Genomic DNA, 132,500 nt, shown 5'->3' on the forward strand with positions numbered 1-132,500 from the left:
TCACTGTCGCTTATCGTAGCAGTGTGGTCTTTGACACTCAGCGCCACCGTCCCTAGTTCGACCCATGCCGGTCCCCCCGTTAACGTATATTACAATATGTAACATAACGAAATCAAGAGAGAGGGAGAAAAAAAGAATATAAGACTCCATGTCTCTGTAATCTGCAGATATTTTTCCAATACGCGCGAGAGAATGATACATCATTAAGCTTCACCATCATACGTTACCATCCAGCTCCTCCCTTCTAGATGCACCGCGTCAAATGTCAACTTGATAAATAAGTAAGAGCTTTTCTGTTATTCCAATGACGAATGAAGCTAATTAGAACGGAGGGAGGGTCTGGCCTGGGGCGCCAAACCAGAGGGTCTGACGAGAGGTTCAACCATTCACGGAGACAAATGAGGACCCGCAGGTCGGGGGTTAGGCAGTCGCGCATCTACTTTAAAAGAATCTCTGTCTCCTTACCTGTACCATCAAGGTCCTCACTTCCGCAGCTCATCAGACGCTGGTCCACACTGGTTTCAAACTTTGCTTCCCTTCTCCCCCTGCACTTTTCAACTTCCGAAAAGACATCGTTTAGATTCTAAGGTCAACGGCATTTAAAAAGGGGGGTTAAATATGAATGAAAACTGAAACGTTAAAAAAAAAAGGTCCTGCAAGCCCAGAGAGGGAAGTTATCCCAGGAGACGAAGTTTCGGGGATGGGATGTCGCTCAAGTCATGTGTGCCAGAGGCTGAGCCCGCAACTCTACGCACAGCGACCGCCACCTTCCACTACCGGAGCTACACTGGCTGACCCGGCCCTCGCCCCAGCTGGGGACCGACCCGCCCCAACCCCACCCCGCCAGCCCCGGTGGTTCTCCCCATCCACCACCACCCACCCACCCACCTACCCTCCAGGTTACCCCCCCTGACCTGCACCCTTAGCCACCTGCCTCACACACTTACACCCCCCAACACACACACACACACACACACACACCCCTCACCTCCACCTCCTCAACCACCTCTTCATACACCTACCCGACTCCTTCACTTACCTATACACTTACCCTATACCTTCTTCCCCCACCTTACCCACACAGTAACCTTACCCACAAAACAGTCTTACCCATTTTGCTACCTTAATTTACAACACTACTTCAACCCACCAAGCTGGGCCAACCTGCCCACCGTCGCTGACAAATCTAAAGACAGACCTACCCACACCTGCCCACCAACGAGACTCCACCGTACCACCACTATCATCGCCAACACCACCACCCATCACCATCACTCTCCACCACAATCCTTCCTCACCATCACCTCCTCTTCACACACACAGCCAACCCCCAGCACCACTACATATCGCCACCCTCCACCATTCCCCACCACAGTAACCTACCACTGTGTACAACCCAACCATCACCAACTGCCATCACCCTAGCTATCCACCCCTTCCCATAACAGCTTCCATCCACCTCAACCGTCCACCTCAACTATCCACAAATAGCATTCAGGAGGGAAAAAAAAAAAACATTACCACACCCAATCTGTCCCTCCATGACCCACTTAAGAGTCACTAGAACCCACCACTACCACCAACCAGCACCCACCACCGCCACTACGTCCCCACCACCACTAACCAATACCACATTCCCCACACATCCCCACCCCGTACCACCACCACTACTCACCACCACCACCACTGCTCACCACCACCACCACTGCTCACCACCACCGCCACCAACAGACGCCATCCAATAAGAAACTAACATTATGCAAACTATCCGCGGGAAAAATCTCTTTTTAGATATTTCCTCTCATTTCCCCCCTCATGCCCGGCGAAGAACGCCACAACGCATCGAGCGTACACAGATACCAATCTTACGCAATTTGATGATAAACTTTATTTCCTTTTTACTTCAGGACTTTTCTGTACATTTGCGTCTGTAGTGAGCCATACATGACATGGAACAGGTTAAATCTCGGTTTGATGTTCCATTAATATATATAATTAAGAGTTATTAATATATATAATTAAGTAATCTTTAATGGATTTTTCTCAGTGGCGCTCTACAAGAACGAGTCAGTTACATGATTACATTTCTACTCTCAGTGTTTATCAACATTCACGAAAAACAAAGTTCTCAATGAAACATTAACAAAGCTCGAAGTTTATACGTATGTATATGCGTATGTATTGTACGTATGTATATGCGTATGTAAATAGCATGTATGTGATGACTATTTGTGTGATATGGGGGAAGAGGTTTACACTCCTGTTGCCCCCTTACTTTAAAACTTTCATGTATGTAAAACACACACACACACACACACACACACACACACACACACACACACACACACACACACACACACACATCCAGCCTAAGCCAGGCACGTATGAATATACGTATGAATGTATGTATGTACGACTGTGTTAACTCATCTCTATGCGCGAGTTCCTCTTTTTTTTTTACTCCCTCAAAGTCTGTGCTAAAGCACGCTTGTGGGGGAACTGGTGTGAGGGAGGAGGAGGGGGGGGAAAAAAACACACACTAGGGACTTTACGTGGCTGTGATGCCGTCCATGCAAATACATACGTAACGGAACAAAGCCCTCTGTTCTAATTACTGCTGAAACCACCTATCTATAGCTTGGGAGAGAGAGAGAGAGAGAGAGAGAGAGAGAGAGAGAGAGAGAGAGAGAGAGAGAGAGAGAGAGAGAGAGAGAGAGAGAGAGAAAATGATACGCGCAAGGAAGAGACAGTTAAATCGGCCTAACTTTAATAATTGGTTGGGAGAGGCCAATGACCGCAGAGGGAGGGGAGGGGAGGGAGGTGGAGGAGGGGTGGGTCAGAGGTGGGGGGGTATATGAGGAAAAGGGGAGGGGGAAGGGCAGGACAGCCCGAGGGGTGGGTGGGGTGGGGGGGAAGGGGGGGGGGAGGAAACTGTGGCCGTCAAGGAAGACCACACCAGAGTGTATGACGCCAGGGAGAGTGCATGCTCAATGCATGATGCTGAGATGGGAGCGCAAGCCGACTGCATGCTGAGTAAATAATGCTGAGGAGAGTGTGCTCTGAGTCCGTAATGCTGAGGGGAGAATGTGTGTGAGAGAGAGATCAATTCCCTTATATACCTATGAGGACCAACCAAACCACCGAACCAGGAAGGACAGCATAAAAGAATCACCAGTGGAAGGGAGTGATTCGAACTCTCTCGCTTCGGGTTTCGATCCGGTGGTTCATGGCGTTCGGAGCGTGGCTTTCCGTTGGGCATTGTGGTACGTGAGACAAGGATGAAGGTGTTGATCGTTGAGAACGGCTACACACACACACACACACACACACACACACACACACACACACAACCCCTTGATCAACGGCGTTACAACCCCTTGATCAACGGCATTACAACCCCTTGATCAACGGCGTTACAACCCCTTGATCAACGGCGTTACAACCCCTTGATCAACGGCGTTACAACCCCTTGATCAACGGCGTTACAACCCCTTGATCAACGGCGTTACAACCCCTTGATCAACGGAATTACAACCCCTTGACCAACGGCGTTACAACCCCTTGATCAACGGCGTTACAACCCCTTGATCAACGGAATTACAACCCCTTGATCAACGGCGTTACAACCCCTCGGATATGATGGCTTTGGGTTGATCCTTGAGGGTTAGGTCATAAGCCAGGCCCACCCTACGCCGGGGGTCGACCCCAGGCGCAGAGCCACCACCAGAGGATGCCGAGATCTCAACTTGCCGGCCAGTTCTCTACCCTCTTCAATAATTAAGCCAGACGGCTTATGGCACTCAACTTGGAACACAATGGCCGAAGGAATCCACCCGCCAATGCCGCCTTTCCGACCATTCAGAATACGACAGGGTTAACCACCGGTGCCATCTTATGACACCAGCCAGACGACCTACAGTCCAGACCGTAGATAGAGAACGGAAAGGAAGATCCTCCGACTTGAAGCCACTTGACTGGAGCCTTTATTTTCGGCTTTGTCTTTTTTGACCACTCTCTACGGGTGGTCCCCTCGCCGTCTATCGACCCTTTACTGAGTTGGTCTCAATTTTGGGCTTTCGTCCTCCCCCGTAACAAATGGCCAGTCGCAGACCCTATACCCACACACACCCACACACACACACACACCCTCGTGAATTTATACCCAGCGTCTCTCCTTCCGTGCACGGATGGGGAACCTGAGGTCGGTGAGAGCGGGGAGAGAGAGAGAGACACACACGGTCAGAAGGAGACCTGCTGGCCAACAGGGAGAGGAGAAAACCCGGGAATACATTTTTCATGTGAGTGAGAGTGGAGAGGAGGAGGAGGAGGAGGGAGGAGGGAGGGGGAAACAGCAGCCGTGAGAGGGACAGTGAGTGAGGCAGTGAGAGAGGACCAGGGGGAGTACGAAAGAAAGCTGTGATTCATAGCTGACTGACCCTACACACACACACACACACACACACACACACACACACACACACACACACACACACAAACACACACACACAAACACACACACACAAACACACATACACACACACACACACACACACACACACACACACACACACACACACACACCTCTAGTCTCTGTCTCCTCAGTAACTTCCAGGACGCTGGACACTGTTGGTGTCCTGGACACTGAGGGAACACTGGAGGTGAACTGGAGGCAAAGGAACAGCTCGCCCAAATCCTCCGTCTCTTTCTCAAAGAAAACGCATCACACACACACACACACACACACACACACACACACACACACAAGAAAAGTAAACACAACTTCCCTCAGCCAAGCGTAGTAATGCAGGGTGTCTGTCTTCCTCTTTCTCTTTAACGAAGATAAATTTGAGCAATTAAGTCACGGAAGAGTTAAAAGGTACATGGATGTCAGAGTGTAAAGACCTAACATGAATCATTTTAAACAAATGTTCAAGATCCATGAGTTACCACAAATGAAGAACCTAGAATCAAAATAGCATATCAATGAGAGGACATCACCATAGAATCAAGTGATCGAGTGGTATGATATCGAGAAATGTTGCTGAGAGAAAGAAAATGCCTGATGTAAATATCTGCTGTAGAAATAAGAAGCAAAACTGAACACTGTTAAGTGGCATGATCACCAACCAAACTGGAATGAGAAAGTTGTATAGGAATCCATTCAAAAGAAGTTCATGAGCAATAGTACATACAGACGGACTTCGTTGCGAGGCTGAAGGAATACGACTCGTACATCGTGGAAAGATGAAGAAAAAAAAAAGATACATGATAATCTACACATACGTCTAGATTCTGGCCACTGGGTTTAACACACGAGCGTAAATGCTGAGGGGAAACATTGTCAATGAATGCGTATGTGTGTGTGTGTGTGTGTCCACCCTGCTAATGTAAGACTGACGTCACGAACCCCCTCTGGTGGCTAGAACCCACCTTTCCTCCGCCTCCGTCACTCTTTGACTTTCTCTCCGTTACAACCTCACTATGGGTCGTGGAGTCGGTCCTTTTGTATGGATGCCAATAATCAATATAGAACCATTTCCACCTCGCCGCCTCCGTGTGTTTCCTGCTGCCCGTTAAGTCCTTCCGGTACTCAGAACCACAACTTCCCTGTCTCCCATCATTGGTATGACACAGGCCACTGGTCAAGTGACACACCACACAACGTTAGTGGAAGAGGCTGGCGCCTTTCAATTTCTCCTCCATAAAAGAGAGAGGAGTTAGAGGGGGTGTGACCTGATCACAACCTTTGAGCTCGATCACGCCGATACTGCGAAGTTCTTCGAAAGATGTAAGGAATTAGGGGGAAAAAATGAAGGAAAAACAGAGGCCACACGAAATTAAGGACACTTGTAAGAAAGGATGGAGAGGAGTACGTTTATAATATTAGAGAGGAGGACGAATGGAAGGACTGAGTTATGAGAGTGGAGGACTCCCTCCCTGTACAGTGCAAACAGGGAATCACACACACACACACACACACACACACACACACACACACACACACACATATGGAAAATCAACCGAAAATTATATAATACTGTTATTAGATTGAGAGAGGCCGCCATGGCTGGCCTACCCCGAGAAGCCGAGGTCGTGCGATCTGAATATTAAGTTGGCAGGATCTGCGCCTCGCCCTTACCTCTTACGGGACGGCAGATGAAGGGAAACTTTACCAGGAGGGAGGAGGAGGAGGGGGAAGTTTTTCAAGCGTTAAGTTCTTTGTGATAGATGAGGACCGAGCTGAAACCAGACCCCCTCGACCTTCTACGAGACCGACCCCCTCCCCCCTCTCGTTTCCCCTCCTCCTCCCCTTTATATTCCCCTCTCTTACTGCCCACCTTCACTAACTCCCCACCAGCGCCACTCCCTACATGGGCACCCACAGGCATCGGTGCCACGCACCTCCTACACAACCACGCCAGCATCAGTGCCACATCCCTTACAGAAGGCACCCTAGCAACACTGCCAACTTATCATGTGCCTCAGAATATCCCCAGTGTCACGTAAATGACTGATGGATCAAAATCTTCTACAGCGTCAACAGCTGTGATCATTTACGGCATATACTCTATTCAAAAGCATAATAATCAGTAAATCTCTCATTCATATTCTTATGCGTAACGATAAAGTACTGTCAACCATATCAGATACCCTTCGGAAACCGAAAAAGACTAGACACGTCACAAATCCTCTTTAAATAGACTCTTGAACTTATAGAAAGGGTTCGAAACCTTCTCCGTGATGCTTCAAACACTACACACGTTTTCACAACGGCACCACAGTGGCTGGTGTCCACCGCCAGCAATACCTGACGCTCTTCAACGGCCACTGACCACGTGTGTGTGTGTGTGTGTGTGTGTTGCTCAGCTTCGCTAGAACCAACCACTTCTGTTCGTAGACTTGAGCGAACACTGCTCACTCAGCTACCACTACCTGAGCGAACACCGCTCACCCCACCTATACCATTCTCATCTTTAATCTCTTATAAAGTTTACTGTTTCTGGGGTCTGTCTCCGTTCTTGCCTCCATCTCCTTGCGCACATATTCCCCTTGATCTGTAACTTTCATATCTCTGAGTGAAGGTGGGAGTGGCAGACGGTCGTCAGAGTAAGTAGTTTCAGCCGCTTTTGCTTGCTGATCAGCTCATGCGCCCGCAAGAGCGCCACCGTGAGCGGTAAACCCAGCAGAGAGTTATTGGCTCTGCATCCAGAGTGGGACACCAATACAAGCCAGTCGTGGATTTCCCTCCCTCATCACCGGGGTGTGATGGGGGGGGGGGGCCTCAAGTCAGTCGACAGACCACAATGCACGGAGAGGACCAGGATATACACCGTGATCCTGTGGTTTACTCCCTCCCTCCCTCCCTCCTTGGCGATCTTAGCTCCCGGCAGTGTGACGCTGGAGCTCAGTGTGTGTGAAGACGGGTGCCGCTAGAGAGATGGGCTACTGCTCCTCGCACACAAAGCCCGCACAGTTATATCGTATTTTGGAGCCATCATTGAATATATATATATATATATATATATATATATATATATATATATATATATATATTTTTTTTTTTTTTTTTTTTTTTCATACTATTCGCCATTTCCCGCGATAGCGAGGTAGCGTTAAGAACAGAGGACTGGGCCTTTGAGGGAATACCCTCACCTGGCCCCCTTCTCTGTTCCTTCTTTTGGAAAAAAAAAAAAAAAAAAAAAAAAAAAAAAAAAGAGGGGAGGATTTCCAGCCCCCCGCTCCCATATATATATATATATATATATATATATATATATATATATATATATATATATATATACATATATATATATATATATATATATATATATATATATATATATATATATATATCTGCTGAGCTTCAGTGCTTCGAAGCGTGTTCCGGGAGAGACTCTCGCTCGGCCTGGTTTCGTCTCCGATGCTTCCCCGTTCTCCCCTAATGTAACTTAAACGTTTAAGCTGTGTGTGTGTGCCTGTGTGGTGTAGGTCCGCTGTGGAAACGAGAGGCATTCCGGCTGGTGGAATTTTGTGGTCGATTCAGATCAACAAGATCTGTCTGAGTGGCTTTCATTTCTCCCCATCTCTCTCTCTCTCTCTCTCTCTCTCTCTCTCTCTCTCTCTCTCTCTCGATCACAGCCCTGTAAATTGGGAGATTCGGGATGCCTCCGTATCCTTCAGGAGTGAATCAGATTCACACACACACGCACACACACACACACACTCGGTGCAATTGCAGTGGTTGTTCTCCACTTCCTCCACACATAAGGACTGCATCGGGAGAATATGGAAGGTCTCCCTTCACAGATCCTCAGAGCTTCGTTGTGGACGGGATCCAACATCTCAAGGACCGTGGGTGATGATGGTGCATGCGCCTCATACTCACAGTCCAGCTTACTACATAACTAATGCTCAGACAGCCTCAGCAGCGCGGTACGCTCTGCCCCCCTCCCTACGACGTGCATGGGAATACATCCGTAGGATTTCCATGCGCTTTAGTGGACTTGATTTTCTTTTGTTGAGGTGCTTGGTGTCTGGCACCCCCGTCAGTCCTGGGCCAAACTACTAATGACCCCCAGACACTTCTCCTCCTTAACGAACTGCAGCGGCTCCGTCCACGAGGCAAGGGTCTGTCTTGGACGTTTCGGAGAAAACCTCTTGGAGTGTCGTGTGACGGTCACCAAAACATCTGATTTACCTCGTACTAGAGACGTTCTTGGAGGCAGACTAAACATACCCCTTGAGCAGCATTTGCGTAAAGTCATCCACACAGAGACATACGCGAGGTGTTCCTTGGCATGACCTGGATGATGACGTTGATGGCATGTGCAAACAGGGTGAGACTGAGGACGTTCCCCTGGGGTACAACACCTTCCTCTAATTGGCCTTCCTGGTGTGAGAAGTTTGGTTCCCACAGGAGCCATGAACTTCCAGCTAGCGAGGGAGTCCTGGAGGAAGGTGGGTTTGCCCCTCCCTGAACCTGGTGGACTACACTCATGATGCCAATGTCTCCGGGTAGTACCCGATCGGCTGTCTCAAAATCGAAGAAACCTGCCACAAAAATGATGCGGCTGAGCGAAGGAATACCAAAAGGTGATCATCTCCGATGTAACAAGAGCGTCTGGTCGTGATCTCAGTTGCCGGAACTCGAACTGTAATGTTTTTTTTTTCCCCAAGAACCAAATCAGCCCTAAAGTTGACCCTCTCCTCCAGGCAGTCTGCGGGCGCAAGCTCATAAAGGAGACTGGTCCGTAGTTCTGTGATGCTTGAGCATCCTCGCCGAGCTCGGGATGAGGCTGGTGATAGCTTCCTTCCACGATGCAGGCACTGTACCCTCCCATAAAATTCCTGTTATACAGAAACAACAAGAAATTCTGGGAGTTCTCCTGGAAGTGGATTATTTCGCTCGATGCGGAATATCGTTCCTTTCTTGAGCCGTCGTACGATAAAGGCTTCAGACAGGATCCAATTCCCTCCTCGTAAAGGGGAAATGGTGTAAGGGAGCTCGGCAGATCCTCTGTTCTCACAGGAAGGTTGTTTGACGATCTTGTTCTGCCCTGAAGGCGGAGTACCTGGCTGGGTAAGACGATCCGGTGGAGATCTCAGCCCAAGAGGGCACCTGGAATACTTGCAGCATCTGACTTACTGACGTCGAATCATATTAATTTCCAATGTGTGGACGGTAATCGGCGCCTACGATCTCGACAGGAGTGTCCTTGAGGTAAATGACGGCGACTAATGCATCCATGATGTGCGCCTGGCCTCCCTGGGCGAGCGCCGGGTCCCCATGTAATGAACTGAAGTCGCACCGTTTAAGGGTTGTCGTTCCAACTGCTCGAACGCAGCCTCCCTTACCCTGACGACTTGTTGGTATTCACTGAACCACCAAGGTGTATGAGGTCGGCAGGGCCTTCCTGTGTCTAAGCGAGGAGTGTCGCTTCAAGCATCGAGGTTAGGTCGACGGAGGAACTGTAGAGTCGTCGGCGGAGTCCAGCGATCTGCAAGACGTTTCGAATTGAGTTAAGAGGTCTAGTCGCCAGAGTCGCATCTTTCCTGCTCCGCCACCGTCCATCTGATCCATTACCAGCGACCGAAGACCTCGCTAACGTGGTCCGTTGCTTCAGTGAAGCAACGGACCGTTTCCACCTCGACGAGGCGGACCACACGTGCCCCCCAGAGCATCAACATGAAGCCCTTTCCCCCGCGGGAGCACGAAGGACCAGTGCACACGAATCAGATCAACACAGGTGTATTGCGCAAACTGTTGCCATATCCTTACGAATACAAACAAATAGGGAGGCCTGGTGAATATACTGTCAAAGTCTAGATATCATCTTCTTGTCTCTCAGAAAACAACTCATACACAATATCTTGCCTTTAGCGAAGGTCTTCCTCCGGTCATTTCTGAACAAGGAGTCCCTCACAATGCTTCACGAAAGGTCATATCAGGAACCTTCCTTGAGGCTAACCTCACTCTTACCACCAGCGACGTTGAGGGAGGGGAAAAAAAGGGGGGGGGGGAAATATTTCTGACCCTAGAGGAGGGAGGGGGGAAAAAAAAGAGGAATATCTAAACCGTAGTGAAGGACAGGGGAATGTCCAACCCACATGATGGAGTTCTCAAATAAACCTTTCACGGTTTTTCCCGAAGGTCTTACGTGGTCAGTAGCCCGAGGATTTATTTCCTGAAGAAATGGTCAAAGGTCAGAGGAATTTTTCATGGCCTACACGTCACCACATATCGTCGCTATGTTCTGTGTTTTTCTTCTTTCTCAAGAGACTTGTTGACCCTAGTGACTAGGGGATAACAGTCGCCACCTTATATATATAGCGACTGCCTACTGTAACCCCTGTCTACTGTATCCCCTGTCTACTGTATTCTCTGCCTACTGTATCCACTGCCTACTGTATCCCCTGTCTACTATTATCCCCTGCCTACTGTATCCCCTGTCTACCGTATCCCCTGTCTACTGCATCCTCTGCTTACTGTATCCGCTGTCTTCTATATCACCTACCTACTGTATCCTCTGCCAACTGTATCATCTACATACTGTATCCCCTGCTTACTGTATCCCCTGCCTACTGTATCCCCTGCCTACTGTATCCCCTGTCTACTGTAACCCCTGTCTACTGTATCACCTACCTACTGTATCCCCTGCCTACTGTATCACCTACCTACAGTATCCCTTCCCTACTGTATCGCCTACCTACTGTATCCCCTGCCTACTGTATCCTCTTGCGTCGTCCACCACAGAATCTTTTTCTCTGTTGAAACCTCAGCTAACCCCCGCCACAACCTGCGCCTGACCAACCTCCTCAATTCATCACATTCTCTCATCTCAACCCCAGATGGTTTCTGGTCATACCCGCCACCCGCCCTTAACTCATGCCCCATATAACCCCATTAGCCAATCTCATCACGTCTTCGTCCACACCATCCAATCTCTGCCCTCTCCACTCCATCTCCGCCCGCCCTCCTCCATCTATGCCCTTACCACTCCATCTCTGCCCTCTCCACTCCATCTCTGCCCGCTCTCCTCCATCTATGCCCTCTCCATTCCATCTCTGCCTTCTGCACTCCATCTCTGCCCGCCCTCCTCCATCTATGCCCTCTCCATTCCATCTCTGCCCTCTGCACTCCATCTCTGCCCGCCCTCCTCCATCTATGCCCTCACCACTCCATCTCTGCCCGCTCTCCTCATCTAGGCAACCTCCCCATCTACTCCTATCCTGCTCGCCCATGCCTCTTTCGTTACACGAACATACGGTTATCTAACTACACAACATCGACTTATTATAATCTCAACCCGAGGCGCTGGGAGCCCTAAATCAATTAGTGAGAGAGAGAGAGAGAGAGAGAGAGAGAGAGAGAGAGAGAGAGAGAGAGAGAGAGAGAGAGAGAGAGAGAGAGAGAGAGAGAGAGAGAGAACTCGACGCGTCACGCCCTGTAACCACACACAAGCCATTAGGTGTCAGGAAGTTACGGAATGTCTTGGGGGGGGGGGGGGGGGTCGAGTCTCCCTTAGTGGACACCTCCCCCCCCCACCATCCCCCTCCCACGCGCGCGCGCGCATGCCTGTAGCGAGCCACCACACAAAGCCTAGCTGGAGGAGGAGGTATACCGGCCATGCAAGAGGAGGGAGGGAGACTGTCAGTCGAGGCTGTGTGCAAGTGTGCACGTTCCAGACGGATGGTGCTGGCTGGCTGGCTGGGCCTGACGTGAAGGCATGACACACCCCCACACTGGAAAATACTCAGTCGTGAACTGAATGTCATAATCTATCATATCTAAAGAGATGAAAAAGAGCCAATTTGACACCATTTGCTTCCTGGCTCTGATACACACGGTTGTAATGCCCTGTAATACACACGGTTGTAATGCCTTGTGATACACACGGTTGTAATGCCTTGTGATACACACGGTTGTAATGCCTTGTGATACACACGGTTGTAATGCCCTGTAATACACACGGTTGTAATGCCTTGTGATACACACGGTTGTAATGCCTTGTGATACACACGGTTGTAATGCCTTGTGATACACACGGTTGTAATGCCTTGTGATACACACGGTTGTAATGCCTTGTGATACACACGGTTGTAATGCCTTGCAATACACAAGGTTGTAATGCCTTGCAATACACAAGGTTGTAATGTCTTCTGAACACTAAAAGCTGCTGTTATCAAAACATTTCTATGAAGTATATAAGTAGACGCTCCTCGGATGGGTGGGTGTGGATGGATATGTCAATACCCCGTCAAAAGTACAGCTCCACTTTGGCTTTTTATTCCGGCCCCGTGCACTAGGGGGGCTGGGTGGGGGGCCGCGCCTCCTCCAGCTCCCCTGCAGCGGGGGCCCCGGCCGCCCCGCTGTGTGTGTGTGTGTGTGTGTGTGTGTGTGTGGTTGGGCGGGAGGGGGAGGGGGGTGGAGAGGTAGTGTTGACCCAGCGATCGTGTTCCCTGGTCGTCCCATACTCCCTTCCCTCCCCAGCCCTGGGGACTCTATCAATTAAGCCCCTTTGTTGACATTCCTAGACCTCATTTTGACGATGAATTACATTATGCTGGACGACGAGCCTATATGAATTCTCTGTATCGTTCTTTTAGCTTTATCCCATTAGGGTCCATATCACTAAGGGCATGAAAGAGCGGTCCAGATGGTCCGTGGTAACTACTAATGGTACAAAAGAGCGGTCCAGATGGTCCGTTGTAACTAATAATGGCGCGAAAGAGCGGTCCAGATGGTCCGTGGCAACTACTAATGGCGCGAAAGAGCGGTCCAGATGGTCCGTGGTAACTACTAATGGCGCGAAAGAGCGGTCCAGATGGTCCGTGGTAACGGTTCTCGAAAGTTCCCAATCGTCGATGAATAAGTCTGTGAATTCATTCTGATATTGAAGGAATGTTGGACGCTACGGAAGTACATTATACAGAAGTGTAATGGTTTGTTATATACCGAGGCTCTAGGTTTGTGGCGGGGTTTACTAAGAGGAGGAGGATCTAGCTAAGAGGAGGAGGATCTAGCTAAGAGGAGGAGGATATAGCTAAGAGGAGGAGGATCTAGCTAAGAGGAGGAGGATCTAGCTAAGAGGAGGAGGATCTAGCTAAGAAGAGGGGGATCTAGCTAAGAGGAGGAGGATCTAGCTAAGAGGAGGAGGATCTAGCTAAGAGGAGGAGGATCTAGCTAAGAAGAGGGGGATCTAGCTAAAAGGAGGAGGATCTAGCTAAGAGGAGGAGGATCTAGCTAAGAGGAGGAGGATATAGCTAAGAGGAGGAGGATCTAGCTAATGAATGGAACGCCATTAATACTGGCTGGAAATTGCAGATGACAGGAGTGTGGTGGTGATGGTTGGTGGTGAAAGATTGTGGTTATGGGGTAAAGGAATGGTGGTTGGTGTGGCTGATAGTTAGGTGATGGTGGTTGTTAGTGATGGTGATGGTGGTTATGGGGTTAGGTGATGGTGGTTGTTGGTGACGATGATGGTGGTTATGAGGTTAGGTGATGGTTGTAGGCGATGGTGATGATGGGCGCGGCTGTGACGATGGTACTGCGAATGGTGAAAATGATAGTGTTGATAGTGAAGGCACAGCCACCACCGACTCTCGTCTTAAAGAGATAAGAAAGATAAGGACTGCAGGGCACCGAGATAGCAAAACTGAACGACAGAAATGATCATGTACGAGTAACTTGAAAGATACATTAATACACGGTCGAATATATCAAGTGGTACAGTACATTCCGGCAGGCTGGCTGTCAAGTTAATACATCCATCGACAGTCTAATTAATACAGTTAATTAGAGAGATTAACAGATCAAGGTGTAGTGTAAGACTTAATTAGAATCGTTGCTCTGTATGTGTGCCCCATCCTCTCCCAGATGTCCCTCTGTGCGTCATAGGATTCTTTCACAAAAATATATCCCTCACTGTATTAAAGGGGATTCCCTTCACACAAACTACGTAAGGAATTCTCCTTTCCAGGTTTTCGGTAGGACTACGTCTTATACCTGCCTCCAGATACCGTTAGACACCCACGTAAAATCCACAGAACCTCTCCATCTTCAGAGGTTTTTAAAGAAACCTCTCTCGGCCATGGCGTATCCCGCCAGACCGCCCCAGCTTGGCAGAACGTGTCAGTAAGTATATACGACACACGAGTTGTGTAAACCAAAGGATGAGTTTTTAATCACCAAAGGACGATACTGTGCACCAACGGATGACAGCGTACACACCAAAGGGCGACTTCGTACACCAGACTATTCTACACCACCAGGAGACATTGCATACCCAAGGATCCCTCTGCATGCCAATTCACGACTACATCATACCCACGAAGGGCCCGGCCCCCTTGCATACCCAGGAACGGGACGTTCAACACAAGTCAGTGCAAGGACGCGGGTGCATCATGCTGTTATCTCTCTTCATAAAGTCTTATCTAACTGTGAGGCATCGAACTCCCACACGAGATCGAGGACGCCTCCACCAGAGAGAGAACATGTGGATCAATGAGCTGGTTAGGAACTGATATCCGTTAGGGTGTTCCACCTTCGGTCTCGTCGACATTGAGTCACTGGTCCAAAATAAAGAAGATACAGTGAGGGAAAACAGCTTACCTCATCATGTTGTAGGTTGTAGAAACTCTAAAGTTCTCGTAGAGGTTGTATATTGCTGTGAAGTTGTGCCCTCCGGTACGTGTGTTACATAAGCGGCATCACTGTTGTATCCTGAAGTGCGTGTTGCATAAGCTGCATCACTGAAACTTTTCTCCTGTTGTGGACATGTGTGGGCCCTGGATGAACACGTTGGGTTCCCTCCTGTGAAAGGAGAATACAGAGAGAGTCATCAGCTTGGGCAACAGTCACCTTTTCCTCTCCACTAAAACTTCACACGAATAAACAAACGCCTCGCGTTGATGTTCTGTACTCGATTCGCTCTACGTGCAATGAGGCTCTACTCTACGCGAGTGATAGCTCTACTGAACTCACCAAAATGTTGAGGTTCGTATAGACTAACGACATTCGTATAGAAGTATATATTGACCACCGTTCGAAGACCATCACTATAGTTCCCTTCCTGGCCAACATCCCAGGGTCACGCCACTCCCACAGGGAACTCTTCCTCTACCCACCAGACCTCATCCATGACTCCATCCGAGAAAGAATAACATTTCTAACATCTTGGTGAAGACGGGTGTGCTCGGAACACGAGCAGCAGGACGGGTTCAACATCACCTTCAAGCACATTTGTCATGACGGTTTCTGAAACACTCGAGACGTCGTGTGTGTGTGTGTGTGTGTGTGTGTGTGTGTGTGTGTGTGTGTGTGTGTGATCATACATTTTTTTTCCCCGCTTTTGAAACAATTCCTTCTATCCTTGCCCTACCCCTAACACCCACCATCATGGACAGGATCTAAAGGATGGATGGATATATTCTATCCATACTCTATCCTAATGACCACCATTACCAGACAAGCTCTGGTGGAGGGACCCTGACAACCTTCACCTCCGTTACTCCTCTCTCCTCATACAACTTCCTCGACAGCCTCGCAAACACCCAATGGTCCGTCGCTGTTTGAATTCCTTTGTACTCCCTTCCATAACATGTGACGGGCAATTAAACTATCTTAACTTTATCATCATATAACTTTCGTCCGTCCATCCATGGCCATTCCCACACATTTTCCTGAGCACAAATTACGTACCTCCGAATTGTTCAGCTGTGAGGGCCTTGAGGAATCAGTCTTCTTAAACTGGTTTTATGGAAGAGCTACTTTGTGAATTCAGTCTCAAAACCCGTGCTAAGATTACTCTAGGCATGAAAGAATTGTATCACAGGTCCACAAATGCAACTGCAAACTATTCTTACCCTTATAAGTCGTACCATGTCATTTCCACGTATCATTTACTTGTGGACTTAAAGATATGAAAACAGAGATTCAGAGGGCCAGCTCGCCTTGTGTCACCTCTGTGGTTTCAGTGAATTTCAGTCATATTGGACGACCGGAAGATGTTATCTGTTAAACACTCACACAAACACACGCTTACCAGCCACCCTCAAAGCCATTCAGAGGTGAGGTCACGTCTGGCATCTACTGCCATTCAGTCAAGCCCAAAAGAAGAACCTCCTCCGTCTTCCATCGACGTTGGCAGAGTCTGTGAGGAAAACACAGTACTGAGCTATGACTTCCGTGCCTCATTTTCCCTCACTCAGACATATACTCTCTCTCTCTCTCTCTCTCTCTCTCTCTCTCTCTCTCTCTCTCTCTCTCTCTCTCTCTCTCTCTCTCACACACACACACACACACACCTGAAAAACAACTGCTTCCAAGACGGACCACAGATAATACGTTGCTCTTAACGAGTAAATGAATATATAGCTACACTGAACTGTACATCGACAAATAAACCAAGGCTACCTGTCTGAGGCAGGAGTAAAGAGATATGAGTTATTACACATTTTTTGGCATCAGATCCATGTTGCGCATGACACCCCAAGCCCTTCCCTCTTACCACATGATTAAGACACTTCTTTAAGTCTCCAGCGCCCGTCGACTGGAGAATCAGTCTCTTGAACAAGAACGCCTGAGGCTGGAAAGACCTCCTCCTTCCTCCTCCAACTCCTCCTCCAGTGACAACGAGGACAATAACAAAATCAAGGGAGATACGACGGGGGAGGAGAAAGAAAACCATTCGCTCTTAATTTCACGCGCCAGCGAAGTGCAACCCTGGAGCTGTCTGGTGAGCGGGCGAGGCGTCGGCGGCGGCATCACTTCCGGAGATCAACAGTAGCGCCTCCGCTGTCACCGACGGAGGATGTTCAAGATACATGGTCGGTGAGTCCGTGGCTCTGAGGGAGGAACGGAAGTCTCGGACGGGTGATGGGTGGCTCTGTCCTCACTCCTACCACCGGCGGCGCCAGTCGTCGTCATCATCATCAACCCTGACACCAGTCATCATCATCATCATCCCTGACACCAGACATCATCATCATCATCATCATCCCTGACACCAGACATCATCATCATCATCATCATCCCTGACACCAGACATCATCATCATCATCATCCCTGACACCAGTCGTCATCATCATCTCTGACACCAGTCATCATCATCATCATCCCTGACACAGTCGTCATCATCATCCCTGACACCAGTCATCATCATCCCTTCACCAGTCATTATCATTATCCCTGACACCAGTCATCATCATCCCTGACCCAGCCATCATCATCAACCCTGACACCAGTCATTATCATCATCCCTGACACCAGTCGTCATCATCATCCCTGACACTAGTCATCATCATCCCTTCACCAGTCATCATCATCCCTGACACCAGTCATCATCACCCCTTCACCAGTCACTATCATCCCTGCCATCAGTCATCATCATCCCTGCCACCAGTCATCATCATCATCCCTGCCATCAGTCACTATCATCCCTGCCACCATTCATCATCATCATCATCCCTGTCATCAATTGTCATCACAAGCAGAGATGAACTTCCAAGTTTGTACAACCCTACGTCCCATTTTCTCTCTGCAGACAAACGGTAAATAAGTAATGAACCGCATCACTCGTGCAGGCCGGCCACCTAGTGTCATCTTGTCTATTTATTTCCTCTTACGTAAACATTTTCCCTCCGAATCTCTCCATCTCTTCCATTTTCCTGTCTCTCTCCTTTCTCCCCTTCCTTCCCGCTATTCTCTCTCTCAGCCAGATCCCACGTTGCCTCCTTCCCCCCATTAAATTTACAGAAAAATGCCAGAGGTAATGTTCTTTAACGTTTAATTATGGCTACTGTAAATCCAAGCGAGCGGCTTGAGCGCACCAGCGGTTGACCCGACCAGGCCTGCGCAGTGGGCCGCTCCTCGCGCAGGCCTGGCGGTCGCGTTCACCACGACCTAAACAGCGAGTTTCGATCGCTGAGATAATTATGTGAAAAAAAGAATTAAAAAATAATCAGATGCGACTCCTAGCTAAGAGAACGATTAGAAATAACTAAGCTCTGCTAGAATCGATATTATAATCCATTAATAATAAAGTAAACCGAATATAAATGGGGAATACAGTTTGGAAATCAGGGCCAGAAACTAATCATCTTGGAAACTGAAAATAGATGACTGTGAGGCAGACTAAAACAAAATTTCAGTTTTTTGTCTTACAATGATTATGATACTTATGATGACACTGATGCAAAAATCATTGTAATTAGTACTACTAGAATATCTATAAATTGTCAACGATCTTGATAAAACTAATTTTAAATTCATTACGAAATCCTAACAATTAAATCTTCAAGATTTGGTTATAATAAAATTTATCAATACATGTTAATGGGAACGTATATATATATATATATATATATATATATATATATATATATATATATATATATATATATATATATATACTTAGTCGCTGTCTCCCGCGTTAGCGAGGTAGCGCAAGGAAACAGACGAAAGAATGACCCAACCCACCCACATGCACATGTATATACATAAACGCCCACACACGCACATATACATACCTATATATTTCAACGTATACACACATATACATACACAGGCATATACACATATACACATTTACATGTCCATACTTGATGCCTTCATCCATTCTCGTCGCCACCCCGCCACACATGAAACGCAGTCCCCGCGCGTTAGCGAGAGAGATCCGAGCATTTCAGAGTTATTGGGATGCGAATGAGTGATCGTTGAAATGCACGTCAGCCAGAGTGGAACCATGATTCAGACTCTAATTCGGATAATGAGAGCAGTAATTCAAATACTGGACTCATTAAATCGGTTAATGGGGGTCATCAATTCGAATGATGAACTCGCTAATTCGGATAATGCGAGCAGGAACTCGATAGTGAACTCATTAGTTCGGTTGATGAGATCAGTAATTCGAATATTGTCCTCAGTAATTCGAATAATGAAATCGGTAATTCAAATAGTGAACTCAATAATTCGGAAAATGAAATCAGTAATTCGAAGAGTGAACTCAAGTCATTCGCTCAATGAAATCGGTCATTCCGAGAGTGAAATCAGTAATTCGTATGAAGAAACCAGTAATTCGGATGAAGAAACCAGTAATTCGGATGATGAAGTTAGTACACGGGAAAATGAAACTTTATTCGAAGCTGTGACCTCAGCAGTTCGAATAGGACCTCATTCATTCGGACTGCGATCTCAAAGTGTTACAGATTGAGAGGAACGGGAGTGGTGTGGGAACGCGGGAGCGGGGGAAGGGGGTCAAGAATTCCGATGGAAACTGTGGGTGAAGCTGAAACTCCGGCCACCTCACTACGTGAGGGATCTTGTCCTCGAATTCTAAGATTGGACAGTCGGTGCTCAAGGGCTGAGCGGGTCGGGTTAAACAGCCTTAAAGCCGTATATTCAAAGGAATGAAACTTTTCGTTAACGTCTTTTGTGATCTTTTATGACCCTGAAGTATACACACACACACACATATATATATATATATATATATATATATATATATATATATATATATATATATATATATATATATATATATATATATATATAATATGCAAGCCGTGCAAGGGAAATATGGCCCAGTAATCCAAAAACTTGTAAACACGAAGTAGCAGAAACTGGAATGATAATGATAAAGCACAAGTGAATCGCTTTCTACACGAGTCTTAAGATGTCATATCTACAAAATGGGTCATTTAGAGTTAGTGAACATATAGGCTGTTTTTCTGTAGGTAGGACGCATGTCTGGTAGTGTGGAGTGAGTGAAGAGATGAACACACGGGTTAGTTTCTGTAGGCCAAGTGTCTGGTGGGGTAGACTGAAAAAGACTGGGTTTGGGGGGGCCAAAGTGTGTTGGATCCACTTTATAACAGGTCTATACAATCATCATCTGCAGTCGTAAAATGAACATCAACTTGGGATTGAGTTTCGTTGGGGTGACGGTTCACAAAACGTTTACCGTATGCGTTCCGATTCGATCGAAGCATTCTGTCCGGATGACTTGAAATATCGGGAGCGGCACTTTCTTACTGTCACTTACCCGGAAGCTATTGCTGGTGAGGCCTGTCGTCCATCACCCGTTGCGTGTTGTTAGCCCTTGCCCTCCACTAATGCCACTCTGCCCCTCCCTTCCTCCCTCCCTCCACCTTACCGTTCGTCAGCGACAAATTACTGTCGACTTGCGTGTCTCTTTAGTGGCGTATAACGACGTATAATTGGCAAGGATCGCGAAAGTGAAGTACTTCATTGAGGCTCGTATGTGTACTTCATCAGGGCTTGTATGTGGATTTGTTTTCTTTCTTAGGCTGGCGTCGCGTTCGCTCTCTACCGTACGACAGAGAGAGAGAGAGAGAGAGAGAGAGAGAGAGAGAGAGAGAGAGAGAGAGAGAGAGAGGGAAGACATGTAATTTTCTGCCCTTGGTTAAGTGGATAATAGGTTTGGCGAACTACCGCCACAGGACTCTCACGAGCTGTCGGAAGTTCCGACAAACTCGCCTCCCTCAGGGGCGCTCCTCCCGCCAACGCATCAGGTTGACAAAGGTACTCTAGAGATGAGTCCTCCGCCGTCACTCAGTCTCGGAGCACTTCCAGCGAGACGAGGAAATAAAGAAGAAGTGGTTTCCATAAGAACGACGATCTCCAGGGAGAGCCCGCGGCTGTGGCGTTCGTGGTCGGCATTTGCTGATATCATCGGTCGGTCGCTCAGCTGCGTGTTGTGCTTCTAGTGTTTGAGGCGGCGTCTGCCCTCGGTTGTAAGTCGTCGTCTGCATCAATCAGGGGTTGTTGCAGGAATAGGGCAATTAGAGAGAGAGAGAGAGAGAGAGAGAGAGAGAGAGAGAGAGAGAGAGAGAGAGAGTGGCAGTAGGGCGGGAGGGGGAGTAGAGAAGGAGGGATAATATTGCGAGGAGAGGTAATGGAGCAGGGAGAGGTGATAGGGGTGGGGGCAATTACTGTAGAGGGACGGTGGGCTGGGATAATAGGGAAAGATAATTGGGTAGGAGGTGGAGACCTTGGACGGCCCTCAGGAGAGAGAATACTGCCTGTGTGACGCGGGGTTAAGAGAGGGGCTGATTCGTGGCCCTAATCTCCTGTCATCCACACCGAGACACAGACACTCAAAAACAAACATACAGTATACACACAGGTATACGCATAAACACAGGCTTTCTTTACATGAGCAACTTCCCCTCATTCTAACATAGGATAAGGTCAACATGTTAGCATGGTTCAGCCTACTGACACAGCACGTCACCCGCTGCATACGACATCGCTCCAATTCAGCCCCATCCCGCGCATGTCTTACACCCTCCTGCATATTTAGGCCCCGAGCACTCAAAAAACCTTTCGATCTTCTCTCTGTTGATATGGCTGTCCGTCCCAAGGGATGTCCCCTCTACGTATCCCAAGGGATATTGTCCCACAGCTGCTTATAACGCTACCGAAATCCAATTAGCAGAACAGCTGAAAACTGCTGCTTTGAGACCACGTGTGTGTGTGTGAGTGGTGGGTTGTGTGGTACTTGTTGTAGTAGCAAGTGGGTTGTGATTATCGTAATCTTTGCCAAAAGGGAGCTCGTCATAGTCTGGAGCTGTGTGATATTACTGAGGTTCCTGGCTTCTGTTAAAGTTCCCCTGTGTTTGAGGTTCATGGCTATCGTTAAGATGTCCCGTTTTCTTTCAAAAGAGCTTTCGCTTTTCAGTTTTCTTTCTTTTTTAGTTCTCGCAAATTTATATCTTGTGGTTTCTCTGGTTCTTGGTTGAGGTTAGCCAGCGTCCTCTGAAACCCATGAGTACGATGGTACGACCCCTGAGCACAATATCGTTACAACCCTTAAGCAAGACGTTACTACCTTTAGCATAACGTTACGACTCTTGAGTACGACGTTACGACCTATTTTCTTCGTGCTAAAACTACCCCTCCTGTGCGCAGAAGACCAATTATTTCTTTGACATTTAACGAATAAAGAAGATATAGAAGCTATGTATTCTTTAGCTGCTATCTCGCCGCGTTGACTGGCTACCGCTGGTAACGTTCCTCTTTCCACGTTCCAAGGCCCCGAAAGATCCTCGTCCAATAGCAATGCACTACTAGTCGCAGCCTTCACTCACATCCTCGCTGTCTTTACGTTAAAGTGATAACGCATAAATGTGTGTGTGTGTGTGTGTGTGTGTTCAATGTACAGACTGGACAAAAGTAAACTACTGAGTTTATAATTTGAAAACAAACAGGCAAGAATCCCTCTCTTCAAAAGGGTCTTTCCGTTACTTCTCGATCCCATTTCCAAGAATTCATTCATCCACTTCGAAGGCTGCGCTACTGCCACTAGCAAGGAAATGATGGACTTCTTTAAACTAATTTCTTTCACGAGGCTGATCTTCCGACGACACAGACTCGCTGAAGATAGTCTTTTCATTCGCGTCGTAACGTCATGATTCGCACAAGACCCGTGGTGCTTGATTTTGCTTTCTTAATTACGGAGTCCTCTCATCTGAGACCGATATCGCAAAGTGCTTTATGGTTCTCCATAGGGATTTTCATTATTTCATATTTCGACATATTTCGTTTCCGATAGTATGTTTCCAGTTTCAGTCATGTTTCAAGTCCTTCAAAAGCCTTCTTCAACAGCATGTTTAAGGTACTTCAACAGCAAAGAAATATTCCAAAACCCTTTTTTAAATGCTTTAACAGCCTGTTTCATGATTCAACTGCAAGTTTCAAGTGCTTCAATGTGTTTCATGATTCACCAGCAAGTTTCAATTGCTTCAATAGCTTATCTAATGATTCAACAGCAATTTTCAAATGCTTCAAAAACCTGTTTCATGATTCAACATTAAGGTTCAAGTGCTTAAATAGCCAGTTTCATGATTCAACAGCAAGTTTCAAGTACTTCAACAGCCTGTTTTATCTGCTTCAACAACATATCTTGTTTCAACTACTATCTACACTCCTTTCAAAACATATGTATATTCAAAAGGTGTCAACAATGCTTCTCTTACATGTCTACAAATTCTACAAGTGTCTACAGTGCTAGGTGTTTCTGTAATACGTCTACAGTTTCAACAGGTGTCTACAGTGCTTCTGTAACGTGTACATTTTCAACATGCATGTACAGAGCTTAAACAACATATCCAAAGTGTCAAGTGGCGTCCGCAGTGCTTCAAAGGTGATATCAAATTTATAGCATTTCAAAAGCATGTTTCTGTTTCATGAAGACCCTCTCCTCTCAGTGTTTCCTCCCTTTTGGTTATACCTCGACACCCTCCTATCTATCTAACTCTATCTCTGATGCTTGTTTTCTCCTTGAAACTCCCTCAAGAGAGTGGCCACAGCAATATTCTCCATAATTAGTAATCACTAACCCAGTGTTGCTTCATAGTCTTCCGTGCCTCATCCTTAACAGGCCAATGCCAGAGGGCAACTCCAGCAAAGTGTTTGCAGAGTCAGCTACCTATGTTCCTACTGACTACTACCTAATATGTCTACCTATTGTTCCTGCCTAATGTTCAACCCTACTACTTCCACCTAATGCTCCCATCTAATGTTCCTACCTGTAGTCCTACTTCTACCTAATGTTTCTGCCTAAATGTTACTATCTACTACTTCTATCTATTGCTCCTACCATTCTGCCAAAAGGCACGGCTAGCACATAGTTCTCACCACAGGAAAATCTAGAGTTACGTAGAATGAGGTGTGTGCAATAAGTGTTAAATGTTATGTGTAATGAGAGATTGTATGTTTGTGGACAGAATGCCCACCATCCTCAGTTAAAACCATAAGCAAAATTTATAACATGATATCATACATCCTTTACAATAAGATTCTTCCCACTCACTTCTTTTTCTCCCCTTCAATACATGCCATAAAGGACTCTCCCCATATCATAACTGGACACCTCCCCTCGCCCCATCAGTTATACCCATTGGTTACCCATAAGTTATAACCTAGCCTCTTACCCTTCAAGGTATGCCACAGTTTCTGCCCTTCCAGTTACACCTACCTCCCTAGAAGAATTACTCCCATCAGATGAGAAAAGTTCCGTAACCATTAGTTAGTAACCATTTGCTAAGGATAATATTGTGTAGGTGAATTAATCAACAACATTAAAACAGTGTCAGTACCTCAAAACTGTTGTGGTTGAAGTTGTCTTTCATCTACTGAGACTTCAATGTTCTTGTCTGGTAATAGTTCTAATTCATCATTACCAAAATACCTTTTATGCACCTATTGTTCACTGACCAAGGTACTCAAAATGACATTAGTTCCTGGCACACAGTAGTTCTTCCAATGCCTTCTTTTCATGTCCATTTTTCCATTTTGCAACACAATATTCAGACTCATCAAAACAGATGACAGTGTAGCTCGACATCTTTCAATATGTCATATCTAAGAACTATTCAACCAAGGCATACGGGTACCTGGTATTCAGCCTTGGTTTGCCAAAGTTTGAACATTTTTTATAGTGGTATCCAGACACATCACACAGTCTGAAAGCATTGCAATTCAATAATCTCACCCATTAATGTTTCGTGATCCAGCCAGTTCATCATCTGAAATGAATACAAAAAAATGGATCAAGTCAACAAGATGTGAAAACAGATTCACTAAAGTTCAAACAGCTGTATTTTACAGTATCACTCCTCTGTTCCTCATATGCATGTACATATTCATATACCCATATCCACAAAAAACTGCAAGCTTCACATAAAAAAATGTGCTAAAACAAAATTCTATGAATGTCAAATTTTCCTACGATTTTTTGTACCTGTAGGATCAGCCACTTTCAAAATGTTTTGTGCGATACTACCTTTTTTCCTTCATATTTTTGTATTCATTCTTTTTCTAAACTTTTTTTATGATCTACCACTGAAATCATAAGTCCATGATCTGTTATAAAATCAATAAATATTGATTATGTGCAGATCATTTGGAATGCTATAATGAATACATATTTTCACTGCTTTTATTATTTCTATCCCACTTGCTTTTTTTAGCAATTCTACCCTAATGGTAAGAGTAGCTGATGGGAGTAGGTAAGGACATTTAAGCAGGAGCATCAGGTAGAAACATTAGGTAGAACTAGTAGGTAAGAGCATTAGACAGAGGTAGTCATAAGGAACAATAGGTAGGAGCCTCCGTAAACACTGTGATAGAGTTGCCCTCTGCCAATGGCCCGTTATGGGTGAGGCACTAATGGCTAAGAAGCAGCATTGGAGTTCTTTAGTTACAGAGATTCTTTTGCCAAAATTGGAACAGGCATCAGAGATACAGATAGATTGATAGATCTACCCTAATAATTCTTTAAGACTACAATAGTGTAACAAGTCTCCATTCTTGGAACTAATGATCACAAATAAAGAAACTATGTATGGTCATCTTAATGTTTTTTTTTCACCCTCTGAGGTTTATTCTAAAACATCTTTTATTCATTGTTTTGCATATTCTTTATCACTTAAGGGTATTCATTTCATCTTTTATTATGAATGTTTAAGGTGCAAATGGTAGCAGTTTTCTTAGTTATATTTACATCTTGCCAGGAGATGCTATCTATAATGAGATATTCAGCACAACATTGACAAGCTCTCTAATGACTCAAAGTCCAGTTTTTTATACCAGAATTATCTGACCTTCCTCTACCAATTACCAATGTTTTCATATGAATGTCTCATCATTGCCATGTAGGTACCTCAATGGTTTTTCAGTGGATGATTGACCATGTGCTCACACTAGAAAATTCAGAAAGTGGTAGTGTGACAGTGCCGTTGCAGGAACCAATGAGCATTGCAGCTGCAGGCTCGTGGAGGTCTCAGCTAACAAGAACCAAACTAAGCCTGCTAGACCAGTCTTACACCCAAAACTTGTGTTTACTTGCATGTGCTGTGCTTGTGTTTGCCATTTTAACTCATAATCTTGCAGTAAGTCTCCAATGAGTTCATTTGTAGAACAGTGGAAAAGTGGGGAATCAAAGCAGAAACCTTGTTTATTTGGTTATTATCATTATCATTATCATACACATAATACTTAGGATAAATTATCCATTCTCCTTATCAATTCCATACTCTCTGACAAAATACCTTCAAAATGCGACCAATACATTTATCAAAATCTAAGAGGTTTTGTCACTGTTATGGCTAATCACTTTCTTAAAACTTTTACACCCTTTTTCTCAAAATCTAAATTTGGCATGAATATCACTGTCTTTCTAAATGCCTCATGTCAAATGACATTGAAAAACATCAGACCCAGTCTTAAACTCTCTCCACCACACATACATCCATCTGAAACTATACTACCAAGGTATGTATGAATTATGCTTTCTAGTCTGCATTCTGACCACCACCCATCTCTCTGACAATACATACATAGATTCAACATATCACAAGACACTTTATGCTCAAGATCCAACCTCTTCAAATGTTTACACTCGCCCCACATAGATGTAAACAAATCATCATACTTCTTGATTTATGGTCCTTCCCGGTGGATGTTGCTAGCTTTTTTAATACAGTGGGAGCCATATAGTTGAGATTCAAGCAACAAGAATCTAAAGTAATGGTAAGGTAGTTAATATCATTAAACCCATTCCAAATTCTATGTGGTGATCAGGTAAACATCCTCAACCCATGTCCAGTGTATTAATGTGAAACATGAACTTCCATACTGTTGTCATTGCTTCCAATTTCAATTTACACTGTTGGTTCATCAAGCAAGACCAATCTTCATTCTCTTACCCCGGGTACATAATGCTTCCATTGCATTCAGTCCAAAATAATTTCTCTGGTATTGGTATATGAAAGATCTCCAGCCCTAAATGATTCTCTCATTTCCTCTATCTATGTCTTCTCTGGTCTAGTTCTAGCCCTTGCACCTTCTATCCATACAACTACCATCATTAACCCCATTCCCAATTTTCAAGGGGGAGGATGAGGTAAATACGACTTCTAAAATCACTCACAAACATCCTCAACCTACACTCAAAGTATTCACACCACATGCATGACAAAATGTTTCCATCGTATATTTCCTTGTCATTCCTCTTCCATCCTCATTTGAAAAACTCTCTGGCCTTAATCTTCTTACTGCATCATTTCTGCCTTCGTCTTCTCCACCAAATACCTTCAACTACACTCTATATCTCTTAACCTACCTATCAACTACATCTGAATACCACATCCTTCTTCATCTATCTTCATAAAAACACTTATGCTACACGTTACACTATTCTTTTGCTTTTAATGTTTACCTACCATGACCTTTATAAACCTAGGTTTCAAATCTCTTCATAAGTGTTGGGATGGAACCCTTTTATGTAGACTTCTTAAACATTCCACTCTTTAATCCTTTCAGAGCTTTCAGGGCACCTACAGTTTTTCTCCACCTCAGCTTTCTCACCACCATCTTTATTGAAGTTCACTCCTAAATAACTTACTCCAAACTTTTAGTCCTTCACCACTGAAACAAATAATATGCCGTGAATTCCTGTCTAACAAAAATTTTAATCTTTCACTGTTTCAAGCATCCTCCTCCTACAATCATCAAAGTTTCTAACATGTCTATCTATTTCCTCCTTTTTTCAGCTAATAGCACAGTACCACCTGCATACAAGTGGTACAGTCTACTTTTTTTCAGCATTTCTCAACAGTGCACTGCTACTGCTATTATTCCACTTTACTCTTCAACTATTTTAATATCCCATCCATAAAAACATTAAAGAACTATGAGGACATTATATATGGAAGTGCATCAGATGATACAAGCAAGAAAAAATTATTCATAAAAAATAACTTCTGTAAGTTCACTCTTTAATATCATATCAAATGAAATTAAGTAAAGCTGAAATCATAATTTTTCAATGAAAAATCTATCACTATAATAATACACGAATAGCCAGTATGGAAACATGCTGCTATATTACTAAATATGGCCTTACTGTTTCATAGAGCACCATACAGTTTCACTTTATGCTAGAGAGTGCCATTCAAATCAAAAGTGCCATAGAGCATTGCATACATACATCAATCAAATATCAGCCCCATACAGCTTGCCAAAACCACTTCAACATGTCAATGCATGAAACTAATCTATGCCTTACTGCTGCTGACCCCACATATCCAAGAATTTCAATAAAACACAGATATTATGCTTAGCCTTTATTTTCATAAGGGTATATCTTTGGTAACTTTTGAACTACATAGCTTGTAACATTTGCGTCAAGATAAAATAAAAGCAAAAGATTAAAAGGCTCCCTTTGATTTACAAAACAAATACTTGATAAGAGACCACATGATACATGCCACAAGTAATCACGCTGCTGATTCATTTTATGGTTTATTATCAATGCAAATGGGTCTATATCACACAATTTTCAAAAGTTTGGAAGCATTCTAGAATTAAAAAAATTTTAGATCTGGTAATCCATGTTATGGTAAAAAGAAATCCTTCAAATTCATAATGTGTTTTCGTCTTCTATGACTACTGCAACGCAGATTTCCAAAATGGCATTATCAGTAACAAGCTAAATTCCACTCAGACAAGTGATGAAACAGACAGTTCTGCATATCATAAGAGGCAAGTAACAGAGGCAGGAGTTGGATACCTAAGAGAAGATTTCTCTTCAAAGGCTCTACCTAGGGTGTCTGAACATATGTGGATGTAACTAGAATGAAAATACAGAGATAAGTATTATGTTTGAAAAAAGAATTTGGATTTTCAGGCTCTGATGTAAACAAAATTGACAGAGAAAGGGTTTGCAAATGTACGAAGGATATGGCTAGGGGCTTGCATAAGGGCACATGCAAAAGAGGGGTTGACACTTCTGATGAAAGAGGAACTACAGGATTGTGTAATGAGTGTAAGAAAGTTATCTCATGATTGATGTCGATTAGAATAAAAGTAGACTGCAAGAGGCAAGTGATGATTAGAGCATGTGTATCTGGTAGCTAAAAGGAGTGCAAAGAAAAGAGGAGGAACTTAGTGAGTGCTGAAGCAATCTTGAGAAAAGAGGTCAAACTTTATTCCCTAGGGACTTAAACGTAAGGGAGGGCAACGTGGCAGTTGAGACCATAAATGAAGGTATGGGGGTGCCCAATGTAAATGGAAATGGGGAATAGCTTGTTACATGCTGAAATAGGACTGAGGTTGGGGATCAGGTACTAATGGAATATATGCTAACTAACAATCATGCAAAGGAGAGATTGTAGAATGTGACTGTGTTAAGTGTGGCAGATAGTGGGACATCTTATCATTTCTTGGTAAAGGTGAATGTGAGTTTGTACCTCTTGTATCTAACTTCCTTTCTAACCAACATCATTCTGGTTCTCACTTTTTTTCAGTCTTTGACACAGTCCCACCCCTCCCCTAAAGAAGGAACAGAGAAGGAGGCCAAGTGAGGATATTCCCTCAAAGGCTCAGTCTTCTCTTTTTAACACTACCTAGCTAATGTGGGAAATGGCGAATGGTATGAAAAAAATATTCATTTATTTATTATACTTAATCGCTGTTTCCCACGTCTGCAAGGTGGCCCAAGGAAACAGACAAAGAATGGCCCAACACTCATATACATACACATATACATGAATGCCCATACACGCACATATACATACACAGACATATATACACATGTACATACTCATACTTGCTGCCTTCATCCATTCCTCTCGCCACTCTGCCACACAGGAAACAGCAGCAACATCCCCCCTCCTCGCACATGAGGTAGTGCCAGGAAAAGACAAAAAGGCCACATTTGTTTACACTCAGTCTCTAGCTGTCATGTGTAATGCACCGAAACCACAGCTCCCTTTCCACATACAGGCCTTGCAGACCTTTCCATGGTTTACCCCATATGCTTCACTTGCCCTGCTTCACTTACCAAGGATGTAAGGCATGTGTACAAGTAGGAAAAGAGGGGAGTGATTGTTCCCAATAAAAACTGGCCTGCGGCAGGGGTGTGTGATGTCCCCGTGGTTGTTTAATATGTTTATGGATGGGATGGTTAGGGAGGTGAATGCTAGAGTTTTGGAGAAAGGGGCAAGCATGTACTCTGCTGGGGATGAGAGAGCCTAGGAAGTGAGTCACGTATTGTTTGCCAATGATACAGCCATGGTGGCTGATTCAAGGGAGAAACTGCAGAAACTGGCGACTGAATTTGGAAAAGTGTGTGAAAGGAGGAAGTTGAGAGTAAATGAGAATAAGAGCAAGGTAATTAGGTTCAGTAGATTTGAGGGACAAGTAAATTGGGATATAAGTTTGAATGGAGAAAAGTTGGAGGAAGTGAAGTGTCTTAGATATCTGGGAGTGGATGTAGCAGTAAATGGAACCATGGAAGCAGAAGTGAGTCACAGGGTGGGGGAAGGGGCGAAGGCTCTGAGAGCGATGAAGAATGTGTAGAAGGAGAGAATGCTATCTCGGGGAGCGAAAATGGGTATGTTTGAAGGAACAGTAGTTCCAACAACATTATATGGTTGCAAGGCATGGGCTATAGATAAGGTTGTATGGAGGAGGGTATTGGATGTGTTGGAAATGAAATGATTCAGGACAATATGTGATGTGAGGTGGTTCAATCGAGGAAGTAATGAAAGGGTAAGAGAGAAATGTGGAAATAAAAAAAGTGTGATTGAGAGAGCAGAAAAGGGTGTGTTGAAATGGTTTGGACATATAGAGAGTGAGGAGAGATTGACAAAGAGGATATATGTGTCAGAGGTGGAGGGAACGAAGAGAACCGAGAGACCAAATTGGAGGTGGAAGGATGGAGTGAAAAGACTTTGAGTGGTCCAGACTTGAACATACAGGAGGATGAAAGGTGTGCAAGGAATAGAATGAATTGGAACAATGTGGTATATTGGGGTCAACATGCTGTCAATGGACTGAGCCAGGGCATGTGAAGCATTAGAGGTAAACCATGGAAAGGTCTGTGGGGTCTGGATGTGGATAGGGAGCTGTGGTTTTGGTGCATTACACATGACAGCTAGAGACTGAGTGTGAACAAATGTGGCCTTTTTGTCTGTTTCCCTGTTGCTACCTTGCTGAAGCAGCAGGGCAGCCAAGTTGATGTCATTGAAGTGATGGGGGAAACTAGAGAAAAGTTTGTGATACCTGGTCGTGGATAGTTGACTAGTTTCGATACATGATAGCTGAAGGTGGATGTGAATGAATGAGGCCATATCTTTGTTTCCTGGTGCTACCTTGCTGATACGGGAAACAGTGATCAAGTATAGAAAATAAATAAATATTTTCAGACATTCACCATTTTCACATAAGCAAGATAGCACAAGAAACAGACAAAGATATGGCCCTCATTCATTCACACCCACTTTCAGCTGTCAAGTATCAAAACCAGTCAACTATCTGCAACCAGGTCCCACAAACTTTTCTCTGATTTCCACCATCACTTCATAAGCATTGGTTCAGCCTAATGACAGCAACTTGGCCAATGTAAAACACACTGTTCTAAGTCATTCTATCCCATTTTCAAGCCTGAGCACTCAAAACTTTCTCCACTCCATCCTTCTATTTCCAATTTGGTCTGCCTATTCTCCCCATTCCCTTCCCTTCCCTCTTAGTCAGCCTCTCTTCACTCATCCTCTCCATACGTCCAATCCACTTCAGGGCAGCTTCTGCATCTCTCAACCATAATCCTTTCACCATTGCACCACTCTCTCACTCTATCATTGCTTATTCAATCAACTCTCCTTACATTACATAATGTCCTCAAGCATTTCATTACCAGCACATCAACCCTCTTTCCCATTTTCTGGTCTATGGCCCACACCCCATAGCCATACTACACTATCAGGATTAATGCAATATCAAATATACCTATCTTTGCCCTCATAGTTAAAAATAATCAAAATTATAATTTCTAAAGAAATTTATATCAGCCTCAAAACTAACATCTTCATCATAAAGGTATGAGATGGATTCATAATCCCTCATGACAGAAATATCTCATACAAAAATTAAACTATTTTAAGGAAGCCTTATCTCAAGAAAATGCAGTATTTCATATATGCGATGCACCAGTGTAAATGAAAGTCAAAATCTGCCATCAACATGTACCTATCTATCTCCCATTTGGAGTTTATCACAATCCTAATAATAAGAAAGTTAATAAACGAACTGTGAGAATAGACTTTAAATAGGCTGTTTCCGGGCTCAACTTAAAGCCTAATAAAGGTAGGCAGAGAGTTTACAGCTGCAAGGAGCAGATCAAATGATATGAGTAAAATGGGCAATCAGACACTTCAGAAATCAGCAGAAGACAAGTACACACAATAGATACAAAAACTTGTATCTTCACGCATCATAACACATCTGCTTTGGTTTGCATGGTACAGGTACAAGGTATCAAGACAGAAATAATACCAATTATTCACCCCCATCACAAAATCCTTATCTACACTTCTGAGTTTTGCTATATGAAACCTTGATATGTTAAATCCTGAATACACAGTACTATCATTATAATTCCCAAAGAAAACACATGGACTCTTTTCCAGTCACATCTTTTGAAAGTATAATCAAAATCACAGATTATAGAATTTCTGAAATTATTAAAATGCTCCACATGAAGGCTTACATATGGATCTACCATATCTTAGTCACCATATCTTAGTAGCAGTAACCCTCACAAGTGTATCATTGCAGTATCTAAACTAAATGTATGCTCAGAGCAGATTAAGAAAAGAAGTACAGTATCTAACTCAACAGTGTTACAACAGATAAAGGTTACTTTAAACTTATCAAAGTGTGTTCTGGGCTAACAAGCTTCCTCCTCTTTTGAAATGAAAATTCCACACTCAGTGGTGAGACAAAAACAGATAATTTTTCAAAAAAAAAGGAAGATCATATAAAAACTGTGCAGTGAATATAAGACACCTCTGCACTTTAAGAGCAATAAGCTAGGCAGAGCTTTGCCTGTACCAAAATAAAACTAGATTTCATAAAGAACATTTTCTTCACTTTAGAAGGAAAGAGCTTAGCAGATCTCTGCCTAATCTGATCTATCATCAATGGCATTTGAACAACCATTCAATGTAGATCAAAAAGTTTCAAACTGACTGAATGCTTCTTCCCAGAACTACTGGCCAGCAAACTGCCCAATAAATTAGCAGGTGTACCACACTCGGGGTGCCCCCAACTTCTGGGTCTAATAATCAACAAGCCAAAGATATCCAGTAAAATTAGTAGCAGTCATACTTAGGTTGCCCCCCAGCTCCTGGCCCTCATGATCAATATGTCAAACACAAAGACAAATGGAGTAAGTGGGTTTAACATTTCATTCCTACAGAAGACCTCTTTCCCGAATTCCAAGACAATACGACTCACGAGAAGCAGTCACTACTTATTCCTTAGTCACTCTCAGTCCACTTCAAAAAACAATAAATTCTGCATGGCATGCCCCATCCCTTCTTCAAATGTATGCTATTACTGTAATCTGTGAAATGTCTAATTGAACCAAGGCTTCTAGAGGATTTCAATAAAAGGAAAAATTGGCCTAATCTTGCAAATACTTCAGAAACTCCTAATTGGTATAATGTTAGGCAAACTTTGGAAAAGATGTAACTGGTTTGTCATCTATGCTTTCAAGCCCAAGGAATTGGACACAATTATATATTTACACAAAGTATACTTCCAGGGCAGGAGAAACTGAAATTATGGCAACTTATAAAACTCTGGTAACACAATGTACATCTCCGACAGAAACTGATGCCTTCCAATTCTTTTAATGACTTAAAAAGTGACAATAAAAAGGTACCTTAACTTGTGCCAACATTTAATTCTCGAAGAGCCATCACGGAGACTAGGATTAAGACAAAGCCATTCTCTATACCAAGTGAACTTAAACAACTGATATACAGTATCTAAGTACTGTATAAATGATAAGACAAGTAACTCAGAAAAAAAATCTTCAACATAGTAACAACAAAAGAACACAGAATAAACAAATGTGATGTCAACCAAATTTAACCTACATCAAACTATTGTTGAGCAAAATGAATTAAACACTGAGCAAAATTCAAAAACACCAGTCACTGAACAAGAAGAATGATATACAAAATCTACGTTATACTTCTGAACTTGATCTGGTTTTCCTAATTTCCATGATTTTACATGACAACAATCCATGCACTTACGAAAATATGGACATATATCATTCATCCACTTACATTTAGCCCCAACATGCACATCTAAATAAAGGACTTCCTCACAGCTGAAGAGTATTTCCATTAGAATTTTGTATTGGACAAGTCACTTATGAGAGCTTGTGTCGACAACAAACTAAGCTTTGCATAAAATACCCTTACAAAATAGAGTAACTAATGATTTCATTGAACAGTTCATGTGCAGAATGATGTTTTATATTCAAGTTCCAAACAAAACAATCTCCCAGCAAAACCTGACTGCTGACTGGATAAGTAATAACTTTGCTTGGCAAATATGCTTCTGACTAATGGCTATCCATACTTCATTACAAGACAAGTTGGAGCAAAGAAAGGCTTATTACTTTTGGATGGGTGTAAAGAAACAGAAATCTTTGTAAAATTACTATTTACCATATCAAAAGACATCAAAATATGTCCTTCTCTTTAGCTACTTCGCTTTCCTGAGTATCATTATCGTTCTCTGGCCTTAAGACATTACTGAAATAGTGCTACCATCAACTTGTGTTTCTCCTGCACATATGCATCAATTCTGGGATTCGTTCTGAAAGGCAAAGAATCATTAACAGCAACAAAATACTCATTGTGTAAATACAATAATAATCACAGTATACAGATGATCTCCAACTTACAATGTTTTTACTTTATAATGGTGCAATATTCAACACTTTATTATGAAATAGGCTTTAAGCTGGATGATTTTGTAAGCTGATGTACATGTTCTGAGAATGTTTAAGGGTAGGCTTGGCTAAGCTATGATGTTCAGTACGTTAGATGTACAGTATTAAACATTTTTTTCTTTCAAACTATTCGCCATTTCCCGCATTAGCGAGGTAGCGTTAAGAACAGAGGACTGGGCCTTTGAGGGAATACCCTCACCTGGCCCAATTCTCTGTTCCTTCTTTTGGAAAAAAAAAAACGAGAGGGGAGGATTTCCAGCCCCCCGCTCCCTCCCCTTTTAGTCGCCTTCTACGACACGCAGGGAATACGTGGGAAGTACTCTTAATCCCCTATCTCCAGGGATAACATAGACATATACATTTATTTCATTTTTTATTAAACATATTAAACATATTAAACATATTAAATGCATTTTCAGCTTATGATATTTTCAACGTACAATGGGTTGATCAGAAAATAATCCTATTGTAAGTCGCGGATCATCTGTATACATATTTTAGCAAAAAGTAAGTCACCTACACAAATTCATGCCAATGACTAGAACTTAAAAAGAGGATTGCCATATGGCACTGACAGTGTATTTACCTGTCTACCTATCAATAAAAAATCTGCTCCAGAATAAATAGGGAGGTTCAGTTGCATATAATCTCCCAGACAACTCAAAGATCCTCAACCCATGCCCAGTATGTTATGCTAAAACTTGAATTTCCACGCTTATAAAATGTGCCTTTTACTTTTTCACAATTTTGATTCAAGTGTTGTACTTACTCCAACATAATACAAAAAAAATACACTGAATCAGATCCTTAACAATTACCTCTGACATCCTCCCATGAAATATATTTACCAAGTTTTGATTTGGTGATATCTTTCCGTGAAATATTACATTTAACAAGTCTTGATTCAGTTAAAAGCTCCATTCACATGTATCCCATTTTTCAGTGTGTTTACTCGGTTTGATAATAATACCTTTCTATGTATTTGAAGGTTTGTTGAATGTGTTTGATGATAGAGTGGCAGATATAGGGTGTTTTGGTCGAGGTGGTGTGCAAAGTGAGAGGGTTAGGGAAAATGATTTGGTAAACAGAGAAGAGGTAGTAAAAGCTTTGCGGAAGATGAAAGCCGGCAAGGCAGCAGGTTTGGATGGTATTGCAGTGGAATCTATTAAAAAAGGGGGTGACTGTATTGTTGACTGATTGGTAAGGTTATTTAATGTATGTATGACTCATGGTGAGGTGCCTGAGGATTGGTGGAATGCGTGCATAGTGCCATTGTACAAAGGCAAAGGGGATAAGAGTGAGTGCTCAAATTACAGAGGTATAAGTTTGTTGAGTATTCCTGGTAAATTATATGGGAGGGTATTGATTGAGAGGGTGAAGGCATGTACAGAGCATCAGATTGGGGAAGAGCAGTGTGGTTTCAGAAGTGGTAGAGGATGTGTGGATCAGGTGTTTGCTTTGAAGAATGTATGTGAGAAATACTTAGAAAAGCAAATGGATTTGTATGTAGCATTTATGGCTCTGGAGAAGGCATATGATAGAGTTGATAGAGATGCTCTGTGGAAAGTATTAAGAATATATGGTGTGGGAGGAAAGTTGTTAGAAGCAGTGAAAAGTTTTTATCGAGGATGTAAGGCATGTGTACGTGTAGGAAGAGAGGAAAGTGATTGGTTCTCAGTGAATGTAGGTTTGCGGTAGGGGTGTGTGATGTCTCCATGGTTGTTTAATTTTGTTTATGGATGGGGTTGTTAGGGAGGTGAATGCAAGAGTTTTGGAAAGAGGGGCAAGTATGAAGTCTGTTGTGGATGAGAGAGCTTGGGAAGTGAGTCAGTTGTTGTTCGCTGATGACACAGCGCTGGTGGCTGATATATGTGAGAAACTGCAGAAGCTGGTGACTGAGTTTGGTAAAGTGTGTGAAAGAAGAAAGTTAAGAGTAAATGTGAATAAGAGCAAGGTTATTAGGTACAGTAGGGTTGAGGGTCAAGTCAATTGGGAGGTAAGTTTGAATGGAGAAAAATTGGAGGAAGTAAAGTGTTTTTGATAACTGGGAGTAGATCTGGCAGCGGATGGAACCATGGAAGCGGAAGTGAATCATAGGGTGGGGGAGGGGGCGGAAATTCTGGGAGCCTTGAAGAATGTTTGGAAGTCAACAACATTATCTCAGAAAGCAAAAATGGGTATGTTTGAAGGAATAGTGGTTCCAACGATGTTGTATGGTTGCAAGGCGTGGGCTATGGATAGAGTTGTGCGCAGGAGGGTGGATGTGCTGGAAATGAGATGTTTGAGGACAATGTTTGGTGTGAGGTGGTTTGATCGAGTAAGTAATGTAAGGGTAAGAGAGATGTGTGGAAATAAAAAGAGCGTGGTTGAGAGAGCAGACGAGGGTGTTTTGAAATGGTTTGGGCACATGGAGAGAATGAGTGAGGAAAGATTGACCAAGAGGATATATGTGTCGGAGGTGGAGGGAACGAGGAGAAGTGGGAGACCAAATTGGAGGTGGAAAGATGGAGTGAAAATGATTTTGAGTGATTGGGGCCTGAGCATGCAGGAGGGCGAAAGGAGGGCAAGGAATAGAGTGAATTGGATCGATGTGGTATACCGGCGTTGACGTGCTGTCAGTGGATTGAATCAGGGCATGTGAAGCGTCTGGGATAAACCATGGAAAGTTGTGTGGCGCCTGGATGTGGAAAGGGAGCTGTGGTTTCGGGCATTATTGCATAACAGCTAGAGACTGAGTGTGAACGAATGGGGCCTTTGTTGTCTTTTCCTAGCACTACCTCGCACACATGAGTGGGGGAGGGGGATGGTATTCCATGTGTGGCGAGGTGGAGATGGGAATGAATAAAGGCAGACAGTGTGAATTGTGTGCATGGGTATATATGTATGTGTCTGTGTGTGTATATATATGTGTACATGAGATGTATAGGTATGTATATTTGCATGTGTGGACGTGTATGTATATACATGTGTATGGGGGTGGGTTGGGCCATTTCTTTCGTCTGTTTCCTTGCGCTACCTCGCAAACGCGGGAGACAGCGACAAAGCAAAATAAAATAAAATAAATATATGTATCTGATGCCTGTTCCAAATGGAATTCCCTCAAAGGGGTGGCCATGGCAATAGTTACCAAAACAAGTGAACTCAAGTGATGCTTTTCAGTCTTTAGTGCCTAACCCTTAACAGGCCACTGGCAGAGGGCAATTCTAGTGTAGTGTTTGCTGAGGCTCCTATCATTTGGTAATACATTTCTTAATACTGAAAATGAAGCTTTGTTAGTATCTCATGCACATAAAACATATATGAGATGCTTAAACCCACATGCCCCTGGGCTGGGCACCCAGTGTCCCAAGATCCCTTGCCCTGGCAACTCACAACCTCATGCACCCCATCATCTCATCACTCCTAACAAGAACCCTCTCTTAACTACCAAGCAGTCATTGCCTTTTTTAGTTTGTTTTATCTATTAGCAATTCCAGTCACATGGACAACAACATGAACAGATGTGTGGACCTGGTATCTGCTTAGAACTTGTAAGAAATACCTGGAAAAAGAGAAGAATCTGTAAGCGATACTTCTTTTCTTTTTTTTTTTTCATACTATTCGCCATTTCCCGCATTAGCGAGGTAGCGTTGAGAACAGAGGACTGGGCCTTTGAGGGAATATCCTCACCTGGCCCCCTTCTCTGTTCCCTCTTTTGGAAAATTAAAAAAAAAGCGATACTTATACACCTTTAAAAAAAATTATGATGAGGATTAAAGAGATGGTAAGGGAAGAAAGCTACTATAGTCAGTAAGGAGTTTTATAATGGAGAGGGTGGGTGGTTCCTGGGGAAGGAGTGTCTACAGTCACCATGGTTGTTTAATCTGTTCACAGACAGGATGGTGAGGGAGGTAAATGTCAGAATCTTACAGCTCAGTTTGTTTTCATAGTGTGCTGGGGGTTGGAGAAGACTGGGAGGTGATGTGCTGGGGGTTGAAGAAGACTGGGAGGTGAGTCATATTCTGTTTGCTAATGACACATCTCTGGTGGTAGTCTCAAGAGAAAACTCTTGAGCTAATCTGAATTTGAATTTGTGTTAAAGGAATAAGTTGAGACTTAGTGTGAAGAAAAGGTATTAAGGAGCAGTAAGGGGGTGAAACTAGATGATATGAGTGTATATTTCTCATGCTTGTCACAGATTACAATTAAGTGGGTCAGGAGTGAGGAACAAGAAATCCCTCCCTAATGTGTTATCTTATTGAAATTGTAAAATTCTATAAGAAAAAAAAAAAAAAAAAAAGCATATTCACCTTACCTAGATAAGAAGAATTGCAGCGTTCTCTTCACTTCAACAGGAAGCAGCTTTTGGTTCACAAAGCTAGTCAACATCAGTAGGCATCCTCCTAAGTCCCATTCCAACTTGAATTTTTTGTCCTGTAGTGTAGAAATGCAGTTCATGAGGGTGTGGTATATGAAAAGTGAAATACACTCTACTGTAATGTTAAATACATATAATATTAGTTACTTTTCCAAGAGTAAATATAAGCCCTTATCCATATGTCCATTACACAGACATCCACATTTTCAGAATTATTATCAGTATTCATCTTTTCCACATGACTAATGTAATTACCGTATTTATTCAAACCAATGATTCCTCTACTCATTATCACATCACTTTCAACCATAAAGCTGTGACCTATGCTAAGTCTCATTAAATTGCCTAAGGTATACAGCATCTTATACACCTTTGTACTCATTAACAGTCCTCTTCCTTCCAATCACATTCTATATATTTATAGTAATTCACTTACATGTCCTCTTTTCTTTATTCCTTTTATATCTGTTTGCCATCTCCCATGAGTGAGGTACCATAACAAACAGGAGAATGATTTATTCTTTTTGTCAATACTAGAATGCCAACTTCCAATTCACATCACGACATCTCACTCCTTATCCCGTCCATTAAAGTTCTTCCGCTAGGATTCAATTTATTTACCAGATTTTGATTAATTAATATGCCTGGATCATTTAAGCCATTTCCCTTTCAAAAGATAAAGGCAAAAAGAAAATTTTTTTGGATATTGATGAACTCAATACCTTCAAAAAAAATCTGAAAAAGAGTTTGCTCTGCTGGTCTGCTTTGTGCTTGTATAGCACAATAAAAATGTGTGAAAAAAATGAGGATGTCTTAGTAAATACACTCAGTCCTTATCACAAACATGGTACTATTAGGTCCCAATATTTTCCTTCATTTAAAAAAAGGAGGTCTCAATTTCCTCCCTTCCTACAAAAAGGAATATATATTCATACCACTGATGATGTAACAAATTCATCCAACTCTTATCTAATTGAGTATCAATTCATACTGTCGCTCACCTACAAGAACATCATGAATCCCTCTGCACAAACAAGCTTATTTATTCAACTTCCTTCTACATTATTTTCAAGGCCTACTTCATCATGAATCCCTCTGCACAAACAAACTTATTTATTCAACATCCTTTTAAATTATTTTTAAGGAGCCTACTTAACTAATTTGGGTGCTGGGCTAATATATGGTTTTTGAGTCACCTAAGAAACCCCTCTAGGGACAAGTTGCAGCTCCTGGCTGTATACGAAAACAAAGTCACACTTCCTTATTGCATTCAAGGCAAATTTTGCATATCCCCTAATTATAAACAGAAAAGGGGACTGCATTAAACACTGTCACTCCTGAGGCATTCAGCCACAATCCAGGATGAAATAAATGTACTTTTTATCCCAAAAACATGAACGAACAGACAATTAATTGATGTGAAAATGTAATAACCATTACCTCACATTTGATGAATCCTAAGTGTACAAGCAGACTATTTACAGCAACTGACAACAGATCTTCTTGCTGAGCAGTTGTAAATGCAGTTTTAAATAACAGCACTGTAGTGTTCTTGACACTTTCCTCGACCTGTGAATATCAAAAGATTATATTTTCTTTTTTCATAAGGGATGATATCTAATTCAAATCATATCAGGACGAAAAATATAAATTTTCATATGTCATACGTTTGGATACTAAGCGAAATATCTTAAAAGAAAGTAAAAATTTTCATATGCGATATGGACATAGATATAGCTGAGACAATACTGACAGGTATTAAATTGCTGGGACCCTTAAAGGGAACAGATAAAGGAAACACAAGTCTTCAGATATGCTAAAGCTATATGAAAGTATCAGTGCAACTCAAGCACTACAATATAGCACGAAATGACTGAGAAAAGCAAGGTCAGGTGAAATCTGGTTGCATGAATGTAGTATCTTTTTCTCTCTTTTCTAAGACTGATATGCTAGCAGCTACTTCTGATTTATTTATTCATTGCAGTCTTTACTGTTCTTTCCTGAGTTTGATATGTTAGTTGCTACTTCTGGTTCATCTATTCAATCTGCTTTTATTCATCTATGTATATATTCATTTATTCATCTCTTAACCCTGATCAACATTTCCTGTGTTAGCAAGGTAGTGCCAGGAAACAGATGAAGAAAGATCCATCCACTCTCTTACACATTTATTTTTATTCTATCTATTATACATAATCACCGTTTCCTGCGTCAGTGAGGTAGCGCCAGAAAACAGACAAAAAATGACTCATCCACTCATTTTATCTATATTCATCATACTTTGTCGCTATCTCCTGTGTTAGCGAGATAGTGCAAGGAAACAGACGAAAGAATGGCCCTACCCTCCCACATACATATGTATATACATACACGTCCACACACGCACATATACATACCTATACATTTCAACATATATATACAAACCCAGACATATGCATCTATACATATTGGAAAGGATCACAATTTTGAGCGTGATGAAGATATTCCTAGGAGTCCACGGCGAAAATGAAACACGAAAAGTTCCCAAATGCACTTTCATGTAATAATCACATCATCAGGGGAGACACAAGAGAGAAATATAACAGTCAGTTGATATACATCGAAGAGATGAAGCTAGGACGCCATCTGGTAAACATGTGGACAATCACATGTTTACCAAATGGTGTCCTAGCTTTGTCTCTTCAATGTATATCAACTGACTGTTATATTTCTCTCTTGTGTCTCCCCTGATGATGTGATTATTACACGAAAGTGCACTTGGGAAATTTTCGTGTTTCTTTTCCCCATGGACTCATAGGACTATATACACATGTACATAATTCACACTTGCTGACTTGCTGCCTTTATTCATTCCCATTGCCACCCCACCACACATGAAATGACAACCCCCTCCCCCGCATGCAAGTGAGGTAGCGCTAGGAAAAGACAACAAAGGCCACATTCATTCACACTCAGTCTCTAGCTGCCATGTATAATGCACCGAAACCACAGCTCCCTTTCCACATTCAGGCCCCACAAAACTTTCCATGGTTTACCCCTGGTTTACCCTGGTTCAATCCACTGACAACACGTCGACCCCACTATACCACATCATTCCAATTCACTCTATTCCTTGCATGCGTTTCACCCTCCTGCATGTTCAGGCCCTGATCGCTCAAAATCTTTTTCGTTCCATCTTTCCACCTCCAATTTGGTCTCCCACTTCTCCTCGTTCCCTCCATCTTTGACACATATATCCTCTTTGGAAGCGGAAGTGAACCATAGGGTGGGGGAGGGGGCGAAAATTCTGGGAGCCTTGAAGAATGTGTGGAAGTCGAGAACATTATCTCGGAAAGCAAAAATGGGTATGTTTCAAGGAATAGTGGTTCCAACAATGTTGTATGGTTGCGAGGCGTGGGCTATGGATAAAGTTGTGCGCAGGAGGGTGGATGTGCTGGAAATGAGATGTTTGAGGACAATGCGTGGTGTGAGGTGGTTTGATCGAGTAAGTAATGTAAGGGTAAGAGAGATGTATGGAAATAAAAAGAGCGTGGTTGAGAGAGCAGAAGAGGGTGTTTTGAAATGGTTTGGGCACATGGAGAGAATGAGTCAGGAAAGATTGACCAAGAGGATATATGTGTCGGAGGTGGAGGGAACGAGGAGAAGAGGGAGACCAAATTGGAGGTGGAAAGATGGAGTGAAAAAGATTTTGTGTGATCGGGGCCTGAACATGCAGGAGGGTGAAAGGAGGGCAAAGAATAGAGTGAATTGGAGCGATGTGGTATACAGGGGTTGACGTGCTGTCAGTGGATTGAAGCAAGGCATGTGAAGCGTCTGGGGTAAACCATGGAAAGCTGTGTAGGTATGTATATTTGCGTGTGTGGACGTATGTATATACATGTGTATGGGGGGGGGGGTTGGGCCATTTCTTTCGTCTGTTTCCTTGCGCTACCTCGCAAACGCGGGAGACAGCGACAAAGTATAAAAAAAATATATATATATATATATATATATATATATATATATATATATATATATATATATATATATATACATATATATATATATATATATATATATATATATATATATATATATATATATATATATATATATATGCATAATCACATACATACATATACATATATACACATGTACATATTCATACTTACTTGCCTTTACCCATTTCTCAGCGCCACCCTACCCCACAGGAAACAGCAATGCCACCCCCTGCGACAGACAGGTAGTGCCACAAAATGCACAGAGAAAGGCCATATCTGCTAGCATCCACATCTAGGCCCTACAGACCTTTCCATGGTCTACCCCAAACATGTTACATGCCCTAGTTTAGTCTAATGACAGCAGGTCGACCCCAATATACCATATCATTCTAATTCACTCTATTCTGTGCACACCTTTCATCCTCCTGCATGTTTAGGCCCCAATCGCTCAATATCTTTTTCACTCCATCCTTCCGCCTCCAATTTGGTCTCCCACTTCTCCTTGTTCCCTCCACTTCTGACATATATATCATGTCAACTTTTCCTCGCTTATTCTCTCCATATGTCCAAACCATTTCAACACACACTCTTCTGCTCTCTCAACCAAACAAATTTTATTACCACACTTCTCTCTTTCTCTTTCATCATTTACTCAATCAAACAACATATTGTCCCCAAACATTTCATTTCCAACACATCCATCCTCCTCCGCACAACCCTACCTATTGTCCAAGCCTCACAACCATATAATACTGTTGGAACTACTACTACACAATTTTGCTCTCTCTCTGAGATAATGTTCTCTCTTTCCAAACATTCTTCAGTGCTCCAGAACCTTTGCCTCCTCCACCACCCTATGACTTACTTCCACTTCCATGGTTCCATTCTCTGCCAAATCCTCTCCCACTTCCCCCAATTTTTCTCCATTCAAACTTACATCCCAACCAACTTGTCCCTCAACCCTACTGAATCTAATAACCTTGCTTATATTTACGTTTACTCTCAACTTTCTCCTTTCACACACTTATCTAAACTCAGTCACAAACTTCAGCAGTTTCTTTCTCAAATCAGCTACCAGTGCTGTATCATCAGCAAACAACTGACTCGCTTTCTAGGCTCTCTCATTCCCAACAGGAAGCATGCTTGCCCCTCTCTGCCAAACTCTTGCATTTACCTCCCTAAACACCCCTTCCAAAAACAAATTAAACATCCATTGCAACATCACACACCCTTGCTACAGACTGACCTACACTGTAAACAGATCAACCTCCTCTCTTCCTACTCGTACACATGCCTTACACCCTTGATAAAAACTTCTCACTGTTTCTAGCAGCTTTCCTCCAACACCATATATTCCTAAGACCTTCCATAAAGCATCTCTATCAACCCTATCATTTGCCATCTCCAGACCCATTAATGCCACAAATAAATACATCTGCTTTTCTAAGTACTTCTCACATACATTCTTCAAAGCAAACATCTGATCCACCCATCCTCTACCACTTCTGAAACCACACTGCTCCTCCCAAATCTGATGCTCTGCATATGCCTTCACCTTCTCAATCAATACCCTCTCCTACAATTTTCTAGGTATACTCAACAAGCTTATGCCTCTAGTTTGAACATTCACTTTTATCCCCTTTACCTTCATATAATGCTTACCAAATCATTAATCTTTATCTATCTAACTATTGAAAAACTTTGATCTTACATCTACTCTCTTCAAGATCTTTTCTTTCATTAATTTTGCAGAACTGAAATCCATTATCCTTCCCTCATAGTCTGACAAAAAGGCATGAACACCACTCCCTGGAACAGACATGCCACCAGACATATTTGGGAAAGAAATAGTATGACATGGGGATCAACTTCCCTTTATATATTCATTGTGTAACCATTCTTCAAATTCCAAATCTAGCCTCAGATATAGCCTACAAAAATCACTTCATAATTATCTTGTTAAATTCTTTCATACATATTCACAAATTCTCACACAAGTGAAGTATCTTCTCTTTATTTGGAAGGTAATACTGGTAGGGAGAATTTCCAACAACCTGCTTCTTGGTCCTCCCCCTCTTAATCATCTGTGACCCAGACAAGCATAAGATTTATAAGGAGTATTCATCTTCCCCTATCCCCAGGGATAATCACAAAAAGATCTCCAAGCAAAATCACACACACATACACACACACACACAAATAGAAACCTAAATGTATAATGAAGAAATCATACACATTGATACAAAAACAATTATATCATCCCAGGTAGCACTTGATGCTATCAAGACAGCTATTGAATTTGTCATTAATTTTTCACTGTACTTCAAGACATCTTACATTACAAAATAAGTCAAGACCATGGTATGAAAGCAGTTCCTGCATGAGGCATCCTGTTGTATTGGTACATACGCACCAGACTGTGATTGACTTATCTAATTAAATTCACATATACAAAAATCAATCAGAATTCAACTTACCTCACTGCTATTAGTTGTTGCTAAAGATGCAATACGCATTATGAAGCCAAAACAGATGAATATAAAGTCTTCATCTGACCCATCTGCCATTCTTCTAGCTTCTTCCATAAAATGTGAAGGTCCCAAATTTCCCAAACCTAACAGTCGTCCTGCAGTTGGTTGTTTATAAAATTCTGCTGCTGTACACTGATGACAAAACAAAATACTTTATCACATTAAGAACAAAACTTTTAAGGTTTCAATGAATCCTGTGTCAACCAGCCACTACGAAAAACATATACTCCACAGGCCTTCTAACCATTTTATAAAAGAAAGAGGCAGGAGGTCAAGAGAAAGGTGCAAGAGGTGAAAAAGAGGGCAAATGAGAGTTGGGGTGAGAGAGTATCATTAAATTTCAGGGAGAATAAAAAGATGTTTTGGAAGGAGGTAAATAAAGTGCATAAGACAAGGGAGCAAATGGGAACTTCAGTGAAGGGGCACATGGGGAGGTGATAACAAGTAGTGGTGATGTGACAAGGAGATGGAGTGAGTATTTTGAAGGTTTGTTGAATGTGTTTGATGATAGAGTGGCAGATGTGGGATGTCTTGGTCGAGGTGGTGTGCAAAGTGAGAGGGTTAGGGAAAATGATTTGGTAAATAGAGAAGAGGTAGTAAAAGCTTTACAGAAGATGAAAGCCGGCAAAGCAGCAGGTTTGGATGGCATTGCAGCGGAATTTATTACCAAAGGGGGTGACTGTATTGTTGACTGGTTGGTAAGCTTATTAAATGTATGTATGATTCATGGTGAGGTGCCTGAGGATTGGCGGAATGCTTGCATAGTGCCATTGTACAAAGGCAAAAGGGATAAGAGTGAGTGCTCAAATTACAGAGGTATAAGTTTGTTGAGTATTCCTGGTAAATTATATGGGAGGGTATTGATTGAGAGGGTGAAGGCATGTACAGAGCATCAGATTGGGGAAGAGCAGTGTGGTTTCAGAAGTGGTAGAGGATGTGTGGATCAGGTGTTTGTTTTGAAGAATGTATGTGAGAAATACTTAGAAAAGCAAATGGATTTGTATGTAGCATTTATGGATCTGGAGAAGGCATATGATAGAGTCGACAGAGATGCTCTGTGGAAGGTATTAAGAATATATGGTGTGGGAGGAAAGTTGTTAGAAGCAGTGAAAAGTTTTTATCGAGGATGTAAGGCATGTGTACGTGTAGGAAGAGAGGAGAGTGATTGGTTCTCGGTGAATGTAGGTTTGCGGCAGGGGTGTATGATGTCTCCATGGTTGTTTAATTTGTTTATGGATGGGGTTGTTAGGGAGGTAAATGCAAGAGTTTTGGAAAGAGGGGCAAGTATGAAGTCTGTTGGGGATGAGAAAGCTTGGGAAGTGAGTCAGTTGTTGTTCGCTGATGATACAGCGCTGGTGGCTGATTCATGTGAGAAACTGCAGAAGCTGGTGACTGAGTTTGGTAAAGTGTGTGGAAGAAGTCAGTTAAGAGTAAATGTGAATAAGAGCAAGGTTATTAGGTACAGTAGGGTTGAGGGTCAAGTCAATTGGGAGGTGAGTTTGAATGGAGAAAAACTGGAGGAAGTGAAGTGTTTTAGATATCTGGGAGTGGATCTGGCAGCGGATGGAACCATGGAAGCGGAAGTGGATCAATGGGTGGGGGAGGGGGCGAAAATTCTGGGGGCCTTGAAGAATGTGTGGAAGTCGAGAACATTATCTCGGAAAGCAAAAATGGGTATGTTTGAAGGAATAGTGGTTCCAACAATGTTGTATGGTTGCGAGGCATGGGCTATGGATAGAGTTGTGCGCAGGAGGATGGATGTGCTGGAAATGAGATGTTTGAGGACAATGTGTGGTGTGAGGTGGTTTGATCGAGTGAGTAACGTAAGGGTAAGAGACATGTGTGGAAATAAAAAAAGCGTGGTTAAGAGAGCAGAAGAGGGTGTTTTGAAGTGGTTTGGGCACATGCAGAGAATGAGTGAGGAAAGATTGACCAAGAGGATATATGTGTCGGAGGTGGAGGGAACGAGGAGAAGAGGGAGACCAAATTGGAGGTGGAAAGATGGAGTGAAAAAGATTTTGTGTGATCAGGGCCTGAACATGCAGGAGGGTGAAAGGAGGGCAAGGAATAGAGTGAACTGGAGCGATGTGGTATACCGGGGTTGACGTGCTGTCAGTGGATTGAATCAAGGAATGTGAAGCGTCTGGGGTAAACCATGGAAAGCTGTGTAGGTATGTATATTTGCGTGTGTGGACGTATGTATATACATGTGTATGGGGGGGGGTTGGGCCATTTCTTTCGTCTGTTTCCTTGCGCTACCTCGCAAACGCGGGAGACAGCGACAAAGTATAATAAAAAATAAATAAATAAAAAAGTTTGTTGAGTATTCCTGGTAAATTATATGGGAGGGTATTAATTGAGAGGGTGAAGGCATGTACAGAGCATCAGATTGGGGAAGAGCAGTGTGGTTTCAGAAGTGGTAGAGGATGTGTGGATCAGGTGTTTGCTTTGAAGAATGTATGCGAGAAATACTTAGAAAAACAAATGGATTTGTATGTAGCATTTATGGATCTGGAGAAGGCATATGATAAAGTTGATAGAGATGCTCTGTGGAAGGTATTAAGAATATATGGTGTGGGAGGAAAGTTGTTAGAAGCAGTGAAAAGTTTCTATCGAGGATGTAAGACATGTGTACGTGTAGGAAGAGAGGAAAGTGATTGGTTCTCAGTGAATGTAGGTTTGCGGCAGGGGTGTGTGATGTCTCTATGGTCATTTAATTTGTTTATGGATGGGGTTGATAGGGAGGTGAATGCAAGAGTTTTGGAAAGAGGGGCAAGTATGAAGTCTGCCGTGGATGAGAGAGCTTGGGAAGTGAGTCAGTTGTTGTTCGCTGATGATACAGCGCTGGTGGCTGATTCATGTAAGAAACTGAAGAAGCTGGTGACTGAGTTTGGTAAAGTGTGTGAAAGAAGAAAGTTAAGAGTAAATGTGAATAAGAGCAAGGTTAATAGGTACAGTAGGTTTGAGGGTCAAGTCAATTGGGAGGTAAGTTTGAATGGAGAAAAGCTGGAGGAAGTGAAGTGTTTCAGATATCTGGGAGTGGATCTGGCAGCGGATGGAACCATGGAAGCGGAAGTGAATCATAGGGTGGGGGAGGGGGCGAAAATTCTGGGAGCCTTGAAGAATGTTTGGAAGTCGAGAACATTATCTTGGAAAGCAAAAATGGGTATGTTTGAAGGAATAGTGGTTCCAACAATGTTGTATGGTTGCGAGGCGTGGGCTATGGATAAAGTTGTGCGCAGGAGGGTGGATGTGCTGGAAATGAGATGTTTGAGGACAATGTGTGGTGTGAGGTGGTTTGATCGAGTAAGTAATGTAAGGGTGAGAGAGATGTGTGGAAATAAAGAGTGTGGTTGAGAGAGCAGAAGAGGGTGTTTTGAAATGGTTTGGTCACATGGAGAGAATGAGTGGGGAAAGATTGACCAAGAGGATATATGTGTCAGAGGTGGAGGGAACGAGGAGAAGTGGGAGACCAAATTGGAGGTGGAAAGATGGAGTGAAAAAGATTTTGAGTGATCGGGGCGTGAACATGCAGGAGTGTGAAAGGCGTGCAAGGAATAGAGTGAATTGGAACGATGTGGTATACCGGGGTCGACGTGCTGTCAATGGATTGAACCAAGGCATGTGAAGCGTCTGGGGTAAACCATGCAGTGTGTGGGGCCTGGATGTGGAAAGGGAGCTGTGGTTTCGGTGCATTATTACATGACAGCTAGAGACTGAGTGTGAACGAATGGGGCCTTTGGTGTTTTTCCTAGCGCTACCTCACACACATGAGGGGGGAGAGGGTTGTTATTCCATGTGTGGTGAGGTGGCGATGGGAACAAATAAAGGCAGACAGTATGAATTATGTACATGTGTATATATGTATATGTCTGTGTGTGTATATATATGTGTACATTGAGATGTATAGGCATGTATATTGTGCATGGGTGGACATGTATGTATATACATGTGTATGTGGGCGGGTTGGACCATTCTTTCGTCTGTTTCCTTGCGCTACCTCGCTAACACGGGAGACAGCGACAAAGCAAAAATAACCTCCAGAACTAAAAGAATGACACATAAGTGCTGATGGTAACGATAGTAAGATATACATAAATGTTTTTAATACAGAGAGGGAACAAGAGAAAGGGAATAGAATAAAATATAAACAAAAGCAGTAGTAGTGCTTCTGCCAGTAGAGTACTTTCTTCTATAATGGTGTGGGAAGGTATGGGAGGTGTTATACTGATGGATCTAGGCCCTGACTAGCAGGGAAGATCTTCATTATTTATGTAAGTACATGATTATGATCATTTATCCATGGGGATAAGTGGAAAAAGGTTAATTCCCATGTATCTCCAACATCTAATAAAAGGTGACTAAGAGGGGTGGTAATGGAGGGCTGGAATCCTTCCCCTTTTGCATTACTTTTCAAAGCAAGGAACAGAGAAAACCAAGTGATAATTTTTTTCCTTTAGGACTTATTCATCAGTTCCTGATGCTACCTTGCTCATGCAGGAAATAGCAAACATGTGCAAATTCAAAATTATAAGTTTTTTCTGTTACCTCACTTTACATATGCTACACATATTACACACTTTATGATTTTAAGCATGCGTGATTCACACATCCCATACATAACATTTACATATCTTTTTCATATTTCACGCATTTTTTTATATTCTTTATCCATTACCTATGTATTTCTTAACAATTCCACACACTAAATATATTAACATGAATAAAGGAAAAGTAATCATATTTTCATTAAATATATAATCAATTAGACAAAAGAAACCATTTCCTTTGTGGTAAAATTGACTGCAGTAGTTGCTCCATAAGTGACACTTACCAGCATGATAACACAGTTATGATTTCTTTGATGACTTATGGCTAACAGTAATATCTGATGGATTCTTCCAGCTGTGTCATTAGGTTCCTAATGACATATATGGATAAACTGCAGAGTCATACATCAGCTGGGAATTCAAAATGAGGGCACTATGGTTAGAGCTATATTTATGAGGCAGCAAAGAAAGGGCCAAAGAAAATCAAGCAGTACACCAAGTGCAAGGGCTCTGTGTACTGACTATAATCTTGTTGAATTTCCATAAAGGTACAAATCTATGAGGTATCTAAGATATCTAATTTGTACAAAACATGGTTATTTCAACTACACCCAATCATGATATTTTTCCTGAAATTTCCCTATGGATAAAAGTCCTCTGACCTGGTACCCACAGCATATCACTGGTAAACTGGTTGAGGCATGGGGCCTTAGACCTCAAGGTCTACTTTTGCCTCCTCAACTGGTGACACTGGGTAACAAGTTGGTCTCTGTGGATGAAGCCACCTGTAGACCATTCTAGTGAGAGGCAAACCTCTTAACTGCATGGATCAGCACCCTAACTTCTAAGAACACAGTTCAGTATTGTCCCTGATGATCAAAACTCTGGTCCAAACAGAATACCTCAACTGTGAAATACTTGTAAAAATCACTCACAATAATACATGAGTATCATAATATAAGCAAGTAATGAAAGGGTAACAGATATGTGGTAATAAAATGAGTATAGATGAGAGAGTAGAGGAGGGTGTGCTAAAATGGTTTGGACATAAGGAGAGAATGAGTGAGGAAAGGCTGACAAAGAGGATATATGCATCAGAAGTGTAGGGAACAACCAGGACTTGGAGATCAAATTGGAGATGCAAGGATGACGTGAACATTTTTTTGAACAATTGGGTCCTGAACATGCAAAAGGGTGAAAGGTGTGCATGGAATAGAGTAAACTGGAACAATGGGATGGAGTAAATTGGAACAATGTGGTATACTATGGTCAACATACTGTCATTGGACTGAACTAGGGTATGTAAAGTGTCAGCAGTAAACTATGGAAAATTAAGTGGGGCCGGCTGTGGATATGAAACTGTGGTTTCTGTGCATTACAAATGACAGCGGGAGAATGAATGTGAGCAGATGTGGCCTTTCTTCGTTTGTCCCAGGCACTACCTCACTGATGTGGGACATGGCGATCAATTATGAAATAAAAAACTTGAAAGTTATTTGTGGGGCCAATCACAGCCAAACAAAATCGAAAACTGCTGCCATATTGAGAAAGCTGGTACCTGTGGTGGTTCTAGATATGTTATTCCTCAAGAAAGAAAAAAGTGTTTACAATTTATGTCTCGGGAAAAGGATACTGAATCAGCATGTTTTAATGCTAAAAATGAAGTCAAGACATGACATGTCACAATGTCACACATACCTGGACTGCACCTGGCTGAACATAGCAAGAGAACTGCTTCATACCACATCAACTCTACACTGCGATGTCATAGGTTCTGTGTAGGTTACTGAATAGTCACATACTTTCCGTAAGCAAGCAACAGTTAGCCTCATGTTTTACAAAGGTTGGAATAAGGGAGTCCTGAGATACAGCATATTTTTGAGGACAAAACAGCACTGTAATCCATCATTAAGCAAGTGCTCTCTTGGAAGCTTATAGTTATCAGTTTCTATAAAAGAAAAAATACAGAAATTTATAATGACATAACTATTTGCATATTTCAAGTAAATTACTCACTTTTACAGGCTGTACTTTAACATGAGTTTGTTTAAGAGGGCTGACACCAGAATTAGCCACCTCTTGTATTTCTTCCTCTTCTTCCTCTGCTTCATCACTTTCATCATCATCATCATCCTCATCCTCCTCTTCCTCTTCACTGTCAGGTTCTTCATCATTTTCAAGAGTAGCAAGAGCTTCTAAACGATCAATATCTTGCAGCACAATTACAAGACTCTCTCGCCCTTCTTCACCTATAATGGTTTACCCACAAAAGCCAAAAACATCAGTTTCTACATCAAAGATGAAAAAGATATAATACTTGAGACTTTTTGAACATCTAACAAGATCTACTAAATGTTTCTTATTCACTTCATAGCATACCCACTTTTTCACACAAAGTAATAAAAAATTACAGAATCTAATGTAAAGGAAGACAAGAGTAATCACGTTCACAACATGGATAAAGGATGCTGTATACTTAAAAGACACATAAAGGAAAACCTTATATCAAACAAAACAGTAACACAGAATTATTTTCCATGAATGTGGCCTCTAATATGTACATGTGTATATATGTATATGTCTGTGTATGTATATGTATGTATACGTTGAAATGAACAGGTATGTATATGTGCGTGTGTGGGCGTTAATGTATACCCATGTGTATGTGGGTGGGTCTGGCCCATTCCTTCATCTGTTTCCTTGGGCTACCTCACTAACGCGGGAGACGGCGATCAAGTATAATAACATAATCAATTCTTTCTTTTTTCTTTTAAACTATTCGCCATTTCCCGCGTTAGTGAGGTAGCGCTAAGAACAGAGGACTGGGCCTTTTTTGGAATATCCTCACCCGGCCCCCTCTGTTCCTTCTTTTGGAAAATTAAAAAAAAAAACAAGAGGGGAGGATTTCCAGCCCCCCCGCTCCCTCCCCTTTTAGTCGCCTTCTACGACACGCAGGGAATACGTGGGAAGTATTCTTAATCCCCTATCCCCAGGGATAAATATAATAAATATCACATCAATATCCCTGAGAATAAGAGAGGAAGTATACTATCTGTATATCTCTTACATGATTTATAAATAAATAAGAGGAACAAAGGAATGAAAGATAAGGATTTTCCTGTAAGGATCAGTCATGTGGTCTTTGTGCTAATTCATTAAGGTGAAATAAAGTTAGCAGGTTATCCCTGGGGATAGGGGAGAAAGAATACTTCCCATGTATTCCCTGCGTGTCGTAGAAGGCGACTAAAAGGGGAGGGAGCGGGTGGCTGGAAATCCTCCCGTCTCTTTTTTTTCCAAAAAAAGGAACAGAGAAGGGGGCCAGGTGAGGATATTCCCTCAAAGGCCCAGTCCTCTGGTCTTAACGCTACCTCACTAACGCGGGAAATGGCAAATAGTATGAAAGAAAGAAAAAGAAAAAGATAGCAGGTATGAAAGAAAAGAAAAGGTCACATCACTTAAGGGATCCCAGGAAAAATGTTTCTTTTCCCATGTTGTGCCCTATTGGTATGCCAATGGTAATGGAGCAATCATGAAAGCCTAACTAGCTGGCGATTAAAAAAATTTGCTTGTGTAAATCTCAAGGACCAGTCTAAGAACACTCAAACTGTAAAATGAAATATTCAAAGACATGAAGAAGTATTACTTACAAAAAACTGTGGAACCATCAATATTCATACTTTTGGAAATGAGACAAATGAAATATAAGATATGATGTAAAAGGAAAGTATACGTATCAGGGTTCAGCAGAAACAAGACGCTGAGGAAAAGAGAAGAATAAATAGGGTGGAGGTTATGTGTTGATATACAATGATGTTAACAATGGAAGAATTCATAAAAGATGCAAAATAGGTGGATGATTAATGATTTGTACCCTGAACATTAAAGATGAGAAACATATATATGACAGACGCATCTGCCATATCAAGGGCAATTGAAAGAGAAAGATTGAGTAATTACACCACTTACCAAACTGGTTATAATCAAGATTAAGAACCTCAAGATTTTCCTTGTTTATCATGCTATGGGCAATAGCAAGGCCACCTGCAACTGCAATTTCATTGCTGTCCATGTGTAGCTCCTGAAATTAAATGAGTAAGGATGTCATTGTAAGAAAAATATGTGACCATTCTTACTGTAAGCATACTGATTTTAGATAAAATTAACAATAATTCATTTACTTAATGCATGTAAAAGTAACAGGTTTAAGTTTCATAAGTATAATTTTTCTCTGCTAACACTGTAACACTAATCCTATGCATACCAGTACAAATCAAGAAAATAGGTTTAAACCATGAAAAATCAAGTTTAACTTGGCGACATAACTAGAAGGCTCCTACATAACCAGTAAAATGTTTATGAAATCACTGACAGAAAGCCTCCCTCAAACTGGTACTAAACTCCTATAACACTTTGATGGAGAGACTGACAAGTGATATCAAGAGCAGAGCTTGTATAAATAAATGAACAAACAGCTGACTGAAGGCATCTCAGGGCTTTAATACTGATTTTCTCCAAAGGACACTCATGACAGTCACCTGATTATTACACCCTGAATGAGATGGAAAGTGCCATATAGGCAAATGGTCTAACATCACTGTTCTGTGGAATATTCATTAACATGGAAGAGGCTAGCACTGCAATTCCTCTATCATATTCAGAGGCTCCAATCTTAATAAAACATATCACTTTATTATCAGAAACCTACTATGATGATAATGAATCAATACTACAATTTCCAGAGCTTCCTCACTCTTTAAAAGTATTAATAGCAGTCATACTGTAAGGTCATCTAAATCTTAAATGTGCCAGAGAAAAGAGGATGGATGAGATCAAATTGTTCTTCTTGATACTTTAAAAAATATTACTTTTATTCGATTGGATGCATTCAATAAAAGTGCAGTACATTTGAGAACATTTCAGTTTAAATAGTCACATACTTACTACAAATCTATGCCATAAATAAAAAAAAAAAAATAAAACAATAAACATAAAAAAAGCAGTACATCCCACGATGATATAAAATGTGTGAGTTTAATGTTGACAAGTGTTATGTACAACAAAGAGAGATTGTGTATTTGTGGGCAGACTGCCAGTAGTCAATGTGTGGGTGAGGCATGAAGAAAAAAGAATGATAAGTAGTAGTTATCAGCTGAGACATTCTTCATCTTCACTGAAGCAGGTAAATACATGGTTAGAACTCTTTTATCAGCAAACTCTCCCATGAGTTAAAATATAAAGCCATTCATGCTTGTAGCAGCATCCCATGCATTGTGACTGAATGCTACAGCCTAAATTTCTTCCATACACCATACAGTCTATGTGGAGATATCAATCAAAGAGGCCTGTACATAATCTACACCCTCACATAATGTAATATTTTGTGACACTTTTACAAGATAGAAAAAAAAAAAAATAGAGATGAAAACCCTAATAATCATATTCATTTGTGACAATAACACTTCCAAAAATACTCCACATTTCACAATACATGTCCACTGAAACCACAATAGTACAATCTTATCAACACAATGTTACTTTACTTTTGCTAGTAACCTTTGATGAAGAACTCTAGACCAGCACATGAAACAATATGACTGCCATAAGTTTCTTCTACAAAACAAAAATGAACTACCACAGTTATGGTAAATACAAAAGCACTAAAGTTGAAACTAGTATACAAGAAAATGCAATTTGAATTATTAAATCCAGACAACTAAGAATACATAGATATTACAATTTCTAGTATGAACTACCGATTACAAATATTTTGTATATACAATTGTCAAACCAAATCACAGTACCTGCAGTTTTCTATGTCCTGAAGCCAGAGCTTTGGCAATATGCTTGGCTCCAGCAGTTCTAAGGAGGCAGTCACCAAAATTTATCACTTCAAGGTTCTGCATAGACGGTAATTTGTCTGCCATTGCACTTGCCCCTTTAGGAGTAAAAGTGCTGGGAAACAAACCATAATCTGTATTAGATAAAGACAAAGTCCATCTATCTGATATCAATAAACCTTACTGATCTGCACCGTTCTATTGAAATTCTTGGATAATCATTCATAAGAAATTAAATACTATCAACTTCTGACACTCAAGTCTAATCCAAATGGGAAAACTAACTGACAAATGTATAAACTTAAAAAAGCTTAGAGCAAATTTTTTCTACTTCAGAAATCAAACTAGTAGCTGTGTTTTATCATCCCTGAAAGAGACTATTGGGAAGAAATTCATTGACTAATTCAACCTGATCCTTAGGTTCCCCTTTAACACACCTATCAGCTTGTTTAAAAACAAGATGCAGTATTGGTTAATACTAATTCTGAATTATCTGTGAGAGTAGTAAATCACCTATGAAATCATCATCATGATATAAGCAAAAGCATTCAGAATGATGTTTCTCCATAAAACATCATCTCTTTCACTGGGAGTCCTTATCATTTTTTTAACTCAAAAGCAGCCATACATAGTTGTCTACCCAACATACCAAAGTTTCATATTACCATAAGATTATGACTGTGTTACAATTTTCTATCTTGTTTTCCAATGGAGATATTTGTTATCTCATATGCTAACACAACTGTTTATCTTTTCACGAATTGCCATATTTCTCTGGGTGCAAACAAATACTTACAGCTAAACTTATGTAATAACAAGGTCTGTTGAAGATGAGAGGGCCTGGGAAGTGTCAGTTGTTGTTCACCGATGATACAGCACTGGTGGCTGATTCGAGTGAGAAACTGCAGAAGTTGGTGACTGAATTTGGAAAAGTGTTTAAAATGAGAAAGTAGAGAGTAAATGTGAACATGAGCAAGGTAATTATTAGGTTCAGTAGGGTTGAGGGACAAGTTAGTTGGAATGTAACTTTAAATGAAGAAAGATTGGAGGAAGTGAAGTGTTTTAGATATCTGGGAGTGGACTCAGCAGCAAATGTGAACCATGGAAGCGGAAGTGAGTCACAGTGTGGGGAGGGGGCGAAGGTTCTGGGAGTGGTGAAGAATGTGTGAAAGGAGAGAACATTATCTCGGAGAGCAAAAACGGGTATGTCTGAAGGAACAGTAGTTCCAACAATATCATATGGTTGCGAGGCATGGGCTATAGATAGGGTTGTATGGAGGAGGGTGGATGTTTTGGGAATGAAATGTTTGACGACAATGCGTGTTGCAAGGTGGTTTGATCGAGTAAGTAATGAAAGGTAAGAGAGATGTGTAGAAATAAAAAGAGTGTGATTGAGAGAGCAGAAGAGGGTATGTTGAAATGGTTTGGACATATGGAGAGAATAAATGAGCAAAGGTTGACAAAGACAATATATGTGTCAAAGGTGGAGGGAACAAGGAGAAGTAGGAGACCAAATTGGAGGTAGAAGGATGGAGTGAAAATGATTTTGAGCAATCAGGGCCTGAACATGCAAGAAGGTGAGAGTAGTGCAAGTAACAGAGTGAATTAGAACAATGTGGTATACCAAGGTCAACGTGCTGTTAATGAACTGAACCAGGGCACGTGAAATATATGGGGTAAACCATGGAAAGGTCTGTGGGGCCTGGATGTGGATAGGCAGCTGTGATTTCAGTGTATTACACATGAAAGGTAGAGACTAAGAGTGAACAAATGTGGAATGTTTGTCAGTTTTCCTGGCGCTACCTCACTGAAGACAGGGGTGGCAATGCTGTTTCCTGTGGGGCAGGGTGGCACCGGTAGTGGATGAAGGCAGGCAAGTATATATATGAACATGTGAATATATGTATACATCTGTGTATGTGTGTGTATATGTGCATATTTTGATATGTATATGTATGTATATGTACGTGTATGGGCGTTTATGTATATATCTGTGTATATGAGCGTATGGCCTGTTCTTCGTCTGTTTCCTGGTGCTACCTCGCAGATGCAGGAAAGTGCAATCAAGTATAATAAATATAATAATAATAAAAGGCCAAATAAAAAATTCATCCATTATTTTTCCAAGATACTGGTTGATTAGTTTCTGAGAAGAAAACTAGGATTCAAAGAGGCAGTGGATGGATGATGGACAGTGAATGATGGATGATCGATGACAACAGGCAACAAACACCAAATAATGGTGAAAGGTCATAAGAGCTTCAGCAGGGAGAGCTAACAAGTGATGGCAAAAGCTTACATGATATTTGCCAAGATAATAGAATATAAATGAAGAGAAAATTTTTTACATATGCAGGAAGAGTACGAGTTCAGAAATAAAACAGAAATGTAAGAATTTTCCTTTTAGGACTGTAAGATCTAAGTCCGCCTAAAAAACCTATTATTGAGATCCCAATATGAATGAAGCCATGAACAAGAATGATCAGTGGAAGACAGAATTTTGGATAATATAATTATTCCCTAAAACTACCCTATTGTTCTCCTTCAAAAGTGCTGCCATTAGAAACAATGGCCAAATAATCATTATCTACCATAAGAATCATGCAGGATGAACAGTTTACTTTCTCTTCAGCTTTACCAGCTTTCTATATTTCAAATATCTTTCTGTATTCCAATATTATCAAACCAACATACATTTTGATAAACTGATCATGTACAGATCACTTACTTTTACTTTCATTTTTGCATCCATTACTCTTATGAACAAAACTGACCAACAAAAAATCTTAAATTACTGATTTCAATTCACAAAATAGACTTCCCATTCTAAATGATACATAAAATGATGAGACAGTTTTCTGTTGAAATACTTACTTATCATTAAGGTTAATGATTCTCAGATTAGGATTCACACTGAAGGCTTCAGCCAGTGCTGCAATACCTTCATGAAAGATACCATTCTGTGGCATTACTACTTCTTCAAGGGTTCCCAATGCCTTAAAGAAGTTAGCAAACACTTTGGCACCCTTCTCTTCTAGCCTATTCCGCCCCGCAATGAATACCTGTGAAAAAAAAATTTGATGCACCAGCTATAGACTTTATTGCTCATCTTTAGTAAAGAATGTCCATTTAATTTTCATAAACCCAATAAACATATCAAAACATTTGGTATCAGATACCTTATAAAAGCATTAAAAATATTAAAAGTGCTACATGATGTAACGATGGAATGCAAAAATGTATAGAAATGTAAGAAATAAAGCAAAGAAAGAAAATATAAAAAGTCACTGCATGGATATTTTTTCCATCAGCATTCTATTGTGTATTACAATATGTCAGCATACTGCAACCCATTCAATCAAAATCATCTAATTAAGCTCAAAAATCGAGAATTGGCAACAAAAATGCATGGATGGATTTTGTATGCCGAAGCCAAAAGAGGAGAGCTTAAAGATGTGATGCAACACCCTGTCAAAAGCTACAGATGTGTTCAGGGAAACTACAAAGGATTCATCAAAATCTTTCATGGATGATAACCAGGCATTAGAGAGAAAGGAAAGAATATCACAAGTGTATCTCCCCTTATGGAAACCATACTGGTGATCAGAAAGAAGACTGAGATTTAAGATGTCTGAAGATATGGGAGTTGTGGAGGCAATCAAAGACTTTGGAAATGGAAAATGCAAAAGCAAAATGGAAAATAGTTAGAGGGGTCAGAATAGTCACCCTTCTTAGGGATGGGATATACCAATGCATGCTTCCAAGAGGGAAGAAAAGTTCTGGTTTTTAAACATATATGGAGCAGATGAGCAAGCACAGTTGCAAGTTCAGAGGCACACTCTTTCAGTACATAGAGATGGATGCCATCATGATCATAAGCCTTGCTTGTCCAGAGGGAAGTGATTTTTGGACAACTCAAAAAGGGATTATAGGAAGGGGCATAGGATTAGTAAGAGGAGCATCAGGGGGTGAAACAATGCGATGGGAATGAATAAAGGTAGACAGTATGAATTATGTACATGTGTATATATGTATGTGTGTGTATATATATGTATACATTGAGATGTATAGGTATGTATATTCGCGTGTGTAGACGTGTATGTATATACATATGTATGTGTGTGGGTTGGGCCATTCTTTCATCTGTTTCCTTGCGCTACCTCACTAACGCGGGAGACAGTTACAAAGCAAAATAATAATATAATATCAAAAAATATAAGAAAGAAGAGTTCAGTGTTGCATACCTTAAGTTTGAGCGGTGTGCCTGCTGCCTTAGCATTTTCCACTAACTTCATTAGTGACTTGGCCAACATAGTACCACCTTTTATACCCAATCCGATGTTGTTAAGACGAAGCTCCTAAATGGGAGAGAGATTACATCTGATTATAAGATACTAAACTAATATATATAAACGCACTGTATATAGACCTGTATACTAAACATTAATGCTAAACTCAAATACAGATCTTTTTTTTCATACATCAACATTTCCTGCGTTAGCGAGGTAGCGTTAAGAACAGAGGGCTGAGCCTTTGAGGGAATATCCTCACTTGGCTCCCTTCTCTGTTCCTTCTTTTGGGAAATTAAAATGAGAGGGGAGGATTTCCAGAACCCCGCTCCCTCCCCTTTTAGTTGCCTTCTATGACATGCAGGGAATACGTGGGAAGTATTCTCTCTCCCCTATCCCCAAGGATTAAGAATATACAACCTCTTAAAATCACACAAAATCATCCTTAATGCTTGTCAATATATAAACTTGCACACTTATGAAAGTACTTCTTACTTTTTTACTGTACATATGTTGATTTGTTTAGAGATACTAATGTCTCTGTCAACATCACTTTCACACACAAAATACCATATCATTCAATCCTAAACCATTCCTCTGGCATTCTCATCTGAAAAATCCCTGCCTATAAAAAATTCTTTGACTGAGTGTAGTTTCAAATACTTCCACAATTCACCTCTCCCTGCATTTTCAACTGTATTACACATACAATTTCATCCACACCCATACCATCTCTATCATCAACTATGTTAATGTATTGTGTATTCAATACATCATTTTTCACTCACTTCTTAAGCTTTAATCTGCTGGACAGCATAGTTTAGGAACCTATCAAGTTATTTTTTAAGTCCTGAAAATATCAAATCATGTGGTCACTTTCCAGGAACTTGTGAGTGTCTACAATAAAGCTAAGACCTTATCCTAACTTGTACGAATTAACAAAGTTTCACTCTAATTTGAAACAGTTATCAGAAATAAAATACATGTAAAGAATTAAGACCAGATTTAAAACTCCAATTCTCATAAAATAACATTATAATCTCATTTACAACTACAAAGTAAAAGGCATAAAATAGATTGCAATATATAAACTTTACGACCCACCTCTAAGGAGTAACACACTGGAGAACTCATAAACTCGATCATCCCCTCCACACCAATTGGTCCTAAGGCATTGTCACTCAAGTCCAACTCCTTTAACTTTGCTCCAGCCCGTATTAGTCCAGAAAAGAGATGGCGCTGAAAGAATGCAATTGTAACATAAGCATATGTATCTAACTTTCTACAACTCTATCACCTATATGTACTTCTAAAACAACATTAACACTATCACTCTTAATTCCTAGAGGGATGCCCCAAACCTGAAAAAAATAAAAAAAATTCAATATGGGCCTAAATCACAGCAACAGTGCAGAGACCTGGGGGTCTTACCCTAATAAGCCAGAAACAAATGAGGGCTTCAATATATCTATCTATATTTATTATACTTTGTCGCTGTCTCCCGCATTAGCAAGGTAGTGCAAGGAAACAGACAAAAGAATGGCCCAACCCACCCACATACACATGTACATACATACACGTCCACACACGACATATACATATATACACATGTACATAATTCATACTTTCTTTCTTTCATACTATTTGCCATTTCCCGCGTTTGAGAGGTAGCGTTAAGAACAGAGGACTGGGCCTTTGAGGGAATATCCTCACCTGGCCCCCTTCTCTGTTCCTTTTTTTTTTTTTTGGGGGGGGGGGGGATCACTGTCTGCCCTTGTTCATTCCCGTCTCCACCCAGCCACACATGAAATCAAAACCCCCTCCCCCCGCATGTATGCGAGGTAGCGCTAGGCAAAGACAACAAAGGCTACATTCATTCACACTCAGTCTCTAGCTGTCATGTATAATGCACATTTTGTGTTCATGAGCCTTGTGTAATGTGGTAAACAAACAAGCAAATCTACTGAAGGGAAGGGTTTACTGTACAATGTAAAAAGCAGGGATTCAGCAGTTTACCCACAACAGCAATCCATAGTGATTTAGAGGTACCTCTGTCATACAGCTATATCCCATATATCATGTAGTATCTGTATCTAGGCATTACTGAACTCCATCTATCAGTGGTTTCATCAAAAGCAAGAAGTCTTCTTTTGACAAGGTAGTATCACTGTCAGTGGACCTTCTTGCTTCACTGGAATCCATTATTTCCCAGTTCCTGAGTGGAATACAGCCTTGAAGCTGTTGGGACCACATAAAAGAAACTACACAATAATAATATCTGCATTTGTTGTTTCCTGACAACATATGGTACACAAGTATAAATAAATTCTGTAAGTATGGTGCTTAAATTTTACATAAGTGGCCCATACTTATAGCCCGCTAGCATTTGGCTGATATACACACAAATGCCTTAAAATTGTCCAATTAGGTGGCTCAAAACAAAATGTATGCTGCATCTTTAATGATGTCATGCAAGATTATGGCATCCACTCTTACAAAGTTCAAAAGTTATGGTAACCAAAAAATCATAATCTAAAGCCTTAAACAACCACCCTCCCTGATGCACTAGACATATATCCATTAGAAGCCATACTCCCCAGTCAACCGTGAGTCACACTTTCCCGTCTATGCTCCCAACATTACCCATCACTACAAAGCAACAAATGTCATTTCAACATATCCTAAGACCAAACTTCAAGGCTGCAATGTAACTCTCACAATGAAGACACAGAGCAGTTACAGCTTAAATGCCCTGCTCACTCTGCACATAAAGGCATATGCATAATCATTACACTTTATGACGAGTGCACATGGCCAACTCCTGAGCTTTGCAAGAGCCTCATAAATAACTCTCTTTGAATTCAAGTAACCTCTGGAAACACACAAAATATCTTAAATAGATGATGTCCCTCTAAGAGCAATCATAACCTAGAAATGACAAGTGTGAACTTACCAACGCATCTGGAATTTCTGTCTTCAATCGTCCAGTGAAAAGATCCTTCCAATGTGCGCGTTCAAATTCTGGATGAGCTGCAAGGGCATCCCCAATAACCTTTGCTGCCTCTACACCAAGGGTATTTGCTTCTAATCTTAAACATCTTAAATCCTTTTTACTGCAAATGGCTTCTGCTGCTTCCTTCACTGCGAAGCAAAGTAATACTAAGAATAAATATCTCAGTATATTATCATTATTTCCATTCCTACTGATATGGAGGAGATCAAGTGCATACAAGCATGCATCACTTGTGGAAACTGATTCTGCAAAATTGGGGTCCTGAACCCTAATCCCATAAGATGGCTAAAGGCTGGGCCACATACCTTTAAGACAGAGTTACTACCCTAAACATCTACTACGATTCGAAAACCCTAGCAGATATTACATCATAATCTAAAGGTACAATGCTTATCAAATGAGACCTCCCAACACAAAATGAATTACTACAATAAAAATACTTTAGACATACACATAATCCTCAAAAAATAGAGAAACAAGGTTTAAGGGAAACATTCAGAATACAGCAGATGTGGACCAATATGAAACGTTCCCAGCAGAATCTTTTTTAAGACTAAGTAAGGTAGGATGGAAATTTATGAGAACAATAATCTTAAGGAAAAAATCAATGAGTCTGATCTTAAAAAAAGTTATCTACTGAATGAGCATTCTAACCAAAGGTATATTAAACACTGACATGCAAATCATCTACAACTCACTTATGTCAAATGAAATTCTAACAGGAGCAGAAAAGTACAGAAAACCTTGGCAAAACCTAAACTGATAATATTACGGTTCGGAAAACAACTGTTAATCCACAGATGGAGAAGAATGGATGGTTATAAATGAATATATAAATATGAGGAAGTAAATGATTAGCATTAAAAAGGGAAAGACTAAAAACAAGTAAATGTGTAAGACATCCAGAGAGGCATCTAACCTCATGCTGCAGCAATTTTTGTTCCTGAATTATGTCATGGTTTTGTCATCATGTCATCATCTACGCTCTAACTTTTGACCAATGATTAGAAATTTGAGGAAAATGATATCATCACCACCCTTGCCCCAATACCATCTTTCCTCCACCACAACCCTCACTCTATCACCAACCTTCCTCCACTACCACAATCACTCTATTACCACCCTAATTCCATCAACAGCCTTACTTCATCTCTTATCTACAGTGGAAATGGACCAAGATATATATAACAAAGTAAAGGACAACATTAGCAGACTGATCAACATGATAAGGGAGTCCCAAATTTCATTCACAAACTCCTTTTTACCTATATCATTGAAAATTAAGGCAACTCTCAGCAGCTAGGCTTTCATAATTCTGACCATCTAATTCAAATTCCAGTACATCATTACTGTAGACATAACAACCAACTTCCTGCCGAAAATACACGATGTCCAGCATTAGTCTGCATACAGCAACCATAACACTCATATACTTCTCAAAATAATATCAATAATATGATAAATTCTGGCGAAAGTGGCAGCTAAGATTAGGTATTCATAGGTTATATTATCTCTGAAAAATGTTTATCTACTTTTAAGTCTACATATTCCGATATCTAAAATGTTACCCATACCACCTTATTCTGATTCCCAATGGCTGACCACAACAATGATGGCATATTCCTAATATGTAGTTTAGATACTATGAAATACCAGGTGAAGTTTTTATATGTTATGGTTCTTTAACACGAGTTTAACTTAATTATACATAAATCAGCCCTACATTTTCCCTGAAGTTCATAGCCCTCACCAGTATTGCCGTTTACAACACTGCAAATATAAAGCTTCGAATCATACTCTGCAGCTTTTAATTCATTCTCTGAGCATGAAACTGCTATGGCAAAATGTAATCATTCAGTCTCTAATGCCTGACCTGATGCATTATAAACGGCAATTAACGCCGATGGTAGCCTGTTGGGGCTTTAATATCAGAAAACGCCATAACTACAAAATCCTTCCCCCTTCTTAAACCATTCCTGGCCAAGCCTCAAACTGCGTGGCATAAAACCTCATGTCCAGAAGGAAAGAAAGCTCCAACGAGGTTGCAGTGTTGCGAAACCTCAGTTAGACAAGCATGGCAACTGAAAACTTCTTGTGTGAGGTTGTTCTAGGATGAAACCTTTAGAATGTGGTTGTTGTGGAAGGAAACTACAGCTGTTTCCCCACACTGGTAAAAAGCAAAAGCTTAAGTATGAAATGGTAATGGTATGAAACCATAGGTAGTGAGGTTTTAGCAGTTTGAAACCTTAGATTTGGGGTTGTACCGAAACCTCACTGCCAGGACCATCCACCAGTCATGTCCTCTACACTATTTTCATCAGATTTGAGCGTCAAATCATACCGTCTTCAGCTGAAGTCCATACATTGTTTTGACCAACGAAACTGAGTGTTGATAACATCTTCATACTAGGTAGAAATTGGCGATATTTGTATTTCAATGAAATCTGCACGTTTTTCAAACCTCACACACTATTCGAATGAAAACACTGACAAATGGATGTAATGGTGGTTCTCAGGACTTCTGAATTTTTCTGCTAAAAGACTAGCGTTGTACAGGATTTATATATAATCTAGAGTAGACATTCATGATAGTTATAAGTAGATAAAATATGGTCAAAGGTAAAAGAGTATATTTATTTCAAAAAGTTTCAAAGGCTTTGGAAGTTGTATTCGAGTCATGTCTTTCAAATTAGAGTCTAGAATCTTCATTCCTAAGGATTATAAAGATTTTGATAACTAGTATTCTACAGGTTCAATTTTGACTGTCTACGAAAAATAAAAGCAGAAACAATATATATGATGAAGATTGTAATGAAAGACAGTCGCCTGACAGTTCTAGCGGCCAATCATGGGAACGAACGAAGGCAGTTGAAGCAATAGCTGGTAAGTTAATTTTAAGGAGATAAACAAAGAAGTTATTTTTCTAATATGCACACACACACACACATATATATATATATATATATATATATAGAGAGAGAGAGAGAGAGAGAGAGAGAGAGAGAGAGAGAGAGAGAGAGAGAGAGAGAGAGAGAGAGAGAGAGAGAGAAGAGAGAGAGAGAGAGAGATAGCAAGTATCTGACTGTCCAAGATTCTATGGCTAAGTATTATGGGGCGTTCGTGATAACGACCCCAGAATTCTAATTTGAAAGTGGAGTAAATGTCCTCAAATGATACCATGGTCTCCATATATCTGTGATTTGATCGGTTTGGTACCCACACTTTCTAGAATAAGTAAGGTTGCTTATTAGAAAGAACTTTGTAAATTGTCATTTCGGCTTGGTAGATTACAGCGATGGCAATGTTCTTGAAAACTTCATTTGAATCTGTCCATCCCTGGTGCCTAATATTAGAGTATTTGAATTGAGATCTTGAGAACGTTGGAACGTAACCCGAAAAGCATTTGAATAGTGGAAGTTCAAAGTTTAATCCCAGGGTTGTGTGGGAATCGAAGCTTAACCGTAAAGCTGTGTAGGAAACGAAGCTTAACCCTAGAGATATATGAGAATCGAAACAACCCCAGAGATATGAGAGTCGAAGCTTAACCCCAGAGATGAGAATCGAAGCTTAACCGTAGAGCTGTGTAGGAAACGAAGCTTAACCGTAGAGATATATGAGAATCGAAACAACCCCAGAGATATGAGAATCGAAGCTTAACCCCAGAGATGAGAATCGAAGCTTAACCGTAGAGATGTGTAGGAAACGAAGCTTAACCCCAGAGATGAGAATCGAAGCTTAACCGTAGAGATGTGTAGGAAACGAAGCTTAACCCCAGAGATATATGAGAATCGAAGTTGACCCCAGAGATATATGAAAATCGAAGCTTAACCCCTTATTGTAAAGATGAATGTATCATCTACTGCATTGAAGAACATTACTAGAATATGATTACCTGAAACTTTACACTGGTTCAACATAAAACTTTCGATATAGTGAAAAGCCCATATTTGGAATGATTCACTTATAACTAATTTTCCCAAAGCGTGGTACTACATTCAGCGGTTGTTAGGGGTACGCTTCGAGTGTAAATCATATATATACTGTTCGAGTGATGATACCATCAAATGATTTCCTCGTTATAAATATTTAGTAGTACATGAGACTGAGGTAAGAAATCCTCCTCTGATAGGTTTTCAGAAAATCTATTTGCATCATAGATGCTTAAAACAGCTTACTAAGTAGAAAGGAGGCAATTTGAAGCAATGGAGTTCGAATAGTTTGCGTTTGATTTATTCCTCTATTCAGGTGATATCAAACTGTGTCTGTCAGTGCTGAAAATATATACTCTATTGAGCACAGTGCAGGACTGACTATGATGTGAAGTACTAAAGTCTTGTTTGCATTTTTTGTCTAATACTTTATACAATCTCATGACATGCAGTATGGTGCGACCATAAGAACTGACTTGAATTGGCCCTTTATGTATGCATGGTGCTTATGAGGAGTACATGGTTGATGGAACACCTGCCTACATTTGATATTTTGTGTATGTCTTCCAGAAAGACTAGTACCGCGTGGCTACTGGACAGCAATGTTGAAACAAACAAATACTAAACCGCAATGATGAAACAAAAAAATTCTGATGTAATGAAACTCTCTCTCTCTCTCTCTCTCTCTATCTATCTATCTATCTATATATATATATATATATATATATATATATATATATATATATATATATATATATATGAATAAAGGTGATGTAAGCTTTATACTAAAATTTTCTACTTAACAGTTTAGGCTGGGCCTTTTAAGTACAGAACGGTTACTCATAGAGAACCCTCAAATTGTGATGTTCCTTCAAAACAAGATTAAATCAAAGGTACAGACATTCATGCTTAGAAAACATCAAACTTTTAATCATCAATACCTATGTACAGGATATTTCATCAAGTATCCATATAATATGTTCAAAATTTTATGTTTAATAAGAGTGAATTACTGTAGGTAGAATAGATAAGTGAACATGATATATTAACGGATGCTATTTGGAATGATTGATTGCACGGTACAGCACTTAACTGCTGAGAAAATATATAGAAGTAGAATCTTAGTGTTGACTTTAGTCGATAATCCCCAACATTTGGAGTTGGTGGACTAGATATGCTTTTGTTAAGAAACTCACGAGCCTGTTTTTATAATTACTTTCTTACAAAGCATATCATTAACCAACTTTCTTAAAAGTCATTGGATTTAAAGGCTCATAAAGCTTAGTGATGAACATATTACTAGCCAAGACAAGTTCAAAGAAACTACATTTGTGACTGAACAGTATCAAACAATCATAAGGACAATAAGCATAAGTAAACATAATCAAATCCAACAGACTGAGGGAGAGTTTCGTCGAAGACCTTTGTGTTCTAAAGACCATCGTTTCCGTTCCCGCATCAAGTGCATCCTCAATGCTGTAAGAGCCCTACGTCATGGAGTTTCATGGTTGTGCAATGGTACTGACTTTAGTATATCTTTTTTAATTGTATAATCCCAAGAAGCCACAGTCAGTATCAGGGATGTGATGAGCTAATTTACAGTCGGAAGCTCATAGATGATTCTGTTCTCCTTTTAGTCCACTGATGATAATTCAAACTCATCTAAGGTGACTTTTCACTCGCAGCATAACCATATGCAGGGGAAGTCCGGTAACACCAGTTTATACAAACCTAATACGCACTTACCATATCAAGGGTACAACCTAAAAAAAATACGATCACAGTAGGGAAAAAAGTTTTTCTTTTTTATATCAAATGAGGAGCACAACTTAAGAATCTTAAAATTGTCACCTATCTTCTTTTTTTTTTCTAGAACAGAAACAAGCAGTTCATGGTACACTATCACCCCCATGAAATTCTGTCAAAGATAAGGTCCCCATTAAAAGTTAGCAGGATGGGTGAAATGGGTCACTCTTTTTATAAACAGGTGTTTTGACTGTGTGCACCGTGTCCAGATATCAGTTAAAAAAAAAAAAAAAAAATTAGGTAGCGGCTGTGCAGCTCCTCAATACCATTCCTGGTCTTCAGTAGACATGCAGCTCTTCGATATCTTGTGCCTTGGCTATGGTGGACAACCGGTCCAGGTCTTCATCAGAGATATCTCGAGAGGTGTCGATCCGCAGTACCCACAGGACCACACTCTCAACAGTCTCCTCATCTTCGCTACTCGCGCCGAGATCGAGGTTTTGCAGCTGCGTGCAGCCTATAGAATCCACGGAGGATTTGCGCCTTGTGGTTACACTGCAGGCACTGGTGTCTCGGCCTGCAAGGTCCTCCAATAATTTCTCGATCCCTGCAGCTGGAGAGAAAGGGAGAGACACTCATGACAAACAGGATCAAGTCATGTAGTTTTGTTCACTCATTCATTCTCTTATTATTGTTACATTCATTATATGCCCTTGTATTCACTACATACATTTGTTGTATTCAAGTAGTAATATATACTGTAATATCAATCTTACTAAAGTTAAGCAAGGCATTGACTGAAGACTTCTCATCTTTACTAAAGTTAAGCAAGGCACTGATTAATGACTTCTCAGTTCACTATTTCTTTTGGGTTTATGAGTCATGCAAAATACTTGAAATTAATATAATTAAGCATTTGTGTGAAGCATCTCCTTGCAGGTATGGTGTCACCTAGGAGATGTGTGGTGCCTCGCATGGGTGTAGTGCCACCCAGCAGAATGTGTGATAATTTTGTCTGGTGTCATATGTCCCATCTGGTGTGCAGTCTCCAAGCAGGTGTTTCACATCTGCCAAATGCGGCACCTTCTTCAACATGTATGGTGTCACTTAGCATAGATACATATGGTGTCACCTATTACATGTCTAAAAAAAAAAGTAGGTATATGATAACACCCAGCATTTTTGTGGTGACCCTAGCGCGAGTGGTACTCCCACCTACCAAGTGCATGGTCTCCCAGGAAGTGGATGGTGCCTTCCAGCAAATGTGTGGTTCCTCTTAAAAGTGTGATGCCTCAGCTTATAAGTGGTGTCTTGATTTCTACTGCCTCCCAACAGGTAAGTAGTATATTTCCTATTTTGTGTATAATGCTTCTCGGCAGGTGTTATGAGCTACCAAACAAATAGGTGTGGCCTTTCATAAGGTATGCAGTGCTTGCCCACAGTTGCGTTGTAACCCTGAACAAACGTGTTTAATTGCCTCTCAGCAGGTGAGTTGTGATTCACAGTACATCTGGTGTCTCCGATCACGTTTGTAGTGCCTCCACGATTTTTCTGGTGATTTACGGCAGGTATGTGGTGCTCTCTTGTAGATCTATATGTCATTGTATGCATGTGACTCTTCTCAAAGATGTTAAGCCCCTCTAAAAAAAAGATGCATGGTGCCTCCTGTAAGCATCTGTAGCCAACTTATAGTTACCCACTAAAAGGAGTGTGGTACAATCAGTTGGGATGAAGCACCCCACAACAGGTGTGAGGTACAATCTACCGGGATGATGCACACCACAACAAGTGTGTGGTACAATCTACTGGGAAGATGTGCCTTAAAACAAGTGTGTGGCGCCACCTAGCAGGTGTGTAGTACAATCTACTGAGATGATGTACCTCATAATAAGTGTGAGGTGTCTCCTTGCAGGTATCTGGGGATTTATGACAAGTACTTGTCTGGTGATTCCTAATAGATGTGTGTCTCTCGTAACGAGAAAGTAAGGCTTCCTGACAGATATGGGATGCATTTATGGAGGTATTTGGTGGCTTCTAGCAAAGATGTGGTTCCTTCCATGAAGTTTCCTAATAGGTATGTAGTGTAAGGAATTTTCTCCCAAAAGTAATGTGAATGCGAACAGGTGTGCATAAGGCGATGTCAGTTACATGGGCCTTCACAACAGATGTGCATCCTAACAGGTATATTGTGCATTTCAGCAGCAGTGACATTGTATGTTTCAGCAGGTGTTTGGCTCTTAGTACTAATGTCTTCTAGTGGGTCCGTGGTGTCACTGAACAGGTGTAAGGTACATACATGCAGATGTGAGGCATAACTTGAAGCGAGGCTTTCTAGTATGCTTTGGACCCCGGTTGATGTGTGTTACCCTAGTAATGTCTTACCAGAACTGTTATCTGATGTGTTAGAAAGCTCCTACTCACTGATACGTAATCTGCTCTCACCTTTATAGATAGAGGCCCTATCAGTGCTTATACAACCTGACTCTTTGTCCCATACTAATGCATAAGTAGAGTTGCTTTGACATCTGAGAGAGAGAGCCTTCTTAACAGAGAACTTCTTAAAAGTACTTGAAAGAGCCTCTCTGACATCTGAAGGAGCCTCTTCACCATGTATGAGCTTCCCTTGCACCTCAAAGTGCTTCTATAGCATCTGAGAAAAGGCCTTTTTATCATCTAAGAGAGCTTCCCTATCACAGAACATTTAAAGTGTCTGAAAGGCTCTCCCTAGCATCTGATAGTAACATCCCACACTCGAGAACCCTACCGTACATCCTGAAGCGTTCTCCCAGCATCTGGAAAGGGCTTACTTTAAATCTATGACCCCCCAATCAGCATGTTTATAAAGCCTCCCTAACAAGCGAAAAAGCTTCCTGAAACAATCAAAATCTTCTACGGCTTCAAAGAGAACTTCTGAAGCACTAGAGAAATTCTTCCTAGCATCTTAAGACCGCATCTTTATGTCTAAGACCTTCACCAATATGTTACTAGTGAAGGTACCCTGCCAAGGGCCAGTGATTGTGATGCTGGACCAATTCAGGGAACCGCATAACTATGGTGGGGAATAATTCATGAGGCCCGAGGAGAGCAGAGTGAAGGTTATAAAGACCTGTGGGTAGTGGGTGAGGAGTGGCTTAGTAATGTTAACGAGTAGTGAGGTGGAAGAAGAGTAGGGTTAGTGGCGAGTTGTGTTAGGTGTAGTGATGATGAACATGGTGGTCCATCCCCAATATCTTACGGTGTACTACCCAGATCCCTCATCACTACACCCACACTAACCTTCCACTAGTGCCAGCACACGACCTACCAGTGAGGTGAGTGTCGAAGAAGGCGACCCCGTCGTACTGTTGTCTTTCTCCTGCAGGCCACATGTTTCTTACCATGGCGCCGGCCCTACCAGCCTCATCGTCTTGCAGAGAAGGACACTCCAGCCAGATCCACAGCTCTTCTCCATAGTACTGAATGCGGGACACGGTGTTTGGGTCTGGTATGGTTGACAGTCGCATCACCAGAGCTGCAAGAGGAAAACTCGATCGTCCTTATGTTAGCAATGCAAAAGGCACTCTTTGCCATAAATTTCTGTCTTATGTAAATCACTATATTACTTCAAAGAAGATGAATTAAACACCCATCTGTATCATTATTTTTTTTTTCTTTTTACATTAAGTAATGTAGAGACATACTGAAATCCTCGGGGATATAAGTATGTTACAGGTGTTATCAATAACGTGATTTGTTCCTTAAAGAAATGAGCTAAAAACGCTCAAAAGTTATTTTCAATGTACATATATTTACGTATCTACGGCACTGGAAATGCTCATTTCCTTTTATCGTGAATTTCCACAAACAGGAGCAAGCTGTGATGTCTGAATGTATGTAGATGTGACAAGGATGAGAAAGGGAGAGATATAGGTAGTAAGTTTTAAACGAGAAACCTGGAAGTTCATGCTGTGAGTGAAACTAAGCTGAAGGAGGAAGGGGCAAGAATGGTTTTGGAGTTTCCGTGGGGGTTAGAGTCGGGAGTTAATGCGAGGGCAAAAGTGTAGGAAGTGGTATGTACTACCAAAGAAGAAGCTGCAGGACTAAGTTATGACTGATGCGAGTGAAAAGGGGAGTAGACTGCAAAAGAGTGAGTGACTGCCAGTGCTCATGCACCTGGTAGTGAAAACAGTAGAGGAGAGACGGGGTGTCATTTTGCATGATCTGTGTAAGTGGACTGAAATACTTGATGTATGGGATCAGATTCTGGTGCTTGGGGGATCTGAATGCAGAAGTGGGTGATACGTCAGTGGAGGGCATGAAGTAACCAGTTGAAATGAAAATGGGAACATCTTGTCGAGTTGAGTGCAGAGAAAGGATAATTTGCTTAAGACTGTAAAAAAAAAAAAAAAAAAAAAAAAAAGTGCATATATACTCACTCATTTCACTTAGCTGCCAGAGGTCAGGGATGCGTTTGTTGAGGTGCGGTATGTCCTCCAACCCGACCTTCAGTTTCAGTGTGGTCAAGGACTCTGGCAGAAGCAACACCCCAACTTTGCTGATGCGTCCTCTGAACTCCTCCAACACTCCGCTCTGGGAAAATATCTCAACGGCGGAATCGTCCGTGGCCTCTGTGAGAGGGAACTTGAAGAAGTTGTGCGTGAGTTCTAACTTGAGTTTGATGTCGTTATTCACCACAGACTCCAGGGCGGGTTGTAGATGGGTGATAGTTGCGGTGTTCTCTGGGATGTACAGGTCCAGTTTCTTAACACTCTTCGAGGAGAGTAAGGGCAGGAGAGAACAAAGGTGCACCCCGGTACTGATCCTCCATTTGCTTTTCTTGATCTTGGCATAATGCTCCAGTTTCATCCTCACGGCTCGTGCGACATCGGAGTCAGTCTCACATTCCGCCAAGTGGCGGAGCAAAGGATCAGTCTCCACCGAGTATGGGAATGTCTCAAAGTGCACAAGTTCAATGATCTCTGCACCAAATTCATCCAGGACTTCTTTCTCATGGAGAATGCCTGTGAGATAGAGCAACACTCGTTCGAATTTCTTTCCCACATCGTTAACGTCTGCAAATTTCTGTCGTATTACGTCTTGAATTGTTTTCTGTGACGATGATGGCTGAGTGACTTCTGTGGCAAGATAGTTCGCACAAGCATATTCTTGCTCTGACCTGTGGCGGAAGCTGTATATCATAGTTATCTTGAGCAGTTTCCTGGACATTTTCATGGTGAAATACGAGGATAAGAATTCTTCCCCTGCGTCATCTGGCAGTTTCATATCCCGACATTTTTTCCTCAGTTCACTGACTGTCTTTTCTTTCAACTCAAACTCTTCTCTACAGTGAGTGATATAAGCTAACTCATCATAATACTCTAAAAACACCTGGCACATCTCCTCTGCCTTGGATTCCTTTAACCCTCTGTTGACCAGTCTCTCAATCACCTTGCCCGATATCAGCTCACGGAACGCTGAAAACAGTGTGGTCATGGAGGTTAAGGAGTTGATCTTTTCTGGAGACTCGATCCAAATTAGCACAATCAGACCCAAGTTGAGAGGACTGTGCAATATACTCTGTACATCCTCTGCCATACCATGCAGGTGTTCCATCAATCTATCCGTTTCTTCCTTAACCCTCTGGCTGTCATCAAGCAAAACATGCATGAGTTTTGTGACGAAGAGAGACTGATGCTCCTTGTCAATGCCTAGAAGCTGCAATGTCAAATTCCTCTTAGTTTTAGGGAGTATCAATGCCAGTTGCTTTGCACTTATGGGTCGCGTTGTAACGAAAACCTTGATGTGGTCTCCATTAAGAGCTAGAATTTCTTTCAAAAGCTTCTCCGAGGAGGGATTAATCTCATCGTAGCCATCGACTATAATAATCAACGGCTGACTCAATACGATTTCTTTCAGACGTTCACAGCCGTTGACTGACCTTACAGTCTGTGGGAGGTAATGTTGGAGAAGATCGTCTATGCTCTGTTTGGAGATGTCTCTGCACTCAGTGAATAATACAAGTGGAAAGGAGGAAAGTCCATCAATTTCACTGGTTTTATTCAACCAATGGTGCATAACTAGCTTCATCAGGGTGGATTTGCCGAGGCCACCATCTCCCTTAAGAACAACCACATTTGGGTTAGCGCCATCTGGTCTCGCGACGGTCACAAGCTGCTTGTGGCTGACGATGATTTTCTTCTTCTTTTCTTTGCTGTGCATTATATCATCTTGTTCCAGTTCCATGGTGACAAATATGAGGTCTGGTTCAACAGCGTCACCGTCTCTCAGAAGCCAAGGGGCGGGTTCCACCAGACACAAAGGTTCGTAGGTACTTATGATTTCCTTCATGCTCTCCTCTCGTACATCTTTCTCCTCGTGTTCTCGAAAGAGTTTCTGAATCTCCTTCAACTTGCGCCAATGGTCTACATTGGATGGATCCATATTGTCAATGATATCTGTCTCCTGGATGGCTTTCAGCTGTTGGCAGATGTTGGTGTACAGCTGACTAAAGTCAACACTGAAGCGTTTTTCAGCTGCTTCAAGTATTTCTCTCATTATCTCCTGCAGATTTTTCATCACGTCAAGAAAGTCTTGTTCTGAGAGCTCCTGTGACTCATGAGAGAGTCTGTTCCTCTCGTCTTTGATGAACTGAATGCCATACTCTAACGGATGGGATTTGTCTCTCCATACAGAGTCATCAGGAGCGAGGTCACACATCTTATTGTTGCGGAGTAACTTATGCAAAAAGGTAATGTCAAATTCCTCTGGAGGTCTTTGGTTGTCTAACTTATGCCTCTGTTCTTCAGTATACTGTTTTTTGAAGAGCTTTTCTTTACTCTCATCAGTCAATGGCTTCTGGGATTTATTGGCACTTTCCATAAGGACAAAGATGTGCTCTTTTATGGCAATGTTCCCGCCAAGGTAAGACACGCGGAAGACTGCCGGGAAAACCGCTTCACCAGAACTCCGCAGCCCCAAGTAGTACCAGAGGCCCCGCTGCTTGAGCGGGGTTACCCCTAGTGGTGAACCCATCTTGCTGGCACACACTGATCCTTCACGCTACATGATGACTACTTTATTTACATACCTTGTGGCTGACTTGTCAGTCACCTACAAGCACTTCCTTTCACTGCTTTCATCTTAGCCATGACAGTTTCTTGGTTTCTTCATCCATTGAAGTCTTCCTTTTTTTTTTTTTTAAACACTGTCTGAAGTGTGCATCTGGACTTTCCAATCAGTTACATCCCTCTGAAAGGAAGAGCTGGAATTTACTTTCAGCATTTACAAAGACTACAAAACATTTACAGACAAAATAATGAAGCGAACCTACCTTTTTAAATACTATAGTAGTAGTAGTAGTGATAATAATAATAATAATAATAATAATAATAATAATAATAATAATAATATTATTATTATTATTATTATTATTATTATCATTATCATTATTATCATTATCATTGTTATTACTATTATCATTATTATCATTATCATTATACGTGTTGTCTAATTCCTTTGTAGCCTTAGTCTGGATGAAAGACCTGACCCAGATACGCTGAAATGGTCTGGACATAAGGAGAGGATGAGTGAAGACATGAAGGCTGACTGATTGGAAGGTTTGAAGTGTCAGAGGCGGTGAGAGCATGAGGGAGGGGTCGACTGAAAAAGAGGAGGGTGGAGTGAAAGGAGCTTTAGAATATTGGGTCCTGAATCTAAAGAGAAGGATGAGAGGCATACATGGGATATCATGACATGAGTCAATGTTATATAGGGAATGACGTGTCATTAGGTTGACCAAAGGTTTATGAAATGGTCAAGGTAAACCATGAAACAAGAGCTGCAATAATAATATAATAATAATAATAATAATAATAATAATAATAATAATAATAATAGTAAAATAATATTAATAATAGTAAAATAATAATAATAACTAATAATAATAATAATAATAACAATAAGAATAACAATAATAATAACCAGGGTAAACTATGGAGTGCTTTGTGGGGCCTGGTTGTGGATAGGAAGCTGTGGCGGTCTGTGCATTACACACAACAGGTAATGAAAGGGTGTCAGAATATGCGGCCTTTGTATATATATATATATATATATATATATATATATATATATATATATATATATATATATATATATACTATTTATTTATTATACTTTGTCGCTGTCTCCCGCGTTATAGAGGTAGCGCAAGAAAAACAGACGAAAGAATGGCCCAACCCACATACACATGTATATACATAAAGGCCCACACACGCACATATACATATATACACATGTACTAATTCATACTTGCTGCCTTCATCCATTTCGTCGCCACTCCGCTACACATGAAATAGCACCATCCTCCCACCGCGCGCGTGCGAGGTAGCTGTTGGAGGTTTGTATGATATATATATATATATATATATATATATATATATATATATATATATATATATATATATATATAATGAGAATTTCTATGGTCTTTGAATCATTTTCGACGCCTGTAGGTGTACATGTTTTTTTTCGGGTGGTGGTTCTATGTTGACGGCCTTGATGAACTATATATATATATATATATATATATATATATATATATATATATATATATATATATATATATATATATATATATATTATTTTATTTTTTCTTATTATACTTTGTCGCTGTCTCCCGCGTTTGCGAGGTAGCGCAAGGAAACAGACGAAAGAAATGGCCCAACCCCCCCCCCCCCATACACATGTATATACATACGTCCACACACGCAAATATACATACCTACACAGCTTTCCATGGTTTACCCCAGACGCTTCACATGCCTTGCTTCAATCCACTGACAGCACGTCAACCCCGGTATACCACATCGCTCCAATTCACTCTATTCCTTGCCCTCCTTTCACCCTCCTGCATGTTCAGGCCCCGATCACACAAAATCTTTTTCACTCCATCTTTCCACCTCCAATTTGGTCTCCCTCTTCTCCTTGTTCCCTCCACCTCCGACACATATATCCTCTTGGTCAATCTTTCCTCACTCATCCTCTCCATGTGCCCAAACCACTTCAAAACACCCTCTTCTGCTCTCTCAGCCACGCTCTTTTTATTTCCACACATCTCTCTTACCCTTACGTTACTCACTCGATCAAACCACCTCACACCACACATTGTCCTCAAACATCTCATTTCCAGCACATCCATCCTCCTGCGCACAACTCTATCCATAGCCCACGCCTCGCAACCATACAACATTGTTGGAACCACTATTCCTTCAAACATACCCATTTTTGCTTTCCGAGATAATGTTCTCGACTTCCACACATTCTTCAAGGCCCCCAGGATTTTCGCCCCCTCCCCCACCCTATGATCCACTTCCGCTTCCATGGTTCCATCCGCTGCCAGATCCACTCCCAGATATCTAAAACACTTCACTTCCTCCAGTTATATATATATATATATATATATATATATATATATATATATATATATATATATATATATATATATATATATAATGAGAATTTCTATGGTCTTTGAATCATTTTCGACGCCTGTAGGTGTACATGTTTTTTTCGGGTGGTGGTTCTATGTTGACGGCCTTGATGAACTATATATATATATATATATATATATATATATATATATATATATATATATATATATATATATATATCCTTTGTAAGGAGTAATGACTAATAACATTAATACAAACGTGCATATCGCAAAGGTTACACTATAATATAAGTATAAATGTCCTCGAACACTTCATTAGATGTACAAAGAATATAAGAGGTCTTGGATTCTATAGGCTTGGTGGAGAAAATTATAATAATGATAAAAAAAATAAGATTTTCAAGTAAATTATGTTACTGCATGTAAAGAATAAAGAAATCCAAAAAGGGATGTTCCAGACCTTGGCTTATAAGCATGCCATTATTCCTTTTCTCTAGAATCTATCTATCTATCTCATAAAGACTGACAAGAAAAAAAACAGAAGGAAAGAGAAATGGAGATCATGTACACAGAGCAATCATAATGATAAATAATAATGATATTAATATAATAATGATGATAATAATAATAATAATAATAATAATAATAATAATAATAATGATAATAATAATAATAAACCCAAAATAAAGAAACCAGGTGCAAATTCAACTGCAATGAACTATATATATACATATATTTACTGCTTTTAAAAATATTTACAACTACGGCACAACTCACACTGGTAATTCTATAGCCCATGCAGTATAGTCATGTTACCTACAAGGGCCATGTATGCAATGAGAGCGTCCATGGCCATAGAATCATCTTAAAACACGCTGAAGGTGTTCAATTTCCTTTTTTTTCGATTGACATGATGTTGAAGGCCTTTTAACGACCCTGGTTGTCATTTGGCCGAAACAGAATACCAATAAACTAACCGCAGTCCCAAACACATCATCGTGAACAAAGCTTTGTATGTCGTGTGCTCTGGTCTGAACTTCGATGACATTTACTGATACAAATTTACCTAGGCATCCGTATTCGCAAACACGATCCGGTAATCCATTTAAAAGTACATGCTTTCAGACCGTAGTAATCACCTTAAAGTGTTTTTGTAATTCCTATCGTGAATGGAATATCCTAAATCCATGTATAAGAAGAAAATAAAGAGCTGTTCACCAACTTGGTCACCATTCGTGACTCTGAACATTAGAGATTTCTGATAAATCAAGTCTGTATCTTATCAGACGCCCCGTGCGTGACGTCACTCGCCAAGGGAGAGAGAGCCATAGGCGGTACATATGATAAAGCTTTGCCAGCGTGGACAGCAATGGTTAATCCATGTTTAATTGAGGAAGTTGTATATTCCCTTTTCGTATAAATATCTGCTTCGTATAAATGATCAGAAAATCATAGGTCCAAAAATGATGAAATCCAGAAATATACCCTGAAATGTATTCACACTGTACCGGCGGTTACTCATTTATTCATCATACAATGCTGATCTCTCTCTCTCTCTCTCTCTCTCTCTCTCTCTCTCTCTCTCTCTCTCTCTCTCTCTGACTTGCTCCCAATCCCAGTTATCTCAAAAAGGATTTCCGGTGTTGCTAATCACGGTGTTAGATACGAAGGTTCACGGAAAATGGGGACATCTAGTAACATCATACGGTTATATAAATCCCTTGAGCACGACATTTCGACCCTTCAGCACGACAGTTCGACCCTTGAGCACGACAGTTCGACCCTTGAGCACGACAGTTCGACCCTTGAGCACGACAGTCAAACCTTAAGCACGACCATACGACCCTTGAACACGACGCAACGGTCCTACAGCACGACAGTACGACCCTAAGCACTACTATCCGTACAGTCCTGCCAGAGTTCTGGTCTGCAGGTATTCTCAGTACGGATTCTCATTAGCCAATAAGGTCCTACTTCATGATTCACACCATTCATATGTCATGCACGCCCAAGGTACGTTTATACAGGCGTCCCTATGAACGCTGGTTATCAAAAACTTATTAATGGTGTCCTTGTGATATTCGTAATTTGTTTTGTATTCTCGATTTTCTTGGGTAATCAGATATGAAGTGTCTAACGAGAAACACAATTGTCCGAAAGTCCTCAATATATATATATATATATATATATATATATATACCAGGGAAGTCCAGAGATGTTACAAATATCCAAACTTAGCAATTCCTCCTGTGCGTCAGTAGGCTTCCCAATGACACTTCCATCCGCTGCTATATCATCCACCCTCTGACACAACCCACGAATTTAAACCTCCTGTGAATTGTGGTTTCCCGATTTTACAATAAATTAGAACAGATACTTTTGCTGTATTTCTCATTGTTTCATGCACCAAGCTGCCACTTCCATTTTAAATAACCATCACTGGTAACTTTCATGGACGAGTTACTGTCATTAATCCTATCAAAACTAAAACAATCAAAGTGTCATCTGATTACGAAATATCTACCCTGTATCCAACTTCTCACATGTACGATCCCCAGACAAAATGGCCAATCTTCAAGATGGAAATCTTCAAATTAGGTTTTATTCACGGAATCGGAATAAGATTTGTGTTTCATCTCTTATTTCAGTATTGTCTGAGACACAGCTACATCCTAACGAAAGGAACAAGATAAGATTTTAGGTACCTTGATTTAGTCTTTTCTTATCAAAGATGTGTAGAAGAATGTTCATGTAAAAAAAAAGGTCGTATACGACTATAATGTACATGCTTGTTGGGAAAATATGCTCTTGAAGAAAACTCCACACCATGACTTTGTAACAGACAATGTATTACACCTACTGTTTGCAGAAAGATAAGTTATTTACAGGGCAAGGGAAGCTGATTATAACTCAGCAACTACTACGAATATATATATATATATATATATATATATATATATATATATATATATATATATATATATATATATATATTCTTTCTTTTAAGTATATGGATAAGGATCAGTTCACCTATATCTTTCGACTTAAATTAGTCCCAAATTACAATACATAACGGATAAATAGTGCGGTCATCATACAAGGCACAAAAATTGTATTATGAAAGGTATGAGGATGTCTCTAAATGGCTACAAAAGCCTAAAGAGGCGAGTAATAAAGAAAATCTAGAATTGGAACCACCAATGGCAAAAGAGGTGCATATTGACTAATAAGGTCCCTAACCCGATTAATGCCAATCACTGCAAAATTGTGCTTCTGGCAGGGAGAAAATTCATGCAAACAAGCACCAGATCCAAACAACAAAGTATCCTAATGCAGAACTCACCTACTGTATGATGCGGATACGCCAAATTACTTTTTCAAGCTTCAACATGGGTTTATTTGACGTCCAATGTTACATATCTGTTGTACTAATGACAGGAAAATAAATGTTAACGATAAAATCTTTGAGACAACAGGAGTATCGGCAGAATTCTAGGAACATTTGGGCGGGCCCCGGGGTGTTCGTACGTGTTAGCGACCTTCAGACTTCACCTTATGAATGTTCTCCCTGCTATTTACTTTATGGGGATGGAAATACAACTTGCTATAAATATATATATGGAGATGTGACGAATATCACTGGGATATCAATGGTGCCCTGATCTACGAAACGAAAGTGCTCGCGAAAGAGCGAATAAAAATTGATAACTTACCCATCGAACTCGGCCAGGGGCCGGTAGAGACTACCTTCTCCTACGTCTGGCTAGCAGCAACTGCGCCACTGACTGACTCACAGTCAGCTCTGGTGAACGGCCTTCAGCCCACTAAGCTGACAAGTCTCCTCAGATGAAGTTTAATGGGAGATTAAAATACATCAAACACTTCCCTGCACTGAAGTGTATGCGGTACTTTCTTGACATTCGGGTACATCATAATTCTAGTCACAGGGGTTTTCAAGGTTTCCGTGAAATAACACTCCAGAAGGCGTAATATGACCATTATATTTCCAACCGTTGGTTCAACTACAGGCGCCCCCAATCCATATGCAGAGAGAACGCACCGACAGCCGTTAACTTTAACACTCGGTGTCTTTGAAGGTACCACCATTGCGTATTTACAGATTATATTTCATTCCTTACTTGCAAGTAGATTTACATGGCTCGTGCTTAACGTCAAAAATATAATCCTCGAAAGCAAATAACATCCACAAACACCTCATATAAAACAGTAGTCAGCGAAACGTGCGTCAGATCGCAACCCGCATGGGAAATACCTCGGGACGAAGACGGGAAACCCCGTTCGTTCATTGTTATTGTGCCTCCGACTTCAACTTTATTTTAGTCATCACATCAGTTACTTCTGCAAATATCATGCAGAATAATTCATGATAGTAGTATGTTATATATTCCAGGCAGATATGAGAGTGAACCCTCAAGTGATTTTTGGAAGTGGTGAGAGATGTCACGTACGGGATGGAAGATGAGATTTCGAACACAAACTGATGCGACCAACTCTCCTGTCTCCTACCATACCTCCCACCCAGTCACGTAAATTTGGGGGGGAAATCCACGGTGGAGCATTACTCAAACATTTAACTTCCCCTTGCCCATTTACCCAAGACCATGCCCATGTGTTCAACAAGTGAATTGTCTATCCTCGAGACTAAATTCTCATGCATATCATCATACCAGTGTGTAGAAAAATTAACGAGGCTTGTATTGGCAAAAAAAAAAAAGAAAAAAAATCACAGAAATTCATTGCCGAGTAAGTCCAGTGATTGCTGAGGTTGTTTCTCTGAAAATACTGATATCAGTGGTACAAAGCTCACATTCTAAATAATCATCATATATATATGGGAGAAAGAATACTTCCCACGTATTCCCTGCGTGTCGTAGAGGCGACTTAAAAAAAAGGGGTGGGAGTGGGGGCTGGAAATCCTCCCCTACAATCTTTACTTTTCCAAAAAGAAGGAATAGAGAGTATTTACCCTCTAAGGCTCTGTTCCCTACTCTTGACGCTACCTCGCTAATATGGTAAAATGGCAAATAAGTATGAAAAAATTATATATATATATATATATATATATATATATATATATATATATATATATATATATATATATAAACCGTACGCACCTGAAGGTGGAGTTAAAGATTTTTCATACGGTAATTATAAACTGAAGACTACGGCCTTAACGACCCTGGCAGACAATAAAACAACCAACCAAAGTCGTCTTTTCATGCAGCACTTAGCTTCAGGCCCAAGCTCTCTTCGCCCCCAGTTTTCCTGTTCTTTTCCTGTAATCCTCTTCGACACCGTGTTACCAGGAACTCGTCAACAAATTCCTCCCAACTTCAACTCTTCAAACCTGTCCTTCCACTCAACAAGGAATCATTCTTTAATGTCCCTTAACTCTACTAGTTTCTCCGGAGCAACGCGCTAGCCCTGCATTCTTTGGCAAAACATAAGTACTCTCTCATACATATATATACATACATACATATATATATATATATATATATATATATATATATATATATATATATATATATATATATATATATATATACATACATACATATATATATATATATATATATATATATATATATATATATATATATATATATATATGTTTATATATATATATGTGTGTGTGTGTTCCCACGTACCATTCTTGTATTCCCTTTTCCACCTTTTAAATCTTAATCATGCAGGTCACTAGACCTGGTGAGACTGGACAACCAGGTCACTGTCCAAAACGATTTTGAGATCTAGGAAATCCATTCTGACAGACCTGGGCGACGAGGTCACTGACCACCTCAGATATAGAGAACGACGTTATCAGCTGCCGATATGTGGGACATTGATTTCGACCTGGGAACAGTAAGTTCCCCGGTCATACGAGTGCCCCCAGGTCACAAGAAACTGAGGTTGCTCCCACGAAAGACAGACGCACCCATAAGCAAGCCCACCAAATTCGCTCAACGACGAGATGAATGACCGATAACTTACTTATTGAGGAAGGAGAGAGAGAGAGAGAGAGAGAGAGAGAGAGAGAGAGAGAGAGAGAGAGAGAGAGAGAGAGAGAGAGAGAGAATCCCTGGATTCCCCCTAAAACTTGTTTCTACCAACAGAAATCTTCATGACTCAAGATTCAATTTTGAGAGAACTTCGTTTGGATATATATATATATATATATATATATATATATATATATATATATTTCCAGTCCTCTGTTCCATCACGGTTGAGGTGGGCGTAATGGCCGTGGTGGGGCCTCTCTAACATTTTCGTGATGCCAAAGAAAATCTGGATGGATTCGGTATTAAATTTTGTCAGGATTCCAGTTAGTAGTTTTACTTATCCCCCCTCCCCCCGTCCCTGTTCTTTCTCACCCATCAGAGCGGGAGTGATTGGCTGACGAATTTGGCTACTCAGATTCTTGAATTCTGGTCTAGTGTGCCTGCACACGGATGTGGACGGACGTACGGACAGAAATGCTCTTTCCCGTCCGAGCAACTGCCGCTGACCTGCGTTCGAGGCTGTCAGTCAGAGGCAACTGATGAGTGATTGCCTTCTAAGGGAGGAACTTAACGAGCGATACGAGATGATCATGTGGACGTTGGCGGAGAAGCGAACGACATGAGAGTGTGTGACTCCATTTAGGTTTCTCACGGTCGATGAGTCTAGTGTGTTTGTGTGTGTGCAGAGAGAGAGAGAGAGAGAGAGAGAGAGAGAGAGAGAGAGAGAGAGAGAGAGAGAGAGAGAGAGAGAGAGAGAGAGAGAGGAGGGAAATGCAGTTATTTAGGAGAGGAAGTGAGAGGATATCTACACTCAAGAAAATAAAATGATAGGAGGATGGCGGACGGCAAAACATTCCCCACCCTACAGGAAATGTGTGTGAGTCCACACCTCGCTGACGCACGAGTTCGAGGAAATAATATTTGTCCAGCGCAAGTGAAAGAGGGAAAATGGGAAGGAGAAAATGCTAACAAGGAAAAATGTGATAACGATTGGGGCGATAAAGAGCGAGTGAAAACTTGCGCAAAAAGGGATGTGAAAAAATCATGACACTTGCTAGAGCTGAGGCAACTGCAAATGATCAAGGTTGTCGAAGTGCTGGTTTGGTACCAGAACAGGCCACGGGGCCGGCAACACACTTGACTGAGCTATCGAGGTGATGACTACCAGGACAGGTCACATACCGCCATTACACTTGACTTACTGTTGTTGCTTTGCAAGGTAAAGGGTTAATATCGTATTGCTCCCGTCTGCCACCGATGGACAGTTTCATATCCATTTTCTTGTGTCGTTAGAGTTATGCCTCTCGTCTTTTCACTGTCGTGTACATTCATTTCCTAAAAGGCTGACAGGAGTTTACAGATTAATCTGTTTCCGTGTTCCCGTGTGGTCAACAGCCCCACCCGATGCTCGTCATTTCGCGAATCATCGCTGGGTTATTAAAATCCCCAGTGATCCTTAAAGAGGCAGAGAATATCATTTCGGGTTAATATATTCCTGACAGGAAGAGGAGGGGGTGGGGATAGGTGGACACATTTCTCTCTGTCTGTCTATCACTGCTATGATTTCATACCGGATAAAGTTTGCGGGTTGAAATCTACCTCTAAGGCCGAGTCTGACGCACTCTTAAATAATCTAGGCGATAAGGGTCAAAATCTCTGGGACATGAGGTTACGCGGCGTGCCTTCAAATCTGCGTAATTCACCTGCGACTAAATAGTGCCGGGTCATTTCTATAATCAAAAGCTATGGTGTGTTTTGGGTCTTTGTAAACATAGGGCTGGTGACCTTTCGTGATTTTTATTCACTCCGTTTTGAACGCCTCTCAACACTATCAAATTCTGATTTCACTCACTGCTTAGGAAACGATCTTGCCATCCAGTTCTATGGGCGTAGAGACGTGGGATGGGTGAGGACGGTGTGGGTTCATCCCTCCCCTGCCGGATATTGGTGCACCTGGTGGATTGCTTTCACAACATTGAGTCAGCTAGTGTTAGCAGGGGCCACATTGGCTGGATTTGACAGCTGGTCCACCTGTGTGCCGCAATTACTGACCACGAACATGTGCTGTGCCCTATCTTCCGGCTTGTGCTATCACCATTTTCCACCTAGAGTCAAGCATTCGTCCCATTCTCCCATTTACTCCTTGGCATACCCATGTTCTGTGTTTCTTCTGTATTGTTTATGCCCTAACTTTATCAACCTCTGTGATATTCAACGCATTTTCTAAAACTATTAATCTTAACGAGCCGCCAAATCACCTTCCTTTCAGAGAAATTAATTGCCCACATTCTAGATATTCCTTCTGACGGAGCATATTATTTTCCTCGGCGATCAGTTCTGTACACGGCCGAGAGTTGTCGTCGGGGTGCATTTCTGACGCTGAGTATGAAGTATCCAGTCACTCCTCAATCGTTGCATTCATTATCCTCCTCACCCGTGTGTGCGCCTGTCCCTCTGTCTATCCACCTTTCCTCACTCCCAACCTCTTCCCCTTCCCTTCCTCATTTATGGCTACCACGTCTCCCTTCTTTTCCTATACAGTAATATGATAAACCATCACTATAGTATATCTCTCTTTTATTCTCCGAAAGCAATAATAGCTTACATATCTTAGGGTACAATTAGCCAGCAATAAAGGTGAGGTATGAAGATCATGATAATATTCCGAGTTACCCACATGAGTTCTAGTAAGGTCAATTCTCGTGACCTTTCTAAAACATCCGCACATCTAGATGTTACCATTATTCAGTACAACGTTCAATTCTTTTTGTTTCGTTTCATTACGTTCCCTATTACTATTCTGCGTATAAGTGAGTGAGAAACAGGTTACTCTCAAAGCCTCTCTCTCTCTCTTCCATGATTATGAACATATAAACCCCTTCCAAGAACACTCAAGTATATGTACAGGAAGCGCAGAGCATAATTCATGAAAAGTGTGTAAACATTCAGAGATTTACCGTTAAAGGATGTTATGCTGTGGGTTTTTCTGCCTATTCAATTTGTGTGTATATATATATATATATATATATATATATATATATATATATATATATATATATATATATATATATATATATATATATATACCGCGCCTTTACTCCTCTGTATGTATGCACACACGCACATACACAAGCTTATGCCAAGTTCCCATTCTATCGACCAGTCACTTGGGGAGGATGAAGTGGGTGGACTGTGTGACGGCTGCCGCAACCAGGATTCGAGCCTAAGCAGATCTGATCCTGTGTCCTGTGCACGCGAGACGGTTAGTAACGCTAACCGCTACATTACGGGGGTGCGTGTGTATGTGCGAAGGGGTGCATGTGTACCGACGCGCTATGACATGGCACCTGACAAGGGCGAACGTCACATCTGGCACAAGTGATGTTAGAGACGAACGAAGCATAATGTAAGACTTGGCACAGACGAACCTGACACGAGGCGCTAAGTATCCCAGTAATGGCTGGTCCGCCCATCGCGCATTAGTTCCTCTGTGTTTACGTCAGTGTTTGCGGGTTAGGGATAGATAGGCGGGTCGATCGGCCTCTATATCTGTACATGTAAATCCAAATCCATCAACCAATGACTAAATATCACATAGTTATCCTTGTTATTACATTAAAAATGAACTGTTTTCACTCGCAAACTACCAATTGAACGGTCAAACTGCTTATGATGTTTTATTTGGAGAGCTCCGTCCAAGCCCTAAGGTACACACTATTAGTTAGGCACAGGCCATGATTTAGTGAAGAAGGATGATAACGCGTGATGACTGTGTTGTGTGAAAGCAAACTGAAAGACAATACCGACATTAATATCACGATGTTGCTGGTACGGATCTCTGTAACTTGCTTCCAACGAAACCTGGTTTATTCTTGGTGATTTTCAAGTGATTTTTGTGAACTTACTTGATTGAGTTGGGAGACGGTTAATATGGAGTTGAAACATCCACTCGTGTGTGTGGGTCATTTAGTGAATGATAAAGTGGTTGTAATAAGGTGGCATTATACTATGAGGCGAGAACAATTATCATAGCCGCTGAATCAACGGTGAATATGAAGTCAGTCTATATCAAATCTTTGGATTCCGTGGCGTACGAAATAAAAAGATAAGGGGAGATTAACATACTTCAAACGAGCAAGGAGCCTAGTTGGCCCTATTTGTGAAGACCTGACAGCACTTTGTGTATGGCCAGATGTTTCCTTTGGGGATATTTATCATACATAATTCAGACACCCGGAGTCACGCCACGAAATATACAACCAACAAGTCTTATATGTTTCTTATTTGTACATGATTCAATATTAGCTGCTTTGCTTTTAACATATCGCCATTAAACCCAGTCATCCTACAAATACCAAGCTTGAATTAGCCTATCTCTAATCCGCGTTGCAAAAGCCAAACGTGAATATGCAAATGATAATAACGATAATAATAATACTAATCCTCCCCTCTCGTTTTTTTTTTAATTTTCCAAAAGAAGGAACAGAGAATTGGGCCAGGTGAGGGTATTCCCTCAAGGCCCAGTCCTCTGTTCTTAACGCTACCTCGCTAATGCGGGAAATGGCGAATAGTTTGAAAGAAAAGAAAAAGAAAAAATAATACTAATAATAATAATAATTTTTTTTTTTTGTCGCTGTCTCCCGCGTTTGCGAGGTAGCGCAAGGAAACAGACGAAAGAAATGGCCCAACCCACCCCCATACACATGTATATACATACGTCCACACACGCAAATATACATACCTACGACTATATTGCGTACGCTTGTCAGGGATCAAGCTTAACACCTATCCAGATTTACAAAAACTTTTAAAATATAGCTTGAATCACAAACTAACCAAAGCAGCTACTTACCACTGATGAAATGCATTCCATATTCACTCACTCCTCAGTCTAGTCTTGGTACAAAAAAAATTTTCATTGATGGCTGCCCCGAAGTCTCTTTTCTACCGGCGTCCTGAGGTAGACGGCTGAAACTCCAATTTGAAGCCTTATTTTGACTATTGGCACATCCAACAACATTCCGGCTGTTCACCATCATGAATAACGTAAATTCACAAGGATTCTACCGAGAAAAATACACCAACTTCCTCAAAAGATAACACAGATGAAAAGAAACACTGGTTGTTCGCGGGCTTTCCCGTTGTTCTCCCCAACGGGTTTTCATAATGGTCACGTGACATCAGTATTGTCGCTACTTTGACTGTCATTGTAAGAAATAGTGGTCTTGATCCTGGAAAGTTTTCCATTTTTCAGATTAAGTTAAGATCTATGTCCATGAATGCATTTGATCTTGATCCCGTGAAATGTATATATATAAATTTTTAAAGTCAAATTAAGATCTATAACAGTGAATAACGATTCTGACCCAGTTTAAAGAAATAATGATCTATTTCGATTATAGTTTTGTTATATGTATTCTAAAATACTGGAGTCGAGATTTATCATTTGAGCTTTGATGATAATAACAATGTTTCTTATTTGCATTCATACGCATTGGTTCAACCGTATGGCAGGTAACATCTCGTCATGGCTTCGTATTTTACGCCAGTGTGGATATACCAGTCCAACGATTGCCATAATGACTATATTAAGTTTTGGCCGCTTGTTTGTAGTGCCGGAAAAGTAATGAGTGGCCCTTGTTTCTGCTCGTATGTGCCAGCAATCTGAAAAAAAAAGAAAGGTTGGCATTAGAACTTGATGCAAGAAATTGACGGATTGCAAAGGTGATGTCGCCTTTATTTTATCATTTCGACAAACTGTGACTGATACTTTGTATATGGGGAACTGGTAACAATTAGTGATTATGGTGAACAGTACAAAATGTGTTGAACAAACGCGATGTATGTGGTAACCAACCACCAGTACAATACAACCTTCAGAAATTATATTCAATAGCTGACTATCGTGTGATAATCGGGAAAATTTGGAAAGTAATTATCTTTCGTGAGCTGTGACCGCTGGTGTAAGGTAAGTGACATTATCATTTATCAACTTGTTAAGCCATGATGTTCCTAATAATTGTAGTTTATATGACGAGTGCTGTTTGACCGTGATATTTCAGCTGATTACAGGTGTGTGTTTGGCCATCATGATGCTCTAAGTCAACATGTAGCTAAGTATATATTGAGTGATGTTTGATCATCACATTTGAACTCATTAAAGGTAAAATGTCGAGTGTCGTTTAACCGTGATGTTTCATCTACCCTGGTTACTATTCGAAAGTTATTTAAGGACCATATTTCGACGGTCTGTTAGTTATATGTTGAACCTTGCTTGACTATCTACTGATTACGGTAGTATGTGGGCAAATGACTGAATGGGAAACAACACGAAGCCTATGCGATACTAATTACAGTATTAAACTAATGCAATCGTTACTTTCCCACTACAATAACTACACAACCGGCTGGTTCTTGATAACAAGATACCAGTGCAATGGGCTGGGCGACTGTAGGTCATAATCCTTTGGACATGGTCTACAATTCCCGAACTAATATGTCTTTCATCAGCACTGCAAAGTTTATCGCTATCCTTTACACCTAACTTAAAGTTTTATGAAATGTCCAAAAGATATAAGTATCAAATATTGTCATTGAATTGGAAAGTACGAGGATAGCTCTACCATTGGGCTGATAACAGTATAGAACCTTTTCTATTTGTCTTTCAACCAACAAATGTATTTGTGAGTGACAGTGGACGAAACCCAAGAATTAGAAAGGTGGGTACAGTTCCAATACGATCACCGCTTTATAGAAATGATTTTCCCTCAGAATTTACTTCAGTGATCGGCTTTGATAACGTTTTCGAGCTGGAGATGATACAGTCCTGTCATTATTTTTGGAGATGATACATTGCTGTCATTATTTTTGGAGATGATACAGTACTGTCATTATTTTTGGAGATGATACATTGCTGTCATCATTTTTAGAGATGATACAGAATTGTCATTATTTTTACAAATCGTTCTTAATGTTTGTGTATTTTAATATAGTTCCAGAATTTTTGTCGATGCTTTCCATTAAATGGTTTGCATTTATTTGTCTTTCTGCATTTCTATATGTCATTTTCTTCCCTTTTTGCATTCTATTTCCTTCCACTGGTATTGGATGTTGAAATTCACTCTTTTCTTCGTTCGTTATACGCTTGAATCATTCAGTGTACAAACGAATATTTATTTGAGCTACGCTTTGTGGGTCCATGAACGTACATTCGTGGTTGCGTAAATCTATATTCATCCCCCCATTTGCATATGTGTTTTGTCATATAGCATAATTCTTGATTTACATAACCACGTATTTCTTTATTATAACATCCTTTAGCATCTGCATGTTTTATTGCCTTTCACCGTATTACTTATCAATGCTTGTCTGTTTTCTTCCCATCTGTCTTGTCATCATGTGACTTTATTTCTTTGTTTTTGTTTCACTTTTCTGTCTGATCTGTCTTACTGTGTCATCTTTCATTCAACTCAATGTCATCACATTTACCATACTTTCTTCATCTATCCACTTACCAAGCCGTCCGGCCTCATTAGGGCTTTCAGTTACCATATTCTTTGTATGCATAAACATCTTTTTGTAATTTATTACTTTTGCCTTAAACTATAGATTCTCTCTCTCTCTCTCTCTCTCTCTCTCTCTCTCTCTCTCTCTCTCTCTCTCTCTCTCTCTCTCTCTCTCTCTCTCTCTACAAGATTGCAGTGCCGCAGATATTCACCATCTTCATAAATTTCCTTTGACAGTAATTTTTTTTTTTCCTTTTCCGCAGTCTACGCATTTAGTTCCAGATAATACATCTCTGTCCACGATCTACATTTCCTGTATATGCTAGAAAGATAGTGTCATTTCTTTTTTCTTGGAGCATTGTACAAAGTTTGACGCAAGAATACAAGAATGAGATCTTGTATCTTCCCCTGACGATGTAATCACACGGAAGTGCACTTATCATGTTTCATTTTTCCTCCTCGTGGTTATCAGCAAATATTTTACTTCATTACATTGCCATTACCATTCCATCTCCACTCTTCCATCTCTTTCAATACCTTCCTAGCCCATTTTGTGTTTATTTTACCCACATCTCGTATCTGGGCTGGAAAAGAAGTTACAGTTACCCATTGAAAGTATATGAACTTTTGTGAGAGAAAATGAGTTTCAAAATTTCGTGGATAACGCTAAAAAGATGTCTTTTCGTTTATCTCTTTCATATATGATGAAGGCAAAGCCATAAAATATTCAAATGGAATATATTTACTCAAGGAGTTGAGGGCAAATAATATCATTTTATTATCATGTGATGTCAGTGGATCGCAATTGATTCCTATCTTGGATATTTTCCATTATTTTTATGTATTCGTGAGCAGTTTATATTACCTCACATTCCTTTCCTTTAAGGTGATTGTCCTACTTAAGGACAATGAATCACTGCTATATAAAAAACATGTAATAGTATATCATACAACCTCAGGATCCTCTTTTATAAGGCCTTAGCAGCATCGAGGCTGCTTCCAAGTCAGATGCAGGGAAGTGAAGGATTCCCTTGGAGCGAGAGGGACATAGGAATACATGGGAGGTAATGTAGAGATACAGAAAGACATCGAGGGATGAAACAATATTGGTAGGATACATTGTCACTTACATTGTTAATGGTATCACTTCTCCCTTTCAGTAAATTATTATCATTATTATTATTATTATTATCATTGTTATTATTTTCATTATTGTTATTATCATTATCATTATTATTATTATTATTATTATTATTATTATTATTATTATTATTATTACTATTATTATCATTGTTGTTATCATTATTATCATTATTGTCGCATCATTTGCATCCTCACTGATGTTCCTAATATGTTCATAGTCTTTCATCGTTTTTTTCTGTTACCTATCCATCTATCCATTTGCCAAAGCTATCCTCATATCAGTATACTACTAATATACTTTCCCCCTGGTAAAGGAGTATTTTACACCTCTCCGGCTTCAATGGGGCTTTCGAATAGTGTTTATAAAAGTTTGAAAGTGGACGGAAATGAATGAAGAGCGTCACTAAAAGCCTCGTTTTGGAAAGAATATTAAAACCATAAAGAAAAGGAAGAAATCTTTTTCGGTAACGTTGAAATTCACCGTGAATATTGGTGAAAATTACACTTTCTCATGAAAACTTGTTACGCATGACCTTTTCCTAAAGCTGTGTTGTTTTATGCTTAGGTAACCTTTCCTTCGCATAGAACTATCTGTTTGCTTTCTGATTATCTTTTACAGTGTATTGACGACAGTTCTTGTCAGAGAGAGAGAGAGAGAGAGAGAGAGAGAGACTGGTCTGTATTTCAGTGTAACTTTCTTAAAGATAGGTATGACGAGCCATTCTCCACTCCCTTGGCACTTAACCGTCCCTCATCAGCATCCTGAGCAACGGTTTACCATGCTCCATATACATAATGATTATATATAACAGAAGGTTTATACATACCACGGCGTACACATAGCATTTCTTCCGTTGTAGCGTTGTTACACATTATGATGAAATTGCTTACGTTGAGTGGATATAATTCCATAGATGTAGCTCCTTGCGTATTTGCTCCCTGAGTGTGGAATATACGTACATCCGTTGCGTGATTAATAAGTATTATATTACCGTTGGTAAGTGATGTGGGAAATATATGAAATAGTTTGTTCGTTTGATATATTGTTCTGTATCTCTGTCGTGTCCCAATTGCGTTTAAAACCGATTAAGGTATATTTTCATGTGGTATGAAAATATCAATTTGCGTCCATATTTTCTTTTATTAATTATAGAAAATCTAGATTTCCATCTCATGTGTAACACATAGGAAGTAACAGTCTGCGGGTTTGTTGGTTTTCCTTAGTTTTATTGAAGTTTTACTGAACTATAAGTGAAACATGGCTGCTTCCAGCATTAGACGTTTTCCTGCAGTTTGTCCGCAAAAGATGATCGTAAAAATTGTGTATAACTGTATTTTGCCATATGGTTAGACACGCAGGTGAGGCAAACGTTTTTTGTCTAAAACTTAGGTCGATCTTTGGTGAAATTCATCATTTACTGAATTCCAGAGTCTGTCTGTATTGCAGTATCAATAAAGAACTAAAAATAAAATAATCAGGTTAAAATGAAAGAAACCAGACGTGACCTGTTATGACTGAATATAATGAGGATCATTCTATCCAAAGGTGCGTTGATTGGCTCTAATTAAGTTACCTAAGATTTGGATAATTATGTAGCATTGTGAAAGAGAAATCAGCTTGCAGTATTTCTCTCTCTCTCTCTCTCTCTCTCTCTCTCTCTCTCTCTCTCTCTCTCTCTATATATATATATATATATATATATATATATATATATATATTATACACTGGCGACAAATGAAATTATTCACATTACCTTCTCCAAATATCACAAAGTCTGCAGTTATTTAACTTTTGTTGATATTTTCTCCGAGTCTTTTTCTGTGCTTTAATATCAGAATTAATTTTGTTGCTGGCGCTGACGAGAAAGTTTGTGGCTTATATTTAAGTTACTCGCAAAACTTATTCGCCTCAGATTTATATCAAAGGCAAAACCATCCCGCCTAATTAGTTATATGTACTTTTCTTTATTCACTTTTTTTTACTTATCTCTTGAGAAATATACGTATCTTTAATATTACGGTGTTTTGTTTTGATTGGCAGGTAACTGTGGTTTGAATGATATATATTCTTCTTTCAAACTATTCGCCATTTCCCGCATTAGCGAGGTAGCGTTAAGAACAGAGGACTGGGCCTTTGAGGGAATACCCTCACCTGGCCCAATTCTCTGTTCCTTCTTTTGGAAAATTAAAAAAAAAACGAGAGGGGAGGATTTCCAGCCCCCCGCTCCCTCCCCTTTTAGTCGCCTTCTACGACACGCAGGGAATACGTGGGAAGTACTCTTAATCCCCTATCCCCAGGGATAAGATATATATATATATATATATATATATATATATATATATATATATATATATATATATATATATATATATATAGAGAGAGAGAGAGAGAGAGAGAGAGAGAGAGAGAGAGAGAGAATCTTAATCACAACTTAGTTGTTATCTCCTGTTATATAGCACAGCATCACAGCACAGTTGTTATCTCCTGTTATATAGCACAGCATCACAGCACAGTTGTTATCTCCTGTTATATAGCACAGCATCACAGCACAGTTGTTATCTCCTGTTATATAGCACAGCATCACAGCACAGTTGTTATCTCCTGTTATATAGCACAGCATCACAGCACAGTTGTTATCTCCTGTTATATAGCACAGCATCACAGCACAGTTGTTATCTATGGTTCTGTAGCACAGCATCACAGCAGGATAATCAACTTCGGTTCTCGGTCACAGCACAGCCGTTACCACTGGTTTCTGTGTCACGCCACAACTTTTATCGTTACTTCTCTTCCTCATGATAAACTCGCCCCACCTCCTTCCTCGTGCTGTTCGTGTTGCCGTCACTCTTCATGATCACTGCATGACCACAATATAACCCCCCCGGGCCGTCAGGCTGAGGTGAACGTTGAAGAAGAAACATCCATGCCTGAAACGACGATGGAAAGGTCGTGTAGTTTTCGATGTGCCTTGCAGTATTAAGTTCAGCCCCGACCTCTGCTGCTGTCAAGTTAAGGACGGTTGATCTGTGGAGAGACAGACGGACAGACAGACTCAAAGATGAAGAGGAAGACAGGGCAAAAAAAGAGAAAAAGATTTCCTATGTTTTCTGGACTCCCAGAATTACAGGGTAAATAGACCTGCCGGCTCAAGACAGCATTTCTTGTGGCGAGCAACAGACAGTGGCTGAAAGATTAGGAGAGAGAGAACGAATGAAGGCATGTGCTGTATATCTCAGAGACTCTGGAAGGATATATATATATATATATATATATATATATATATATATATATATATATATATATATATATATATATATTTATTTATTTATTTATTTATTTATTTATATTTATTTTGCCTTGTCGCTGTCACCCGCGTTTGCGAGGTAGCGCAAGGAAACAGACGAAAGAAATGGCCCAACCCACCCCCATACACATGTATATACATACACGTCCACGCACGCAAATATACATACCTATACATCTCAATGTACACATATATATACACACACAGACATATACATATATACACATGTACATAATTCATACTGTCTGCCTTTATCTATTTTCATGGCCACCTCGCCACACATGGAATAACATCCCCCTCCCCCCTCATGTGTGCGAGGTAGCGCTAGGAAAAGACAACAAAGGCCCCATTCGTTCACACTCAGTCTCTAGCTGTCATGTAATAATGCCCGAAACCACAGCTCCCTTTCCACTCTTAAATGAAAGTTCTTATTTGATAGTTCGTCCATAGGTAACCGCAGCATAATTTGTGGTCGAAGATTGTTCAGAGATTGACAGACAGACAAGATTATAGACAGACGCTAGGCATAGACAGAAAATAAGACACAGGCACCGGAAGATATCTTTCTAACAGATATCCAGTAAAAAAAAAGAAAAGCACTTTTGGAAATGATAATTCTATTATTGAGAAACCCTCTTAGAGCTTTTCTTGCGCTTTAGATCTTCACACAAGTCCTGCAGCTCGAGTGTAGAAAGAGGAAGGTTGAATAGAACCTCCAGATTGACCCCCGAGGTAAAAGAAAGTAAAATACTCTGGAAGAGAAATGCTCAGGCGAAAAGCGGAGGGTGAGGTGGGAGGGAGGGAAGGCGGCAGATCCGAGCCGGGAAATGTGAAAGCCGTTGGCGAAATTATTTTAAACTTGGAGGAAGTGAGTGATTGTGTGTGCTGCCCGGGGGGGGGGGGGGGGGGGGGGGGGTGGAATAGTATGCCTTTCCACGACGTTAAGATGGATGATCGTATTGTTGAGATGAAACGCCGGGAGGAGAAGAGGCGCAGTTTTTCACCTCACATTGCGGGAAAATGGTGAAGAGATTATACAGATATGTAATTGCATGGTAGGGCGCGCGCCTTCTCTCCTTCCGAGGCCTGACAACAATTGGTTGAGAAGACCGTTTTCTTTCTTTTCCTGGCAAGGTGAGACGGGAGACTGATACAAACAAGTGAGGGATGTCGCCGTTTATATCAGAAATAAGGAGAAGAGGAAGGATAAGGTAGGGGTGGTATCAGAGCGAAAGTGAGTCGTGGGGTGTCATGTCAGCTGTGGGGGATGTAAGGGAAATACTGACCGCGGTTTTACGGTCAGAATTGACGCATTTTCGAAACAAAATCCTCTCAAGAAATACTCGACTGGATTTCTGTTAACAGAAGACCAACCGAAGGAGTGAAAACTTACTCGTGGCAGATGTGTCAGACTTCTGATGGAGGAGAATTACCTCGACCAAGAGGAAGTGCATATGTATCAAAACCGTGAGAGATGGTCGGAGGGGCTGTAGACAGACGGAACACAGGACCCACCTGTAGAAGGATGAGAAAGATTGCTCCCTCAGGATCCACCTGAGGAAGGATGAAAGAGAACGGACGACCTCACTTCCCGCCTGACGAACGGTGAGAAAAAAACGGACCTGAGGACTCACTTGACGAGGGATGAAAGAACTGACCTCTGAATCCACCTGACGAAGGATGATGAACATAAAGGGGACAATGACAACTACTGAGGAAACCAGTCTTTCCATTCACGAGCTGAGGCCGTGACGAAGCTTAAGAAGTCGTGTAGTGTGTGTGTGTGTGTGGCAGGAGGATCTGTTAGTCGGCCTCATTAAGTAGGCGTGTAAGTAGTCAGCAAGTGTAGCCGGTGGTGTGTATCGTTGTGATTTCTTATAAATCACAATCTAGTATCCTGTGTTACTGTAGTAGGGTATCAGTGTGTAAGGCGTGGCTGTGGTATATATATATATATATATATATATATATATATATAAACTGTGACAACACACACACACACACACACACACACACACATACTCAACTGTGTACGTAAGGGGTAATAGCTTGCCGGCCACAGGCCAATAAAAACCTGACTGGAGTCAGACATCAGCTCATGGGAGCCGGGATTCACGCGTCGGCGCTGTGTAGACTCTTTGCATGTAAGTTGGTACTCGTTAACTGTGTTGTGTGTGTGTGTGTGTGTGTGTTGGGGAGTGAGGGATTCTCAGTCTGGGCTTGCGGCGCGTCGGGAGGGCGAGGAGGAGGAAGATGAAGTCATGAAAGAGAGGGTGGGTGGGCGAAGTGGCACAAAGAACCACGAAGCAACGGTGGATCGGTTCATCCACTGGTCCAGATGGCACCGCCGCTTTAAAGCTGGGCGTTGACCCCCCCCCCCCCCCCCCCTCATTCACGTCGCCTGTAGAATATATTTATTCAGAACTCGCGCCTGACCGGCCTTTCTATTATTAGATGCATACAACATAACCTATCTAGTCCCCCGTAGGGCGCGGGGGACACGCTGCACAGGAGGCGTGAGTCGAACTGGTTCAGTGGAGCGGATGTGGCCTTACGCTCGCCTGTGTGAGGACGAAGTCGGGACTCGGGGTTTCTCTTAAGGCCGCCTGTCACGACCTCTGGGCCAGCTGGGCACGCTATGGCACTCGCAATCACAAGCAGAGGAATCCAGAAACGTCGTTGATTGAAGGAAAGCCCTAGCCCGGGGCGCTTAAGAGCGGTGGCCGGTGCCAGGGTATCCCGCCCGTCCGTAAGGTCCTTTCATTTACGAGCCTCTCTCTCTCTCTCTCTCTCTCTCTCTCTCTCTCTCTCTCTCTCTCTCTCTCTCTCTCTCTCTCTCTCTCTCTCTCTCTCACACACACACACACACACATATATACATATGTATATCGTGCACACGAGTATTGTGGATGCGGGGACAGCAGATGACCGAACATTTTATTGACGTTTTCCGGTTGGCTGTGGAAAGCAAGCGAACCAAGTGAAATTATATCCAATTTCGTTTGTGTGTTTGTGTGTGTGTGGGGGGGGGGGGGGAAGGAGGGGTGTTGGGGGTTGTTAGAGGTGGGCAGAGAGGCGGAGGGCACGTGGGAAAGAGGTCGACTTGGCGGGGGAGAGGTCGACTGGTGCAGACATGCGAGTAAAAGGAGGTCGGTTTTGTGGTGGGGTATGGACATGACTCTCCCATCCGGAGCAGATGGCTCACATGACTCGTATCATCCCTCATCGCAATGAAGAGAAAGCACTGGAGACGAGGAGGGCTCGTGTGTTTGAATTTATCCATTTGGAATCACCTGTTTGTAATTACCCATCTGGAATCACTTATTGGCAATCACTCGCTTGTGATTACCCATTTCTCAACACCTATTTGTAATTATTTACTTGGATGGGGAGAAGAGGGGGGGGACCCATTTCTTTAATTCTAATGACCATCATGCTCGTAGTTAGCTACCTTTTTGAACGCGTGCTGAGGGAGTTCTACACTCGTGGGCTCCCTATCAAAATCATGAGCTTTCATTTTTACCATCAGGTGTATATACGAGTGCATGTCTTATTACTAGTGTAATGACATGCTTTCTTGTGTGTACCTGAAACACTCATTCTTCCTTTTTTTTTTTATTCCTGTCTCATGTTCCGTGGCATAACCTCACGACAGAAACATGTTTCGTGGCATAACTTCAAGACAGAAACATGTTTCGTGGCATAACCTCACGACAGAAACATGTTTCGTGGCCTAACCTCACGACTGAAACATGTTTCGTGGCATAACTTCAAGACAGAAACATGTTTCGTGGCATAACCTCACGACAGAAACATGTTTCGTGGCATAACCTCACGACAGAAACATGTTTCGTGGCCTAACCTCACGACAGAAACATCGATTATATGTGTATTTCAGGAGAATGCATCCTCGGCAGACCAATAGATGTTAGATATCTATCCATCTATCTGTCTATTGTAAGACATGTTTATGCATGATAATCATTTCATAACGATTCACAGTCGGATTCTATGAGATTTTTCAGAATATTTAAACCTAAGGATTTGTTCTTAGCGATTCTCTCCGTTGCTGTAACACTGGGCTACAACTAACGAATTCTAACATTGTTTAAAGCCTTTCATTATTACCATTATTATTGTTATCATTATTATTATTGTTATTATTATCATTATTGATTAGTCATGAACTTTGACCTAGATTTTATTTGTACTGTCTGGTTAGATTCCCACATACACATAATTTAGATAGTGGATGATTTTAGAATAGTTTATAATGTTATATATATATATATATATATATATATATATATATATATATATATATATATATATATATATATATATATATATATATATATATATATATATTCATGCAGATACTTATTTATCTATGTTTATATATACACAAGAAGGATTCAAAGGGTTCTCACAGGAAATTCCACTTCGGATGGTGCTGTTGTGTGAGACGACAGGCTTACCTTGAGTGGGTTCTTTGACAGGTAAATAGCATCAAGACTTAACTGGCTTCCATCTCGAGAACGAAGTCTTGGTTCAAGTCTGGGCGCTTCAGTCATTTACTTTCCTTAACCTATCAAAGGCGACCTGACACACCTCGCTCCACACCTCTCCCTCCTCCTCCTCCTCTGTGCTGCGCTGATACCCTCCCTAGTCTTTCCACTCGTCATTTCTTAAGTTTCCTCACTGTCCCCACCCGTCTTTGGACCTCGTCGCTTTCTTAGCTGATCGTGAGGTGTCCCTCTCCGAGTCTCCCGGTGTGACCTGAGACTTCATTAATACCGTCAATTCTCCAAGGAGACAATAGGCGGTTCACGGCTGATCAATAATCCAATAGTGGAGCGAATGGTTCTCCTCCTCGTCCTCCTCCTCCTCCTCGTCCTCCTCCTCCTCCTCCTCCTCCTCCGCGGGGACCGACAATGGCGGGATCATCTTCAAAGACGCGGAAGTTGAACTAAAGATTCCAAGCTGCAGTAAAATGAAATCAGCTTCAAGGAGGCATAAGTTTACACTTCGTAAAGCCTCTAAGGATGTGTACCATAGACAAATAGGTTATATATATATATATATATATATATATATATATATATATATATATATATATATATATATATATATATATATATATATATATATATGTGTGTGTGTGTGTGTGTGTGTACTGTGGAAGATAGACTGTGTTGTACTAAGACTATGGACACGTTTTTCATTTGTTTTATGTTTCTGGCTTCCATTCAAAATCAAGACATTTCGAGAGTTGCGTAAGGGAATTATCATCACTGGCTCTTCGGGGCGTCCTCTGTACACAGTTTAGAGAAAATCATACTTGAAGAAACACACACACACACACACACACACACACACACACACACACACACACACACACACACACATAAAGAGATAGGTAGATAGATAAACAGACAGACAGTCAGATACTGACGCAAGACCATCCATGGCCCACGCCTCCCTCACTAGAAATGTACAGTGAGGTATGGGGGCGGTTCCGTGTGTGTGTGTGTGTGTGTGTGTGTGTGTGTGTGCGTGTGTGTGTGTTTGACGCCTCCTGTTGGCCTGAAATATGGAGGGCGACAGGAGGAGCTTCCAGTGGGTGTGGGTTACACCGTCGTGTTCTTAAGATATGGAGTGCGTCGAGGGGACGTGATGCGGGCCCGACCTCACGACCGACACAGTTGTACTCCCCCGCGGGTCACTCGCGCTCGCTGGGGGATGCTGGCTGTATACACAACTTCGAATTGTCTTTTGTTTCTCTCTCTCTCTCTCTCTCTCTCTCTCTCTCTCTCTCTCTCTCTCTCTCTCTCTCTCTCTCTCTCTCTCTCTCTCTCTCCGTCAGATCCCGCCCCCTCTTAGTCGCCTTCCTGCTACGGCCCGCTGGAGTTACGTGGGCAACATTCTCTTCCCTCAAGCCTAAGGGATAAGAAACCAGATCTAAGGCCAGTTGAAAAATAAAAATAAAAAAAATAAAAAGGAATACCACAGGAGGATGAAATAAAGTGTAGGACATGGGAACGCGGGGACAAAAACGGACAACACGGAGGACGCAAAACAAAGCCCAAAAATTGTGAGTGATTTATTTAAACGTTCAGACAGCAGGGCAGGTCTATGCAGTCGCTTGCCCGAGCAGAGCCATGTTTTTCTTATCCACCACACAGTTTCATTCTCTTTCGTGGCTTTCTCTATTCTCTGGTACTTTCACCTGTTATGAATATATGATCTTAATTTGTTTTGAGTATTGCATACGTTTGTTTTCCTCAGTAAATACTGTTTCTTAATTGCCATTCTTGTTCCTAGGTCTCTCCTCGCCTGGTCTCTCATTATCCCTATCTTACAGAATCTCTCCCATCACTCATTAACCGCATGTGTATCTCTTATCTATAGTTTTTTCACGCCTTCGACACCCCTTACGATAACACCATGACATCTTCACTGGACATGCAGGTATTCGCTACCATGGAGGGGAGTGATGTTAATGGTTTTGCTCGCCGCACATGGGAATAGGGCACGTAAAGGACGAATTAAGACGAACGGATATCGCTCCCATTGGAGTAGTGAAGGATTAGGTTTTTCCCTGCCGTCTGTGTCACAAGTATGACACGCGGTAAAGAGTCTATAGCCTCACTGTCCCGTGAATACTGCGGACGACACTGTCTGTGGCACAGTCCGTAGGAGCAGAGGCTGTGTGCCATAGATGATAACAACAGATGACACCAGTCATTACCTGGTAAGCTCCAGGGCACCAGGACTCTCGTGTCATATGTGCCTCACGGTCGACACCACTGCTATCCGTCCATCTCGAGCCATCGTGACACCATCATCTTTCGCTGTCATGTTTTATGCTCCTGACACCAACCAATCGTCCATCCATTCCCCGGCCGCCACCGCCGCCCCCCATCTATCACATCTCTAACCGTGACAGCTGGTGTGATGCTGTTGACTGCTCTCTCTCATGACAGCCGCTGCACAGTCACACGGTCCCTGGTAAAACCAGTCGTGGTATTGTCATCATCTTGCTGCAGTCATATCGGCCGTGTTTGCTGGTTGGGCTACTCGCGGTAAGACCGAGACATAATCGTCGGGTTGTTCATGCGTCTCTCTCTCTCTCTCTCTCTCTCTCTCTCTCTCTCTCTCTCTCTCTCTCTCTCATATATATATATATATATATATATATATATATATATATATATATATATATATATATATATATATATATATCCTAATTTACTCTGCATTTCTCAGTCAAAAATCCCAGACACTCAGGGCAATGTTTCACTCAGTTTCGAGTGTGAGATCGAAACTCCATTTCGCTCGAAATATTTCCACTCCAGTTTCTACTCCATCTTGCCATTGGCAGGTCCTCGATTGCCGTTGGTCGCAGGGACCACCCTTCACCCCCTCCTCTTCCCTCCTTACTCCCTTCTTCCCCAACCATTGTCCTCCTTCCCTCTCACGTTCCCACGACACAAGATTTTTCGTACTGAATTATTCCTAGCTTTTTCAAGCTGCCAGGGAAAGGATTGTTCTCTCATTTTTCTCTTTTTAGATACGATCCAGGATATATATATATATATATATATATATATATATATATATATATATATATATATATATATATATATATATATATATATATATATATATATATATATATAGTGAAGGTCTGTACAAATTGGATAGCTTTATTTTTGATAAAATTTGTAAACAATTCTCCTTCTTGTCCACATAATTAGTTTATGATACGCTCGTTGTCTGTCTTGGACAATCATGTGTTTACCAAATGGCGTCCTAGCTATGTCTCTTCGTTGTTTATCAGCTGACTTATATTTCTTTCTTGTATCTCCCCTGATGGTGTGATTATTACACGAAAGTGCACTTGGGAACTCATCGTGTTTCATTTTCCCCGTGGACTCATAGGAATATATATATATATATATATATATATATATATATATATATATATATATATATATATATATATATATATATATGTAGGTACACAAGTATGATGCGGGTCAAACCACAAGGAAACGGAAATTACGAAGCGTTCAAGCGCTTTCGTATTCACCCACATTGAATTACTACTTCGAGTTCTCTGGCCATCGATACTTCATAGGGGAAACTGGGAATGATGTTTTCGGGTACATAGCCATCAATCTAAGGTTTGGGGAACGCTAGATTAAGGTAAACCCTTAACGTATAAGCTATTCGTGAGGGAGGGAGATGACTTCAAACTGGTTGATGCAGGTGTACATGTTCCCTCTCCTTTTTTTTTACCTAATGAACTGCATCGGAAAAGTATTTTTCTTTTTAGTAGTAGCAGTGACAAAGGGTAAAGTTTTACAGTGTTTTTTCATATGACATGAATGTATAATGTACTATCAAGAGAGAACTTTTTATAATTCAGGATTGGGTGGAAATCATGATTTGATTAAAGTGTATATATATATATATATATATATATATATATATATATATATATATATGTATATATATATATATATATATATATATATATATATATATATATATATATATATATATATATATATATATATATATATTTCATCCCTAGGGATAGGGGAGAAAGACTACTTCCCACGTATTCCCTGCGTGTCGTAGAAGGCGACTAAAAGGGGAGGGAGCGGGGGGCTGGAAATCCTCCCCTCTCGTTTTTTTTTTGATTTTCCAAAAGAGGGAACAGAGAACGAGGCCAGGTGAGGATATTCCCTCAGAGGCCCAGTCCTCTGCTCTTAACGCTACCTTGCTAACGCGGGAAATGGCGAATAGTATGAAAGAAAGAAAAGAATATATATATATATATATATATATATATATATATATATATATATATATATATATATATATATAAATATGTATAAGTCGTTAGGCTTCCTGATATATACATTTCTTAACATCGTAATACACCTGTGCCCAGAGCATGTTCAGGCACCCACGGAATTTGATTCCATACGAAATGCGTTCCAGAAGGTTAGACACAGAGAGTCCTGGATCTTCCTGCCTGCCTGCCTTGTCTGATTCCTGGAAGGGAGGGAGAAGAGGAAGGGAAAGATGGGGTGGGTGGGGGACCTTACGGGCGAATGGTGGTGGTGGTGGGAGGCCACCTTACGGGGCACTTCATCTTTAATTTCCGACTCGGACCTGATAAGCTGTCCCACCTGACTGTTTCCCCCCCCCCCCCCCTCTCTCTGTTTGTCTCCTTCCTCAGCCAGCTCTCTCTCTCTCTCTCTCTCTCTCTCTCTCTCTCTCTCTCTCTCTCTCTCTCTCTCTCTCTCTCTCTCTCTCTCTCTCTCTCTCTCTCTCTCTCTCTCTCTCTCTCCCCTTCCTAGATCCAACCTGTGTGTTTGTGTGTGTGTGTGCGTGGCAATCCTCCCTATTACCACTCTGCCGAAGGGGGCCTTTGCCTCCTGTTCAGTGGAGAGCAATTCCGATGTGACGTCTTCAGCCATTCTAAGCACCTCCCACCGCTGGTATGAAGGCACGGTTATTGCAACCACATTCCACCAAGTCGGCTCTTCTTGGGCTTGGTATTGTAACCACAGTCTACCAAGCTGGCTCTTCTTGGGCTTGGGTACCCGTGGAGAAGCCGCGAATCGACCCTGCAATAAAGGCAGCACGGAAGTTCCCCTTACCATGAAAGGACCCCAAGTTACAAGTGGAATAAGGGTTACCTCTAATAGGCGCAGCCGGTGTAGTCAACACAGTGCGTTCCTTCGCAGAGATATCAGGTTATACGTGTATACACTTACATACATAGGTACATGTGTAGTTCTTCCTATACACTCACATACGTAGTTACATGTGTAGTTCTTCCTATACACTCACATACATACGTACATATGTAGTTCTTCCTATACACTCGCATACATACGTATATATGTAGTTCTTCCTATACACTCGCATACATACGTACATATGTAGCTCTTCCTATACACTCACTTACATAAGTACATACGTAGTTCTTCCTCCCATACACTCACATACATACATACATATGTAGTTCTTCCTAAACGCTCACAAAAGTGGCTATGTCTATCGGAGCAGATGAGTTGACGATGATTTTTTTGACTGAGTAACGTAAACACAAGCCATAGAGTCTGTAAATATTTGACTATATCAAAAAAAAAAAAAAAGGTTTGCGTCTATATGAGATGCATCCATGTTTGATAGTTTTCTCCTCCTCCCGTCCCCTACTTAGAGCCCCACTCCACTGCAAGAATAGTCAACAAGATGCAGGCTTTAATTATCGTACCGTTTCTTTCTTTCTTTCTTTCTCTCTTTCAGACCTTGTCCTGTAAGCCTAACGAAGACCACCACCCCTCCCCACACACACACAGACACAGACACCACACCACACCCCCAATTATCCGTGAAGATCAGTGATGACCCTTGAGATCGTAATGTCAGTATACTCTTTTCCCTTCGTGTCGAGGGTTTATCAAGATTTTCTTTCAGTCGTTTATGAAAGCTACAGAGTCACAGGACGTGAGGTCTTCGGAGCTGGGCTACTGTAACCTTACCCTTGCAACGCTGCCAGTTGTAAGAATGGGGTTTCGAGTGTAATTCGTAACGCCAACTGCTATTCTACAGTTTACTAACTACAGTTACCATCCTAGAACGTGTATCTGTTCCCCGTGCCATCTTCTGATCCCACGACACGCAAAGCTAAAAAAAAAAAAGACTTCTTTTGGTTTGTGCTCAAAGAGTGCAGAAAGAAAGTTCGGTATTTCGATAGAGTCTTCCTTGATTCGTCTGCTGTATCACCTCACGCGATGGCGTCTCCTTCCATGGCTTGCGTGATGTGCATGTGTAGTGATATCGCGATATCTTACGAGATAAAGATATCATTTTCTCGGACAAGGCTGTCCACGCTCGGCCTTGTCTGTCTATGATAGAACGTTGATATTTCTACCTCTTCAGTTGGACACAGACCTTGGTTTCAATTTCTTAGGCCATGGACGAAAGCAGGTCTTTCAGCACGACGGTACGACCCTTGAACAAGACGGTACGACTCTTGAACAAGCCTTTACGACCCTTGGGTAGGATTGCCTGGCCTTTGACCTAACCCTTGAGGTGGCCAGGTCACCATATCTAAGGGGTCGCATCGTCATGCTCAAGGGTCAAGCGTTCACGGAAATTAGCGGTCCAGCGAACATGGGTTTCGCCCGCTGCTGCAGAACGCATTGCAGTGGATCAGGTGTGAGAGCCAGAGGACCAGGCAGGCACGCAGGCACTTGACGTACCCAGAGGAGGAGGAGGTGGATAGAGCTTCTCCCAAGTGGTCTCGGGCGTCGGCAAAGGACAGACGAAGGATTGATGACTTCCCAGCCACGCTCGCTGGCTAGAGGATCAAAGTGTGTGTGTGTCTGTGTGTGTGTGCTTGATCCTGGTTCCCCGGGGGCACACTAGGGGTTAGGTTAGGATGTCATGAGACGGGTAGCCTCGTCGTATCTGTCTCCCTGTCGATCATTTGTCCTGTCTTATCTGTCCCTATATATATATATATATATATATATATATATATATATATATATAGTGAGTGAGCATATGTGTATTCATACCTACTGTGTGAATAGTCTTCGTGTTGCAGCTAGATTAATTAAACCTGAGAAAATCGTCTACTTAAGTTCCCTAGATCTTGTGACACGCCAAGGACTTGTGAAAAGTCATCTAAACACTCTGGCGAACAAGTTAACGAGCGAAGATTCAGCCGAGCGACCAATTATAACTTTCCCCCACCCCCCCTTGTCACACACTGCAAGACCTTCCTGACACATCCCGTTACCGAAAATAGCCCCCCTTCCCCCCACCAGCATCAGCCGTGTGTGTGTGTGTGTGTGTGTGGAACACCGTAACTGGTATACAGAGATGACGAAGCCCTCGTCGAATCACAGTGTCTCTTTTGTGGTCTTTTGTGGTCTTCAAAAGGGGCCTTCATTTCTACACGGCTAAGAAATGCGTTGGAGGGGGAACACGTTGGTCCTAGGTCATCTTTAGCCGTCTTAGAGTAACAGGAAACTCGTCTTCTTACCAGTTAACTCAAAAGGAGAGGGTGAATGTATTATATATATATAAATATATATATATATATATATATATATATATATATATATATATATATATATATATATTTTTTTTTTTTTTTTTTTTTTTCTTTTTTATACTTTGTCGCTGTCTCCCGCGTTTGCGAGGTAGCGCAAGGAAACAGACGAAAGAAATGGCCCAACCCCCCCCATACACATATACATACACACGTCCACACACGCAAATATACATACCTACACAGCTTTCCATGGTTTACCCCGGACGCTTCACATGCCTTGATTCAATCCACTGACAGCACGTCAACCCCTGTATACCACATCGCTCCAATTCACTCTATTTCTTGCCCTCCTTTCACCCTCCTGCATGTTCAGGCCCCGATCACACAAAATCCTTTTCACTCCATCTTTCCACCTCCAATTTGGTCTCCCTCTTCTCCTCGTTCCCTCCACCTCCGACACATATATCCTCTTGGTCAATCTTTCCTCACTCATTCTCTCCATGTGCCCAAACCATTTTAAAACACCCTCTTCTGCTCTCTCAACTACGCTCTTTTTATTTCCACACATCTCTCTTACCCTTACGTTACTTACTCGATCAAACCACCTCACACCACACATTGTCCTCAAATATCTCATTTCCAGCACATCCATCCTCCTGCGCACAACTCTATCCATAGCCCACGCCTCGCAACCATACAACATTGTTGGAACCACTATTCCTTCAAACATACCCATTTTTGCTTTCCGGGATAATGTTCTCGACTTCCACACATTTTTCAAGGCTCCCAAAATTTTCGCCCCCTCCCCCACCCTATGATCCACTTCCGCTTCCATGGTTCCATCCGCTGACAGATCCACTCCCAGATATCTAAAACACTTCACTTCCTCCAGTTTTTCTCCATTCAAACTCACCTCCCAATTGACTTGACCCTCAACCCTACTGTACCTAATAACCTTGCTCTTATTCACATTTACTCTTAACTTTCTTCTTCCACACACTTTACCAAACTCCGTCACCAGCTTCTGCAGTTTCTCACATGAATCCGCCACCAGCGCTGTATCATCAGCGAACAACAACTGACTCACTTCCCAAGCTCTCTCATCCCCAACAGACTTCATACTTGCCCCTCTTTCCAAAACTCTTGCATTTACCTCCCTAACAACCCCATCCATAAACAAATTAAACAACCATGGAGACATCACACACACCCCTGCCGCAAACCTACATTCACTGAGAACCAATCACTTTCCTCTCTTCCTACACGTACACATGCCTTACATCCTCGATAAAAACTTTTCACTGCTTCTAACAACTTGCCTCCCACACCATATATTCTTAATACCTTCCACAGAGCATCTCTATCAACTCTATCATATGCCTTCTCCAGATCCATAAATGCTACATACAAATCCATTTGCTTTTCTAAGTATTTCTCACATACATTCTTCAAAGCAAACACCTGATCCACACATCCTCTACCGCTTCTGAAACCACACTGCTCTTCCCCAATCTGATGCTCTGTACATGCCTTCACCCTCTCAATCAATACCCTCCCATATAATTTACCAGGAATACTCAACAAACTTATACCTCTGTAATTTGAGCACTCACTCTTATCCCCTTTGCCTTTGTACAATGGCACTATGCACGCATTCCGCCAATCCTCAGGCACCTCACCATGAGTCATACATACATTAAATAACCTTACCAACCAGTCAACAATACAGTCACCCCCTTTTTTAATAAATTCCACTGCAATACCATCCAAACCTGCTGCCTTGCCGGCTTTCATCTTCCGCAAAGCTTTTACTACCTCTTCTCTGTTTACCAAATCATTTTCCCTAACCCTCTCACTTTGCACACCACCTCGACCCAAACACCCTATATCTGCCACTCTGTCATCAGACACATTCAACAAACCTTCAAAATACTCATTCCATCTCCTTCTCACATCACCACTACTTGTTATCACCTCCCCATTTACGCCCTTCACTGAAGTTCCCATTTGCTCCCTTGTCTTACGCACCCTATTTACCTCCTTCCAGAACATCTTTTTATTCTCCCTAAAATTTACTGATAGTCTCTCACCCCAACTCTCATTTGGGAAGGAGACCTGTGTGAAGAAGTATCTGGAGAGACTGTGTACAGAATGGAAAAAGGTGAGAACAATGGAAGTAAGGGGAGTGGGGGAGGAATGGGATGTATTTAGGGAATCAGTGATGGATTGCGCAAAAGATGCTTGTGGCATGAGAAGAGTGGGAGGTGGGCTGTTTAGGAAGGGTAGTGAGTGGTGCGATGAAGAAGTAAGAGTATTAGTGAAAGAGAAGAGAGAGGCATTTGGACGATTTTTGCAGGGAAAAAAAAAAATATATATATATATATATATATATATATATATATATATATATATATATATATATATATATATATATATATATATATATATATATATATATATATATATATATTATCCCTGGGGATAGGGGATGAAGAATACTTCCCACGTATTCCCTGCGTGTCGTAGAAGGCGACTAAAAGGGGAGGGAGCCGGAGGCTGGAAATCCTCCCCTCTCATTTTTTTTTCTTTTTTTTAATTTTCCAAAATAAGGAACAGAGGGGGGCCAGGTGAGGATATTCCCTCAAAGGCCCAGTCCTCTGCTCTTAACGCTACCTCGCTATCGCGGGAAATGGCGAATAGTATGAAATATATATATATATATATATATATATATATATATATATATATATATATATATATATATATATATATATATATATAAAACTCTGTACAGATTCTTCCTGGCCTTAGCTGTGATGAAAGTATCGATATGTGTCTGGCTGCCATCTCTGTGATACAATATCATCCAAGGTGTTCTGCTTTATTCAAAGAACAGCCCACGAACTCAGCCATCAGTCATCCATGCAGTATGTCACTGAGAGGATGTGCAGGATCGTCTACATATTGCTAAGATGCAGGTAGTGGTTTATGTACATTAGCTGTCCATAGGTGAGATCCAGTGACTAATGGTATCAAGAAAGGCAGACGAAACCACAGAGAGGAATGGGAGTGCAACAGTGGGATCTTCCCTTTATCACATCTTCAGGGCAAACTGACAGAGAGTTAAGGTCACAGGTAATATTCATTAGACTTTCTTCTGTATATATACATTATTTGTCACCTTATCCTTCGCTTAGTCTACCTGAAGATGTGATAAACGAAAGATCTCATTGTTACATTTTCATTTCTGGTTTGGTTTTATCTGCCTGCCTGCCCCTTTTAGTCGCCGTCTACGACTCGTATGAAGAAATACTGCGGTAGAATTATTTTTTCCTATACCCCTGGGAGTATGAGTCCACGGGGAAATGAAACACGATAAGTTCCCCAAGTGCACTTTCGTGTAATAATCACATCATCATCATCAGGGGAGATACAAGAAAGAAATACATCAGTTGAGTTTCCCCGCCCCCCCAAAAAAAGATACATGAACTTTGGCCTCATTAGCAGGGCGTTTCCAACCTGGATGTGTCTGGTCCGTGATCCCGTCCTTGCTCAGACATCAGAGGGCTTCAGAGCTCGGTGGAGGAGGAGGAGGAGGAGGAGGAAAACATTAAGACATCGTCCATGACGACGTCAGGTTATGACTTGTTAGACATATGATTGAGCTGGCTGGGTGCGAGTCAAGACCAGAGTGGATTTTCACCTATCACACACACACACACACACACACACACACACACACACACACACACATATATATTGTTAAAGACGCAAGGCATTCGTTGCTACAGTTTACGCTCAGCCTGTATGGCATATACGACCCTCCTTGCATATTCAAACAGGCATAAATGCCTTTGGAAAGACGAAGAGGCGCACTTGGGAGAACTATCTTTATTGCCTGGGAAGCACGAATATCGCACCACCCACCTTACCCACACACACACACACACACACACACACACACACACGCACATAACGTGGCCACCAGTTCGGGCCCCCCCCGGCTTCTAAAGAAGGCCACAGGCGTCTGGGAAATAAACTGGGACATGTATACGAAGAGAGCAGAATGGATGCAGTGATGCAACTCTCTCTCTCTCTCTCTCTCTCTCTCTCTCTCTCTCTCTCTCTCTCTCTCTCTCTCTCTCTCTCTCTCTCTCTCTCTCTCTCTCTCTCTCTCTCTCTCTTGATGTATGTATGTATATATATTTTTGTGTTAATCTTTCTATCCGTTCATCTGTGTGTGTGTGTGTGTCTGTCTATTCTTCTATCTGTTCATCTGTGTGTCTGTCTGTCAACCTGGCTACCTATCTATGTATCCATTATCCATGTCGATCCACTTATCTGTCCGTCTCTCTGTCTACCAGTTTATCTGTCCGTCTCTCTGTCTACTAGTTTATCACTCTGTCTCTCCCTACCCAGGTACTGTACTTCCCCACTCTGCTCCTTTCATATCTGACCTCAAACAGTAAATCTTTTCGAGCCTCATCCTGGGCAGTGAATATTACATTCCTGGAATGCCTCGCAAAATATTGGTCAAGTTTTCAACAGAAAATTTTAACAGAAAAGGTTTCTCCAAAAATAATCTATGTACGTTGTTTGTGACTGACAACAGCACACACACACACACACACACACACACACACACACACACACACACACACACACACACACACACACACACATACATACACACATACCACTACCCCATTCTCCTTAATTTTACCCATTAATCGTTTGAATGGGACGTAGGTGATGGTCATAGTAGTCAGGTCTTGACATGGATAATGGGTGTGATGGTCAAGTCTTGACATAGCTATTACTTATGGTAGTCAAGTCCTGACATATAGTTAATGGTTGTGGTAATCAAGTCCTTACATTTGAATAATCAATCAAGAAATTAAATCTTACACCATGTTCGTATAATGAACAATAAGTCGTTCACACTTCATTAAGTATCCCCTTAGACATCCCTAACTTAATGCTGTGTTCTAGTGTATTAAGAATATCATTTGCCACAGACTAAAAAGAAAAGCACTCACGTTTCTTCTGTAACTCAGTTTCGTTGAATGAGAATACAGTCGTCAGATAAACTCACCGATGAATGATAATGTTGAGCTTAAGCTGTGGGCCTAGACAAGACACCTTCATTGATGAAGTAGAATCACTCGGCAGAGCCTGGAGTGCATATCCTCTCAGCGTCGTAAATACTGCGCACCACCTCAGCCGGTGTCGTACATCACCTCAAAGAAAATATCGGTGACCAAATAAGTAACATAAATCACGCAAGAAACCAATTGAAACTTTTCCTGCTTCTTCTTGTCTTGAGGAAATTTCCCAACACAGACTCGTGTGTGTGTGTGTGTGTGTGTGTGTGTGTGTGTGTGTGTGTGTGTGTGTGTGTGTGTGTGTGTGTGTGTGTGTAAGCGATATACGCAAGATCATACGCTTGTGCTGAGGTCATATGTCTCCCCATCTTTGTTATAACGAGGGCGATTTATCTCCCCATCTCTCAGTTCTAACGAGGCGATATATCTCCCCATCTCACTGTAATAAAGTGGCGTCTTATCTCCCCATCTCACTGCTATAACGCGACGATATATCTCCCCGTATCCCTGTTTCTAACCGGGCGATTTATCTCCCAATCTCCCATCCATGGAAAGTAGGTAGTCAGCAGGAGATGGGAGGGAACTGTCGTGCTTGCTGTGACGTAATGGCGATATGGGGCCAGGATGGCCCTGCACTCCATCTCCGTCAGTGGTGTGGGGCTTACGGACGTCCCTGAGGTCCTCCACCTTCAGTAGTGTGGGGCTTAGGGACGTCCCTGAGGTCCTCCACCTTCAGTAGTGTGGGGCTTGGGGACGTCCCTGAGGTCCTCCACCTTCAGTAGTGTGGGGCTTAGGGACGTCCCTGAGGTCCTCCACCTTCAGTAGTGTGGGGCTTGGGGACGTCCCTGAGGTCCTCCACCTTCAGTAGTGTGGGGCTTAGGGACGTCCCTGAGGTCCTCCACCTTCAGTAGTGTGGGACTTGGGGACGTCCCTGAGGTCCTCCACCTTCAGTAGTGTGGGGCTTAGGGACGTCCCTGAGGTCCTCCACCTTCAGTAGTGTGGTACTTAGGGACGTCCCTGAGGTCCTCCACCTTCAGTAGTGTGGGGCTTGGGGACGTCCCTGAGGTCCTCCACCTTCAGTAGTGTGGGGCTTCGGGACGTCCCTGAGGTCCTCCACCTTCAGTAGTGTGGGGCTTGGGGACGTCCCTGAGGTCCTCCACCTTCAGTAGTGTGGGGCTTAGGGACGTCCCTGAGGTCCTCCACCTTCAGTAGTGTGGGGCTTGGGGACGTCCCTGAGGTCCTCCACCTTCAGTAGTGTGGGGCTTAGGGACGTCCCTGAGGTCCTCCACCTTCAGTAGTGTGGGGCTTGGGGACGTCCCTGAGGTCCTCCACCTTCAGTAGTGTGGGGCTTGGGGACGTCCCTCAGCTCCTCCTCTTCCGCCAGATGCATCACCACGCGGACACATCCGAAACCCCCCCTCCCTCCCTCCCCCCTTTCCCCCTTCTCCAAGTCCTGGAGACCACAGCGGCGCGCGCGCGCCCCCGGAAATTGAGCCATGGCCGAGGTTCCCCCAAAGGGAGATGAAATCTGGGCCTAAACCCGGAAGTTATACACCCTGTCATATTGACAAGATAGATTGCACATATGTCGGCTTGTTGAAAAATATAAGTCTCTCTCTCTCTCTCTCTCTCTCTCTCTCTCTCTCTCTCTCTCTCTCTCTCTCTCTCTCTCTCTCTCTCTCTCTCTCTCTCGGGCGGCAGCCACCGACCAGGGGAGGGAGTGAGAGCACATTACCGGTACTGCCCAACGCCTGGGTGTCGCGAGAGGTGTGAATGACGGCTACTCGATGAGCCAGCACTTCAGTGGTTGTCAGTTTTCCCCTTTTGGTCCCAGGCGGCCGTCTCTGGTTCTTTCTGCCGAACCCATGCGTCGGTGGCTGGCGTACAGTCCACGAATGTACGCTAGAACGCGCATCTCTCTCTCTCTCTCTCTCTCTCTCTCTCTCTCTCTCTCTCTCTCTCTCTCTCTCTCTCTCTCTCTCTCTGTCTGACCGCAGCCATATGGTGAACCACACAGCAGTGAACGCCCCCTTCTGAACACACCTCTCTCTCTCTCTCTCTCTCTCTCTCTCTCTCTCTGTGTACACAACTCACGTGTGTGTACAAATCCTCACACACACACACACACACACACACACACACACACACACACACACACAGAGGACCCAGGGCCACCGTTGCCCCACGAGGAAATCTGTATCACAAACCCACCATCCGCGCACTCCTCGTGTTAACACGGGGTCCACTGCTCTCCCTAACACGGGAGAGCCATTCCTCTCCGTCTCGTAACACGGGGACCGCTGTCCTGGGGCTGCGTGCCGCCACCTTCCGTGCAACGCAACAATTCCTGCGCCGAGAGAGAGCAATTTTGTCGGAAAAAACGTTCCATTACGTAAGGCATACTATAAGGGCGCCCATGATGTTCTCGACTGGTTAATCCACGATGATGAACTCTGCTGCTGCTGCTACTGTTCCTCTTCCTCCTCCTCCTCCTCCTCCTCCTCCTCCTCCTCTTCCCTGTACAGTACATGAGCTGCAGGAGGGGGGCCTTGTGGTGTACGGGTGCCTGTGTGCTACTGGGATAACAAAAACAGTATTAGGGCTTATGTGAAAGACACAGGCAGACTAGGGGACAGACATACATAGGGACAAGGGAATGAGAGCTAGAAAGACAGACAGACAGACAGATAGATAGATAGATAGAGATAGAGAGAGAGAGAGAGAGAGAGAGAGAGAGAGAGAGAGAGAGAGAGAGAGAGAGAGAGAGAGAGAGAGAGAGAGATGCTCCCAGGTGTTCCAGTCACGTGTCACCGTACCGCCTCACCTCCCCAGCCGCCCAGTGTCCTCCCTCCTCAAGGCAAGCCTCGCCTCCCCTCCACCTTCACCTCCCTCGGGAGTCCTTCCCACACTCTCCTACACTCCCTTTCAGCAGCCTGGCCGTATCCCTCATCTCCCCGTCACAAAACTTGACCTCGTAAAAGTTCTAGCCACGGAACCTCGAGAAGAACCTTAGAACACAAGATGGAAAATAGCGCCTGGGAAAAAAAGACCCTCTCATCTGGAACCTCGCAGGAGTTGGTAAGGGCCGTGTTGACCTTCGTCGCCAGGGGTTAAGAGCGACCCTGCCAGAGGTAATGTCGACCCGCCTTATCAGCGTCATGTTCAGTCTTTTTTTTATGTGGGTATATATATATATATATATATATATATATATATATATATATATATATATATATATATATATATATATATATATTTATATATATATTTATATATATTTATATATATATATATTATATATATATATATATATATATATATATATATATATATATATATATATATATATATATATATATATATGTGTGTGTGTGTGTGTGTGTGTTTAGCTGGAACAAATCTTCATTTGGTAATCAAATGGAGCATCAGTTTGAATATACAGTCAGAGAAATGGACCACTCGCTCCTCCGTAGCCATTAGCTAGTTTTCTTCGCCATTTTTTTTAGAACGCCTCGTAAAAGTTGAGAGTTATTGCCGACCTTGATAAAAATGCTCGTTATTTCATGCATTTTATTTTTCTGTGTTGCAAATGTTTGCTCGCCTCTCCCCTGAATGGTTGTATCTCATAAGGGTTCCTCTGTACACTGATGGTGTTTTTTAAAGTTTCTTCTATACAGTATACTGGCGGTGTTTATAAAGGTTCATCTATACAGTGTACTGGCGGTATTTATAAAGTTTCTTCTATACAGTGTACTGATTGTATACATAAATGTTCATCTATACAGTATAGTGATGGTATTTCATAAAGTTTCCTTTATACAATGTCCTGATTATTCTATAAAGGTTCATCTATACAGTGTACTGATTATTCTATAAAGGTTCATCTATACAGTGTACTGATTATTCTATAAAGGTTCATCTATACAGTGTACTGATTATTCTATAAAGGTTCATCTATACAGTGTTCTGATTATTCTATAAAGGTTCCTCTATATAGTGTACTGATTATTCTATAAAGGTTCATCTATACAGTGTTCTGATTATTCTATAAAGGTTCATCTATACAGTGTACTGATTATTCTATAAAGGTTCATCTATACAGTGTACTGATTATTCTATAAAGGTTCATCTATACAGTGTTCTGATTATTCTATAAAGGTTCATCTATACAGTGTACTGATTATTCTATAAAGGTTCATCTATACAGTGTTCTGATTATTCTATAAAGGTTCATCTATACAGTGTACTGATTATTCTATAAAGGTTCATCTATACAGTGTACTGATTATTCTATAAAGGTTCATCTATACAGTGTTCTGATTATTCTATAAAGGTTCATCTATACAGTGTACTGATTATTCTATAAAGGTTCATCTATACAGTGTACTGACGGTATTTCTAAAGGTTCTTCTGGAAATGTTCCTTTTACAGTGTACTGACGATGATCATAAAGGATCCATTTTACATTGTTATGATGATATGCATAATGGATCCGTTTACAGTGTACTGATGATATTCATAAGGTTCCTTCTACAGTGCATTGATATCTATAAAGGTTCCTTTTTACAGTGTATTGATTGGTGTTCAGGGAGGCTCCTTTTACATTGTGGCGACGGTGTTTGGTAAACGGATTTCAAGAGAAAAGAAAAAAAAAAGTTTTTAAACATAGTTTTAAGTGCTCCTGTGCCGCATTGTTTCCCTTTGACATTTCACAATGGAAATTCTGTGCATAATAGGAAGAGAATGGGAGTTTTACGGGGCTGTTTATTGGTTCGTTTTTTATCTTTCTTTTTCAAAGATTTTTCAAATGTTTGACCTTCATTTTTAGAAATGTTTATGACCATTTACACCAGGTAGGACTCCGACGAAAAGGAGAAATGTGTGTGTGTGTGTGTGTGTGTGTGTGTGTGATGTATATATTATTGATATCGGTGTGGAGAAGATAATAGAGTATTTATGACCATATAATTAGAGCAGTTGGTTAGTGCGTTTCATCCCTCCACCCCTCTTCCTCCTCCTCCTCCTCCTCCTCCTCCTCCTCCTCCTCCTCCTCCTCCTTCTCCTGGTTTGGGCTGAAATCAACAGATAAGGACAACAAACCACAAGTTACGTGTTTACCAATTTACAGTGAACTTCTACATCAAGTCTTTCAGTGAACTTTTTCAGCAAGTCTTTTTGTGTGTAACTCACATTCTCCCTTACATTATGTGCGTTAGAAGACCTGATCGAGAAGATCTGCTTGAAGGGAAAATATGCAATCGTTCATGTATTTCATTGATGACGCCTGCCATTTCATCACATTAAATTCAGTTACAACAGACAAGTCCGAGCAGCTGAGACTTGTGGTGGTGTTTGCGGTGTTTCATTGTGGTGGTGGTGGTGGTGTTTGCGGTGTTTCATTGTGGTGGTGGTGGTGGTGGTGGCGGTGTTTCATTGTGGTGGTGGTGGTGGTGGTGGCGGTGTTTCATTGTGGTGGTGGTGGTGGTGGCGGTGTTTCATTGTGGTGGTGGGTGGTGGCGGTCGTGGTTTCTGGCAACACCAGATTGGACGGGCCTTTAAGGTGAACCCGAGGACCCCTATACTCTGAGGGTGCTGGAGTGTTGATACTGGGAGTGGGTCATGAGAGAGAGAGAGAGAGAGAGAGAGAGAGAGAGAGAGAGAGAGAGAGAGAGAGAGAGAGAGAGAGAGAGAGAGAGAGAGAGAGAGTAATTCCTGCCGAAGATGAGGGCGTCCCACTCCCCCTAATTGGATGACGTCCCCAGCGTTTATGGGGAACCCCCCTTGTTGGTGTGGCGCATTCACTGCCCTTCAAGGTTCGACCGCAGCCGTTCGAATTCTGGTTGCGGCAGTCGGTCCACAGTTAATCCAGCTGTTCCTCCACCCCTAGGAGTTGGTCGATGAAATGGGCACCTGGCTTAGTCTAGGATATATATATATATATATATATATATATATATATATATATATATATATATATATATATATATATATATATATATATATATATATATAGCGTTAATGAGATGGTGTCTATTAGGGTTTCAGTTGCCCGTGCCGCTTCAGCTAACATAGAATAAATATTTGCTCAGGCTGATGATGATGGTACACATCTTTTCAAGATGTCTGGTCTCTCGCTATCCGCTAGCTCACTTGGGAGAGGTGAAGTAAATCCCTCCGTTGGCAGCCAATACTCAGGGAAAATGGATTGAGTGGTCACCAGAGACAAGCCTCTGGGGGAAAAAGATTTGGATGGAACCCGCGACAGCCAGGCCAAGACATTTGTAGACTTCGACAGCTTCTGATGGACGCCATACATGCAGATTTTCCCCCCCACACACAACGCGAATTATGATGACATGGTCTTCATGGGTGGTGTAGATTCGTAACAGTTTCTGCCAAGACTTGTGCTTAACTTGCAGGAGCGTCTGAATGAATCGGTATATTCTCTCCAGAACGGAATCATATACGGGCACTATAGATGCCAATGGTGAAATCTACTGGCGTGTAGATGTGTACAAAACTGTGCGAGGCCGTGGTTCTGTCAATCAAGGTGTCATGTGTACAGAGCTGTCCAAGGCTGTGGTTCTGTCAATCAAGGTGTCATGTGTACAGAGCTCTGCACTGCTGTGACTCTGTCAACCCAGTTTCATGTGTACAGAGCTGTCCAAGGCTGTGGTTCTGTCAGTCAAGGTGTCATGTGTACAGAACTCTGCACTGCTGTGGCTCTGTCAACCCAAGTGTCATGACACATTCCTACAGCTGGTGTGTCTGATGACACGGGGGGAGGAAGGGATAGCCATGACACAGCTGCTGCCTCCTGGTAATCTTTGCCTCAACCGAATGGGAAGGTCTGTCGCTAGTCCCAATATGCTGAGGGTCCTTCCTCTCTCGGCTCTTGTTTCTAGATATCTTAAAGTACTTTTAAGTAAATCAACACTTAAATCAACGTATCACTTAAGTCGGGACAAGTCCCTCTAATCCTATTGATAAATTTTTGACGGAAATCCGCCCAACAATCGCGGTAATTGTGGTGACATGAATTTAGGATCTCCTTTTCCCAAAGACAGAGAAGAGAAAGCACCCAATTTATCCCAGTGTGTGAGCCAAACAAATCGGTGTCCGGCTGTGTCTTGAGAGATCAGGTTTGCTCGTGATTTCGCCATCAGTCTCGGCCACGTGACGTAAATATTTGTTCTTAAACATTCTTTCTCTTGTTTGGGGGGCGGCCCGAGAGAGATATAGATCAAGCGAGCGAACTTGGTAAAGAATATTGCGTCTTCATATACCCTCTCTCTCTCTCTCTCTCTCTCTCTCTCTCTCTCTCTCTCTCTCTCTCTCTCTCTCTCTCTCTCTCTCCCCCCGTACCTTATATTTTGTATGATCGTCGGAGTAAGATACGAACTGTCGCATTTTCTTCTTTTTTCCCTCGACAGTTTTTTTTTTTTTTTTCTTTTCTTTCAATATCCTGCTGACATCGGCTCATGTAATCAGTGAGGTACAGAAGACAGCGTTGCTCCTCGCGTGATGGGTGAGGTTGGCGGGTGGTGGAGACACCAGATGGTCTGGAAATGACCTGAATCGGTTCAGTATCAGCGAGTCTTCCGGAAGGGGAGCTTTGAATGGCTTTAGACCCTCATCTTCTTCTTCGCCGCCACCACCACCACCATGGGCTGTTATTAAGACTTTGGAAACCCTTCCCCGCGGGACAAAGAGATGTTCCGTGTTGAGTAATTGTCCCGCATGACCTCCTTCTTCTCCTTTTCTTTCACCTTTGGGACCTAAAAGATGATAGACATTTAAAAAGAAAACGCAGGGCACTTTTTCTCTTGACTGTTCCCTCCCTTCAGCATGTCGCGTTTTCTGTTTGCCAGGGGAAGGATTGTTATTTTCCTGAGGTTACATAGGGTAATAATTTCCTGTGGTATATTTTGGTGTACCGAAATGGTTTTCTCTTTTCTTTATGCGTAACCCCCTTGAGCACGACGGGGCGCGACCAGGCCACCACCGTACCCAGGGGTCGTACCGTCGTACGTAAGGGTCGTACAGTGCCGTCTTGCGCATGGAATGATCCCATTATTAATACCATCTGTGCCTCATGTGGCGCCAGTAGCTCCCGCCCACTCGCTCGTCTTAGACGCTGTAACATCTACATCAACTGACGTCAGTGTGGACTTAATGAGGAACACAGACCAGTCTGTACATAGACGAGTCTTAGAACGATGCAGACCTTTTGACTTAGAAGTATGAATGATTCGGTGAAAGGACAGTGTGGAGGAACGTGCGAACACTTCCTTAAGGAACGGAGTGGCGACCACGGTGCAGTCAACAGCTTCGAGGAGACGACGAGTCTGTGACACACTTGAGGTTAACCCAGGCGTGCCTGCTTCTCTCTCTCTCTCTCTCTCTCTCTCTCTCTCTCTCTCTCTCTCTCTCTCTCTCTCTCTCTCTCTCTCTCTCTCTCTCTCTCTCTCTCTCTCTCTCTCTCTCATGGTCCCCCCCCCCTCTCTTACCCCCCTCCTTAAAGCTTAAGACAAGAGTCGGTGGGAGGTTCTTCTTCATACCCCCGCGGACGTGAGCATCATCTCTTCTGCCTTAGATTATTTGATTCGATTTTCTCGCGGATGCGGGATCAACATTAAGTGCTTTGCCTTTTATAGTCTGGTATATACTGTAGTTATGGCAGACACCAGCATTGTGGTCCGGTTTCTGTACATATTGTTCTCAAATGTTTAGATCGAATCTAAGAAACCGCTGGAAAAAGCCTTATATATATATATATATATATATATATATATATATATATATATATATATATATATATATATATATATATATATATATATATATATATATATATGTATGTATGTGTGTGTGTGTGTGTGTGTGTGTGTGTGTGTGTGTGTTAAATCGAAACTGTATTGACATATCTACCTGATGATATAGGATTCATGTAATTATCTAAAGTCCAAAACCCCCGGCAACAACCTCTTTAACGGGAACACCGAGGATTACCTGACTAAACCAAAGTAACTTCCTGAAAAGGTATCGCGACTTAATCCTCCAGGGAATTTTGCATGTGCTAATCTCCTCCTTTTTTTTTTTTTTTTTTTTTGTTTTTGAATTCCCAGGATGTGAGTTTATGAAGCCTCGCGGGATTCCAAGCCAAGCCCCCGTTTTTCTTAAAGGCATGAAAGGCTGGCGGAGGCTCTCTGGCGTGCGCGTCATCCAGACAGATTCCTAATTGTGAGTTTCGTCTTTCATGGATCTGTGGGTAATTCCTTTGGCATATATGGTCCTGGGAGGAATGTCTCCTAGAAGAGAGTCTTAGACATTTTATCTTTTTGTCTTTTTTTTTTTTTTTTTTAAGAAAACGACTCCTGTCTCTGTTTTCTTTATCATGGTGTTTCGTGGTAGAGGGAAAGAGTTTACGAAGGACGGAATGAGAGTGAATGACGTAGGTGGAGAGAGAGAGAGAGAGAGAGAGAGAGAGAGAGAGAGAGAGAGAGAGAGAGAGAGAGAGAGAGAGAGAGAGAGGAATAAGGAGAAACAGAGATAATGACGTAGAGGAAGAGAGTTGAAGAGAACATACACTTGTTTACCTCTAAAGTGTACCATCGAAGGTCTTACTAAGGTTTACTACCTTAGAGGCATCCATGCTCTCCTCGCCATCAAAGAAAACGGCTCTGTTTGTTTACATTTCTCGACGAGACAACTCCTCCAATCCCGAATTAGCTTAATGACAAGAACATCGTCATCGAGCATTTCTGTAGTAGAACAAATTACGCCCAAAAGAAAAAAATTGCCATTATCACAAGGAACAGTCGCGGATTCTGTGAAAATAGAAACTACTTTGGCAAGTGGCTTTTGATTAGCATGTAATCATATGCAGTCAAAAGTTAATTGATTTTAATGATGAAAGCACAGAGGTACTGCCTGGGTTGACTGGAATAATATCTACTAACCCTGAGTAAAGCCACTATTTGGATATCATACTCAAAACTTTAAGTCCAGGGAAATTATCCTTACTCGTGCCTCCCCATCTTGAATATTGTGTTCAGCTTTGGTCACCTTACTTGAGGAAAGACATAGACAGAATGTGAGAGCACAGAGACACGCGAGCTACCAAGGTGATTCCCGGACAGAGAATCCAATCCAGTGAGAGCCGATGAACAGACTTCGATCTTATTACGGTTGACAAGAAGGAGGAGGTTGAAGGGGGGTAATGCTCTGATACGTTCATTCGATATTATCATTGGCTTCGATGATTGTTTATATCACGACTTACACAGGGATAGATTCGCCTGATTTCACTTTTCAGTAATGGCTGTAAACTTGTGGGCCAACGATTTACCTCGAATGAGGCGAAATGCTTTCTCTTCAACAGGGTTATTAACTTGATCACTTACTGTGGTTGACAGTAAAGTCACAGACACTTTTCAGAGTAGACATTATCTATGTTTTACTTCAGTTCCACGATTAACGTTGTTTGCGTCTCCATAGCTACATGGAAATATATATATATATATATATATATATATATATATATATATATATATATATATATATTTTTTTTTTTTTTTTTTTTCGTTTTAACCTTTTTTTTATATGTATGTATTTCTGCTGCTCTCATCACATCGATCTTATGATTTTCACATCTTTTCCACTCTCACAAAATGATGTACGCGAGAGAGACAGACTAGATTTTCTGGACTTTTCTGGACAAATCTGTGTACATAGAAGGATAACCAACAGAAGATATTCCTTTCGATTAGTCTCTCTCTCTCTCTCTCTCTCTCTCTCTCTCTCTCTCTCTCTCTCTCTCTCTCTCTCTCTCTCTCTCTCTCTCTCTCTCTCTCTCTCTCGTCGATAGGGTCTCGATCGTCACAAATCCTGGAAATGACGAAGGATTCGTCAAGGGTTCCCCCTGAGCGTCGTAACGCGCGTTTTCATCTTCGTTTCAAAAGAAATTTGATAAAAAGAAGGAGGTTGAAAAAGGCAAGGTTCTCAGGGTGGGAGGGAAGGGCGGCGGCGGTGGGGAGTGGATAGGGCAAGGCCCCCGTTGCCAGTTCCGGATTTCGTTGAAAAAGTTAACGTCTGGTGGCCAAAATGTGCATCAAAGGGGACGTTGTAAAGTTTTTGGCTTAAGAAAAATATAGATGGTTCAAAGGGCTGCTCGGGCAGTTGGTGGAGGGTTACATGTATATATATATATATATATATATATATATATATATATATATATATATATATATATATATATATATATATATATATATATATATATATCCCTGGGGATGGGGGTGAAAGAATACTTCCCACGTATTCCCTGCGTGTCGTAGAAGGCGACTAAAAGGGGAGGGAAATCCTCCCCTCTTGTTTTTTTTTAATTTTCCTAAAGAAGGAACAGAGAAGGAGGCCAGGTGAGAATATTCCCTCAGAGGCCCAGTCCTCTGTTCTTAACGCTACGTTGCTAACGCGGGAATGGCGAATAGTTTGAAAGAAAGAAAGATATATATGTGTGTGTGTGTGTGTGTGTGTGTGTGTGTGTGTGTGTGTGTGTGTGTGTGTGTGTGTGTGAACTTGTAGGGAACTATTATAATCACTTATCTGTGCAGTACTGGGAGGGAGTCCTGCCCCGACTGTAGGGGAAAAGTCTTGTCTCTCGATTCGTAGTAATCCTTAGCTTACAATTCTTCGCATTGTCCCTCTCGTTATTTTACGCATCAGGGGGGGGGGGGGGGCAGTTATCCCTTTTATAGTTACCCGGTGGCGGCAGGAAGGGTGGGGGGGGGGGGGGGGGGGGTAGGGACCCTTGAAGGAAAATGGGAGATGGGTAGACTTCAGGCCTAACTGCGTGACCGGTTAAAGAAGAAATACCGGGACGGGCTGTGGGAGGGAAGGATTGGTTGCTGCTGCTGCTGCGTCTATGAAGTACAGATGGTATGAGGATGCTAGTGAGGTGGGGGGAGGGGGAGAGAACGTGCAGATCCGATGGAACCCATCCACACCCCACGCCCCACTACCTCCCCATAGCGATTTCCTTTTTCACTATTGCCATGGCAGTTTTATAGTCAGTTTCATGGGGAGGTTAGTTTTATGGGGAGGTTAGTTTTATGGGGAGGGGAGTTTTATGGGGAGGTGAGTTTTATGGGGAGATTAGTTATATGGGGAGATTAGTTATATGGGGAGGTTAGTTTTATGAGGAGGTTAGTTAAATATGGAGGTTAGTTTTATGGGAGATTAGTTATATGGGGAGATTAGTTTTACGGAGTGGTTAGTTTCATGGGGAGATTAGTTTTGTAGGGAAGTTAGTTTTATGGAGTTATATAGACGAGACTTTCTAGGTACAGCAGCTTCACAAAGTCTTGGGGCTGTCAATTTGTATAGACAGTTTTATAAATATCTATTACGGAAGCGTTGCTTTGCGTGATTCGCTTAAAGCATGGCTGTGTGTGTGTGTGTGTTGTGTGTGTGTGTGTGTGTGTGTGTGTGTGTGTGTGTGTGTGTGTGTGTGTGTCTTCGAGAACGCACAAGTTCATCCATGTGATTATCATTTGTGTGTTTCTGGGAGAGAGTTTTACACTTGTGTCGCCCCGTCTCTTAACCTTGGAGTTACGTACCATTTCTTTGCTCCTAATTATGTATGTACACACACACACCACACACACACACACACACACCCTGATTACTATTTTTGTTGATATTTGTGTCTTTCGGAGAGAGTTTTACACTCGTGCTGCCCCGTCTCTTAACCTTGTATATATATATATATATATATATATATATATATATATATATATATATGTGTGTGTGTGTGTGTGTGTGTGTGTGTGTGTGTGTGTGTGTGATTTGACCTTCATCCTTGTAAACTTGGGGTTAGATTGCACTCAGCCAAGTTATCTGATCTAGAGAGCCTATGGCCTCTTGGGCCCAAACTGGATTCGGACCTTGGTATATATATACACAAAGACAAGACTCGTATATCAGGCTGGTAAAGCCTGAGATCAGAAGAGACCCCCATCCCCCCTTGGCCCGACCGCTCGCCTACGCTTTGACGTGGCAGAGAGAGAGAGAGAGAGAGAGAGAGAGAGAGAGAGAGAGAGAGAGAGAGAGAGAGAGAGAGAGAATGAGAGAATGAGCATCGTGTATCCTTGCCCGCGATCCGCTTTGATCCACGCCATCGTCTTTCCCTCCAATCCGTTAATCTGACGCATAAATCCACCCCTTGACTCACGGCAGATGCATCTTCTTTTTTCAGACAAGACTTGCCCTCGCTGCTGAGTGAGCACACGGCTATCTGGGAGGAGTGGTGGAGTGACAGACTGGAGAAAAATGGCCAGTCGAATGGACTCCTTCCCCCCTTCCCCCATCACCATACCCTCTTTACCCTTTACCAGAACGAAGATTCATAGGGGGCTATCTAAGCCTACACCATTTCTTTTTTTCTTTTTTTTTTTGTACCCATTTCACCAACATGGTCCGCCTGTAATAGATGGGGTGGATAAGACAGGAGAGGAGGAGGAGGAGGAGGAGGAGGAGGGTGAGTGGGAAGAGGGAGAAGGAACCAGTAAATAAATTCATCTGAATCTTATTTAGAAATGAAGTCATTTTTCTCTTTTTTTTTTTGGACAAACTTTTTTTATTGTGTCCACTATAAATATATTTTCTTTTTCTTCATGTGTTAACAATTGTAAGATATTATAGATGACTGGTGCTTCCGCTGTCAGCCGGGTTGTAGAAAACTGATTGTAGGAGCTGTGTGGTTCTCGCTTGTTGGGTCATCAAGGGGTATTACGCGTCAGGTGAGGTACAGTTCTGTATCAGAGTACCATATGCATCACGTACATGTACAATATGATACAGTGTTGTATTAGAGTACTATATGCATTACGTACATGTACAATATGATACAGTTTTGTATTAGAGTACCATATACATCACGTACATGTACAATATGATACAGTTTTGTATTAGAGTACCATATGCATTACGTACATGTACAATATGATACAGTTTTGTATTAGAGTACTATATGCATTACGTACATGTACAATATGATACAGTTTTGTATCAGGGTACCATATGCATTACGTACATGTACAATATGATACAGTTTTGTATTAGAGCACCATATGCATTACGTACATGTACGATATGATACAGTTTTGTATCAGAGTACTATATCCATCTACGCACATGTACAATATGATGCATTACGTACGTGTACAATATCGTGATATACGTGATGTTCTTTTCTTATCATTTCGTGGTAATGGTGGTCGACATTTCGGCGGTGCTTCGAATGCTGGCGTCGGTGGAAGGTTAGGTGAGGTCTCGATGGCTCAGAAGAGGATGCTCAGCGTCCGACGACTTCCTCAGTGAACCAGAACCCACAACAACAACAACAACAACAACAACAACAACAACGACAATAACAACACACAGGTGCCAGAATCCTTCCCAGGTGACAGCGCGTCAGCTGTGTAGTTCTCTCTCTCTCTCTCTCTCTCTCTCTCTCTCTCTCTCTCTCTCTCTCTCTCTCTCTCTCTCTCTCTCTCTCTCTCTCTCTCTCTCTCTCTCTCTCTCTCTCTCCGTAAATGAAAACGGCGGATAAATAAAAACTCAAAATGGCAGATGTAAAGATGTCGGATCCGTTATGTTCCAATGTATAGAAATGAGACCTGAGAATGGATCTCCCCCTTCTCACTCCCCCTCACTCCCCCTCTCACTCCCCTTCTCACTCCCCCTCTCACTCCCCCTCACTCTTCCCTTTTGGTTCAAATGACGCTCCCGCTTCATCTTCGTCGCCCCCCCCCCTCCTCCCTCCCCCCCCCTTTTTTTTTTTCCTATATTCCCCCCTTCAAGATAAAGAAGATTGTGAGGGAAAACTGTCATTAAGAGTCTTCATCGTTTCTCTTGGAAATCGTAAGTGACACGCCCACGGGGGAAATCTTGCCCCTCCCGACCCGTGGGGCGTGGGGATGTTCTGAAGGTGGCAGCCCCCGGGGAGGAGGAGAGGAGAGGGGGGAGGGAAGCCCCCCAACCTCCACAACACCCTCTCCATGTCAAGAACTGCAAATATGACTTTCCCTCCCATTAACTCTTGAGTTATTACTGGTGTAGACTTAATATCTTCACCCCCTCACATGGACCAGACATATATCGTCCTTATTTTTTTCCCCCCGCGTTGTCCTTAAACTTAATTGTGTTCTTTTTTTCTACTCGGGAAACATAATGCGTTCTTTTTTTTTTATTCTGATCCTCGTTAAACGAGTCGTCCTGTCCTCTTTTCTTTTTCTAACCCTCGTTAAACATATCGCTCGCCTTTTCTTCTTTTTTTTTTTTCTAACCTTCATTATACGTCTCGTCTTTTTTTTTTTTTCTAACCTTCGTTAAACCTATCGCCGTCTCATTCTAACCCTCATTAAACGTCGTATCGTCCATTCTCCTAACCCTAGTTAAACATATCTTCCTCTCTTCTGTTTTATCTCATCTTCCATAAAAGGTCTTATCTTTCCATAGTTCTCTCTCTCTCTCTCTCTCTCTCTCTCTCTCTCTCTCTCTCTCTCTCTCTCTCTCTCTCTCTCTCTCTCTCTCCCTCCCTCCCCATCTCTCTCTCTCTCTCTCTCTCTCTCTCTCTCTCTCTCTCTCTCTCTCTCTCTCTCTCTCTCTACCCACTCTCTCTCATCCTCTTCCCCTCCCCCTTCCCCACTCCAGGTCTGGCTTCGACAGGCGAGCTCGAGTAAGTAACGCGAATCTTTGTCATGGCGTGAGTTATCTTACGAGGCTGTGCGTTTTCAGACGCAGACGGGGATCCTCGTTGGGGCGTCGTTGTCCTTGAGTCGGGCCAGTGAAACCGCGAAGAGAGACGAGGGGGAAGAAAGGGGAAGGTAGGGAGGGGGGAGGGTGAAGGGAGGGAGGGAGGGAAGGAAGGGAAGGGGCGTGCGTGCGTGGGTGGTGGAGTAATGACGGAGTTTTTTCTTCTGAGGATATGCAGAGCGTGCTTCTTGAAGGGGAGCAAAGGGTATGGGTGAAACATGATCGTGTGGGGAGATCAGGGACTAGGAGGGTTTGGGGAGGCTACATGGCAAGGTGTGGGGGAGCGTTGGCGCTTGGAGGTACCGGAGAAGGAGGGGGGAGGGGGAGCTCAGGTACCCAACTGGGGAGGAAGTGGATTGGGAGGGGCGGAGGTGAGGGTTCTGTGGTGGAGGAGGAGGAGGAGGAGGGAGGGATATTGATGTCGAGACAAGGGTGTAAGCTAGAGTTGCCCACCTTTGTGTAACCGAGCCGCCACACGACTGACGCGGGTGCCACTCGAAGAACGGGGCCATTTGTGTCCTCTTCTCCTCTCCCCCATCCTTCATCCGATGGGTTTGGCCACATCTGTCGTCCCGCTGAGCCTGCGTCGTGAGAGAGAGAGAGAGAGAGAGAGAGAGAGAGAGAGAGAGAGAGAGAGAGAGAGAGAGAGAGAGAGAGAGAGACTTCTCTCCGCCGCCATCCGACCGACTGGGATCTAACAATTAAGGCTCCTTGGGTCGTCCATTTCAGTCGTAGGAGAGGGGGAAAAAAAAAAGGACGATCGTTCTGGTTTCGTTGTCTGTCATTTTCCCCACCTCAGTTAAACATTCTATGTTGTAATGGACGTTGCACAACCCACACACACCTCTGCCTAGCAGTTCTTCATCTCAAGTCACCCTCGCTCCTAGCTGTCTAAAGCGGATCACCCCTACTGCTATGCTGTCCTGTTTGTGCCTCAGATGAATCATCAGGTTTGGTGGTATCCGTCCCTCCTCCTATTCCTTATGTACAGTATATATATATATATATATATATATATATATATATATATATATATATATATATATATATATATATATATATATATATATATATTTTTTTTTTTTTTTATTTTTTTATACTTTGTCGCTGTCTCCCGCGTTTGCGAGGTAGCGCAAGGAAACAGACGAAAGAAATGGCCCAACCCCCCCCATACACATGTATATACATACGTCCACACACGCAAATATACATACCTACACAGCTTTCCATGGTTTACCCCAGACGCTTCACATGCCTTGATTCAATCCACTGACAGCACGTCAACCCCGGTATACCACATCGCTCCAATTAACTCTATTCCTTGCCCTCCTTTCACCCTCCTGCATGTTCAGGCCCCGATCACACAAAATCTTTTTCACTCCATCTTTCCACCTCCAATTTGGTCTCCCTCTTCTCCTTGCTCCCTCCACCTCCGACACATATATCCTCCTGGTCAATCTTTCCTCACTCATCCTCTCCATGTGCCCAAACCACTTCAAAACACCCTCTTCTGCTCTCTCAACCACGCTCTTTTTATTTCCACACATCTCTCTTACCCTTACGTTACTCACTCGATCAAACCACCTCACACCACACATTGTCCTCAAACATCTCATTTCCAGCACATCCATCCTCCTGCGCACACCTCTATCCATAGCCCACGCCTCGCAACCATACAACATTGTTGGAACCACTATTCCTTCAAACATACCCATTTTTGCTTTCCGAGATAATGTTCTCGACTTCCACACATTCTTCAAGGCCCCCAGAATTTTCGCCCCCTCCCCCACCCTATGATCCACTTCCGCTTCCATGGTTCCATCCGCTGCCAGATCCACTCCCAGATATCTAAAACACTTTACTTCCTCCAGTTTTTCTCCATTCAAATTCACCTCCCAATTGACTTGACCCTCAACCGTACTGTACCTAATAACCTTGCTCTTATTCACATTTACTCTTAACTTTCTTCTTCCACACACTTTACCAAACTCAGTCACCAGCTTCTGCAGTTTCTCACATGAATCAGCCACCAGCGCTGTATCATCAGCGAACAACAACTGACTCACTTCCCAAGCTCTCTCATCCCCAACAGACTTCATACTTGCCCCTCTTTCCAAAACTCTTGCATTTACCTCCCTAACAACCCCATCCATAAACAAATTAAACAACCATGGAGACATACACACCCCTGCCGCAAACCTACATTCACTGAGAACCAATCACTTTCCTCTTTTCCTACACGTACACATGCCTTACATCCTCGATAAAAACTTTTCACTGCTTCTAACAACTTTCCTCCCACACCATATATTCTTAATACCTTCCACAGAGCATCTCTATCAACTCTATCATATGCCTTCTCCAGATCCATAAATGCTACATACAAATCCATTTGCTTTTCTAAGTATTTCTCACATACATTCTTCAAAGCAAACATTTTATTTTATTTATTTGCTTTGTCGCTGTCTCCCGCGTTAGCGAGGTAGCGCAAGGAAACAGTCGAAAGAA

The 132,500-nt window shown here is 41.8% G+C and overlaps 3 protein-coding genes across 3 annotated transcripts in view; all 3 read right to left on the bottom strand.

Annotated features, from left to right (window-relative positions):
- LOC139753804 (dual 3',5'-cyclic-AMP and -GMP phosphodiesterase 11A-like) overlaps positions 1-763 on the bottom strand; it is a 362,719-nt gene extending 361,956 nt beyond the window's left edge. Inside the window, exon 1 of the mRNA XM_071670684.1 lies at positions 466-763. The gene's annotated coding sequence lies outside the window, so the exon portion shown is untranslated. The remainder of the gene's footprint in view (positions 1-465) is intronic.
- A 27,874-nt stretch (positions 764-28,637) lies between these two features.
- Positions 28,638-66,395, bottom strand: LOC139753805 (ran GTPase-activating protein 1-like). Its single transcript, XM_071670685.1, has 12 exons — positions 66,238-66,395; positions 63,837-64,024; positions 61,988-62,122; positions 60,839-60,952; positions 59,469-59,656; positions 56,559-56,709; positions 54,724-54,835; positions 52,774-53,006; positions 46,154-46,339; positions 41,137-41,265; positions 39,634-39,752; positions 28,638-35,203 (listed from the first exon to the last, which is right to left on the bottom strand). Exons 1-12 carry the CDS (start codon positions 66,299-66,301, stop codon positions 35,137-35,139), a joined length of 1,686 nt encoding a protein of 561 aa, XP_071526786.1. The 5' UTR covers positions 66,302-66,395; the 3' UTR covers positions 28,638-35,136.
- A 2,339-nt stretch (positions 66,396-68,734) lies between these two features.
- Positions 68,735-82,840, bottom strand: LOC139753806 (uncharacterized). The gene is made up of 4 exons (XM_071670686.1): positions 82,712-82,840; positions 73,987-76,798; positions 72,876-73,082; positions 68,735-70,184 (listed from the first exon to the last, which is right to left on the bottom strand). The coding sequence occupies exons 2-4, from the start codon at positions 76,580-76,582 to the stop codon at positions 69,910-69,912; spliced, it is 3,078 nt and encodes a 1,025-aa protein (XP_071526787.1). The 5' UTR covers positions 76,583-76,798; positions 82,712-82,840; the 3' UTR covers positions 68,735-69,909.
- Positions 82,841-132,500: the final 49,660 nt, after the last annotated feature.

Source organism: Panulirus ornatus, chromosome 15 (genome assembly GCF_036320965.1).
Source record: "Panulirus ornatus isolate Po-2019 chromosome 15, ASM3632096v1, whole genome shotgun sequence".
NCBI classification, from domain to species: domain Eukaryota; kingdom Metazoa; phylum Arthropoda; class Malacostraca; order Decapoda; family Palinuridae; genus Panulirus; species Panulirus ornatus.

Coding starts and splice junctions, on each gene's coding strand:
- LOC139753805 (XM_071670685.1), bottom strand. CDS start 66,301: ATGAAGATGTTATCAACACTCAGTTTCGTTGGTCAAAACAATGTATGG. Junction 56,710..59,468: donor ATCATTAACCTTAATGATAA/GTAAGTATTTCA, acceptor TTTGTTTCCCAG/CACTTTTACTCCTAAAGGGG. Junction 46,340..52,773: donor TTAAAGTACAGCCTGTAAAA/GTGAGTAATTTA, acceptor TTTTGTCATCAG/TGTACAGCAGCAGAATTTTA.
- LOC139753806 (XM_071670686.1), bottom strand. CDS start 76,582: ATGGGTTCACCACTAGGGGTAACCCCGCTCAAGCAGCGGGGCCTCTGG. Junction 73,083..73,986: donor CTGGCAGCTAAGTGAAATGA/GTGAGTATATAT, acceptor TTCCTCTTGCAG/CTCTGGTGATGCGACTGTCA. Junction 70,185..72,875: donor CTTCGACACTCACCTCACTG/GTAGGTCGTGTG, acceptor CTTTCTCTCCAG/CTGCAGGGATCGAGAAATTA.